The sequence below is a fragment of the Saccopteryx leptura genome, chromosome 6, assembly GCF_036850995.1.
Source record: "Saccopteryx leptura isolate mSacLep1 chromosome 6, mSacLep1_pri_phased_curated, whole genome shotgun sequence".
Classification (NCBI taxonomy): Eukaryota; Metazoa; Chordata; class Mammalia; order Chiroptera; family Emballonuridae; genus Saccopteryx; species Saccopteryx leptura.
In genome coordinates, this window is record NC_089508.1 from 127,607,531 (window position 1) to 127,710,742 (window position 103,212).

At 49.1% G+C, this 103,212-nt stretch overlaps 3 protein-coding genes across 12 annotated transcripts; 2 read left to right on the forward strand and 1 right to left on the reverse strand.

The window, feature by feature from the left end:
- Window positions 1-22,981: 22,981 nt before the first annotated feature.
- On the reverse strand, window positions 22,982-34,231 carry STOML1 (stomatin like 1; the record flags this gene model as incomplete). Its single annotated transcript, XM_066343672.1, is given in 9 exon segments — window positions 22,982-23,105; window positions 23,108-23,197; window positions 24,137-24,160; window positions 24,163-24,334; window positions 30,621-30,631; window positions 30,934-31,156; window positions 31,471-31,620; window positions 32,673-32,782; window positions 34,099-34,231. Coding segments are annotated over 9 exon segments (996 nt in total), but the record flags the coding sequence as incomplete, so codon positions are not given.
- Window positions 34,232-36,387: 2,156 nt separating this feature from the next.
- PML (PML nuclear body scaffold) lies at window positions 36,388-86,096 on the forward strand. 4 transcript variants are annotated; one of them, XM_066342614.1, is made up of 9 exons: window positions 36,388-36,624; window positions 38,449-38,912; window positions 61,325-61,905; window positions 63,381-63,451; window positions 69,459-69,596; window positions 69,980-70,238; window positions 71,527-71,579; window positions 79,432-79,582; window positions 80,626-80,765. In XM_066342614.1, the coding sequence occupies exons 1-9, from the start codon at window positions 36,490-36,492 to the stop codon at window positions 80,631-80,633; spliced, it is 1,860 nt and encodes a 619-aa protein (XP_066198711.1). In that variant the 5' UTR covers window positions 36,388-36,489; the 3' UTR covers window positions 80,634-80,765. The 4 variants fall into 4 exon arrangements, with proteins under 4 accessions (XP_066198711.1, XP_066198708.1, XP_066198712.1 ...); XM_066342612.1 differs by having other exon boundaries at window positions 36,466-36,624; window positions 80,621-86,096; XM_066342611.1 differs by lacking the exons at window positions 79,432-79,582; window positions 80,626-80,765 and adding an exon at window positions 72,181-73,620.
- Window positions 86,097-95,061: 8,965 nt separating this feature from the next.
- Window positions 95,062-102,971, forward strand: ISLR2 (immunoglobulin superfamily containing leucine rich repeat 2). Of its 7 annotated transcripts, none has more exons than XM_066342787.1 (5): window positions 95,062-95,140; window positions 95,368-95,537; window positions 95,952-96,241; window positions 98,468-98,604; window positions 99,980-102,971. In XM_066342787.1, exon 5 carries the CDS (start codon window positions 99,988-99,990, stop codon window positions 102,214-102,216), a length of 2,229 nt encoding a protein of 742 aa, XP_066198884.1. In that variant the 5' UTR covers window positions 95,062-95,140; window positions 95,368-95,537; window positions 95,952-96,241; window positions 98,468-98,604; window positions 99,980-99,987; the 3' UTR covers window positions 102,217-102,971. The 7 variants fall into 7 exon arrangements, with proteins under 7 accessions (XP_066198884.1, XP_066198888.1, XP_066198886.1 ...); XM_066342791.1 differs by having other exon boundaries at window positions 96,059-96,241; XM_066342789.1 differs by lacking the exon at window positions 95,952-96,241 and adding an exon at window positions 97,838-97,929.
- The last annotated feature ends 241 nt before the right edge of the window (window positions 102,972-103,212 follow it).

Sequence of the window (103,212 nt, forward strand, 5' to 3'; positions counted from 1 at the left end):
CCAGAATGGCAGCCTGTGTGAGGCCACAAGCTCAGCAGATGCCTGAGGGGTGGCCTGCCTGGCGTTGGACAGCCTGGAGGGCCGGGAGGGAGATGAGGAGGGGGAGGAGCAACACCACCTTCTCCAGTTACATGGAGAAGGGCTATTTCTTGAAAGTGGACTTCTAAGAGACTTGGCTGGTTGGCGAGGGCCTTGGCACCAACCAGGGTCTCTCTTGGTCCCTGGCCATGCCCAGGCATCCACCTGAGCTTGGCACTCAGCACCTCACAGGGCTTCCCAGGAAAAGGAGGGAGGCATGGCAGGCAAGTCCTCTCTACTCCTGGCCCAGCACCTCCACCTGGGGCTCACAAACCCCCAGCCCCTCTGCATGCTGATGTGCTGGAACCGCCTGAGCTGCACAGGGCCTCACTGTCACCTGCTCAGAGCCCCTCATCCTTACCACCTCCCAGACACTGCTGTTAGAGGGGAGACAGCCTCCCTCTCTGTTAAGTACTAACAGTTGCAGTGGGTGTAGCCGTAAAGCAGTAGGGACAAAGAGAGGCTGTAGGAGAGGCTGGGGGCCTGGCTGGGGTCCTAACTCTGTCCTCCATGGGCCACGTTGTGCCTTGAGGGGCGAGGCTCCTTGAGCTCCTGTGCTGCTCAGGCAGAGAAGATGGGGAGGCGGTGGGGAGGTGGCAGATGGGGGACTAGCCTGCTGGATGCAGAATCGGGCAGCCAGTGGAGAGACTACAGCCTGGAATGGGCTGGGCACTACTGCCGACCAAGGCAGAAGTGGGGGGCATTAGACACCAGCCAGAATAGACCTTCAGAAAGGCTTCCCAGTAGAAGGAGGGTGCTGGGAGGTGTGTGTGGCTGGGCGGGTGGAGTCTCGAGTGAAAACCAGTTTTAGGGGCAGCTGGGACCCAGACCCCACTGCTGTCCCATCCACAGACGGCCTTCTCCCCGCCACCCGCCACCACCACCCCCGCCGCCACCTCAGCCTCTGACGCTCATAGCTGCCAGCAACCCAGAGCAGCAGGCCCTCAATGTAGGGCCCAGGCTGAAATATTTCTCCTTCCCTCATTGCCTGCTTGTTTTGTGAAGCCACTCAGGCCTGTGTCATGGTATTACAGGAATCAAAGGAGGACAAAAATGCCCAGACATCTTGCTGAAGGAAGTAGGATTTATTACAGCCGGTGGAGCACGTGAGATTTATAACTCCAAAACACGGGCCCCCCGAAGTTGACTTTCTTACAGGTTATATACCTTTACAGTATCTAAGCAATGGGCGAGTGATTTCTTTGTTTAAGGTTTCCCAGGACTCAAAGAGAGGGGAGGGGGAGTTTCAGTGGAGTAAACAGGGGGAGGGGTTTCCAGATCACTGGCTATAATTACATACAGATCCTGCTGTTCTTGTTTTGCAACTATGGGATATAGATAATTTATCACTGGCTGACTCGGTTACCCCAGCTGGCTCCTTTCCCTTGTATTCTTTTCGTTTTTTCCTTCTCAGGGAAGAGGGGGCCTACCCATCCTTCCTCATTCCCCACTTTGAGACTTCAGAATTTCTTTTATACTGGAGTCTCACATTCTTCATCTGATCCCAAGGGGAAGGCCTGCTAGTGGTGGGTAAAGTATACATGGGCGTTGGTTCATTGCTGTACTGTGGCCTCTATCATGTTCCTTATGCTGTTCATCAATAGTGGCAACAAACATGGACCATGGACCTATTAAGCAAATCCTTATGAGTAGTAAGACTGCTCCTATTAGGGTTTTAAACCTACTAAAGGCTGAGAACTATCCCCTAAAAAGGCTACTGGGGTTTCCTTTAACTTTGCTCTGGGCTATTGTTGGTCCTTCTACCCATTTCCCCCATCCTCCTGCTGCTATTTTTATTTCAAGTAGGAGGATCTGTAGGATCATAACAGACATAGGGCTGGTTATCCTCTGGGTCACACACTGAATATTGAGTCTGATTATAGGTGCAGTTCCCTCACACTCATAGAAGCTATAGAAAAACAATGTGGTCAAGACCTTTTGGCCTTCCTTGATGACATGGATACATAGTTCACAGTCCTCTGCCCTAGTTCCCCTCCCCCCAGAGTCCAATTATAATGAGCTCCATGGCGAGGTTCCTTAGGCTTCTGACGTACATGGACCAGCTAGCTCCCAGTTTGTGGCTGGAGCAGGGCATGTTGTCCTTCTCAGGGTCAACTTACAAGGTCAGTCTCTGCTGTCCACAAAGGTGTCTCTGCTGGGGCCGCAGGCGTCAGCCGGCTGTGGTGAATCTGGGTGGATATGCCTTCTATCTTGGCAGCAGTGGGAGTGATCAGGATCTTGGTGTAGAGTCCCTTCCACATGGGCAGGAGGGGAGCTGGATTCTAATCCTCAACCCACACCTGGTTTTCCAGGGAAAAAGAATGGGCAGGGGCTAACAAACTGATCAGAGCCCTATCGAGCACCCACTTGGATAGGATACTGGCCACCTTGCCAGAAGCTTTTAATTGCCTATGTAGTTGTTTCTCCTAATTCTTGGGAAGTCCCTGGAAAGCTATGTAATATTGGGGGAGGTCTATTGTATAATACCTCATAAGGTGAATACCGGTGTTCTTGGAGGGGGTGCACCAAACCTTAAGCAATATTAGAGGCAAAGCTTGTACCTGTTTAAGACCTGTTTCCTGACATAATTTGCTAAGCCCTAATTTCAGAGTCCTATTCATGTGTTCCACCTTCCCCCAGACCCTCTGAGGTCTGTATGCTGCGTGAAGCTTCCAGGTGGTGTCTGATGCTTGAGCTGTTTCTTGTACTACCTTAGCCACAAAGGCCGGGCCATGGTCAGAGCCTATCCAAAGTGGAAGTCCAAACCTTGGAATTACTTCTCTGAGCAATGCCCTTAGTACTTCTCTGGCCTTTCCAGTATGGATGGGATAGGCTTCTACCTATCCTGCCTTCTGGTGTCCTTGGCAGTGGATTATTGCTATCTGTTTTGGCTTCTAGGCTGCTTCCAGCAGCTGAAGAATTTCTCCTGGATATCTAAGTTCTTTGCCACCAGCAGTTAAGAGGCCTCTCTCTTTGTAAATTGCCTCATATACTTGGGGAATGTGAAAGGCAAAACAGAATCTGTATAGATATTCACTCTTCCTTTCACTGAGCTCTAGGGCTCAAGTCAGGACAATCAGTTCTGTGTGCTGAGCAGAAGAACCTTGGGGTAGAGATTGCATCTCTATAGTATCTGTTAGAGTCACTACTGCACACACCCCACCCCCTGCCTTTCTCCCTTTGAGTTGATGGAGCTGCTTTCATTTACATACAGCTCCCATTCAGGCTCCCTTAGGGGCTGATCCAGTAAGTCCTGCCGGCTGGAGTACACTGAGTCAAGGTCTTCCAAGCAACTGTGCTGCGGCTTTCCCTCATTCACTGAGAGCAGCGTTGCTGGATTTAAAGTGGTAAATACCTCTATTACTAGTCTTGGGTTTTTATATAATAAGCTCTGGTACTTAGTGAGGCAAGCTTTAGTGAGCCAGTGATGCCCTTTGGCATTCATCAGTCACTACTGTATGTGGCACCCACACTTTCAGGTCTTGTCCTAAAGTTAGTTTGTCTGCCTCTTGCACCAGCATGGCAGTGGCTGCTAGGGCTCTTAAGCATAGTGGTCAGCCCTTTGCAACTTTGTCTAGTTGCTTGGAGAGGTAGGCTACCAGACTAGGCCATGACCCAAAATCCTGGGTTAATATACCTACTGCTGTCTTGCTCCTCTCTGAGAGGTACAGCACAAAAGATTTTGCTAGGTTAGAAAGACCTAGCGCTGGGGCAACTTGTAACTCCTTTTTATGAGTCTGAAAGATAGTCCTGTCTGGCCCCCAATCCATGGACTCTTTTTCTCTCCACTTTGTGACTTTATAGAGGGGTTTGGCCAGTATTGCAAAGCTGAGGATCCACAAATGGCAGAATCTACTGCACCCAGGAACTCTCTAACTTGTCTCCTCGTGGTGGGGTTGGGATGTTCTGAATGACCTGTTTCCGTTCTACCCCTAGCCTCCTCTCCCCCTGCTGGAGAATGAACCCCTAGTACTTTACTTGCCTTTGGAAGATCTGGGTCCTCTTCTTCTCTAAATGACGTAGAAGCTCTTCTATTCCTCGAGCACATCCTTGGAGCATCTCATGACCTAACAAAAGGTCATCCACATACTGAAGGAGGACACACCCGATGTCCTGTGCAGGAAACCTCTGGAGGTCCCAAGCGAGGGCCTACACAAAGATGGTAGGGAGTTCTTGAAGCCTTATGGGAGCCTAGTCCAGGTGTACTGCACCTTAGCCCCTGTAGCCGGGTCCTCCCACTGAAAGGCAAACAGGTCCCGGCTTTCAGGAGCCAGTCTTATACTAAAGAAGGCATCTTTTAAGTCCAAGCAAGTGAACCAGGAGACTTGAGCAGGGAGGAGGCTTAGGAGTGTGTACGGGTTTGGTACTGTTGGGTTCAGAGTAACTTCTGCCTCCTTTACGACCCTCAAATCCTGTACTGGCTGATAATCATTGGTCCCCAGTTTTCTGACAGAGGGCAAGGGAATATTCTAGGGTGACTGGCACGGCTCCTTGAGCCTTTGTAAATGCACCTGGATTCCTTCCCAGGCCTCCTTAGGAATCGGGTATTATTTCTGGCTTACAGGCAGTGTCCTAGGCTTTAACTCTATCCACACTGTCACTTGGTTTATTGCCAGCCAAGGGGGGTTTTCTTCAGCCCAGACTCCAGGGTATTTTTTACTTAGTTTTTGGCTTGGAGGCTTCCCAGGAGGCAGCAAAAATCCTCCAATCCTCCTCTCTGGGAATGATTAGAGTTAGAACAAGCCTAGGCTTAGGCACTGTTGTAACCTCCCAGCCAGGGGAAGAGAGCCTGGGCCTGATTCTGGCGATGCAGTGGGAGTCACCTCAGGTTCGGGCTCGGGTGAGCTTATGCTGGGACCTGATAAATCTGACGATGACAGGCCTGAGTCAGTGGCAGTCTCTGGAGTGGACAGAGAATCAGGTATGGATGGGTACAGCCTCACTGGCACGAAAGGTGGAGGAGCCAAAATTTCTGCTTCTTCTGGTTCAGTAGGGGTTAAAATTTCTGGTTTTGGCTGCTGCAGTGGCTTGCTGGGTCTGCTGGAAGGCTTCTCTGCCTTAGCTACCAACACTGTAGAAGTCTGACCTCTAAGCTAAGTGTTTATGTAGGGAAACTGGTCGGGGTGGCCTGGATCTCTTGTGGCTACCTGCTACACCATCTGTACAACAGACTTATCTAAGCTTCCTTCTGACGGCCACCCTGCCCCAGAAGTGGGCTATTCTAATCTATACAAGGTCCTCAATTTCCCTGGGGACATAGTAACCATGTAATCCCCTGAGAACCCTTTCTTAAAATTCTTGACCATCATGGCTAAAGGAGTGGGTTTTTCCTGTGAACCTTCCATACCCCCCATGACAGACAACAGTCACCCCACAAGAAGAAATGGGGGAAGGGAGGGGAAACTTGGAGGGGAACCCACTCGCTTCAGACTGTCACCGGCCGCTCCCCTCACGGGAATGGCAGGCCCTCTTGGCTTATGACAGGCTGCTATAAACTGTCAGCACGCTATTCTGCCTCTTAGCCCTATGAGGCACCCTGCAGGACCGCAGTTCGGGACCCAACACACACTTCGGCCCTGTGGGAGTGAGTCGGAATTCCTCCCCGGTGTCCATCTCATTCACGCCACACTCACTCTTTCACACAGTCTCCCACACCTGTGGAGGGTGACGAGTCACCACTCCTGTGGGGACCACTCCCCACACCTGTGAAGAGTGCATAGTCACCTCTTCTAACCTATGGAGGGCAATTAGTGACTCTCCGGAGGGTGGTCAGGCCTCCCTTCTGCCCAGTAGGGCAGGACCTCAGCCAGCTTCCCTTGCCCGGTTTTCCTGACCGTGGCTCTGATGCACCCTCGTTTTCCTGTTCCTCTGTGTCTGATCATTGCTGGGACCAATGAATGGGGTCCCCCCCCTCCATCCTACAGAGGCGTCCACACAGGAAAATCCCTGGCATATGCTCATGAGGTGCGTCTGCAGGGTGGCTCGGGGGCTCCCCAACAGGTGCCTGAAGTTTGTCAGTTGTGGGCATCCTTCCTCTTTGGGTCCTGGCCAATGCACCATATATTGCATGAATCAAAGGAGGACAAAAACGCCCAGACAACTTGCTGAAGGAAGTAGGATTTATTACAGCCGGCGGAGCATGTGGGATTTGTAACTCCAAAACATGGGGCCCCCGAAGTTGACTTTCTTACAGGATATATACCTGTACAGTATCTAAGCAATGGGCATGTGATTCCTTTGTTTAAGGTTTCCCAGGACTCAAGGAGAGGGGAGGGGGAGTTTCAGTGGGGTAAACAGGGGGAGGGGTTTCCAGATCACTGGCCATAGTTACATACAGATTCTGCTGTTCTTGCTTTGTATTGTAACTATGGAATATAGATAATTTATCACTGGCTGACTCGGTTACTCCAGCTGGCTCCTTTCCCTTGTATTTTCATTTCTTTCTTTTCAGGGAAGAGGAGGCCTGCCCCTCATACTTCAGTGGAAGATCTGAGATCTGGCCCAATGTCCTTCCTGACTTTTATTTTATTTTTTTGTGACAGAGACAGAGAGAGAGAGTCAGAGAGAGGGACAGATAGGGACAGACAGGAACTGAGAAAGATGAGAAGCATCAATTCTTCATTGTGACACCTTCGGGGTTTCGAAGGAAAAGGTCTTCAGCCTCAGTCCTCTGCATCCCAGTCGGACGCTCTATCCACTGTGCCACTGCCTGGTCAGGCCTTCCTGACTTTTAGGCAAGGAGCTTCTTAATCTATTGGAATGACTTCTACCAAGGGTGGTGGGGTGGTTTGTGAGGATGTTTACAGAGTTCATGAAAACAAAGCCTCTGACCTCTGACCCTAAGAGGGGGCCAAGGGCCCAGCACCCACCCCGCTGCATCAGAGGTCTCCTGCCCAGTCCTGTGGCACCCACATTGGCCCTGCTGATTCTAGATGGACCAGACCAACATGACAACACTCGCCCCTCTAGCTGGGGTGGGGGACTACTTCTCAGCTCCCACCAGGCATCTCCTCCCCTTTGTGGGCAAGACAAGAGGCCTCTGAGGCAGCTGATCATGCATGGAACCTGCCCCTCGCCCTAGCTGCATCCACGCACATGCCGCAGGCATGGCGTCCTCTGGAAATAGCCACACAGCTCTCCAGAGCCCCCCTAGCACACCCAGAGTGAGTCATGCAGGAGGTGCCCATGGGCAGGCCTGGCTGGGAGGAATGAGAGGCACTGCCCATACCCCAGGAGCCTCAGAGAAGGAGCCTGTGGATACGGCTGTGGAGAGCAGCCAGAACCTGGGACCTGAGGGTGCACATGACCCACGTCACCCTGGAAAGGTCAGAACTCTCTGAGAATGAGAAGGGCTTGAATGAGCTATAAAGCTAAAACTGAAAACATGGAAGTCAGGGAAAGCAGGTGTGCCTCTAGGTTCCCATGTGTCCTGACTATATGAAATCATTTGTTCTTATTTTTTTCCTTTTATTTTTCAAAATCAAATGTAATCTACTTTGAGTCCCTGGCTACCAAGTGGAAAAGTCAATGTCCTGAGTCATCTTACTCTTACCCTAGAACATCAGAGAGGAGCCTGTGGTCTTCAGTCCCCTCTCGTGAGCTAACATAGGCTCTCTGACTGAACCTCCAAGGGTGGGCATCTCCAACTCCTGCGTAGCTTGGCCACAAGACACCACTCAGCTGTGTGCCTCAAAGTTCCTCGAGGACACTGTCCCTGCTACTAGCAAAGCCTCAGCCCCCTCACCCAGCTTTCCATCCTCTTCCCTCTGCCAGCTTCCACCTCATCCTACTTAACTCCTTTCTCTGTCCTTTTCTCCCTGGGGCAGACTTCCATCACTCCTGGTGTGCGTCATTCACAGACACTTTAGACCTAAGCCTTGGGGGGGGGGGGGACTCCCAGCAGGAGGCTACTGGTAATGAGGATGATGGCAGCTCACTTGTTCACACTTAGCCATGTGCCAGGCTCTGCCCCTAAACACTCTCCCGAGTTTAGTCCATGTAATCCTCGTAAAGACCTGCGAGGCAGACATTGTTGTTACCATTTTCCAGATGAGGGGGTAGCAGAAGAGAGAGGTCATGTGATTTGCTGTGGTTCCCTCAGCTAAGAAGTAGGAGAGCCTGGATTCTAACAAGGGCACATTCTGGGAACAAAGGGCGTGGCTTTCAGCAGGTCCTCAGAGGAAGTCTGGGACCAGAAAAAAGCCGAATGTCTATGCTTTGAAGTGTGGCCAGAGTGCTGTTCAAATCTTCACCTCCTTCCTCCACAGTCCTCTGGAATCTCAACTCCTGCAAACAGCCACTCAAACACAGACTGGGGAAGGAGAGACAGCATTCCTCCCTGAAGGAGTGTGACTCATACTCAGATTGTTCTTTATGGGCAGAGGACAGAAGGAGCAAATAAAACACACCAACCATCAACGAGTCTAGCCGACACAAATAAAAATTAAAAATTGATGAGACAAGAAAGAGGATATTAACACAGCCATGGAGATGGCTTTTGAAATGTAAGAGAACTGTATACACAAACTCCATGCTTATGAATTAGAGTGCACATTCAATAATAATATTGAGTGTATATATTTGTAAATTGCCCAAACTCATGCAATGCATGAAAGAGCAATAGCTACAGAAGAAAGCTTAGAAGTTGTCATTTCTGAAAATGATACCTGGTGTATAGCGTTTGAGTGTGAGTTTCCTCAAACTGGAGGAACGGGTTGTGTATACATTATTTAAATTCTTCCAGGGCATCTGGGGGAAATGATGGTTGATTTCATGATCCTGAATGGATCTGATAAAGCCAAGATCACCCTGATGTCCAAATCTGACAAAGATAGCCATCCTATCCCTCCCACCTTCCTGATGGTAACAACAGACCAATGCAGTCTTAGCAATGGAGACAAAAGCTCCAGATAAGAAGCCCCCAAAAGGAATCTGTTATCACATCTAATGCCGTCAGCATTGCTCATGACTGTCCGACCTCGGTGCTTGGCGCTCTTTCCTGTACCCCACCCAGATCATGCTAAGACAGAAATGGAACCCGATATCTGGCCCAGGCAATTTGGACACCACATTCACTCTGCAGCATCCCAAGTGCCCCCTCCAGGAAACAGAAACAGTACATTGGAGAGGGGGAAGGGGTGCAACTCTTGCAAAAACACTGAAAGCAACAGCTCAGACTTCTGCTGGAAATTTGTGGTCAGCTGGAATACCCTGTGGGGTTGATAATTTGTCATTTCTGTTCCTTTTTTGAGAAATTCTTACATGTTTGTTTCTTTGTTTTTAAATCAATGTCATTCTCTGCTTCTCCTTGCTGGGCTTGGTACATCTGACTACACACTCAAGTCCTGACAGAATTCTCTCTTTTGCTGTATCAATGTGCACACCCCCAAAACTTTGGAACAGTGCCTGCCTGTGGCCACCTGGGGAATCAGATCCTGGGCCTAAGGGACTTGATCCAACTAGCAGAACATCTATGTCAGACAAGAGAAGGGCTTTGGCCTCTGTTTGGAGTCCCAGCAGCCTTGGGAGCTTCCTGGCTAAAAACAGACTGTCACTGTATGTGGCGGCCACTAGAGAGTGTAGGACTCAATATCCAAAATATGTGACATCAAAGGCCATCTCATTTCTTACAGATGTTTTCATTTTTTAAAAAAATATAATTCCTATATATATATATATATATATATATATATATATATATATATATATTGAACTCAAGTTTTATTCATCATAAAATTCATACAACTCCTCATCACTGTCAAAACTCCCATTCATTAGCTTGTCAAATCACAGTCTTTATTATATTGCCTCGTCCTCAGTCCCATCTATGGCATTTGAAATGCCACACTTCTTAAATGACTTGACAATGATCTCAATCTTGATATTATCCTGGGATCTTTTCACTCAGGTACAAACTTCTGCTATAGTTGGTTTCTTCATTCTTCCTGCTGGTGTCAAATTGTCCCCAGAAGACTTCATCCATTGATTCCAATCATCTCTCATGGCAGCTTTGAAGGGTTTGTTAACACTGACATCAAGTGGTTGAAGCTGGGATGTCAAGCCTTCAGGTATGATGGCAAGTTTTGTTTTTTGCTCTGCAGCAATCTTCTTTGTGTTTTTTGTTATGTGTGCCCTGAACTGATCAAACACAAATAGGGCAGGTTTGCATAAAAGCCCACCTGGTCTCCTCCAAACTTTCTCAAACCAGATCTTCATCTCATCCTGATCCATCCAACCCTGTCATGAATGTGGACAATCACTCCTTGAGGAATGCCTTCTTTTGGCATTGTTTTGCGTTTGAAAATCAGCATAAGAGGCAGCTTGGTCCCATCAGCACTAGCTAGAACAACTGTATAATGGCTCTTTTTATGTCCACTTGTCTTCACATTTATAGTTTTCACCCCATTCTTATCAACAGTTCTGTTATGTGGGACATCAGATTGAAGGGGGACTTTGTCTATATTTTCAATCTGTCCCAACTCAAACTGGTGTGTCTTCCAACACTGAATGACAAAACAATGAAATTCAAGGACCTTTTGCTCATAGTTTACGGGCATTTGGGGGCAAGTCTAGTGTGTGTACGCATGCTTAGTCCATTCTGTTTCATGAACCTGAAGCACCAATTGTGTCCTCCTTTGAAATCAGTAACTTCTTTTGAAATCAGTAACTTCTTTTGAATCAGTAACTTCTTTTTTATCAGCAATTCTTCTTGCCTCGTGCTGAACCACCTTTGTGGACACAGGAATTCCAATTGCCCTTAGCTCTTCAATTCATATCTTCAGTTCCCTCTCTAAATCAGGCCATTTTGCTGACTTGCCTCTCATGGCCTTCTTCTGCAGTGGTGTTTTCAGTAGGGTTTCTTCTTCCCGTAGCCAGTCTCAGATTGATCTCTCAGTTGGAGGAGGACCAAACTTACATTCAGCAGCATGATTTCCATTTATGTTTGCAAACTGGGTCACTTTTAACTTGAATTCAGCACTGTACGAAAATCTTTTCTGAGCCATTTCTGGGGAGAACGTGGCACAATGTAACTTACCGTAATATACCAATAACAACTGCAAAAACAATGAGCACAAAGACAACAAGCACGAAAAAGCAGGAAATGCAAGTAAAAAATCTACAACCACTGTATAAGACAGACCCAAGTTTTTGACCCCGATTTTTTTCTATAAAGGGTGCATCTTATACATGGGGAAATATGGTAGTTTCTCTTTTTATTTTCTTTTTTTAAATGAGAGAGAGACAGAGACAGGCAGTAAAGGAGAGAGATGAGAAATATCAATTTGTAGTTAGTTGCAGTACCTTAGTTGTTCATTGATTGCTTCTCATACATGCCTTGACCTGGAGGGTTCCAGCAGAAGCCAGTGACCCCTTGTTCAAACCAGCGACCTTGGGTTCAAGCCAGTGATGTAGGGCTTCAAGCCAGTGACCTTTGGGCTCAAGCCAATGACCAAGGGTCCTGTCTATGATCTCATGCTCAAGCCAGTGACCCCACACTCAAACTGGATGAGCACCACACACAAACCAGTGACCTTGGGGTTTCAAATCTGGGACCTCAGCATCCCAAGTGGACACTCTACCCACTGCGCCACCACCTGGTCAGGCTGGCTTGTTCTTTTTTATTGCTGAGTAGTATTCTATTGTGTGACCCACAATTTCTTTTTCCAAATACCAGAGAATAAACATTTGGGGCGTTTCCAGTTTGGGGGCATTATGACAAAACTACTGCAAATATCCACCTACAGGTCTTTGAATGGACATAGTTTTCCTTTTTTCCTGGTGATATACCTAGAGATCAGGTTAGTGAGCCACATGAGGGTATCTTTAACTGTACAAAAACTGCCAAACTGTTTCCCAAAGTGACTCGTGTTCTACAAAGTGGCTGTTGTCACTTTATATTGTCTTTTTTTAAGCCAATCTAGTAGGTATGTAGTGGTGTTTCATTGTGATTTTAATTTTCATTTCTTTGGTGACCAATAATGTTAAGGCTCTGTTCATGTATATATTTCCTATCATATCTCACCTTTGATGATGTTTCTGTTTAAATCCTTTGCCCATTTTAAATTGGCCTGTCTTATTATTAACTTGGAAGTGTTCCTTATTGTTCTAGATTGAAGTCCTTTGTCAGTTAGGTGTTTTGCAAATATTTTCTCCCAATCTGTGGTTTGTATTTGTATTTTCTTTTTAATTTTGGCAAAAGCCGACACAATCATGTTTCTTCTTGTAGGGTTGTACTGTCGGTCTTATCTAAGAAACCTCTACCTAAACTAGGTCACAAAGATCTTCTCCTATTTCTTTAAGTGAGAGGAGGGGAGATAGAAAACTCCTGCATGTGCCCCGACCAAGATCCACCTGGCAACCCCCATCTGGAGCCAATGCTCAAATTAACCGAGCTTTCCTCAGTGCCCAGGGCCAACACTTGAACCAATTGAGCCACTGGCTGTAGGAGGTGAAGTGAGAGAGAGGGGGAAGAGGGAAATGGAAGGGGAGAAAAGCAGATGGTTGCTTCTCATGTGTGCCCTGATCGGGGATTAAACCCAGGACATCCTCACTCCAGGCCAACGCCCTATCCACTGAACCAACTGGCCAGAAATTTCTCCCGTATTTTCTAATATAAACATATAATACTGTAATTTCCCCTCCACATTTTGATGTGTTGTTTTTATTTAATTAAAAATATTCCTAATCTCATAGTTTCTTCTGTCAATCATGAGTTATTTGAAAGTGTTTTGTTTAATTTTCAGATATTGGGGGGGTTCCAGATACCTTTCAGTTACTGATTTACAGTTTAATTTCATTATTATGAGAGAACATATTTATATGAGTTTAATTATTTTGAATTGTTTTAGGTTGACGGCTCAGAATACGGTGCTTTTCATATGCCTTGAAAAGAATGCATGCATTACTTTTGTTTGGGTGGGGTGCCCTACCAATGTCAGTCAGGTTAGGCTGATTGACGCTGTTACTGTCGCCACCCACACCCACATTGATTTTCTGTCCAAGCTCTCATTCTATCCAGTATTGAGAGATGGATTTGTCTATTTCTCCTTTCCATATGCATCCTGAGGGTCTGTTCCTTTTGCAAGTATCTTGGGGCTATTTCTCTTCTTGATGAACTTGACCTCTGTGCCATTATGTACTGTCCCTCTTTATTCCTGGACATAGTCTCTGTTCCAAAGTTCATCTTTTTTTTTGTTTTGTTTTTTTGCTTCTTGTTAATATAGACGTTTCCGGGTTTTTTGGATTGGTGTCAACATGGCATGTCTTTTTGTCATTCTGTGACTTTTAACCTACCTAGGTCATTAGGTTGCGATCTGTCTGTCCTCCACAGCCAAGTGGGGTTCCACAGAGGGGCTGTGCGTGTGCTCTTGTTCTCCCCCTAGTGGTCGATTGCTGTTACTGTTCCTCTGTTCGGGCTGGCTCAGCCTCCTTGAGCCTGTGCACCTGGGATGGGAAGAAAGGGCCTTGGCAGTGCTCCTGACTCTGGCTTTGCATCTCTGGTGGGACTGGGACAGGGCAGCGTTTCCTACCTCTCCAACAGAGTCTTAACTTCTGCCTCTAAGCGCACATGGCTTCGTTTAAAACACACACACCCAGAAGCAGATGAGGTTGTGTACCTCTTGTGTGTCTATGCCAAGTGTGTGAGGTCTCTTCCCTCTCTTGTCCCCCTGCTCTCCCCCCAATCTCCCTCTTGGGACATGGTGGGGGAGGGACACCCCACCTCCACCCCACCCTTGAATGCTGTTTCACACAAAACTGTTTGTCCCATCTTTCCTCGGAGGAGCCTGTCACTCTCTGAGGCCAGTTCTCTTGGTTACCTACAACAACTTTAGCTCTCTAGTGGGTTTAAAAACTATAGTTTGTGCAGATGGTTAGGCTGGGACTTGTCGGCAGATAGTGAGTGGCATTCTCTCGTGTCCTCTACATCTCGAGAGGGTGCAGAACCCAGAGGGCTTTCTGTGCACGAAGTGCCCTCTGAGTGACCCCTACTGCCTTCTGAGGTGATGTCCATGGTTTTCTGGGCCTTGTGGGTGTTTGGATTGCCCCATTTTTGGGGCCATGTCTGCTGTCTCTTGTGCAACTGACATTCAGGGAACTCTGACTCCATTCCAGCACTGTTCTGAGTATATTTGTTCATTTCCAGCCATCCCTGACTCCTCTTTTTCCTCCCATCCCCACCTCCAGCCTATCAGACGATCCTTGGCTCTGTCTTCAAGATAGAACCCGTTCCTTTCAAATCCAACAAACAAACAAAAGGATGGCCTCCCCAAGGGCCCCATAATTGCGTTTATCCCAGAGAAACGCAGGCTTATCTTCATGGAGGAACTTGCACACAAACGTCCATACCAGCTCTATTGATAATAGCCCAAACCTGGAACCTGGCCAAATGTCCTTCTGAGGGTGAACGGCACATCCATACCATAGAGATGAGATGCCAGCAATGAGAAGGATTGAATAGTTAATACAAGCAACAGCACAGGTGAATCTGCAGGAAAGTACACTGAAGGGAAAGCCTGACTCCCGTACAATTCCATTTGTGGAAGAAAAGTACAGACCAGTGGTTGTCAGGGGGTTAGGAATGGGGGAGGGCTGTGGCTAAAAAAAGGTTGACAAGAGGAACCTCATGATGCTGGTGCACAACATCTTGATTGTTGTGGTGGTTACTTCAGGCTACATGTGACAGAATTGCACAGAGCTACACACATGAGTGCACAATAACTGGGGAAATCTGAATAAACTCTGTGGGGGCTCCAACATCAGCATCTTGGTTTGGATACTGTGTTTTGGTTATATGAGATGTTGAAGAAGCATGGTGGGGGGTGTATGGGACTTCTCTGCACGTGTCTTTGCCTGTAAATCTATAAGGGAAACAGAAAGTTAAAATACATAAAACTAGAATCCAACCTCTTCTAGTCATCTGCCCTGATATCTCCCTGGTCTAAGCCATTCTTGTCTCTTACCTGAATTATCCCAACAACCTCTTAATATGTCTCTGTGAGTTCACCTACCATCTCTCCTCAACAGAGCAGCTCTCTGGCAGTTCCTGTCATTTGGGGAAATAAAGACCAGCCAGATAGAAAAGCAAAGGCTATTTATTCAGAGCAAGGAGGGCAGCCTTGTCACTTTGTATTGGCAGAAAGTCAGAGGAGGTCGAGATGTGGGACAGCTCTACAGCAGAAGAAGGAAGGCTGGCGGCCTGGGGATGCCATTGGGGACCCACGAGACATGGACCATCCTCTGGGGTTTGTCAGGGGGCACATAGGCTTTCTCTGGCTGCTCCCAGGTTGGAAATAGCAACAAAAATTAGGGAAGCTGTCAGTTATGGATCGAGTCCTGAGTACTTGCGGCCAATTGTTACAGAAGCCATTGCTTAGCTTTGTGGATTGTCACGGAGATAGAGCTCTGGCTTCCCACAGGCGGCTTCCTGGGCTGATATGGGAGGCTGGTTTTCTGGGCAGGCTGCTGCCACTTCAGGCCAGAGTTCTTTTGTTGTACATGGTCTGGCCACTGCCCATCTGTATACTCGGACTTTCATATTCCTCCGCTAGGACTCTCCAACAGCACCCCAAGCACAGAGCCCCTACAATGGCCTACGAGGCCTGACATGGACTGGCTCATCTTCACACCTGGCCTCCTCTCCCCTGCTCTCCATTTCAGCCACCTTGGCCTCCTTGCTGTTCTAGAACATGCCAGGCCCTCTCCCAACGAGCTAATGGCCTTCTAACACACTGAACGACTTTCTTAATTTTAATGCTGAGTGTTTCAGTCTAACTCTCCCAACTAGAATGTGAGTTCCACAAGGAACCAGGTCTTGGTTGATTTGTTCACCACTGCCCCAGTCTTGTCTGGCCCAGGACAATTTTTTGAGTGGATAAGTGAATGAATATGTGAGTATATGTGTGTGCAGATATAACATCAACTCCTCTTTATTGAATGCTTGGAGTTTACTGGCCATTGTGCCAAGTGCTTTCATATAGTGTCCCGTTTCCACTCTCTATAGCTCTCCTACAGAGGAGGCATTAGCAGAACCACTTATTCTTCAGGTAAGATGGTCCCAAGGGACATAGCGTCCAGAGTCCTGGAGTTTCTCAGGGACCTACATAAATGTTTAAAAATGAAGGAACTCTGGGATCCAAATCCAAAAACTTCAAAATGATGCAAATTAATTATTATTTAATCAAATATCTATAAAACATCACGAGTTGTTAATTTATGTCATTAATTTTGTGTTAGCTTGGATCATGAAATATAGTGTTCACAATAATTTCATTACTTTTGGAAATAATTTTTAAATTGAATTAAAAAAAATCTGCGAGTACTTCAAATAGAAACCAATGCCAGAGCGTGAGAATTTGCAGACATCACAGTGTGAATGAATGACTCATAGTTAGATAACTTCCAAGGCACAATCACAAAAATCACTTCATATCATTTACAGTAATATGTTATGTTTAAGTAGCAATTCTGTGCGTTTTAATAATTGATTTGGGGAGGAAACCTCCAAAATTAACAGCACCTCATGTTAGGGAAGTCTTAAATGACCTTTGACATAATTAGCTCCATTTTACAGATTAACTCCTTGAGCTGCAGTTCCTGGGTCACGCTAGTCAAACTTCCCTGCCCAGCTAAGTAAGCAGGGAGGTCTGTGTGAGTGACCCTATGACTTAAGATTTTATCAACAGCACTTCTTTCCCATGACTTTGTCAAAGTTCAAAAACACCCAGAGCCACACCCCTCTCCACCCCATCCCATGTGATAGGCTTTGTGTGGGTGAGTGCATATCATCCCACTTCCTTCGCGCCCTTCTTTCTCGTCTCTCTCCCTCTCTCTCTAATTTAAATTCCAAATGGGTCAAAAATTTATATGTAAAAAATGAAATTACAACAGTACATGAAATTTCTTTGTGATCTCAGAATGAAGGTTTTTTTATTTAATTAAAAAATCTAAGTGCCATAACCCTGGCCAGGTATCTCAGTTGGTGAAAGCACTGTCCCAATATGCAACTGTTACGGATTAGATCCCCAGTCAGGGCACACACAAGAATCAACCAATAAATGCATCAATAAGTGGAAAACTAATTGATGTTTATCACTCTAAAATCAATAAATAAAACTTTTTAAAAAGTCTAAGAACCATAAAATAAAATATTTATAAATTCAGATACATTTTTCAAATTTCATGGGGAAATAGCATAAGCAAAATTGAAATGCAAACAACAAATTGGGTTTCAAGAAAGAATTTTCTGCCTTAGCTAGTAAGCTTAGTTGGCTAAGAGCTTCATCCCGAAACCACAAGGTTGTGGGTTTGATCCCCAGTCAGGACACACACAGAAAGCAACCAATGAGTGCACAACTGAGTGGAACAACAAATGAATGCTTCCCTCCCCTCTCCCCTCTTTCTCCCTTCCTCTCTCTGTCTCTAAAAGTCAATCAATCAGTAAAAAAAAAAAAAAAGCCCTGGCCGGATAGCTTGGGTGGTTAGAGCATCGTCCCAAAATGCAGAGGTTGCTAGTTCAATCCCTGGTCAGGGAAACATACCCTGGACGCAATGTTCCTGTCTCTCTGTTTCTTTCTCCCTGCTCCTCTCCAAAAATGAATAATTAAATTAATTAATTAATTAAATTAAAAAGAACTTTACAACTCATACTAGAAACAGCTTATCTTTCGTGTATTTAAAGAGCTCCTAGATGTCAAAAACAAAAATAGAAACAACCACTGCTAGCATCGGACTGGGATGCGGAGGACCCAGGTTCGAGACCTTGAGGTCACCAGCTTGAGCGCAGGCTCATCTGCTTTGAGCAAAAGCTCACCAGCTTGGACCCAGGGTCACTGGCTCGAGCAAGGGGTTGCTTGGTCTGCTGAAGGCCCATGGTCGAGGCACATGTGGGAGAGTAGTCGATGAGCAACTAAGGTGTCGCAACGAAAAACTAATGATTGATGCTTCTCATCTCTCTCCATTCCTGTCTGTCCGTCCCTCTCTCTGACTCTCTCTCTGTCTCTGAAAAGAAAAGAAAAAGATATTATAGACTGAATGTCATTGAAATTAAAAACTGTTCCTTGTCAAGAAGTTTGAAAGGCAAGCTGGGAGGAAGTATCCCCAATACACATGTCTGCTAAAAGGCTTGTAGCTGGAGTTTACTAAGAACTCTAAAATCTAGTGCAGTGGTAGGCAGTTACATAGGCGTGGGCAGAGCAAGGACGGTGGGCCGGGCACCAGTTGTGTTTCAGCTCTAGGCTCAAAGGGCAGTAAAACCAGACAAGTCTACCTGGCTGACCTCAGGACCAGCTGCTGCATTGAATAATGACCCTGCCCTGGTGTCGACTAATCCTTAGAGCCCATGACCCTGAAAGGCTGTATCTGTAGAGCTAATAAATATTCTATTTTTTTAAATTTAGAAATTAAATTTAATGGGGTGACATTGATCAATAAGAGTACATAGGTTTCAGGTAAACATCTCTAGTATTTAAGCTGTTGATTGTGCTGTGTGCCCATCGTCCAAAGTCAGATCATTTTCCATCACCGTATATTTGTCCCTCATTACTCCCCTCCTCACCCCCTCCTCCACAACCCCCTCTCCCTGGTAACCACTTCATTTTTATCTATGTCCACGAATCTCATTTTTATATCCCACCTATATGTGAAATCACATAGTTCTTAGCTTTTTCTGATTTACTTATTTCACTTAGTATAATGTTCTCAAGGTCCATCCATGTTGTCATGAATGGCAATATGTCATCATTTCTTATGGCTGAGTAGAATTCTATTGTATATATGCACCACATCTTCTTTATCCAGTCCTCTACCGAGGGACACTTTGGTTGTTTCCATGTCTTGGCCACTGTGAATACTGCAATGAACATGGGGGTGCATGTGTCTACATACCAGTGTTTTTGAGTTTTGGGGGTATATGCCCAGTAGAGGGATTGCTGGATCACATGGTAGATCTATTTTTAATCTTTTGAGGAACCAACATACTGTCTTTCATAGTGGTTGTACATTCCCACCAGCAGTGAATGAGGGTTCCTTTTTCTTCACAGCCTCTCCAACACTTGCTATTACCTGTCTTGTTGATAATAGCTAATCTAACAGGTGTGAGGTGGTATCTCATTGTAGTTTTGATTTGCATTTCTCTAATAGCTAGCAAAGATGAGCATCTTTTCATGTATCTATTTGTTGTTGTATGTCTTCATGGGAGAAGTGCCTGTTCAGGTCCTTTCCCCATTTTTAATTGGATTATTTGCTTGTTTGTTGCTGAGCTTTGTGAGTTCTTTATATATTTTGGATATTAACCCCTTATCAGAACTGTTGTTTGTGAATATCAGCTCCCATTTTGTTGGCTGCCTGTTTGTTTTGTTGTTGGTTTCTTTTGCTGCACAGAAGCTTTTTAGTCTGATGTAGTCCCATTCATTTATTGTCGCCTTTACTTCCCTTGCTTTTGGAGTCAAATTCGTAAAATGTTCTGTACAACCAAGGTTCATAAGTTTAGTACCTATGATTTTGAATATTCTATTGAGATCCTGCTCTGGGACTTCCCCTAAAGTCTCTAGCCTTGAAAGCCCTTAGGACAGATGACCCAGCTGCTCCACTGTCAGGGAGACACATGGGTCTCTCTTTTTCCTAATTTCTCCTTTGGCCTCTGTAACTTGTCTCCTAAAGCCCATTTCTCCTATTTCTGTGACTTTCTAAATAAATTCCCCCTCATATTTTGAGCCTTGACTCTGAATTCTTTCCTAGCCATAACTCAAGAGCCGAGGCTGCTGAACGGAGGTCCGGTCTGACTCACTGGTCAGGCATCAGGAGCTGGTTTTCATTTCCACCACCATCAGTGTGTGAATACTATACCAGTAAAATAACCCAGTTCTTCAATGGAAAAAATATCTGAACAGACACTTCATAGAAGACCTGTGCCCGATACGCACATAGAAAGAGACTCAAGTGTTGGCACCATTGCTGTGGAATTGGTTTGGCAGTTTCTTGACCCAGAAATTCTCCTCCCAAGTATTGACCCAATTGAAACCATATGCCCATCAAATAACACACTATGTTGGCATGGGTGTGAGGGAAAAAATACTCTCGATCACTGATGACGAGAGTGTAAAGTGCGGTAACTTCCAAACACAGTGTTTGGGCAGCATTTATTAAATTACAAATGCTTTGACTTAGCAATTTTCCTTCTAGGATTATACCTTACAGATAAACTCAACCACAGTTTAAATGGCATATTTAAAGGTTATTACTGCAATATTGTTTGGAATAATGAAACTCAAACACAATCTAAATGTAAGGCGGGTTAAATAAATTGTCATACAGCCATATAGTGGAACCATATGTGACTACAAAACTGAATGGGGAAAGTCTATGTGTGCCAATACTAAAAAACCCCAGAGGGTACATATTTGGATTTTCTCCTATATATGTTAAAAACCAACAACAAACTTCTGGAAGAAAAACCAAGAAGCTAATACCAGGCAACACCTGTTTGAAGGAAGATATGGGAAACATGTGGATGGAGACACTATATAATCCTTTAAAATTTTTGAACCATGTGACTGTACTAGCTATTCAAAATGTAAGTATTTAAAAAGTAACATCAAAATCACACATTATATATTAATATACTGCTCACAAAAATTAGGAAATATTTCAAAATGAATATGAGTGATAAAATATTCCCTAATTTTTGTGAGCAGAATTAGGGGGTATTTCAAAATGAATATAAAGTATCCCCTAATTTTTGTGAGCAGTATACAAGAAAGTGTTGTAATATATAGGCAGTGTCTCATCCACCACAGGGACATTGCCACCACATAGCAAGTTACTATTTTTATCCCCCTTCATACTTTAGGGTCTAGTTCCTCAAATCCGACGTGCCTGTCTGCTTCTTCCGGCTGTGTCCTCGCAGGGGCTTTCCCTTCTGCCCAGCGTGTTTCCCCATTTCTTTTCTTCTCTCCTCACCCACCTGGCTGCAAGCCTCAGATACACCTCCTCATGAAGCCTTCCCTGATTGACACCCTTCCCGCCCCTTCCCCTCACTAACCTTGTTAGTGCCCTTTTCCCGTGGGGGCTGACAGGTTTGCTCAGTGCCCCGAAGCCCAGGGGCCCTTGGCCTGTGGGCCCACTTCCCCAGAGCACTGGCCTCGCCAGTGGCCGTAGTTTCAAGACATGGTGTTCAGCGGGCCTTGCTCTTCACCAAGGACATCACACTTTCGATTCCCCTAAACATCCCATTGAAACTCCCCTGCCCACTGGGGAGTTTTGGTTCCCTTGAAGCTTTCACCAGAAGGTGCCAGGGCTGCCCTGTTTGACATGTGGGATTCCCGGGCTGTAGCAACAGAGGGCACAGAGGTGAACTGCTCAGATGGGAAGCCCATGGCTCTACCCGGAGCCCAGGCACCTGTGCAAGGCGCAGTGACCCAGACGGTGGACAGTGGGTGCAATGATCACTCTAAGTGGAAGGAAGCCCAAGAGCGACCAGGGAGGACAATGACCCAGTAGGCCTCAGGGTGGCGGGAGTGGGGCATGGGGACAACACAGGAAGCTTGAGTAGAAGTCTGGCAGGTAGACCCCATGTAAGCGGGGTGGGTCCAGCAAGGGCCACTGCAGCTGAGCCCAGGGTATGCTTGTGCCTCTGCACTGGGACCAGGTGCAGGAGGAAGGACAGAGCACTGGCAGGACAAAAGGACACAGCCAGAGGCCCAGGGAGCAGAGAGGGCCCTGTGGGAGGCCTGTACCAGAGGCTGCTCCACAAAGGGAGGGATTTCTGTGGGGGGTTTTCACAGCCTCTTGGGAAAGTAAAACTCATTTCCCAGTACTGAAGAAGTCAAAGGCCCCTCCTCTGGGGCCCCTGGGGTTTGATCTGGTCAAAGAAGCAGAAAGCCAAAAGGCTCCTGGAGCTGAGCCCAGGCCACACTTCCATGCTGGTTTCCTCCCCTATAGCAGTGGAGAAAGTGACCCCAAGTGTGACCAGAGGGGAAGCTGAGGGCAGCCCAGGCTCCTCTCCTGAGAGTGACCACCTGCTTCACACCAGGTTAATGTTTTGGAGACCCTCTGACACACCCACACCTACCCCTGGCATACCTCCTCTCTGACTCCTGTCCCGGGGGCTTTGAGACCCCCTCAGGAGGGGATCTGTGGGAGGGTGATTGAAGAGCACCAGGAGGGCTGATGTCAACCTCCCTCACCCTGGTCCCTAGCCAGGGACACTGTCCCCTGTGTCCCTGACACTAGGGACACAGCCAGGCACATCCACCTTCATACCACACTGCTCTCTACTATGTTGTAAACACATTTATTTGAGTTTTCAAAAGTCTGGTAAGAAGCAAGGGAAGGACAGGGCTCTCCTTAGCTCTTCCTTAGGCCTGGGCCAGCCATCAAGTATGCAAGACAGTCAGATAAGTAAGCAGGTCTTCAGGGTGGGGGGAGTGGGCCCTGTTGCGTCCCACCTCACCCCCACTGGCCAATGCCTGGACTGCAATCTGAAAGGTAGGCCCTGCCTGGTCCCCAGATCCCTTTGGTTGCAGTGACCACTTCTTGGTGGCCATATCCATCCCTCCCCATCCTCTACCCTCTCTGACTGCCCCCCCCACACACACACACACTCTGGAGCTGGGAGCTGAGCCATGTGCTTTGCTCCCTCTCACTGGGACCACACCAGCTGCTGTCAGACTGCTTCCTGGGCCCTGGTGCCCTGCCCCCCTCATCCCCAGTGCTGGGTACCCAGCTCAGGGTCGGTCACCTGGCAGGGGACTGGGTTGGACAAAGGCTTGTCCAGAGAACTGCTGTAGGTCAGAAGGGCAGGCCTCACCCTGCCTCCATTCCCTGGCTCCTGGCTGGGCCTGAACTCCTCGGGGCTTAGTAATCTGCGGTGTGGGCCAGTGCCTCTTCCTCCAAGATGGACCTCCAGCTTGCTGCCTGGGGTGGGCGGTGGATGGTCAGCCAAGGCTGCTACTTCATGGCCATGAAGATAGCCTCCAGCATCATGGCTTCTGCTAGGTCAACCTTCAACTTCAGCTGCCAGCTCATGTAGGCCCTAGGGGCAGCAGCTCCCTGCACAACAGGGCCCATAGGACCACTATGGCAGGGATGCTCTCAGGCACCCCACGCCCCACCCCCCTTTGCCCTGTGGAAAGAAAGAAAACCAAACATGAGTAGGGGACAGCTCTGCAGTGGGGGAGGAGTTAGCATGTCCCACTGGGAGGAGCAGGGAGCAGTGGTTAAGCACTCAGATTCTGATACCCTGGGTTCAAGTCCTGTGGGCTATGTAACTGCTCAGAGCTTGTCTCCACTCTGGTGAAATGGGGATGTGATGTTATAAAGTACTGTACTTTAATCTGCGGGTTACATAGAGACACCAAGGCAGGATACAGAAGAAATTTTAGGAGGAGATTTATTAATAAGCTGGCTACATATGACTACACGGGGTATAGCTAACCCAAATTGTGCAGCCTAGATCATAGTCCTGGTTATATATAGACATGATCACATACTGGTTGGGGGAAAAGAAGGGAGAACATGATACCAAAATCATTTACTGATAAGCTTACAACATTTATCTATAGGATCTATTAAAAGGAAAAACATCCCTACATATCAAGACCACAAGATAACACAGTAGCAATAAATGTCGTTTTATATATTAAAGACATTCCTAAATCTTTTAGGTTTTTTTCTCCTCAGAAGAGAGGGGTAAGGGGGGCCTGGCTCTCCTTTTTGAAATACCAGTATCAATAGTTTTGCAGTTCCTTGACACCTTATCACAGTGACAGCTCCTAAATCACAGGCTTGTGGCGAGAACTAGGTGAGACAACGCATGGCAGTGCTCAGCACAGAGCCTGGCACACAGTAGGCCTGCAACATGTGCAGGCTTGTGGCTCAGGAAACTGACAGGATGGTGGGGAGACAAAGGCCTGGATGATCCTGGTCTGAAGATAGCGTGTGAGCCCCTGACTGCTGTGGGTTCACTCTAAGCTGTTGGCAGGACCAGGGAGTCCGAGAAAGGACCGGGAGAGGGGCAACAAGCAAGCTAGGTGGGAAGGAGAGGGCAGGGAGGGGGCCACACCTGCCGTGAGGTCCAGGAAGTAATGCTCTGTGTGCCACAGGGCAGGATGACATTGAACCGGTAGCAGGCCCCGATGTGGCTGACTAGGGTCTCAGACAAATAGGGCTCCAGAGCCACCAGCAGCCCCCGGGCCACAGGCTGCTTCAAGTCGGGCCCAGCACCAATGTGAGGGACAGATAGCTCAATTACATTCACCATCTGCTATATTATTACTTCTTAATGATTTTTCTTGCCCTATTAACAGTTACTGATTCACAATATGTAAAACATACAGTCAAACTTATAGAAACTGTTTACATTTCAAATGATGGTTCTGAATTACACAAATTGTTTCAAGAGTTACAACTTTTATTGTGGGAATGAAATTCGCTCATCTATATCACTCACATTCATTCTCATACAGCTTTACCAGAACTATATCTACTGAAAATAAAAAAATTAATCAATTACTCATTGGATCAATGGAGATAGCTGCTAAATTTCATGTAGAGACTCATACAAATAAAAAAGGTTTAATGCAAAAATTTAAAATAACCAGGCAAGAAGCTCAAAATATTGTTAGAAAATGTTCTCAGGGCAGTATTATAAATGCTCCTCCATTACCAGAAGGAATGAATCCTAGAGGACAACACAGTAATGACCTGTGGCAAATGGATGTTACTCATATTTCTTCTTTTGGAAAACTATCCTATGTACATTGTTCTATTGATACTTATTCTTCCTTTCGATGGGTCACACCTTTGCCTGGAGAAAAGGCTGATTGTGTCATTCAATATCTTATTAAAGCTTTTAATGTTATGGGCATTCCAAAAGCAATTAAAACTGACAATGGTCTGGCCTATACATCTGCTAAGTTTCAAAAACTCTTAGCATTTTGGAATATTAAACATACTACTAGAATTCCATATAATCCACAAGGACAAGTGGTTATTGAGCACAGTAATCGCACCTTAAAAAATGTTACTTGGCCCTGGCCGGTTGGCTCAGTGGTAGAGCGTTGGCCTGGCGTGTAGAAGTTCCGGGTTCGATTCCTGGCCAGGGCACACAGGAGAAGCGCCCATCTGCTTCTCCACCCCTCCCCCTCTCCTTCCTCTCTGTCTCTCTCTTCCCCTCCCACAGCCGAGGCTCCACTGGAGCAAAGATGGTCCCGGCGCTGGGGATGGCTCCTCGGCCTTTGCCCCAGGCGCTAGAGTGGCTCTGGTTGCAACAGAGCGACGCCCTGGAGGGGCAGAGCGTCGCCCCCTGGTGGGCGTGCCAGGTGGATCCCGGTCGGGCGCATGCGGGAGTCTGTCTGACTGTCTCTCCCTGTTTCCGGCTTCAGAAAAATACAGGAAAAAAAAAAAAAGAAAAAAAATATGTTACTTAAACAAAAGGGGGCAGAAGGAAGGAGATAATCCCCTAGAATTATGTTACATAAAGCTTTATTTACTTTAAATTTCTTAAATACAGGAGAAGATAATTTGCTGCAGATAGACATTGGACAAAAAATAATAGTTCTAAGATTAATCAACCTGTGCATTATAAAGATGAATTGGATCAATGGGTACCTGGTGTAGTGCAACATTGGGGAAGAGGGCTTATTGTGTCATTGCAGAATCCGGTGAAGTTCTTTGGATCCCTGCTCGCAGAATTAAACTATATGAGTAAGAAAAGTAGATTCTTTCCATATCCACCCATTGCCGAGATGAAAGAAATGAATTTTGGAAGAACCTTAAAGTGCCGCTGCTTGGTATTGAGAAGGTTAAAATACCAAGTTGGGGTCAACTTAAAAAGCTGACCCTTGAGGGTAAAAAAAATGCTACGAGCTACTAGAAAAAAACAAAATGCTACTAATCTGTTCTTAGCAGTGATTGCCTTGGTAACAATTCTGGTAAGTATGGTTGAAATTTTTAGTTACTGGGAATACATCCCTAATCCTCCATTAAGTAGAGCTATTCATTAAGAAGATAGTGCCATTCCTATTTTTATTAATGATTCTAATTGGCTTAAGGACCTTTTGATGATAGAGGCCCCTTAGTACCTTCAGAAGAAGGCATGAAATTAGAAAATTATACAACAGGAGTTGAGGGATTACCTATATGTATAGGATATGAACCACATTGTTTAAAAATAGAAGCTCAAGCTTGGCTCTCTATTGTAAAAAAATAATAGTAAAGGAGAAGGAAAGAAACATGTTTTTGTTACAAGGATACGGATTTAAAGGTAATACATCTGTACGTGATCCTGAACCTTCACCTGATTTACCGCCCTGTCAAACTTCAACTATTAATCAGCTAACTGAATGGGTACATTGGGAAAATTACAGAGGTGAAACTGCTCGGGTTTTACTTAATATTTCCTATGGAAACGTCATACATTGGAGCCCTTGTGGTTCCGCCCAGTGAAAGGGCAGGGTGTTGATCTAAGGTGGCATAAGAACAATGGTTCAATTACAGCTGATGGTAGAGGTAATTAACTATCATATGGCATGGAGGAGGGATGTCACCTCAAGCTCCACATGTAAAATTTGGCCCTATACAATATCATTTGTGGAAAGTAGCCATGGCACTTAAACATATGTCAGTGTGGAAAGGAGAAATCTGGAGAGATTATTCTTCTAATCATACTATTTAACCTTTAAGAAGAATGAGTCACATTTCATATCTGCTTGTGTTAGCTTGCCTTATATGTTTATTACAGGTGAAACCAAATGGACAGCTGAAAATTATTCAATAACTTGCAATAAGTGTGCTTTTCATACATGTATTAACTCTTCTATTCTTTTTAATAAAAATAGTCAAAGTCTATACATTTTAAGAGCCCAAACAGGAGTCTGGATTCCAGTACAGATGCATCGGATGTGGCAAGATTCCCCTTCCATGATGCTGTTACAACATTTCATTAAATCTTTGAAGCAAACCAAGAGACTGGTTGGACTGATCATCACCATCATTATGGGACTAATAGCTGTAACCACCGCGGCTGCTGTATCTGAAATTGTATTACATCAAAGCATACAGACTGTGGACTTTGTGAAAATATGGCATGAAAATTCTGAACAAGTATAGATAGTAACATTAATGCTAAAGTTAATAACTTAGAACAAACTGTGATTATGTTAGGAGATCAAATTATTAGTCTGCAAAGACAAATTAAGCTAAAATGTGATTAGAATGTAACTACTTTTTGTGTTACCCCTATTCCTTGGAATCATACTTATTTCCCTTAAGAGAATGTTAAAAAGCATTTGTTAAATCATGGAAACTTAACTATGGAAATTTTAGATTTACAAAAGCATACTGATGCTACTTTTAAGGATCAGTTGAAATTGATTGATAGAGAAAATTTACTAACTGCTATTTCTGATGGAATCAGTAATTTGTATCCTTTAAAACAATTTAAGATTTTTGAAGGAACTGTAGGAGGCATTGTACTAATCATTTGTTTTATATTTCTTTTAGTATATATAGTTAGAAGAAGAGACAATTGGTGTCAAAGCAAAATAGAGCAGCAATCTGCCATGTTATCTCTTATGCTACATAAAGGGCAAGCAAAATAGCCTTTACATAGCATTCAGCTCTAGAAATTAGAAAGAAAATGTATTATAAGTTTTTTAATAGGTAGAAACATCACCTGCTAAGACTAAGCATTTTGGAAGGGACGTTGCTCCTCCCTCACTCTCATGGCTATATATAACTGTTTGGCCCCTAAGATGGCTGGTTAGTCAATGATGGGTAAGATTCCTGAAGGCAGGAACAACCTAAGACAGGCACAGTCGAAGAGGGGCCATAAGGAGAAGGCTTAAGAACTAACAAAGGTGAGGCTCAAACCCTCACCCCGGAGAATGCAGGAGACTGCTCTCCTGAAGTAGTGGTCATTATCCACTGTCCAGGCCACCTAGAGAGGAGGACTCCGTGGAAACTCTAGAAAAACTAAGCAGCTGATGATACTATCAATAAGGTAGCCATAAAACCAGTAGGGTTTTTAGGAAATTTTAGTAATTTTACTAGAACCCTTGTTGCCAAAGGTTTTTTTGCAACAAATTAGAAAAAGATTTTGCCAGCTAGAAAGGGACTACTAGGTGTAAGTAGAGGTAGTTAGAAAAGTCAGTGTAGGCTAAGTAAAAAAGAAAAAGGGGGTATGTAGGAGACGACTCTGCACCTATGTAGACGGCAGTTAACTGCAGAGCAAGGGTTAATTGGAGACAAGAGATCTTAGAGTGTGTTGGCCATGGAGAGACACTGGCCTGGGTTACTTAAATACATGTACGCAGAATTCTTGAAGAAATACCTCCAAGTACCAGATGTCCTTTGTGATTGATAAGCTCTGGGACTCTGACTCTTCTTGTGTCCTTGTTCATGAAAAGAAACAGTAGGTGCACAGGGTTTGGGATGAAACAGATGGGAAAAAAGGCTTGTGTAACTCTAGTTTTAACTTCTGAGCTATAGTTCTTGGAACTCAATAAACATGCAGTGGCGCCGTTTCTCGGGGCTGAATCAGCCTAAGAGTTTCAGCCTCTGTCCAGTTAATTTGAATCTGGTGTGTCTTTTGCCTCACAAGCCCAAACTATAAAGAAATTCATAACAAAGGGTAACACACAAGTAACCAGGAAGGAAGAAGGAAAGCCAGGGTGGGGTAATGGAAGCCCAGGGGAGCAGATGCTAGATCTAGAATAAGAGAAAGATGAGTGCTCAGAGTCAATAGCCACCACCAGGGGACTCAGGGGAAGAACAGAAAAGTACCCTCCATGTTAGCAAGGGGGACTTCTCCATGTCTCTTGGGAGACTGGGTGAAGCCTAGACCGAGGACAGGAGGGAAGGAAGGAGAGGGGTGAGAGGCAGAAAGGCAGGAAGAAGGATGAGAGGACAGAGGGAGCAGGGCCTGGGCCCAGAGCACTGCTGGTGAGGGGCTGAGCCTCAGACTGGGAAAGTGGGTGCTTCCAATGAAACAGCACAGATGTTGATGAGTTTGAAGGGGTGATGCTGGAGAAAGCTGAGGCAGTAGGAGGTAAGGCCTGCTACAGAGAGGAGTGTGTGAGGGTGGGGGCGCTAGACCAGGGCAGGGAGGGGGACAGTAGCTGTCCTAGAGCAGCTGAGTAGAATGGCAAAGTAAGAGGTGGGGAGTGTTCAATCCCTCCATATATATTATAAAACACAGGCAAAAAGGGGAGTGAGGATGAAAAATGTGAGAAGAACCAGCGCTTCGGGAGGTGTGCAGGCCTTCTTGAGATTTCACTGTAACCAGAGGCACTGACCCCACGTTGCCTGCAGCCAGCTCAGTCTGGGCAGTGGGACCTCAATGGGCCCTCAATGAACAACTAAAGTGAAGCAACTATGAGTTGATACTTCTCGTTCCTTCCCCTGCTTTCCTCTCTCTGTAAAATCAATAAATACAATGATATGAAACCAGAAATCAATCACGAGAAGAAAACTGAAAGACACACAAATCCATGAAGGCTAAACAACAGGCTACTAAACAATGAAAGGGTTAACAACGAGAGCAAGGAAGAAACCAAAAGATACTGTGAGACAAATGAAAATAAAAATGCAACAACCCCAAATCTATGGGTCACAGTCAACATAGTTCTTCTTTTTTTTCAATTATTATTTATTTTAGAGAGAAAAGAAGGGAGGAAGGAAGGGAGCGAAGGAGAGAGGGAGGGAGGGAGGGAGGGAGCGAAGGAGAGAGGGAGGGAGGGAGGGAGGGAGCGAAGGAGAGAGGGAGGGAGGGAGGGAGGGAGGGAGACAGGAACATAGGCTGCTCCTGTATGTGCCCTGACCAGGGATAGAGCTGGCAACCTCTGTACTTTGTGACAATGCTCTAACCAACCAAGCTATCCGGCCAGGGTAACAGTTAACACAGTTCTAAGAAGAAAAGTCATAACAATACAGGCCTACCTCAAGAAACAAGAAAAATCTCAAATAGACAATCTAAGCTTCCACCTAAAGAAAGTAGAAAGAGTTAAAGTTGATAAACCCTTAAGCAAACTCAGCAAGAAAAAAAGTGAGAGGAAATAATAAATAAAATCAGATATGAAAGCAGTGAAAACTGACATCACAGAAACACAAAGGATGATAAGAAAATCAATCAATCAATTAATCAATCAATAGAAAGCCCTGCCCAGGTAGCTCAGTTGGTTAGGGCCTCATCTGATATGCCAAGGTTGCAGGTTTGATCGCTGGTCAAGACACATACAAGAATCACCAATGAATGTATGGATGGATGGAACAGCAAGTGTTTCTCCCTCTCCCCCTCTCCCTTCCTCTCTCTCTAGAATCAAATAATAAATAAATTTAAATACCAAAATCACCCTGGACAAACAGCTTGGTTGGTTAGAGCATCATCTCAATACACAAAGGGTGTGTTCCAGTCTGTCTCTCTCCCCCCCTTCCTCTCTCTCTAAAATCAATAAAATAACACACACATGCACATGTGCACCATGGAGCACAGAACTCCCCAGGTGACTGGGCCAGGCGGGCCCCCCCTGCTCCTGTCATCCACCTGCCTGTCCCAAGTCTACAGAGGGCCCAAGGCCCGGGGTTGTCATGGCAATGCCAATAGAGCAGTGAAGAGCAAAACTTCAGCAGTGAGAGTTAGCCCCCAGGAACTGCTGCTGAGCCACACCCTGTGAGAGCCCTTTGCTTCTCAGGGCTGGTCTGCCCAGATGGCTATAGCCTGTCCTCACTTCCCTTCCTCTGCTCATCGCCCCACTCACACCACTGGCTCCTCAAAGGCTGTCACACTCTGGACATACAGTAAACTGAGGCCCAGAGTGAATTGCCACTGCTTACTACTGAGGCACTAGCCCTCGCCCCCACCCTGAAAAGCCCCTACCAGGAGGAGCTGGTCATTGATCCTGAGCTTCTCTGTCTGGATCTCCTGCAGACTCCTCCTGAGCAGCGCCTTAGTCATGGCATTCTGGGCTGTCATGCATGTGGCTGTGTTCAGGTCCTTCACCATCATCACTGACAACACCGGGTCCCAGATGCGGAACTGGACATCAGCCCCCACAGACAGCACAGCCCTGTCCTTAGAGGCCAGCTAATGGGGGAGGCCACAAAAGAGGAGAAACTCAAGGGGCTAAGCTGCAGGGAGGTGATGCCACTGAGACCACCCAACTTGACCCACATACCTTGTCACCAGGCCTCATGGACAGAATGGTGAGCCCAAGTACACGGGGCTAGGTATATGGAGCCAGGATGGACTCCCAGACTCCATCCTCCATTGTCTGGTCTACTCCCTACCCACCTCCCCTGGGCCCTGATGGCTATTTACAGGCCAAGGTACTGGTACCCAGAATACATTCTGCACAGGCCCCTACTTGCTCTGTCCAGGAGAGCCGAGAAGCCCCTCACCTTGCAGGGAGGGGCACTGAAGGCTCGCGTCCTCAGATCCACCCTCTGAAAGGAGTCAATGAAGGGCAGGAGCAAAACCATACCAAGCCCTTGAGGGATACAGATCCAGCCCAGTGGAAACACAATCATCCATTCATAGGTGGGCATGATCTGGCCACAATGGCAAAAGAACGGTTGAGAGTGGTGAGCCCAGGCTGGCAATGATGTCTGCCTACGGCCCTCCCTCTCCTCTTTCCCCCTTGCCCTGGGCAGTGTCAGGTATCCTTAAATTCTGTTTTTAGATGAAAACACCAAAGCTCTGAGGGGTTAAGTGACTTGCTCAAAAATCACAAAGTCCCTGTGTGAAATGGGCAAGATCTGAATGCGGTTCTGAATGACTGGGGAGGCCATTCTCTCCCCTGCCACATGGACTGACTTGCTCCTCAGAGCAACTTTTCACCTCTGCAGTCTGAAGCTAGATGTGACTCACACTGGGAAGCTGTCTGCCCTTGAATTAGGGGCAAATTGTGGTCTGGTCTACCAGCATCCCCAAGCAAAGGGCTTTGCCAGCTTTGGGAGTCTGGAGTCCTCAAAGAAGTAAATACATCCACATTAAGAAATGAAGGCCCAGAGAGGCAAGATGACTTGGCCAAGGTCACAGTATTTGTTTCAGGAACAGTATTAAAACTGGATTCAGGACTTTCTAAGGACTTCTTTCCAGACCACATCAAACCTGAAGGCTTTCTAGAAGAGCTGACTATGGCTTAGGACGGCACAAGGTCAAGGCCTGCCTGGGCTTCCACCTCACTGCAGCAGCCTTTGGTGTGATCTTCAACTGTAGCATATACCTTTCCCCTCCATACTACCCTCTGTGGAAACGAGGCCTGGATTCCTTTCACTCATCTGCTGGGCCAACTTGAGTGTTTTTTATTTCTAATGTAGCCTAACCCAAAGGGGGGAAGATTTGGCAAAGCTATCGGTATACACCACTTTAACACCATTATCCAGGGCCCAGGACTTGTGGGAGTTTGGTTCCCATATGACTGGACAAGTCTGAGCCTCAGTTTTCTCATCTGAAAGATGGGAGTGAACAATCCTCACCCAGTCCGTTTCACAGAAGTCTGCTAATAAGGGAGGAAGGTAGAGGATGGAAAAATTCATCCACCAATGCCAAAGTTCTCAGTATGGTCCAACCACCCCGGGGCTGTCCCTGTCAACCTTACCTTTAGGGCAAATCAGCCAGAAATGGGGAAGGTGATTATCAGCAGCAAGAAGCCCAGGAAACTGATGAGGCCATGGCAGAGGCAGGAGGGCCAGGTCTGAGGTGCATCGGGGACAAGAAAACAGAGGCAGTCAAGGGACACCAACCAGACCTGGCAGGACAGCCACAGATAGAGTGAACATGGTCAACTGTACCCTTTGCCCACCTCCCATCCTTCTCAGGGCTCTCTATCTGCCTCCTTGCCTAATACTACCGTATCTTTGGGCAGGTGCTAGTTAACCCTCTGCTGGACAATGGCCACTGGATCTGAGAAAACCATGGGATACCTTCCTTATTGGACTGAGCAGGAGTCAATTTTGTCTGCTTTACATCACCTTCCCAGGCTTGGCATCGAGCCAGGAGCCCCTGGGAATCTATAAACACAGGCTGAATTGAATTGAATGCTGCTGGCATAACTCACTCCTCTACCAGCAGCCCTGTAAGTTCGCCTAAAGGGATAAAGCATTAATGACCCACCGATAGGGGTCATAGGTGAGGACTAAGATGATCTTTCCTACCTCACAATTCTTTCATCCCACTTTAATGCCCTAAGGACAATTAAATGCATGCTTCACTTGAAGAGCTTCAGGCGAGAGGTGGGAGAGAGGGGAATGAGGAAGATGAGGCTCTTCAGAAAACCAGGAGCCCTAAGATTGGAGTGGAGCTGAGAAAGCCTCAGAATCTGGGACAAGGCTATTCTCTGTTCTCCTTCCGTTTCAACCCTAGACAGAAAGTAGACAGGAACCTCTGCTCCGCCTTCCTAGGAACCCGGTACTCTCTGGGCTCTAGGAGCCCCAGGATACCAAGTCTCCTTTCCTGCCTGGCTCTCTGATCCACAGGGCCCCTACAGAAAAGGAACCCTTGGGTGAGGTAGCTGTCATGACAAAGGAGGGTCAGAGAGGGACCAAATCCTCCACGGTCTAGTCGTCAGGCTGAAGGAATGTGGGATCTGGAAGGCGGAGCTCCAGGCTCTGAAGCAAGACAGGGCCAGAGCAGACTCGCAGGGGGCGCATCTCCACCAGGAAACAGGAATGTGCTCAATCAAGCTCAGGGAGTACAGATGTGCGGGTGCGTGTGTGTTAAGACCCTGCCACTTCTCAGCAGCCTAGTGCCCTTGGCGCGCTGATGACCTTCTATGCCCAGACCTTGATTTCTTTCTGGTCAAAATGCCCAGGCCTAAGGGCTGACGGCAGCCAAGGAGGAATGAGGCGGGGCGCGGCTCCCTGGAAGAAGGTGAGGTCCTACAGGCCCCTCTCCACATCGTGTCCCCTCTCGCTCCCTCCTCTTCGGGCGCGACTATGCCAGCCCAGCTGACTCGTGCGAGGCAGAAAGTTCGGGCCGGGGGATGCTGGCCAGCTCCCCGTGGTCCTCTGTGCTGGGCGGCCCTCACCGGCCCCCGGCCCCGCCCCGCTCCAGGAACAAGCATCCTGTCTGCGAGCTCAGGAAGCTGAAGCTCGACTGCTGGAAACGGTCAAAGTCCCCCAAGGTCAGCGGCACCCCCAAGCGCCCGGTACCCGACAGTTAGAGGTCAAAAGACAACACGCCCCGCATCCCGACTTTGCGAGAGCCGATCTTCCGACCTCCCGTTCGCCCCGCCCCCGCGGCCACTTCCGGTTTCCACTGCGCAGCCCCGGCACAGGAGGCGGGGTCAGGTGGGCCCGCCTCCCTCAGTATCACAGCGCCACCTGCACTAGGAGGACCGAACTGCGGCCGCGGAGTTGCGGCGGGGAGCGTGGTCTTGGTTTCCGGGAGTGCGCAGGAGTCCTCGCCTCCATCTGCATGTTTCCTCTTAGCAGTAGAAAAGGATCAGGAGGGAGAAGTTGGCTTTGAAAGGTTTTTTTTTCAGGAGCCAAATCTTATCCAGAATCAAGGAAATGGTTCCATTCCCTCTCCAAACTCAAGTCCTGTGGTAGGAGTGTGTATTGCTGGCAGCCAGATGGAGGCTTATCTAGAATTACAGTTTCTCCACGGGTGTGTTTCACTTTGTGTCCTCACAGTCCAGCAAGCCGGGCCTGGCACAGAGTGGATCTCTGTACTTATTTGTGGACTAGGTCACTGTGGTCTACTTCTGAACTTTGGCGCGCACACACACACACAAAGAAGGGATATTTCATGTGCAGACTTCAGGGAGTAGGCAGGGTACAGAAGGAACGAGGGGTTGGCACAGAGCTCTCACGAGGTAGACTCTCCAGAACATCCAGAGGTAGATCCTCAGTTCCTTATGTCCAGAAACAGTTACCCAGAGGTATCTTTTCTCTTCAGGGCTTAAGAAAACCCAAATGCAAAAGGGAAATTTACTCTGAGAAACATTGACTCCCAACAGGGCACTGAGGCAGGCTGTCTTCTAAAATGAACAGTGATTAATAAAGCTTTCCTTGTCTCAGTCATGTGCCAATCTGTCTCCTCATGCCCCGCAACCCCCCAGCAATAGCGCAGTTCCGGGTCCCTTTTGCAGAATGGCTGCTCACCATCTTTGGCTTTTCCTAGTTTGATGGCCAGGTTCTAAAGCCGTACGGGTACGGATACTGGTCGGCTGTAGTGGAGGACAGGCTCCCGAGGCCTCACACAGTCCCTGGGAACTTGGGTTTCCCCCACTTCTCCTTTATACACACCCTCAGATGATAAGCCTTTACAAGAGCAAAGACCTGTCACCATCCCTTGTAGCCTGTTACAAGCTGGAACTGAGCGCAGAATGGGTACACAGGGGTCAGCATAGTGGTTGGTATGGTTTGAAGTGTGGAGCCAGGGGAACTGGGCCCTGTGAGGCCACCTGGAACTGTACCTTCTCCCCTTATCAATTAGGGGGTCTGATATGCTTCTCTACTGGTCAAGAGCTAGCTTGCTCTCCTCTCACTTTTCATACTCAGTCCCCAACTCTCCCCCTTCCTTATCCATCCTCCATTGCCTAAGATTCACTAGCCTTTCCAACTGTCAGTCAAGGCATCATCCTGTTCCCCTCATCTCCACTCAGTGCCCTCCCAGTGTCTCTGACTCAGGTCCCTCCTTGCATCCCACAGCCACTGTCCTATAGATCAGCCACCTACCTCCAGGTTGTCAGTGACTTTCCTAACATGTACAACATATCACCTTGTTCCCAGGTTCCAAACCAACCCTGTCCTCCACAAAACTGGTCTATCTCCTTAGCTACAGTCTTGCCCCAGTCCACTCCTGGCACGACCTTGCTCATGGATACCCTCTTGAATCAGAAAATAATCAAAACTAGTTTCCAAACAGGCTCTCCTGTTTCCAAGCCCCATGCCTTTACACTACTGTTCTCTCCCCAGTCTCTGAATCCCTGGTGAATTCTCACTGTTCCAAATCCCAATTAAGGGACCTCCTTCCTAGCCAGCCTCAATACTGTGTGGAAATCCCCGTTTGGAGGGCTGCCCTCCCACTAGATCCGGGATTCTTCCAAAGCAAAAGCCATGTGTGCTCATCTGCGAGCTCACTGCGAGCTGATGAATGGTTCAAAGCCCAAGGCGGGGGCCACCTCCCCAACTTCCGCTCTGCGGCTTTCCCATTACCCCGAGTCAGCTGTGCGTCTCCCGTTCTCTCTCTACCTCCTCCACGTCCTGGGCGTGTCTTCGAGTTCCCTAGTCGGCCTCTCTTCCTCTAGAACTGCCCCCAGCTCCCTTCTCACTTCCTTTCTCAAGGCGGGCCCTGAGCCGACACCGCCCCTTTCGTACAGTTCCGGAAACTCTGCCTTCTGGCGGTTGATTCTCGTTCAGCTTCTCCCGCCACCCACGATCAAAACTGAAAATCGAAACTGCGCTGGGTCCATGCAGCGGGAGTCTGTATCCGCCCGTTCTTCTGGGTCCCAGCAGGACCCCGCGCTGCTCCACGCGCCCACCATGCCTCCCCCAGACCCCCTCTCCGAAAGCCGTGAGCCCAGTGCGGACCACAGCCCCACAGAGGTACCTGCTGGGTTTGGGGAGATGGGGTTTTAGGTTTTGTTAACTTGCTAAAGGGAGAGGACTTGGCCAAGTACACAGAGGGACGACCAGACCTTAGGATCCTGACCCTTTTGGCTCAAGCAGGAGTAGGGGAGAGTCGGAAAGGGGACCAGGATGAATTAGGGGAGCCCCGCGCCATTCTCCATTGAGCAGTGGCACCTGGACCGACTCTCCCCACGCGCTGGCGACTTGCCTCTTTGCCCCTTCCTGCTTTGACAAAGCCCCAGGGCAATAGCCTTATCGCCTCCGCCTGGAGCATGGCTCTTGACGGGGGAGGGGGGGGCATGATGGCAAAAACAATACCTAAGTACTAGATCAGAATGGGAAACTGGCCCGGACAAGAGAGGTGAATCAATTAAGGCCTCGCAGTTCTTGTGGGGGGGGTTTTCTTCAGGAAGCCTTCCAGATCCCTCTCCTGGAACATCCTGCCGGCCCAACCCCCATTCCCAAGGAGGTTTAATTAGGTTTTTCTCTTGGAAGATTTACCTTACTTTTCTGAGCAAACTCCCAGCCTCCCATCCCCAAAAGGAACTACTTAGATCACTTGCTCTATGTCCTTCCAGGCCCTTTTGAAAGCACAAATAACACCAATGGCAGTAATTTGTATTATTTGCGTAATTAAAACTGGGAATAATACTGCTTAACATTACTAATTAACACTTATGAAAACTTCTCTTGGGCCAAGTACAGTATTAAGCACTTTTTCTGCATTTTTAAAAATTGTGATAAAATATACGCAACATAAGATTTGCCATTTTAAGCCTGACCTGTGGTGGCGCAGTGGATAAAAGCATCAACTTGAAACACTGAGGTCACCGGTTTGAAACCCTGGGCTTGCCTGGTCAAGGCACATATGGGAGTTGATGCTTCCTGCTCCTCCTCCTCTTTCTCTCTCTCTCTCTCTCCTCTCTAAAATGAATAAATTAAACAAAACAACAAAAAAAAAGATTTGCCATTTTAACCATTTATAATGTACTGTTCAGTTGCACTAGGCACATACACAACGTTCTGTAATGCTCACCACCATCTATTTTTAGTTTTTTCATCACCCCAAGCAGAAACTGTACCCTTTAAGCAATAGCTCCATATTCTCCCTTTCTTCCAGCCCCTTGTAATCTCTAATCTACTTTCTCTCTGTGAATTTGCCTACTTTAGATATTTCGTTTAAGTGGAATCATACATTTGTCCTTTTCTCTCTGGTTTAGTTCATTTAGCATAATGTCCTTCCATTTTAATGCTGAATAATATTTCATTGCGTGTACCACATTTTGTTTCTCCATTAATGGACAGTTAGGTTGTTTCCACCATTGGCTGTTATGAATAGTGTGCTGCTATGAATGTGGGTATATAAGTATCTGTTTGGGTGAGTGTTTTCAGTTCCTTTGGGCACGTATCTAGGAGTGGAATTGTCGGATCCTATGGTAGTTCTATGTTTACTTCATATAAGGTTTATGTGTTTCCTGTCTCCTTTCTAAACTGAATTCCATGATGGTAGGGATGGATGTGTCTTATGTATGTATACATGTATCTCAGCTCCTGGTACTCTGTCTAATGGGGAAGTAGATGCTCAATAAATTGTGGAATTAGAATGGGAAGGCCTAAGTAAATAGGAAATTGGGGGTCTGATAAGCCTGGGTTTTGCCTCATCCAGTGACTTTCTGGAATGGAATATGAAATCCCATTCCGTCCTCCAGCCATTGGGGTGGGTGTCGGGTGGTGGGGATGGGGGTTGAGGGGAGTGACTCTTGGGACTTCAGGCCTCACCCCTCCCCTCTGGTCCCCCAGCAAGCCACGGAGGAGTTTCAGTTCCTGCGCTGCCAAAGCTGCCAGGCAGAAGCCAAGAACCCTAAGCTGCTGCTTTGCCTGCACACGCTGTGCTCAGCATGCCTGGAGGCCACGAGCATGCAGTGCCCTGTCTGCCAGGCGCCCGGGCCCTCGGGTACTGATGCGCCTGTTCTGGATAACATCTTCTTTGAGAGTCTGCAGCGGCGCCTATCGGTGTACCGGCAGATCATGGACGCTCAGGCCGTTTGCACCCGCTGCAAAGAGTTGGCGGACTCCTGGTGCTTCGAATGTGAGCAGCTCCTCTGCACCAAGTGCTTCGAGGCGCACCAGTGGTTCCTGAAGCACGAAGCCCGGCCTCTGGCCGAACTTCGCAGCCAGTCGGTGGGAGAGTTCCTGGAAGGCACGCGCAAATCCAACAACATCTTCTGCTCCAACCCCAACCACCGCAACCCTACACTGACTAGGTGAGCCAGCGGGCTGGGCTGGGTTGAGTGGCGCATCCAAGAGCCAGGTGGAGAGAAGGTGAGTGGGGAGCAGCGATCCAAAGTCCAAAAGCTGAGAAGGTAGGGCAAGGAGCTTCTAGGGTCTTTCTTGGAACTCCAAGCAGCCTCTGTAGCATTGCACCCACAAATTACGCCATGCCACACTTGTGGATCGTAATAGTTTACAGTTTTCCCCTGTACTAAATAATACGGCAGAATTATCTTTGCATCCTAGTCAGTCATTCCTTTAGGATAAATTTTAGAAATGCCATTGCTGGGTTAAAGGGATATAAACATTTGACATTTTGGTACCTATTAGCAAACTGTTCTGAAAGTCTTACCGTGGAATTTTATGTACGTGCTGCCGTGGTATCTCAGTATAGCTGGACCCTAGGATGAGATAGATGGAGGTAGTTTGCATCTGAAAAGTCAAAACCGTAATAACACTGCTGTCTGGAAATGTGTGTATGGGAAAAAAAATCAACTCCAGTTATTATTTTTATTAAACAGCACACTATTTCAATTCCTTTTTTGATATGTGATGTATTTCTATGGTTCAAAAATTAAAAACAAAAGGTACATAGAGGGTAAAGTGTCTATTCCTCTCTCTAATCTTCATAATTCCCCCCACTTCTCCCTCCCCCATCCAGGTATCCATTGCCGCTAGTTTGAATGTTTCTAGAGTTTTCTTTATGAATTTATGCACAGATAGGAATATATAGTTTTTTGAGGTTTTATTTATTACCCTGTTTAGCCTGACCAGGTGGTGGCGCAGTGGATAGAGCGTCGGACTGGGATGCAGAAGACCCAGGTTCGAGACCCCGAGGTCGCCAGCTTGAGCGTTGGTTCATCTGGTTTGAGCAAGAGCCCAACAGCTTGGACCCAATGTCACTGGCTCCAGCAAGGGGTTGCTTGGTCTGCTGGAGGCCCACGGTCAAGGCACATATGAGAGAACAGTCAATGAACAGCTAAGGTGTTGCAATGCGCAATGAAAAACTAATGATTGATGCTTCTCATCTCTCTCCGTTCCTGTCTGTCTGCCCTGTCTATCCCTCTCTCTGACTCACTCTCTGTCTCTGTAAAAAATAAATAAATAAATTTTTTATTACCCTGTTTAGCCAAAAAGATAGCATACATATGTGAAATTTGGGACACCCTCCCCCAGTAGATTGCTTGTGTATTGTGTGCTTGTTCTTGGTGATGGGAAGGTGTTGTATGCCCGTGGGAGACGTGCCAAGAACCATGTACCAGGTGCTTCAGCGGAGTGTGGCTCTCTTCCTGGTAGGAGGTTTACCATGGCCGTAACAACTGCCTTTCCCTGTACCCATTCCTCAACAGTGGATATTATTGTTTGAATTTAGATTTCTTTGTTTATTTATAAGGATGAGGTTCAGCAGCTTTTCATAAGGTTTACTTACCATTGTTTCTTTCTTCATTTGTGAATTGCCTATTTAGGTCCTTTGCATTCCACCCGTCCCCGAGGAATTAATCTTTTTAATTTGTAAGAGCCTGTTACAGTGCAAATACATACCTCCTACAACACAAGGTACCCATGTTTAATTTTAGTTTTATGTACTCCTATCCATCAGGCTCTTTCTATATGGTGTCTGGCTTTGATTATCCTAGGAAAGATTTTTTTCCCCATGCCAATGTTAAAAATATTTTCTTATACTCTATTTTAATGATGTCATAGTTAAATCTTCAATCTGTATAGTGTTTAATTTTGTGTGTGAGTAGGAACCTTCATTTTGCTTTTCTCTCCAAATGGAAAGCCAGATCTCTCAACTTTTCATTGAGAGATTTTAATCGTTTTGTGTACTAAATGCCCACAGAGTCATGAGTATGTTTGTAAATCTCTGTTCTGTGCCAGTTATCTGACTATTCCTATACTAATCCTTACTGCTATACGGATTTCTGTAGCTTTTTTTACTCACTTTTTATTGATTGATTTCAGAGAGACAGACAGAGGAAGGGAGGACAGAAAACTTTCCTTTGTTGTTCTGCTTAAGTTGTGCATTCATTGGTTGCTTCCACAGGCAATCTTGGCATTTTGCGATGATGCTCTTACCAAGGGAGCTAACCCCTCAGGCCTGTAGCTTTATTTTGATAGGGCAAGTTCCCATTTTTGAAAAATAATTTTATTTTCTTTTGCTTTGTTTGTTTGTTTGTTTTTTCTTTTGCTCTTAAGCAGTTTTAGAACTTATATATTTATTGGGATTTTGATGAAAATTTCAGTAAATCAGGAGAATTGGCCTTATCCTTATCTTTCGGGTTTTATAGTTTTAATCACCTATGTCTTGAACTTTTTAAAAAAGAATTTACTGATTGATTTGAGACAGACAGAGAGAGAAACATCGATTTGTTGTTCCACTTATTCATTCAGTGGTTGATTCTTAGATGTACCCTGACTGGGGATCAAACCTTGATATATGGGGAGCATGTTCTAACCCACAGAGATACCTGGCCAGGGCTCAGACTCTTTTATTCTTGTAGGTTTTCCAGTGGATTCTTTTGGACTTTTTATGTAAATATATCATCTACAAATAGTATAAAACCGTCTTTCTTTCCAGTATTTATATACATTACTTTGTGGCTTTTTGTTTCATTGGCCAGAACAGTATTGCGTAATAGTGGTTAGAAAAAGCAATTTTATCTTCTTCCTACAGTTCATGAAAAAATTTCTTATGTTTTCTTGTTCCCTCCTGACCAGGAGGTGGCACAGTGGATAGAGTGTCAGACTGGGATGCAGAGGACCCAGGTTCGAAACCCCAAGATCTCCGGCTTGAGCATGGGCTCCTCTGGTTTGAGCAAAGCTCACCAGCTTGAACCCAACGTCGCTGGCTTGAACTCGGTCTTCTGTAGTTCCCCCCCATACCCCCCGGTCAAGGCACATATGAGAAAGCAATCAGTGAACAACTAAGGTGTCGCAAAGAAGAATTGATGCTTCTCATCTCTCTCCCTTCCTGTCTGTCTGTCCCTATCTGTCTGTCTCTGTCTCAAAAAAAAGAAAAAGAAAGTTGCCTTCCCATTTCTTGTTTACTAAGAATGTTTTTTGTTATTTTGTATTATTTTTAACAAATAGAAATATTTGTTAAACACTCAGGAATGAGTGTTCTTTTCAACTTTGTGAAGGTTTCCTTTCACCTTTTAGTCTGATGAATTATAGCAATAAATTTTTTTGTGTTAAAGTATTTTTTAATTCCCAGGGGGAAATCCCTATTTGGTAGTGATATACTATTATTATTTTAATTCATTGCTAGATTCCATTTATAACATTTTTTGAAAAGATTTTATTTATTCATTTTAGAGAGGGGGGAGAGAGAGAGATGGGAGGAGGAGCAAGAAGCATTAGCTCCCATATGTGCCTTGACCAGCAAGCCCTGGGTTTTGAACCGGCGACATCAGCATTCCAGGTCAATGCTTTATCCACTGCGCCACCACAGGTCAGGCTATAACATTTTATTTAGGTTATTATCCAACCTAATATTTGTAGATGTGATCAAACTATTATTTCTTATTCTTTTTCTGCTCTAAAATCATTTAAAGAACATAAGCGATCAAGGCTTATACAGTATGTCGGTAAAATCATGGTGCACTTTTGACCAGTCACAGGAAAGCAACAAAAGATGATAGAAATGTGAAATTTGCACCAAATAAAAAGAAAACCCTCCCAGTTTCTGTAGGATGATGTGGCAGCATGTGCGCATGCGCAGATGATGGCGTAACACCATGGATACAGTGGAGCAGCCCACGGCTATGCCAGTCGAAATGTGGACAGTACAGAGGAAAGTTCAGTGTGTTCTGTGGCTCGCTAAATTCGAATCCGTGACCAAAATGCAGCATGAACGTGTTTATAACAAAGCACCACTACATAGGAATAACATTAATCGGTGGGACAAGCAGTTGAAGGAAACTGGCAGTTTGGTGGAGAAACCCCGTTCTGGTAGGCCATCAGTCAGAGACAAGTCTGTAGAGTAGGGGTCCCCAAACTTTTTACACAGGGGGCCAGTTTACTGTCCCTCAGACCGTTGGAGGGCCGGACTATAAAAAAAAAACTATGAACAAATCCCCATGCACACTGCACATATCTTATTTTAAAGTAAAAAAACAAAACGGGAACAAATACAATATTTAAAATAAATAACAAGTAAATTTAAATCAACAAACTGACCAGTATTTCAATGGGAACTATGGTCCTGCTTTTGGCTAATGAGATGGTCAATGTCCAGATCCATATTTGTCACTGCTAGCCCTAACAAGTGATAGGACGCGCTTCCGGAGCCGTGACGCATACGTCCCACGTCACCGGAAGTAGTACTGTACGTGAGTGACATCATACTTTACTCCTCTCGCTGACCACCAATGAAAGAGGTGCCCCTTCCGGAAGTGTGGCGGGCCGGATAAATGGTCTCAGTGGGCCGCATGTGGCCCGCGGGCCGTAGTTTGGGGACCCCTGCTGTAGAGGCTATATGGGATAGCTACCTAAGGAGCCCTAAAAAATCTGTGCGTGAGCCCACATCGAACTGCACTGAATAGATATGAAACTGGGAGAGTTTTCCTTTTATTTGGTGCAGATTTTACATTTCTGTTGTCTTTTATTGCTTTCCTGTGACTGGTCAAAAGTGCACCATGACTTTACGGAGACACTGTAGAAGTTGCTTGAAAAACTCTTTGAGACTGGTGCCTTTTTGGAAGAGTAGATTATTTCCCACAGTATTGGTCTGCTTTGGATCTTCACTCAGATTCCCTGTAACATTTTCCAGTTCATTCTGAGTTATCTTTCATAATTTAAAAGTATCTTCTATACCTGTAATCATATCTACTTTCTTATTTCTAGTATATATTTGTGGTTATTTCAGTGATCTTTTCAAAGTACTAGGTACTGGCTTTATATTCCTTATTGATATTGATGTTTTGTTTTAAGAGAGAGACAGACAGGAAAGGAGAGACAATGAGAGGCATCAACTTGCTGTTACAGCACCTTAGTTGTTCATTGATAGATTCTCATATGTGCCTTGACTAGGGGGCTCCAGCTGAGCCAGTGACCCCTTGCTCAAGCCAGTGACCTTGGGCTTCAAGCCAGCAACTTTTGGGCTCAAGCCAGTGACCATGAGGTCATGTCTATGATCCCACACACAAGCCAATGACCCCGCACTCAAAGTGGTGAGCCCATATTGAAGCCAGCAACCTCAAGGCTTTGAACCTGGGTCTTCAGCATGCCAGGTCAATGCTCTATCCACAGGCTTATTGTTTTGTTTCAAGTGGCTTGTAATGTTTGGTTTCTGTATTTGATGTTAATTTCTACAGTCTGTTCACATATTATATGAGTTCTATATCTGAGACTATATTAATGTTTTTATTGGGGCCTAGCATATTCCTTGAGCTAGTATATTCCTAGGACTTAAAAAAAATGTGTATTCTTTATAGGGTACATACACACACCAACATATGTATATGCACATATTATATCACATATATCTGTTTTTACTCTTGTTTAAAATATTTTAAAAGATCTTATTTATTGATTTTAGAGAGGAGAGGGAAGGCAGTGGGAGAGGTCTGGGAAGCATGAACTCGTAGTAGTTGCTTCTCGTATGTGCCTTGACCAGGCAAGCCTGGGTTTTCCAACCAGTGACCTTAGTGTTCCAGGTCAACGCTTTATCCACTGTGCCACCACAGGTCAGGCAATTGTTTAAATTTTTTTAGCAAACATATTGAACAATATTTGTATGAATGTACATTTATTGAGCATAGATTATCACTAGTCTCCCAGATATGATCAAGCCTTTAGCATACTTTTTCTTCTCTCCTCTTTTTCCTCTTCCCAGATTTAGTAGAAGTGACATGAAATTTTAGTTCTAGATTATTACCAAAATTTTATACCTTTTTTCTTCTAAGCACCCCTATTTAACAGTTATTAAGTGTCATGATCACATTATAACTTGCTTATTATTCATCTCTTAGGTTTTAATTGTTTTCATTGCTCACAATAATTATTCCTATAGTATATCTTCCAATTTCTTGAGTTATTTAATGTGATTAATTTCCCATTTTGCTGCATTACTTCAAGTAAGTTTTTGTTTGGAAATATTTATTTTCAGAGGTCTTACGTATCTTATCTTGCATGTCCTTTTGCTGTCCCATCAAGGAAAGTTCAGGTAGTGCACAACTCTGGGGTCACCATCACCATGCCTTCTTCTTGGAATATATAAACATGGCTTCAGAAGTTTCTGGCCCCAAGTGTTGCAGATGAGAAATTCAGGTATTGTCTAATTATTTTTTCCTTTGTGAGTAATCAGTTTTTGTATGCTAAGGATTTCATATATTTTTAATTTTTAAAAAATATTTTATTTATTGGTTTTAGAGAGAGGAGTGAGAAAGAAGGAAGGAAAGGTGAAGGGAAGGAGTGGGAAGCATCAACTCTTAGTTGCTTCTCACATGTGCTTTGACTAGACAAGCCCTGGGTTTCAAACCAGCGACCTCAGGGTTCCAGGTCAGTGCTTTATCCACTGTGCCACCACAAGCCAAGCTAATTATTTTCATTTTGCTTAAAATAATTGATCAGGCTATATCAGATATAGGTCTTTTATTTTTCTTCAGTGCTCCTTTATGACATTGTTGATTTGAAAATTCAAGTCTTCAGCTCAAAGATGTTGTCTTCTGCTTTTTTATATATTGACTCCCCCTCATTTGCTTATTTTTTTCCTTTTTCAAACTACTGTTGTATGGATATTGGAACTCCAAGTGCACCTCTTACATCTTTTATCCTTTCCTTAATTCTGTTATTTTGCTATTTTTTCTTTCAGATTCTCAGAGAGCTCCTTGAATTAATTTTCTAATTTACTCTTTTTTTTAAGTTTATTTTAGAGGGAGAGAGAAAAAAAACATTGATTTGTTGTTCCTCTTATTTATGCATTCATTGTATGTGCCCTGGCAGGGACCAAACCCCCAACCTTTGTGCTTTGGAATGACACTAACCCAGTAGTCCCCAACCCCCCAGCTGTGGACCGGTACTGGTCTGTGGGCCATTTGGTACTGGCCCTCAGAGAAAGAATAAATAACTTGCATTATTTCTGTTTTACTTATATTTAAGTCTGAATGATGTTTTATTTTTAAAAAATGACCAGATTCCCTCTGTTACATCCATCTAAGACTCACTCTTGACACTTGTCTTGGTCACGTGATACATTTATCCGTCCCACCCTAAAGACCCGTCCATGAAAATATTTTCTGACATTAAACTGGTCCGTGGCCCAAAAAAGGTTGGGGACCACTGCTCTAACCAACCAAGCCATCAGGCCAAGGTCAACTCTTTTTGTTTTATGTTTTTAGGAGACTCATTTCTACTATTTACTACTTATGATGAGCTTTGTTTTTTCTAACAGTCATGCTTTTTTTATTGCCAAAAAAGTTTCGTGTTCTCAGTGTTTTCTTGTCACGCTGTTCTTGTTTTCTCTATGTCATGTGTTCCTTAATCTCCCTGGAAAATAAACAAACTTAGAATTCTTAGATGTTTTATGTTTCCTCTATTACCCCCCTTTTTTTAAAAGTAGGCCTAGAATCAGTTTAGGCCCCATTTGGGTTGCTGATTCTCTTTCTAGATCCCATTGGCTCTGTGATGTGTGCACTCGTGTCCACGTTGGCATCTAGATTGTACAGTGTTAGTAGCTGATGTGGGCAGGCAGTGGTTATAAACCACAGTTTCCACTCACACCCCTACAGCAAGGAGGATGGGGCCCCCTTCCCAGATAGTAGTGGCTACCTCTAGTGTGAGGGTCAGGGGTAGATTTCTCTGCAGGTACAATGGGCAAAGCTGGTTTAGCCAGCAAGACCCAGAAGCATGGCAGTTAGGCTTAAAAAATTTGACCCTGTTGCTTAAAAACCAGGCAAACAATTCACCTTGTTTCATGATTTATCAGTGCTTACTGGAAAAACTCATGTTGTTTTTTATTTTTTTGCATAAAACCTTGATACCAGAAATAACCCTCAACACTCTCCAGTAAAAAGTCACTCAATTTTTTGACACTGAGCTGATTAGGACATGTTGAAGAACACCAGAGTTGGTCTTAAACTGGGGTCATTGGCATTTGATCACCCTTTTGGGGGACCCATTCTTTCAGCCCACCTTCCTCCTGGGTGACTGGCCCTCTGTGAGTGAGATCCCAGTGTCTGGTGAAGGAACAAGACCTGTAATTAGCAGTCAAGGCTACAGGGTGTTGTAAGGGAGCTGTTAGTCTCTCTGCTTTAATAGGTTTCTTATCACACTGCCCTGTAGCTCACATACTTCCTTGCCAGGGGTCCCTATCTGATGTGTTTGCTCAAGGAAGAAGGCAGGCATAAAGACAGTTGATCTCAGAAGAGTCAACCTGCCAAGCCTGTTTTCTGGGAAAGGCAGCTTCCAAGTGGATGTCCGCATAGCCTGGCCAGGAAGGAAGGAGAAAGGGCAGGGGCGGGGCAGAGCAGGCAAAAGCCATGTTGCCTCTGCTGCATTTCAGGAACTGTAGGAAAAGGTGGGTCATGAAAGTGGGGGCTGCAGGAGTGGGCTGGGTCAGGCAGACAGGCTTGAAGCAGTTAGGAGATCGGGACTCTGTCTTGCAACTTCTAGGATGGAGAGTGTTCCCAGCTTGCGTCTTTCTCGTGCAATTTACTCTTGATTTACCAGTGGATGTCCTATAGAACACAGTGTGTGTGGCACCCTGTGGGGGCTGTGTTGGAAACCCACTGTTGGGTGTAAAGGCAGAGTGGAAAGATGGGTCCCCTCTGCACTGTCCTGCTGTGATTGAAGTGGGTGAGTTTGGGAATAGGGAGACCTGTATTTGCATCTTTGGCTGCATGCTAATTTGTATTTCACTTCATTCCATAAAGAATTTGAGTAGGCCCTGGCCGGTTGGCTCAGCAGTAGAGCGTCGGCCTGGCATGTGGGGGACCCGGGTTCAATTCCCGGCCAGGGCACACAGGAGAAGCGCCCATTTACTTCTCCACCCCCCCCCCTTCCTCTCTCTCTCTTCCCCTCCCGCAGCCAAGGCTCCATTGGAGCAGAGAGGGCCCGGGCGCTGGGGATGGCTCCTTGGCCTCTGCCCCAGGCGCTAGAGTGACTCTGGTCTCCGCAGAGTGATGCCCTGGAGGGGCAGAGCATCGCCCCCTGGTGGGCAGAGCGTCGCCCCTGGTGGGCATGCCGGGTGGATCCCGGTCGGGCGCATGCGGGAGTCTGTCTGACTGTCTCTCCCTGTTTCCTTCTTAAAAAAGAATAAAAAAAAAAAAAAAAAAAGAATTTGAGTAGACTTACCACCATGCTTTTGGGTATATGTGCCCAAGAGAAACTGAAGCAGAGTCTTGACCAGGGCAAAGGGAGCCCCACTGGGAGACGGAGGCCATGGTATGGGTGGGGCTGAAGCCTTCAAGTGGGTAGAGATGAAAGGGTGGGGAGAAGGCCAGGGCCTGTCTGACCTAGAAGTCAAGGTGACTTCCAGCCTTCTCATCATGTGTGATGAGGACACTGGGGAGTGCCTTCCCAGCCAAAATTAATATGGGTCTAGAATGCAGGATGAGCTGAGACCCATGTCTGGGTATAATATCCTGAAGCTTGACCAGATAGGGTGAGGGAATTAATCCAGGTCTATCAAAGCTTATAGCCAAAAAGAGCCTGAATTATAGTTGAGCAGAGAAAACAAAAGACTTGATTAATAATGTCTAGAGGTGTGATGGGATCATGAACTGATAAAAGAGCTCCCAAGACCAGAAGTTGGAATAATCAGTAGCAGGTTAGGAAGAGGCACACCAGGCAGGCCAAGGGATGGTTCTGGGGCAGAAGTAGATACCATGCAGTGGCAAAGCTCATGGCAAGGAAGGGGAAGGCTGCTGGATGAAGAGGAAATGGAAAATGGTGGCCCCACTTAGGGCCAGGGCTGGGGGAGGAAAGCTTGGTGCCAAGGGAGTAAACTAGAAGGAGCTACCTTGCCCTCTGGAAAGTCTGCACCCTCAGTGTCTGGCTGGCCTCCTCATCTTGGCCCTTCCTGGTGCCCACCTGTGAAGTTAACCGTCTGTGAAGTTATCAGTACATTTTCATTTTATTTGGGAATAAAATTGGTGAGCTCCCTGGGATTGAAGGCTGGCCTGCCAGGAGGTAGGGCACAATCAAATGACCTGTTGTCAAGTTTTTCTGTGATTCACCCAGGGAACTTGGTTTCAGAGCCAGAGGCAACTGCTTTTCCTTCCATGGGGTGAGGTTGGAGAAGCTCAAAGGTAGATTTGGCCGAATCATATGTGGGTGAAAGAAATTTTCCCCCTCCTGGTGCCCTTTTATGTCTTGTAGAGAGAAGCAAGGAATTTGAAGTAACCCAAGCCAAGATCAAGGTTGGAGTTAGATCCCTGTCTCAATTCTCCTGAAGCCTGATCTTTGCTTTCTCTAGCTATAAAGAGTGGGCTTTGCTGCTCAGGGTTGTGGAGGCCTTAGACATTTTAGAAGAATTTTTAACAGTGAGACTGGAAATTAGCAAGCTTTTATTACTGCTTCCTAGATCATAAGATTAAAGTTCCTGGAATCACATCCATCTACCTGTCCATCCAGCCACAGAACAAATCATGTATTGAGCACTTATTTCATGTCCGGCACTATGCTCACTGTTTCTGGGAGAATAGGAATCCCTGCCTCTGACATCTGAGTCTGGAGGGTTTCTGTGGGTGCGCACAGCCCTGTGCTCTGTGTCAGGGACCTGCACGTATCAGAAGACATGGTTGAATAAAGTACTAGGGCAGTTTTAAGGAGGGGAAAATTGTGTTTGGGAGGATCAGGGAAACCCAGAGAAAAGAGTTGACTTTTTCTTTGAGAAGAGGGGAGATTGTGAGACAGACTCCCACATGCATCCCTACCAAGATCCACCCAGCAACCCCAGTCTGGGGCCAGTGCTCAAATCAGCAGAGCTCCAAGGAGCTATCATCAGCACCTGGGGCCAACACTTGAACCAATCAAGCCACTAGTGCAGTGGTTCTCAAACTTTTTGAAGTCGGGGCGCATTTAAAATCCTACAAATAATTGTAGGCGCACTATATACAAATTTCTGAGAAATATGTTATAATAATTAAGTCAGATATTAAAGAAAAAATATAAAGTCCAAGCGTGCTTTTATGGTAAACAAAATAAATACAACAAAATTAAATTTACTCTGACATTTAAAAACATTTATATGTTACATTTTTTGAGTTATGCTTTTTAGAATTCGTAAAAAAGAGGTTAAAAAATAAAAAAACGACAAAAAAGTTATCTTTATATATATATATATAGATACATTCTTATTAGTAAGATTTAGTAAATTCAGCAGGTCCCAGCACGAATGTGTTAAGTTTTTTCATTCTGTGTTTATGAGAAACATGAGCCTGATGTGTCCTAGTGATTTCTTCAATATTTGGGCATATATTTGAAAGGCAAACTCTCATTTCCTTGTCAATACATTGAAGAATTCCTCTCTTTTTACTCTTAATTGTGTTGAGGGTAGAAAATCGTAATTCACATAAAAAGGATGTTGAAAATTGTAGTAAAATGTTCAAAGCTTTTTTAGATATTGCCACACATTCTTCTTTTATAGAAATCCAAAAGGCTTCAAGAGACAATTCCTTATGTTTAATCATCAATCCACGATCAGTGGATATAGCTGCCAGTTCTTCTTCTTCTGTTAATGTTAAACCAAAATCACTTGAAGCTTCCATGAATGGGTTTCTAATCCAATTGTATTGTTCAGTGTTAAGTGATGGAAAATGCTATAAATTAAATTTTGCCCATCAACCTTCAAGTCCTGTTTTATTTACACTTAACTTTTGCTCACTTCCAGAATCGGGTTCTTTAATATCATGCTTCTTTTTGAGAAATCTAATTCATTTTATTTGGGTGTATTTATCTAAAAATAATATAATGATGTGTTAATAAATATATTAATGATATGTTAACAAAAAGAGCAGTATTTTCGTAATGAAATGGTATAATAGAGTAACTATATTTATTTTTATATCTGGGCACATGCTGCAAACCAGTGCAGCTAGTAATTCCAGGTCCCAAGTGGGAATGGTACAGAATTAGGAATATATGCAGAATTAAGAAAATACGGGGTTGGGAGGGCCCTGTAATTGCTGCTGGCAAGAACAAAGCGCACCCCAAAACTGCATCTTGCTTTATTTATAGGGCAAAGTGAGGCCATTAGCAGATCTTAACTTGACACCAAACAAAGGATAGAAGAAACTTGCCTCCAGTCTTTCTGGGGAACATGGGGGGTAGTGTAAACAATCCAGCACCACAGCTTGACAGCCTTTTGCAACCTAATCAGGCAGGTGAGGTGGGGGGTTGGGCAGACTGTCAGCTTACAGCCAATTCCCCACACCTCTGTCCCCCAAAAATCTAAACTCCAAAAACCCTGTTGGTTTTTTGGTTCCTAATAGGCACACATTTCCCTGGAATACCATAGGGTGCACCTGGAAATCTTCTAGGGTGCACCAGTGCGCCCTGGAGCACACTTTGAAAACCACTGCCCTAGTGGCTGAGGGAGGGAAAGGGGGAGAAAAGAGGAAGAGGGTGGGGGGATAAGTAGATGGTCACTTCTGTATGCCCTGACTGGGGATTGAACCTGGAACATCCATATGCCAGGCCTGTGCTCTATCCACTGAGCCAAATAGCCAGGGCAAGAGTTGACATTTGAGCTGTACCTTGACCTTGGAGGTTTGTGTGTTTCACCTAAAAAAAAAGTATAAGTTACAAATTTTTAGTTAGTGGCTTAAGCAAAACATGAAGTGAATGACTTAAGTTAGACCTTGGGCCTCACCTTATTAGATATTGAAATTGTGTTACCAGAACCAATTTTCTTTTGATTTCTTGTGACCTGGCTTCCCTCCAGATCAGCTCCATCTCCCTCTCAGCTGCCAAATGATTGCAGCAGCTCCAACAGTTAGACATCCTGATCCTCAAGTCCAATGTCAGAGAGCCAGAATCGTTTCCCTCATGGGCCAAGAATCGGTTGTGTGGGCTCTCTAAAGGGGAAGTCCAGTTCTGTGCGGTACAAAAAGAGAAAGAAGTGTGTCCTTCATGTGTCTTGGGAAAATGTCTGGCAACCACTGCAAGTGAAAGCCAAGCAGAGAAGTGATTCCAGAAACCGAAGTGCGGGAACCGTCAGCGAACAGCCTTAAGTGAGGTGCCTGCCATTTTGGTGACTGGAAGCTCCCCTTTTCCAGTGTGTTCAGAGAATGGGCTGTCTGGCTGAGGTCTACTTCTCGTTAACACCACAGATCACTTTCCTATCTTTTGAAATGTTTTTCTTGTGCTGTCCACACCCTTCTGTAAAGTTATTGAGGAGGGAGCGGCTCTCCTTGTATAAATGAGGCAAGAGGCCAGAGCATTAGTGAGAGCTAACCCAGACAGGAATGCCCACCCACCTGACTGCAGCTGTGCTCCTCGCCTCCTCTGCTGCTGCTGGCCCCTGCATCCAGGCACTCGACTAACAAATGGGGCTGAGGTTTGCAGAGAAAGAATTCAATAAATCACTTGTCTAGAACTCAAAGTATATTTTCCCTGAGAATTAGATTAAAAGGAAGCATGCTATTTAAGCAGTGTTAAAATTTAATTGTCTTCGACTTGAATGGAAGGAAAAGGAACTGAAGTAAAACTGGATCTGCTAAGCCTCAAAGAAATATTTCTTTATCCTAAAATATTTTCCTAAAGGATCTCTTTTAAGATTATGCAAAACAATTACTAAGACATTAAGGGGTGGCAGTCATTATAGCTTGTTTCTAATGAAAGTCTTCCATTGTAGACAGTAGGGCCTGAGCCCCTGCTGTGAGGTCAGGATGGTCCCCTCCCATGAAGCTAGTCTTGGTTCCATGTCACAGTCACTCCAGTGGCTGAGCCCCTGCTGTGAGGTCAGGATGGTCCCCTCCCATGAAGCTAGTCTTGTTTCTATGTCACAGTCACTCCAGTGGCTGAGCCCCTGCTGTGAGGTCAGGACGGTCCCCTCCCATGAAGCTAGTCTTGTTTCTATGTCACAGTCACTCCAGTGGACCAGCACTGGTCCTTTCACTTTGACATCATTTTTCACGGATTTTTTAAAATTTTGATTCAGCTCTTGGTCAGATGGATGTCCTCAATGAGCAATTTTCTTTCAGAAGGATGTTTGTGTTCTGAATTCCTAGGGTCTCTCAGTGTTGTGAATGTCTGTTGGTTGCTTTTATAGCTGAATGACATCTTGGCTGGGTATAATAATATACCTGGGTCATGCCCTTTCTTTTAGAACTTTGCAGACCAGGCTGCACTGTCTTCCAACATCAAGTGTTCATGCAGAGAGGTCCAAGGTCCAACTTACTTGCTTTTTCCGTCTTGATGCCTAAAGGTTATTTTTTATTCTCAAAGTTTATTAACTTAACCAAGCTATTTTGGTGTTGAATGTTTTGTATCAAATTATTCTGGAACCTGGCCTGCTCTTCCAGTATAAAAATTTTGTTTATTTCAGTGAAATTTTCCTATGTCACTCCTCCTCTCTCTCCTTCTAATTTTCCTTTTCTTGCTCTAATGACCCTTTGTATTTAACAGTTTTTGTTGTTGTTTTTTTTGTATTTTTCTGAAGCTGGAAACGGGGAGAGGCAGTCAGACAGACTTCCGCATGCACCCGACCGGGATCCACCCGGCACGCCCACCAGGGGGCGATGCTCTGCCCCTCCGGGGCGTCGCTCTGCCGCGACCAGAGCCACTCTAGCACCTGGGGCAGAGGCCAAGGAACCATCCTCAGTGCCCGGGCCATCTTTGCTCCAGTGGAGCCTTGGCTGCGGGAGGCGAAGAGAGAGACAGAGAGGAAGGAGGGGGGGGGGGTGGAGAAGCAAATGGGCGCTTCTCCTGTGTGCCCTGGCCGGGAATCGAACCCGGGTCCCCCGCACACCAGGCCGACGCTCTACCGCTGAGCCAACCGGCCAGGGCCTGTATTAACAGTTTTTAATTTATTATTTTAGAGGGGGTTTTTCAGGTTAACTAATCTTAACAGTATTAACTACAATTGGGGAGAAACTTATTTAATGACTATTGAATGAGTAACAAAGATCACAGTATGCGTTCAAAGCTACATAAAATCACTATATACCCATTTTTATAAAAGTACTTGAGAATATCAAAACTGGTTGTGTCACATAGGATTCACTGCCTGTTTCTATCTCACCAGATTCTATTAACATTTAATTTTTAACTCTAGTCACTCTGCCGCAATCGGCCATTCTAGCGCCTGAGGCAGAGGCCACAAAGCCATCCTCAGCGCCTGGGCCAACTTTGCTCCAGTGGAGCCTTGGCTGCGGGAAGGGAAGAGAGAGACAGAGAGGAAGGAGAGGGGGAGGGGTGGAGAAGCAGATGGGCGCTTCTCCTGTGTGCCCTGGCCAGGAATCAAACCCGGGACTCCTGCACGCCAGGCCGACGCTCTACCACTGAGCCAACCGGCCAGGGCCTGCTTTGAGAATCTTGATCATCACTGTACTTGTCTATGTGGTCTTGGCTCTAGTGATCTTTGAATTGTGGATAGTGCCATTCACTGCCATGGGGGGGGCAGGGCACCTGCAATGCAGTGCACCTGCTACCTACTAAATGAGTGATGTGGCCCGATAGAACATTGTATACCGTTCATATGCCAGCCTGTGTCTTGGGAGCAGGGACCCCTGTAAGAGAGTGGGAAAGGAGAAGCACAAACTTGCTTGTCTTCAGTTTTGGGTGTGGGGGTAGCATGAGACAGTAAGAGTGTGAAACAGACAAGGCTTCTGCTCTTCCCTTGCTGCTTCTCTTAACTAGTTTCTTCCTAGTGTCTTTAGTATCTTCCTCTCTAAGCCCTCAGGTTTTTCCTCCATCTCAGCCACCTTCTTCTCAACCAAGGAATGGTTGCCATAGGGCTAATGCTTGTGCTCTCTGGGAGTGTCCCAGGATCTACAATTACCTATCTCTTCTCCTGGTTTCAGAAGTCTTGTTTCCTCCACTGGGTCACCCAGGAGATAGCAGGAAACCAGTCTGATTAAATGCATTTGTACTACTGTGTAAGTGACTGATGGGTCCCTTTAAATGCCCTCTAGCTAATTACTTGAGTTTTCAAAGGAGGCTGCTCCTTTTGCTACTCCACCAAGGTGGAAGATCCCCCTAGTCGGCTCTTGTGGGGGTTGGGTGGGGGGAGGTAGAGTGGAGTGGAGAGCTTTTCAGTTGTGTTCGGGAAGCCAGGCCCTTCCCTGGTGTCCTGCTCGGGGAGTGACTGGCCCTATTTTCATAGGGTTTTTGCTTCCTGCATTTCTGAGGTACCCTATATTCTAGAACAGCAGAATTGGCATGCCGCCCTGGTCCCAGCAGGAGGTATGGCTGGAGTGGGGTGGCTTGACCAGACTGGGAAAGGGGCAGCCCAGAGACCACACTTGGTGCTGACATTTCCTTACTGCCTGAGGTCGAGAGGCTCACCCAATAGTGGGGCTACCCATGTGTATATGTGTAATTAGTGCCCCCTCTTCTTTGATGGTTCTAGAACATCTAGTATATACCTGGCACCATGCTGATCATTTCACATATAACAGCCCAAATTTGTCCTTGCAACAGACTAAGAGAGGCATCCTTATCCCCATTTTATAGAAGGGCAAATGGAAATGCAGAAACAGAAAGTAATTTCCTCAAGGCCTCATGGCCAAAAATCGGAAGAGCTCAGATTCAGGTCCGAGTCTCACACCCTTTCTGCTGTCAGACAGCCTCCGGCATGACAGTTCAGACAGAAGCCGCTTTAGGATGGGAAGATTGAAGGCCCTGGCTGGTTGGATAAGTGGTAGAGCGTCGGCCTGGCATGTGGATATCTGGGTTCAATTCCCGGTCAGAGCATACAGGAGAAGTGCCCATTTGCTTCTCCACCCCTCCATGCCCCTCCCTCTGTCATTGCTCTCTTTCTCTCTTCTCCTCCTGTACCCATTGCTCAATTAGAGTGAGTTGGCTCTGGGCTCTGAGGATAGCTCCAAGGCCTCCCTCCACCTCAGGCGCTAAGAAGAGCTTGGTTGCTAAGCAATGGAGCAATGCCCAAATGGGCAGAGCATCACCCCCTAGTGGGCTTGCCAGGTGGGTCCCCGTTGGGGCACATGTGGGAGTCTGTCTCTATGTCTCCCCTCCTCTCACTGAATAAAAAAAAAAGGATGGGAAGATTGAGAACCTGGGAAACATGGGGCTCCCAGTAAAATATTAACAGCGTAGTCAATTCATTGAATAGGCATAAAGTGATAAGTGAAACAGCCCATCTTGGGGAAAAAGAGGAAGAGCTTTGTGGGTAATTCCTATATGGAATGGTCTTTGAGGGTTCAACATCAACTCCTGTTTGAAATCCAAATTCCTCTGCTTGAAATTGATTAGAAACTTATAGAAAATCTAAACAGGGTGGGAAGAGGCTGGGGAAAAAAGAGAGGTAACTCTCCTATCCATATAGACTTTCCTTTCCTTCAGGCTGTCTCTAATTATCGAAAACAAGTGAACAACACGTATGTCCCATAATCTGCTTTTCTTATAGGAAGTCATGAATATCTTTATGAAAAATAGACATTGTTGAGTTTTTTGGTGGTTTTTGCATCAGATGATTGTGTGATTTCTTCCATTTCTGATGTGGTTATAAAAGTCTTTACTGTTATGAGAATAGTCAACTATGGTATCTCTATGGGATATTTCCGTATTTAACTTGGAGCTGTCAGAAATGTATCTTGGCGTATTTATGGAGCAAAGCTCTAACTTGATTCCCCCCACCCCCACCCCAGCCACTTTTCCCAATTCCAATCGTTGAAAACCCCCTTAATGTCCATTAGATTGGTATGCTTTCTTTATTATATAAAATATACATTCTTATAGATAGATACCAGGGCCCATTTCAGGACTATCTGGTCTGTTCTGCTGACCCTTCTATTGAGTCTTAGGCTAGCACCACACTGTTTTAATAATGGGAATTCTATAACATGTTATCTGGCAAAGAAAACTCCCCTTCCTTACAATGATTTTTTTCAGAGATTTCTTTACCTGTTCGATCTGTTTATTCCATCCTGTGAAATTTAGAATCAGTTGGTTAAGTTTTGAAATCTCCTTTATGTGAACTTGAGGAGAATTAATATTAAAATATTTAGCCTCTCGGCCCTGGCCGGTTGGCTCAGCGGTAGAGCGTCGGCCTGGCGTGCGGGGGACCCGGGTTCGATTCCCGGCCAGGGCACATAGGAGAAGCGCCCATTTGCTTCTCCACCCCCCTCCCCTCCTTCCTCTCTGTCTCTCTCTTCCCCTCCTGCAGCCAAGGCTCCATTGGAGCAAAGATGTCCCGGGTGCTGGGGATGGCTCCTTGGCCTCTGCCCCAGGCGCTAGAGTGGCTCTGGTCGCGGCAGAGCGACGCCCCGGAGAGGCAGAGCATCGCCCCCTGGTGGGCAGAGCGTCGCCCCTGGTGGGCATGCCGGGTGGATCCCGGTCGGGCGCATGCGGGAGTCTGTCTGACTGTCTCTCCCCGTTTCCAGCTTCAGAAAAATACAAAAAAAAAAAAAAAAAAAAAAAAAAAAAAAAAAAAATTTAGCCTCTCTAATCTGGACCATGATACACTTTTCTGTTTTTTTAGATTTTCTCTCTCGGTAGGTGTTTTTGTCCTTTTTCTCCATATTTTAAGTCCTTCTTATTTCCTATTAGGATTATGTCTAGGTTGGTTTTTTTTTAATTTGTTTGTTCTTAGCACTTTAAACATTGCTGTTGTGAATGGGAGCATGGAGATTTTTTTTTTAATTTGCTTTGCTGGGATAGAATTATGCTCTTCTCTTACTTCTAGAATAATCTAGCCACCTTGCTGAGAAGCTCTTTATTAACTCTGTGGTGTTTTAGTTCCTTCCTTTGAGTATTCTAGGAGCAAATGACCATCTTAGCTTTCCAGAACTACTCCTCTCTCCACTGGTTAAGACTGTGGTGTTGGCATAATGCTCCCTGTGAGCTGGTGTATACCTCCCTGCTGGCTCCCCCAAAATGCTGAGAATGCAGTAGGTGAATGAGGGTAAAGGAATCCTAGCCAAGAAGGTCATTGCTAGTCCTAGGACAGCCCCATAATGGTCAGTCCACTGCAGGGTCTACACTTCAGTTTTATCAGAAAGCTGGTGGCTTTTGGACCAAGAGGGTTTGATGGAGGCTAACTAACTTACAAAGGACTGAATGTCAGTTGTCTATCCAGAGGGGAGGCCCTATTCAGGGCTAAAGGGGCCTAGAAATAGAACCCAGCAGAGACTAGAGTCAACCAGGTTTTTGTTTGTTTGTTTGTTTTAATTTTCCATTGATTTGAGAGGGAGAGAGGATGGAAGGGGGAGAGAGGTGAGAGAAAGCATGAACTTGTTATTTCATTTAGTTATGCACTCATTGGTTGCTTCTCATATGTGCTCTGACCCAGGATCAAGCTTGGCACACTGGGCAATGCTCTACCACCTGGCCAGGGCTGACCCAGAAACCCTTGTTCTCCTTCCAGCCAGGCCACCTGAGGTGTGCCCCTTCTTGGCTTGGAACACACTTTCTAAGGAAAGGGAGCTGACTTCAGACTCAGGCCCTTTCCTATAGGTCCAAACAGAAAAATGACAGCTGCTCTAGTTCGTAGTCCTTTATTTCTATATCCTGTAAAGTTGCCCGATTTATTAGTATTCCATTCTTTAATTAATTAATTAATTATTCTTTTAGTGAGCAAGAGAGAGACAGGAAGGGAGAGAGACAAGAAGCATCCACCCACAGTTGCATCACCTTAGTTGTTCATTGATTGCTTTCTCATATGTGCCTTGACTGGGAGGCTCCAGCCAAACCAGTGACCCCTTGCTCAATCCTTTGGGCTTAAGCCAGTGACCATGGGGTCATGTCTCTGATCCCATGCTCAAGCTAGCTACCCCATGCTCAAGTTAGTGACCCTGGGATTTCAAACCTGAGTCCTGCATTCTAGGCCGATGCTCTATCCACTGTGCTCTATTCAGGCTTGTTCTTTAATTTAAAAACAGGTACTGTATTCACAAAGCTCAAACATGAACGCAATCTAAAAGGCAAACAGTGAAGTATCTCCCTCCACATCTACCCAGCCCCCTCCATAACTACTTTTATTATGTATCCTTCAGAGATTTCTTTATCAAATATAATTAAATATGAATATATTCTTCTTTTTCTCCTCACACAAAAGGTAACATCCTGTACATCCAGAATATCCAGAATATTTGGCATATAGCACGTCTGCACCTTGATTTTTTTTTACTTAAAATACACACCATAATACATGTATTGAACACTTATTACCTGCTAGTCACTGTTCTAACCTTTTATATAAATTAACTCATTTAATACTCCTGATCATCCTAATTTTACTTCTTGTTCAGTTTCTGCACCTTTAAAATAGGCATAATAATAGTTCCTACCCCATAGGATTTTAGGAGGATTAAATGAGTTAAAATTTGTTACGTTGATGATTCTGCCTGATACATAGTAAATGCTATGGAATTGTGTGCTAGCTGAAGTCTGTTAAATAAAAATACACACATTCTTTGATCTAGCAATACCTTTTTTGGAATCTATTTCATAGAAGCAAAAGCATCCAGACATTAGGCTACAAAAAGCATTGTCCATATTGGCCAAAAAAGAAAAAGACAAAAAAGAAAGAAAAGGAAAAAAAATACATAAACAGGAAATCGCTGTAATATCAGTTAACAGGACAATGACAGTCAGTTGTGGTCCATCTGGAATGTAATGAACTATGAAAGAAAATACATTAGATCTATACTTAAAAGACCTATATTTCATTCAATGTCCTGAATGAAAATTAAATTAAAGGAGGAAGTTACAAAGTAATGGTATAACATCTCATTTAAAAAAAGTTTTTTTAAATTGATTTTAATGCGAGAAAGAGGAAGGCATCGATTTGTTGTTCCACTTATTTATGCATTCATTCACTGATTCTTGTATGGGCCCTGACCCAGGATGGAACCCGCACCTTTGGCCTATCAGGACGATGCTCTACCAACTGAGTTACCCAGCCAGGGGTCTTTGATCTCATTTTTTTTAATACAGGCATCAACACCCCTCCTCAATTTATCTGAGCCATTATTAGAACCTCTGAATGTCTCTGTTTTTCCACTTGTGTAATGAGGATCACAATCATTCTCCCTTACCTGGCTCTAGGGAGGATGAAGTGGGATGAAATGTATGAAGTCCTTAGACTCCTGCCAGCAGCTGCATAGGCTGGATATCTGTGGTAGGCAGCTTGAGTGGAGAACGGTGTGGAAGGATGTACCCAGTATGCAACCATGGTCACCTGGTTACCTCCGATGGAGGGAAAGGAAATTTAAAAGTGGTGGGAAGAGATAATTGGTTTTAAATATGTGTGTACACACACACACACACACACACACACACACACACACACACACACATCTTTGCATTGTTTTATGGAGGTTAGCCATTGTTACTTTAGTAACTCTTTTATATTCTAATGCTTCACTGGTAGTTTGGATACTATCACCATAACCACAAACACTGAATTGGGGAAAGTACAAACCTGGAAACATACCATGATTCAAAGTTTTGTGATTTAAAAAAAAAATGTTTTCCATTGATTTGAGAGAGAGAGAGAGAGAGAGAAGAAAGGAGGGAGGGAGAAGGGGAGAGAGGGAGAAAGAGAGAGTAGCAACAATTCATTGCTGCACTTAGGTGTGCACTCATGGGCTATGTGCCCTGATCCTGTGACCTCAGTGCACTGGGATCACGCTCTAGCCACCTAACAACCCAGCCAGGGCCAATGTTTTGTCTTTTTTTTTTTTACAGAGACAGAGAGAGAGAGAGAGAGGGATAGACAGGGACAGACAGACAGGAATAGTGAGAGATGAGAAGCATCAATCATTAGTTTTTTGTTGGGACACCTTCAGGGGTCTCCAAACTTTTTACACAGGGGGCCAGTTCACTGTCCCTCAGAACATTGGAGGGCTGCCAAATACAGTGGTCCTCTCACTGACCACCAATGAAAGAGGTGCCCCTTCCAGAAGTGCAGTGGGGGCTGGATAAATGGCCTCAGGGGGCCGCAGTTTGGGGACGCCTGCTAGTTGTTCATTGATTGCTTTCTCATATGTGCCTTGACTGTGGGGCTACAGCAGACTGAGTAACCCCTTGCTCGAGCCAGAGACCTTGGGTCCAAGCTGGTGAGCTTTGCTCAAGCCAGATGAGCCCGCGCTCAAGCTGGCGACCTCGGGGGTCTCGAACCTGGGTCCTCCGCATCCCAGTCTGACTTTCTATCCACTGTGCCACCACCTGGTCAGGCAGTTTTGTCGTTTTTTTAAAAGAGGAATTTAATAAAAACTTAGAGGAGGAAAAAAGCAGGAGAGCCCTCAATCAGTGCTGCCTCGTTCATCCACAGCATCTACTGCCGAGGCTGCTCCAAGCCGCTGTGCTGCTCTTGTGCGCTCCTGGATACCAGCCACACGGACCTCAAGTGCGACATCAGCACAGAGATCCAGCAGCGGCAGGAGGAACTGGACGCCATGACGCAGGCACTACAGGAGCAGGACCACGCCTTCGGTGAGGTGCAGGCGCAGATGCGTTCAGCCAGCTGTCAGCTGGGGCGCATGCGCACCAACATGGAGGAGCTGATCCGCGAGAGCGTGCGCCAGCTAATAACACACGTACAGGCACAAGAGACAGAGCTGCTGGAGGCGGTGAATGCGCAGTACCAGCGCAACTACAGGAAAATCGCTGGCCATTTAAGCCACCTGGACTCGGTGCTGCAGCGCATCCGCCTGGGCAGCACCCTTGTGCAGAGGATGAAACGCTACGCCTCCGACCAGGAGGTGCTGGACTTGCATAGCTTCCTGCGTGAGGCGTTGTGCAGCCTGCGCCAGGAAGAGCCCCAGGGTCTGCAGGCTGCCGTGCGCACTGACAGCTTCGACGAATTTAAGGTGCGCTTGCAGGACCTTGTCTCTTGCATCACCCGTGGGACAGGTAAGCACCCAAGCCACCCTCATGGCTAGCCTGTTTAACATTTAAGAGCTTGTGCCTTGCTGCTCTCTGGGGATGGCGGGGGCGGAAAAGATTATTTCCTTGTGACAGAAAAGGAAACTGGATTTTGTTTTGTTTTGTTTTTTCATTGTCTCTTGGGTTTGATCACATCATAGGTTCCAGGACGCAGGATATAGGGCGAAAAGAGGCTGCACCCACCCAGAGGGGTCATGTTTTACTAATTTACAAGACTGTAGGTTAGCTGTGATCTTGTGGCTGCTGGGGAAGTTAAGAAACTTCAAAGCCAAGAACTAGATCCGATATCATTTTAGCTCCAGAGGGACCAACCATTCATTCCAAGAGGTTCTCTTAGGCCACCTGTGTTCAGCAACAGAGAAGTCAACTGGAATCTGAGGTTGGGGTGGAAGTGGGCTGAGAAAACACCCTGGGGTGGCTGGGTGCTTCCCCAAAGCACACTGTGGCTTAATGGAGAAGATCATTTACCCCCAGAATGGCCTGCCATCTGGACCAACTGCCACGTTGTGGGCCCTGCCGAGTATCGGGCACTTGGGAAGTGGAAAACAGGCCAGTTCTTCAGCTCAAGTTGTCCAGTCCAGCTGGGAGACAAAAATGGGGGCATATCACATAACAGGAGAAAGAGAGAGTACTTGGCTCTGTGGTCCTGATTCAGGAGTTGTAGCAGCTCTGCAGAGCTGAATATTCTTTCAAGAGATTTCAAGGGGTTGGGGTGCGCAAGAGGGCCTCCAGGGTGAGGAGGCTTTAATAGCTTTTTGATGAACTCTCTAGGCTGGAATCTGAACTCTGGACAGCTGGTGTGAAAAAGGGGAGGGAGCCTAAGAATCATAAAGCCCCAGGGCAGGTGCAAGTGATGGAGAGCTCACTCCCTCCTGCCTTTGGGTCTGATGGACATAGGCTCATAAAACTCTAGCCCTAGAGTGGGCGTGGCCTTGTGCCTTCTCCACCTAGGTGGTGAATGCCTCCCCATAAACAGAAAATGACCCCACAGACTTTTAAACAGCTTGCCTTGGGTTTTGTAGTTGGGCAGTGGCCAAGAAAGGAGTTACATATTTTAATCTAAAGCATGAGAGATTTAGATTAAATTTAATAAAAGCCAGGCTGTGGATTGGAAGAATAGCATGGAGCTCTCACTGTAGGCAGAGAAGTCGGTGAGCAGTGACACCTTCAGCATTGTTTACACCTGGCTTCGGTGCTGGCCCACAGATAGAGAGGTGCACTTGTTGTTTGGGGCCAAAGACAAGTGCTTACTGATGGCACCCTTCTCCCTTCTGGCTGGGTTCATGCCCAGTGCAGTCAGGGAACTGTCCTTCCAACTCCTAGCCCCTCTGTGGGGCTCCAGGAAAAACAACAGGGACATTCCCTTTCTCCCTCTGTTACTATTCCAAGCCAGAATACACCAGTGATGTCACTGACCTTCTTATGATCTCTATATTTTCCAGGTGCAGCTTTACCTAGGAGAGCCAGCCTAGAGGCTGCCAGCACTCCCAGGGAGAAAATTGACATTGACCAGGTGAGATGGGTTTGAGGGCTGACAGGGAGGTAGTGCATGCAGTCCAGCCGGTCAGGCAGGTTGGGAGTTCCCCTGTGTCAGAAAGGAATTCGAGTCTTGCTATATCTGTGTCTACAGGCAATAGAGTAGGGAGAGTGAATGAGAAATGGACAGCAAGTGGATGAAAGGAGGGGCTGGCTTGCTCTGGGTTCCTAAATGCCGCAGTAGCTCTTGATAGGACATGACCTCTTGATGGATTCAGGAGCAGTTAGAGCCGGGGGTGGACAGGAGGTGAAGGAGGTGGTCACTGATAGGTACCCCTGATGACCTCTCGCTTCCCTGCATGCCACCTCAGATATATGAGCCTCTTCTTGGGTCCAGCATATGGACCTTTCCTTCCTCTTCCCCCACACATGGTTCTTGGAAAGGAATGGAGAGTGGGACCAGGAGTCAGACCTCCACCAGAAGCCTGGGTTCTATCAGTGTGCTTTTCTGAGCTAGCATATAGCCAAAAACCATAGTTTCTCAAAGTAGGAAGATGCCCGTTCCCCCTCTAATGTTGGCGTTCCCCTGCAGTGCTCCTGACCTGTTTCTGCTCAGCTTTCATACATAGTCCTCTAAGGAGGAATCTCGCTCATTCTTAAAGGTAGTCGCTCTCATCTCTGGACTGTTCTGACTTGAGTGGTTCCCTGGGTAGAAATGCAGTGGCACCCCTTTGACTTGCCCTCTTGGGTTCTACACCAAGGTCAGCTTTCTAGGTTCCTTCCAGGACCAGGCATCTGGTCTCCTCCCCATCTTGCTCATCCAGCTTTGCATATGCCTGTCTGTCCACGATCTAGGCCCAGAACTTATCAACCATCCATGGAAAGCAGGTCTTCTGGTGGGGGTAGTCAGAGTGGCAAGACTTCCTTGCTTTGCTATGGCATGGCCCATAGGAGAAAGAAATTGGTAAAGACTGGGGCAATCAGGAAAGGCTTCCTGGAGGAGGCAGAATTTTGGATCTGAGAGTTTTAGAGCTAGGAGAGAGCATGGCATCTAACCCCCTCTTTTACAGAGGATGAAAGGCCCAGAGAGAAGGTGTGGTTTAACCCAAGGCCACATGGTGAACTAGGGGCCAGACTAGAAGCCAACTCCTGCCTTGGGTATTGCATCCCCATATACACAGCTTGAAAAGTTAAAAAAAAAAATGCCTGACCTGTGGTGGCACAGTGGATAGAGTGTCGACCTGGAACGCTGAGGTTGCCAGTTTGAAACCCTGGGCTTGCCTGGTCATGGCACATACAGCAAGCAACAAGCAATCGATGAACAACTGAAGTGAAACAACTATGAGTTGATACTTTTTGCCCCCCGCCCTATAAAATCAATACATAAAATCTTTTAAAAATTAAAAAAAAGATTGAAATATGACATTTTAATTTTTAGATAGGTAATATAATCGTGGTTAGAAATAAAAACGTAGCAATAAATGTCTCACTCTCACCTTTATCCCCCATCTGTCTGTCAGCTCTTATGCCCACATATCTATCTTTATTAACGTATTATATATCCTTCAAGAATTTCTTTGTGTAATTATAAGTAAATACAATTACAGATACTTGCTTTTTCCACTCTTTCTTTGCATGTGGGTAGCATAGTACTGTGCACCAGGCTTTTCACCTGATGAAGTGTTTCCTCCTGGTGCCTTCTTGCAACACTGTAGTAGTCCATTGAGTGGATGTGGCATACATTAGGCCACTTCTCTGTCGATGCATGTTTAGGCGGTTTTGTGTTACCTGCAGTGCTAGGGTGAAAAGGTCCCCAGAGAGAGCATATGAATAATAGTGGGAAGTCCCTAGGTCCACAGACCTTAGTTGTCTTCCAGGCACCAGCTGCTGGTTGATGCACAGCAAGGGAGCCCCTATTGCCCATGTAAGGTCTAGCATTTTGCTGGGTCTTTATCTTAAGGTGACCTCTCACAACCCACTACTAAGTCATTTGAACTTAGAGCATCAAAAAAAGACTCTTTTTGCAGAGTCTTCAAGTAATAGGCTGGAGGAAGGGGTGGGTAGACCAGTAGAGCTGGGGGAAAGGAAGTAGGTAACACTGTCAGTGCAAAGGACAGGTGTGGCGGCTCCAGTGAGGCAGGCATGGGCCGGCTGTCCCAGGAGTCAGGTCCATCAGCCAGGAGGGAGGCAACCACTGGACCCAGGCCCCTTCCTTAGGAGGTGGGAGCTGGGCTTCTGGTTACAACACTCATCCCTCTGTTAGGACCGTGTGCCTAGGTGGAGCTGACAGAGCATGACCACAGGCCTTAGACTAAGACCATTGGGGGTGCAGAGATGGCTCAAGCATTTCCTCTCCTTGGTTTGTCATAGGCTCTTTCTGTAATGATATTACAATACTCTAATGAAAAAAAAATAAACGTTAAAGCTATAAAATGATTGTAAATCGGGATTTTTTTTTCCTTTACTGAGCCTTCACAAGTGCCTGCTTCATTAATGTTGGGGATGGGTGTCAGGGAGGGCAGGATAGAGGCACAGAGGAGCCTCCCTCTGGGGAGATCATGGCCCATGGGGAGAGGTCTTTGACAAGCCAGCAGCCCATAGAGCCAGACATTGTCACTGTGACAGTGAACCACCCAGAGACCAGCTGAAATGCTCCAAGGGGCCAAGGGGAGGCAACAGTCCTGGTCAGCAGGCCAGAGGACTGAAGCCCCGTCCCCAGCCTTACTCAGATATTTATTAGCCAGTACAAATAAGTTAAGGAAGCAGACAGCGGAAGTTTCCGAGGGGTAAAGGACAAGGAACATGCTGACTCCTAATCTCTGTTCTGACAGCCTAAACATTTTCTGTTGCTGAATCTTATACTGCTGTTTTGCTATTTCCACTACCACTGTCTCCAATATGGGTCAGAGAGACCCTGGACTCGCGTCCATTCAGGGCTTTCAACCTAGGGCGCCTCGCTGTCTCTAATTGTCATTCTAACTCTGCGTGTCTTCATAGCATGTTCCTACAAGACATGAGAGGAGAGAGCAGGATCTTTTCAACTTAAAAAAGAAAACACAGTTTTTTTAATGGTGATAAAATACACAACATCACACAAAATTGACCTATAAGTGGAATTGCTGGATTATATGGTAATTCTATTTTTAATTTATTGAGGCACTGCCCTGCAGTTTCTCTAGTGGCTGCACCATTCTATACTCCCACCAACAGTTCACAGGGCTTCCAGTGTTTCCACATTCTCACTGATACTTTTTATATATTTTAAATCTAGTCAACACTTTGTAGACACACACACATACCTCTAGCTAAAACAGAAGTTTTGAAGGACAAATTATACTTATTGCATGGGATTACTCTAGTATCATATTTTCTGTTTTTATGAAATAAGAAGTGCAGGTCATGACTCACTCAATGGCTTTCATGATCCACTAATGGGTCACAGTGTATACAGTAGGTTTACAATTGTGAGTATACAAAACACAGTTTATACTTGTGTTTATTAACGTGTTGTTTTCTGTACAAACCACTGTAAACCTACGTTTGCCCAACCCTGTGTAGTTTGAGACACACTGGCGATCAATGGAGACTGTGCCCCTCCCTAGAGTCCGAGATTGTCCATTCTCTCTCCTTCCTCCACACAGCCCTCATTCTCTGACCCCAAGACGACTCTCCTCCCTTTTTGTAAAGATGCTGAGCAAAAGACACCCAGGATGGTGGGAGGAAAGAAGAAAGTCAGACTGTGACAGCAGACTGTGGCGCCCATGTTGGAGTGCAGATACCAGGAAGAGCCGTTCCTGGCTTAGGTCCCATACCTGTCACGTAGTCCCGTTGTACTGGGCCTTTTCCCTGCCTACCCCAGCTCAGGCTTGACCAGGTCATATCTGGTGTCCCCCTGGCCATGTCCTTCCCCCACAGGAGGGGCAGAGCTTGTCCCAATAAGGAAAGCATAACCCTAGCCTTGTAATCTCAGAGTCAGCCGCCTGCCTTTTCCAGGGCAGGTGTGCCGATGGCGGGGGGGGGGGGGGGGGGGGGGGGGGGGGGGGAGGTGGGGGGAGGGGAGGTGGGGTGGGGGGGCTCGCTGTGCCAGAATCCTTTTCTGTGTGCACAGGCTGCAGGTTCCTGAGTGGTGGCCATCCACTGAGCTCACATAGAGTTTGGGGCACCGAGGGGTCCGATTAGGGACAAGAGTCTGGCCTCCCCTGTTATAGGCTGCACTTCCCCTGTTATTCATGTGCAGCAGGTGGTCCAGCAGGCCAGAGTCACACAGCAGGGAAGGATGGTGGGGACTGATGAGTGTCAAGGAGACAGGGTAGAGGGAAAGCCAGCTGTTCAGGCATGGGAGGGAGCTGCCCTTTCAGAACACGGGGCTCAAACCCTAGTCTGGGCCCTTCCTTGGTTTGTGACATGGGAGTTCCCTCCCCTCTCCTATGCTCCAGTGCCCATCTCTGTGGATTAGGGATCATCACAGGACGGTACCTACCTCTTTTTTTTCTTCTTAAGCCATGATTTCTTTTTTTTTGTTTTTGTTTTTTGGTTTTTGTATTTTTCCGAAGCTGGAAACGAGGAGAGACAGTCAGACAGACTCCCGCATGCGCCCGACCAGGATCCACCTGGCACGCCCACCAGGGGCGACGCTCTGCCCACCAGGGGGCGATGCTCTGCCCCTCCGGGGGGGGGGGGGGTCGCTCTGTCGTGACCAGAGCCACTCTAGCTCCTGGGGCAGAGGCCAAGGAGCCATCCCCAGTGCCCGGGCCATCTTTCCTCCAATGGAGCCTCGCTGCAGGAGGGGAAGAGAGAGACAGAGAGGAAGGAGAGGGGGAGGGGTGGAGAAGCAGATGGGCGCTTCTCCTGTGTGCCCTGGCCGGGAATTGAACCCGGGACCCCTGCATGCCAGGCCGACGCTCTACCACTGAGCCAACCAGCCAGGGTTTTTCTTTTCATTGGGGTTAAAATTCACATAAAGAAAGCTCACTGTTTTAACCATTTTAAAGTGTACAATTTAGTGACACTTGGGATACTCACAAGCTTGTACAACCACCCCACCTATCTAATTCCAAGGTATTTCCATTACCCCAAAAGGAAACCTGAAGCTATGAAGTGGCCACTCCCTAGTTGTGCCTGCCCCTACCTCCTGGCAACCAGCAAGCTGCTTTCTGTCTCTGTGTAGTTAGGGATTCAGGATATTTCACAGAGATGGAAATAGACAATGTATATCCTTTTGTGGCTGGCTTTTCACTCAGCACAATGTGTTCAAGGTTCATTCCCATATGTGTATCAGGATGTCATCCCTGTTTATGGCCAAATAATATTCCAGTGTATGGGAGACCACCTTGTGTTGACAGTTTTTGGCTATTGTGAATAGGACTGCTGTGGGCATTCACGTGCAGGTTTTTGTTTGAATGTCTGCTTTCTGCTTCTTTGGGTAGAATTGTACTTAGGAGTAGAATTGTTGAATCACACAAGAATTCTGTGTCTGACTTTTGGAAGATCAACCTTTGCTTCATTTTGGGATGGGTATGGGAAGCACTCAGACCTGTGCTGGGAGCAGAGTAGTAACAAAAACTCTGCCGTCATCATCGGGGCTGAGTTCCAGGTGCTCTTGCCGGTGTCTTACTTAGCAATGTACTTCTTCCAACTACCCCATGCAGTAGACAGCATGGCTCTTCCCATGTATGGAGGGGGACTGAGACCTCTCATGAGTTTCAGGTGATCTGTCCAAGGTGCGTAATGGCCATGTTTATCTAGGCAGAGGGAGACCAGTTTCAGCTCAGTGGAAGGGTGTCCTTCCTGTGACAGCTGTGCGGCAGGGAGCTCTGTGGGCTAGATGTTGAGCAAACTGTGAGGTGTTGCTGGGCAATTAATCTGGTTGCCAGCACCGCAGGGTCATGAGGGGAAGCCATGGAGGCTGTGGGGAAGGCTCCTAGTCCCTATGGGCTCTGGGCTTCAGACCCGGCAGCCTGGGGGTTGGGTTGACCCCAGGCCTGGGTTTTCAGCCCTTGTCCTGCTGCCCAGTCATTTCTGATTCTCCTTTCCTGATTTTGCAGCCAGAGGGGGCACAGATGGCTCAAGCACAGACCCTGGGCCTGGCTGAGGCTCAGTCTGTAGCCATGGTACAGTCAGTGCCCGGCACACACCCTGTGCCCATGTATGCCTACTCCATCAAAGACCCCTCCTACAGGGAGGTAAGTTCTCCCCCGTGCCCACCTCCCCTTCTGAGAGCCCGGATTCCACCAGGCAATAAGAGGTAGAGCTGGATGAGAATCCAGACCTTAGTCAGCACCTCCTCTCTATGCCCTTCCTTGCCCTTGGCCACCCTGTCAGGCAGTTAGTTGCCTTCTACTCTAAGCATATGAGCCACTCCCAGGACAGGCAAAGGCCAGTGGTTAGCGGGCTGGGCCAGTGTGCATGGTACCCTGGGAGGGCTTCCTGTGTGGAGAGTGGCAGGCTCTGCATGGGGAAGAGCGGAGTGGCCGGCCACAGGCCCCTGCCGCCTGGGTCTTGGTCTCTGCCCACCCTAGGGCCCCTGGAAGCTTCTTACCCATCACTGTGACTCCACACTGTACAGGTCTCCAACATAGCCACACCACAGAAGAGGAAGTCCTGCCAGACCGAGTGCCCCAGGAAGGTCATCAAGATGGAAGCCGAGGAAGAGAAGGAGGCCAGGGCGGCTGGCAGCTCCCCTGAGCAGCCCAGGCCTAGCACCTCCACAGCAATCTCACCACCCCTGTTGGAGAGGCCCCCCAGCCTTGACCACCACACCAAAGAGACTGAGGAGATACTACTACTCAACAGCAACCACGAGACTGGCAACTTAGGAGAGGCAGGTAGGGAGGTCAGGACATCAGAGGCTGAGGCCTGCATGCTTCCCCCCAGGGGCTAGGTGGGGTCCCTCTTCTGCGTGCTGACCCCAGCCAGGGAGCCCAGAGCCAACAGCATTCCCTGTGTTCTACCCTCCAGATGGGGTGAAGAGAACCCACTGTTTGCTGGGGGTGAGAGTGTGTGGAGTTTATTTCACCAAGTGTGGGTCCCATGGGGGACGTTCCTTACTTAACTCCTTCCTCCAGCACCCTCTTACAGAATGCAGTACTGGGCCCCTGCAAAGCGTGGCTCTCCCCAAGAAGCGTTTGTTTGATGGGTACCTGGCACGTTTTGGAGAGGGCTATACCCATCAGTTCCCAAGTTTTTCTGCAGAGGCCACCGCCTAAGTTCCCTTTTTTGTCCTAGATATCTCTTATGGACACTGTCAGATCGGGAGTCCTTGGACATGACCTAAGGTCAGCCCATGGAATCCTGGAATGTTCAGAACAATCCAGCTTTGTTCTCCTTCTAGGTTCTAGCCTGAGCCCGGACCCTGCTCACACACCAAGCCCTAACTCAGTGGTCCCCAACCCCTGGGCCGCGGACCGGTACCGGTCCGTGGGCTATTTGGTACCGATCCGCGGAGAAAGAATAAATAACTTACATTATTTCTGTTTTATTTATATTTAAGTCTGAATGATGTTTTATTTTTAAAAAATGACCAGATTCCCTCTGTTACATTCATCTAAGACTCACTCTTGACACTTGTCTCGGTCACGTGATACATTTATCCGTCCCACCCTAAAGGCAGGTCTTTGAAAATATTTTCTGACATTAAACCGGTCCGTGCCCAAAAAAGGTTGGGGACCACTGCCCTAAATGATAATCCTTGCTTACATACACTGTTAGTAAACCAAAAGGTTTTGACTAGATAGAGGGTATCTTTTTAACCTGAACATCTCAGCTCCTGGTTCTGAGAATTGGAATATACCATTGTGCTTCTTGAGTACAGAAGGTTCCAGACCAGGTGGTGCTGGTCAGACCTCTGCAAGGGGCAAATTGTGCACTCAGGGCCTGCAGCCAAATTTAGTGTACACAGACCAGACACAGCAGGCAGTCACGGAAAGCCACGTTGAATAAACAGGTCCACATAGGTGCACATGGTGAATGGTGATGTCTCCTCTTATAGGCCACAGGTCACCCACCCAGTCTACTGGCCCGCACAGGTTCCCCTGGGGAAAATAGGGTACGGCGGGGGGGAGTGGGCATTCCCAGCAGGGCCTGATGCTGCCCCCCCCACCCCACTTGTTTCAGAGGAGCGCGTTGTGGTGATCAGCAGCTCAGAAGACTCGGATGCTGAAAACTCGGTGAGTGGCCCAGAAGTTTAGCTTGGAACTCCTGCCTCCCCCCATTCCGGGTTCCAGGGACACAGCCCCAATGGGTGACTCTCAGACTTGCCTTGCATCTGGGACATTATCCAGCAAGGCAGTAAGTCCTGAAAACAGTCTCCAAGTGCCAGCTGGGGGCCTGGACCACCCCAGCACTCTCTCCAGATGCGGGGCCTTGCAGTCATGGTAGATTCTCCTTGGAATTGTTGGTAGAATGCTTCCTTCCTGAGCTGCTTGTTTTCTGGACTACCATTGCCTTTGTTGGAAGCTTCCTTATGCATTTCTGTCCTCTGAGTCCTCAACAAGGGTGGTGGGCATCAATGAGGGCCAGTGCAGGGGTGTGAGGGCACAGGGCAGCACCGCCCAGGGCCCACACAAGCAGGATTCACTCACTCCAGGTGAAAAAGAACTTCTTTAAAGCCATCCTGTAATGGCATAGTGTCTTGTGGGTCATGACCCCTCTGTCCCTGAGGTTTGTTCATGGAGGCTGGGGAAAAGGGGATCCAAGCAGAGTGAAAGGCTGGACTGGGTGTCCTCTGAGACCCTTCCAGCTCTCAGTCTGAGGTTCTGTATTGGAAAGTGCATGGAGCCCAGGGAGACCACGACGACAGACTCTCGGCCAGCCCACTCTCTGCTGAGAACACGAGGAGCATCCCGTGCCTGCCAGGCCTCCCATCTATCCCGAAGTACCCTGGCTCAGCCTCCCCACAGTTCCACCAACCAAGCTTTCATCCCTGATGCCAAGTCTTTCAGCAAGCCTGCCGGGCACCACGAGCATGCCACCCTCTACCGTGGGATCAGCTGCTTCTCTCGCAGAACGCAAAGAGTCACCCGCCTTCGCCACATCTTCCGTGTCCCACTCAAAGCGTATGGTGTCCCCATGTGGACTTGTCCTTCCCCTATGGCCCATGCCACCACCTGTGCCGTCACGGAGCCTCCTACCCATCCCACCAACCCCGAGGAGTGTCTCACTTGCCTCCAGAGGGCCATCGGCCAACGCCGGCTGGTGCGAAGGGCGAGGCAGGCTCTTGGCCACCATCTCCGAGGGTCCCCCCATGTAGCTCAGTGGCTGAACAGCTTGTTTGCTTTTCCTCCCACCTCTTTGGTTTCCCAGCTTGATGCCTCTCCCAGGGGGCGTAGGGCAGGAATCCAATTGTCCCAGACTTTGGGGGCAGAAATCTGCCCCCAGGATTCTGATGGGACCCCTGTGGAGAATTCCGAAGTCCAGGCCACACTGGAAGTCCCTCCAAATGCACCTCCACCACTCCCCTCCCCAGAGAGGGCTCCTACCAGCCCGGATCCCTCTCAGACAAGTCTCTGAGGGCCCTGTGTCCTACCTCCACAGCTGCTGGCCACCGTCCTTGTGCATCCTGTGGCCAGCACCCACACCTTGCTTCTGCCACCTCTGTATCCCTCCCTGCCCTGCCCCACCCAGCCCACTCTCCTGAAGGCCCTACGCACACCTTGGTCAAGGCGTGAACCAAGGACGGAACGGCTCCATGGACGCTGGGCAGTGAGATTCCAGTCCTCTTTAGCCAAGAGGGCATAACAGATTCAGGCCAGCACTCCACACATGCCTGGGCCTCTGCTCAAAACAAGGACGCTCCTCTCAGCCTGTGTACCTGCCCCTGTCCCCTACCCCACACCTTACCCCTGGGCTTCTGCCAGGGTCAAAGCTCATGAAGACAGGGACAGTGTCCACCCCAGGACCTAGCTGGTGTGGCTGCTCAATAAACGTCTGTTGAAAGATCGCCCTTGCAAACCCTTCCTCCTTGACCAGCAGGTTCCCTGTGCGGCCTAGCTCTTCCCTGTCGGTGGCTTTTGTCACCTCCCTGCACTAAATTTGGTTTTCCCATGGGGTTACGAGGTCCCTTTTTCTGCCACACTGAGTGTCAGGTTGGAGGCGGGGTCAAGGCCCTCTGTCCCTCCTGGGCTATTTCAGTCCTACCATCTGGTAAGATACCTGTGTTGTCAGGGTTCTGGGTCTCGAGGTGAACCCCACTTTCTCCAGCTTGTCTCAGACATCCCCCCACTTGGCCTACATAAGGAAGACTGTGGCACCTACCTCCTGAGTTTCCCTTCTTCCTGGGGGACCACAGCACCCCCCACCCTGGCCTGTCTACTCCTTGACTTCCCAGGGGCCTTTGCTACAAGGCTCCTCCTGGAACCTCACCATCACTGAGCTGTCTTTCTCTGAAGTAGTTCACTCAAGGCTGACCACGGCCCTCTAAAAGCAACCTTGGAGGGACTCGTGGTTTGCGCTGCACTGCCCCTGAAGTTGAATCCTGTTGGAGAAAATGGACAAGAGCAAGGCCACTAGGGACAGTCAGTCTAAGGCGCTCTCCCACTTCCAACCCAGCCCACCACCCCTCCACAGCCAGAGCTCTGGGCCCTCTTCCCCACACACTGGGCAGGTGGCCGCACCCTCTGCCCTGGAAGGACAGTGGGAACCTTCCAGTGGCAAGGTGGTCATCGACATCCCGCTGTCCAGCATCCACTCAGACTGACGTGACCCTGTCACATTCTTCTGCCCTGTCGGGTGGAGGGAGGGACTCTTCAGTTCTGGCCCCAACACCACTGTCTTCTTGGAAGCCTACCCCGTCTCCCGACCTCATCGGCATCTTTAAATACGCCCACCCCCTTAGGAGCCACATCTAAACATGCTGAAGGAAGTCTTCCCTATCTCAGAATCTCCTTTCCTCTTCTCCCCGTGTCTCCAGCTCCTGGTGCTCCTTGCTCACCCTACTTCCCTGCTTTCCCTCATTGTGCAGTGGACCCTGCCTGCCAGCACAGGGTGACTTCCCTGCCTCCAAGTCCGATGGTCACCTTCAGTCACTCGTGGCCAGCACTGGGCCCTCCTGAGAGACCGCTTCTCAGGGTAGGAGGGCTCCCTCCTGCAGCCTGGTTGCCGCTCCTTTCCTCTATTCCAGGGGTCCCCAAACTTTTTACACAGGGGGCCAGTTCACTGTCCCTCAGACCGTTGGAGGGCCAGACTATAAAAAAAACTATGAACAAATCCCTATGCACACTGCACGTATCTTATTTTAAAGTAAAAAAACAAAATGGGAACAAATACAGTATTGAAAATAAAGAATGAGTAAATTTAAATCAACAAACTGACCAGTATTTCAATGGGAACTATGCTCCTCTCACTGACCACCAATGAAAGAGTGCCCCTTCTGGAAGTGCAGCAGGGGCCAGATAAATGGTCTCAGGGGGCCGCATGCGGCCCGCGGGCCATAGTTTGGGGACCCCTGCTCTAGGGCTTCTGTTCCGTGAAGTGTTCAATCTCCGGTTCTGGGCCCTCTTCCAGTGTGATCTGTGTGTTCTCCCGTGAGCTCAGCCAGGCCTGTGTCTTCACTTAACAGCCCGGGAGGCTGCTGACACCTGTCTAGTACCATCAGCGGCCCTCCTGCTGCTCTCGGGTGCCCCAGGGGGACCTCTGGCCCATCTTTTGCTCTGCTTGGGGAATTGTGCCACCTGCCCAGTCCCACGAGCTGAGACCTCAGAGCTGCCCAGGTCACCCCCTTTCTACTCAGCCAAACGCCTGGTCTTTCCACGTTCCAAATTTCTCTGGATTCTGGGCACTTCTTGCCATCCCGTAACCTTGATAAAATGAAAACACAATTGAGCCTGGAGGGAGATGGAAGCCTGCAAAGGAAAGAGAGAGAAGGACTGGATGCTACTGGTCTCGCCAGACTTCCCAAGAGTTGGGCGGAGGGAGTGACGCCACCTGTTTTGGGCGGGGGCTCAGCCTAACCACTGGCTGTCAGGAGCTAGGTGGTGCCCGAGGTTGATCAAGGAAGGAAGGAGAAGCGTGTTGCAGGTGATGAGCTAAGCATGTAGAAACAGGTGCTCAGCTGTGAGACTAGGCCCAGAGGTGTGAGGAGAGTGAGGACCACCATTTTTGTGTAGATGTTCTTCAGACAGTTTTTAAATGAACCATTGCAGGAGTTCCAATCTTGTTGGAAAAAAAATGTAAAAGAAAAATTAGTCCCTTTCCCCCCAGTGCATTTCTTACCCCCTTCCATACCCTTCCAGACTCCTGGTGCTCCTAGGGCATTCAAAGCAGCTTGGAGGGAGTGGCAGGGTTTCATTCCCTGGGTACTCCAGGCTCCTTCGTTTCCATGACCTCCCTCTCCGTGGCCTTTCTCCCACCTTCCAAAGACAGTTGCAGAACACTGGCCCACTGCCCTGCCATGTTTTCCAAGCATGCCAGGGCATGCAGGTGCCCTGCCCCCGCTCAGGCTGCAGGAGTCAGTTACTAGTCTAGAGGCTCTGGTGCAGACCTGCTGATCTGGGGGAGACCTCACCCCTCAACCTGATGAGGCATTGGGGTTGTAGTTGTTGGGTGAGGGGTGAGCCCCAGGCATGGCTTTGTATGCCTGGAGTCAGCTCTGCCTCTGCCTTGGGCCCTTAAAAGAAAATAGGTGTTCTCACTACTTCTGTGACAGATGGTTGGCCCCAGGGCCTGGCAGCAGGAAGAACAAGTGGAGGCAGGAGTGGGCCTTGCTGAGGAGTGTGTCAGAAAAAAGGTGCTCGGCTGGGAAGCTGGGAACCATGTCCCCCGAGGGCAGCAGCAGCCTGCAGAGGGGCTGGGCAGAGGGGCCACAGGCAAGCTAACTAGGCAGTCCATTCACAGAGTCAGAGGAGGTGTCTCCGAGCCTTCTGGTCTTTGCGATAGCTGGGGTCTTGCATCTGTGGACATTAGCAATGCACGTGTCTTGCCAAAGCGACCCCAGCTGCTGCTTAAGCTCAGATGCCAAGAAAGTCCCCCAGGAGCTGGGGACTCTTGGAAAACAATGTCAGAGCCTAGGTAGAGATCTTCTGGTGACTAGATGCTGAACATCAAAGGGTCTGGCTCGCCCTGGCCGGATAGCTCAGTTGGTTAGAGCTTCTTCCCCAAGCAAAGGGTCTGGCTCCTACCTGGCCTATTGATGACTACACATGGACTCAAGCAGTTAGGACATTCCTCAACCCTTCCTGACATGGGTCACTGGGGGTTTTATCAGGGACGGAATTCTAGATCCCATCCATAGAGGCCCTAACTGAATCAGTTCAGGGTGGAGGCTGGGTATCGAGTTTTCCATCCGCTAATGCAGACCCAAACAAGAGAACCTTGAAAGAGTCGGGGGGGGGGGGGGTTCAGAGACATGCTGCCCAGACACGGGTGTATCAGCCTTGCATGGAGATGACCTGGACCTCCTGGAGTGTTGACCGAAGTGTCAGCCTGGCTGCTCCCTCTTAGCACCCTTTTGTGTAACCGGTAGACCTGTGGGGTCGAGTTGGAAAGTGGTTGAACTGGAAAGTTAACCTGAGATGAGAATAAGTGAAATACAGCTTGTTGAGCCAGACTATGTGTGTCCCAAAAGAAAAAGCACCCAGCTCCCTCATGGCTCAGTCTGAGAAACACTGTCCCTTCAGTGAGTGTAACAGAAAATAAATCCCCAGATGCATGTGTATCCTTCAAAGGATCCTATTTAGAACTTTTAGTGGCACTTCAGAGCATCCCATTCACTTCCAGCTGTCATCATCTCTCAGGCCCTAGGTCCTCAGAGCACTTCCCCACAGCTCACTGTCTGGTCCTCTCACCAGGACACTCGTCTGTCCCCACATTGTTGCTGCCCCCGTCCTTTTCCTAGCTGAGCAGACCTCTGCTTTTTCCAAGGCAAGGCCCTTTCTTGGTTTCTTGGGTTCTGGTTTCTGACACCATCCCTCCCTGTGCACCCCCACCCACTCAGTCACCCTGACTGTGGAATAGCTGAGGGGACCGGAGTGGGGGGTGGTACACGAGGGTTTTCCTTAGTGAGCAGGGGCCTCTATGTGCTGACTGCCCTTTTGTTAAAGTGGGTCTAAAACCAGGTGGTGGCACAGTGGATAGAGCATCAACCTCAGACATTGAGGTCCCAGGTTCAATGAGGTCGCTAGCTCAAGCATGGGCTCACCAGCTTAAGTGTGGAATTGCGGGCTTGAGTATGGGATCATAGACATGACCCCAAGGTAGCTGGCTTGAGCCCAAGGTCACTGGCTTGAGCAAAGGGTCAGTGGCTTGGTCCTCCTGTCAAGGCACATACGAGAAGCAATCAATGAATAACTAAAGTGCAGCAACTACGAGTTGATGCTTTTCCTCTCTCTCCTTTCCTGTCTTTCTGTTTCTTTCTTTCTCTTGAACATGTGCACATGCTAAAAAACAAAAATAAAAAACCTGGGTCTTTAGAAAAGCCTTTTTAAAATGTGCAGGTACTTCCCAGGGTCGGGTAATGGAGTTTACAGGTGGCTGGGGTTCAGTGGAAGGTGTTTCTATGAGACCAGCCCCCGAGGGAAGTCATGTGTGATGATAGTGTGATGATATGCAAAGTTCACCTTGGACACATGGCCCATTCAAGGGAACTGATATGCAAAGACATTGACAGAGTCTCCTATTGGCCTTCGATCTGCCCGGAATGCCCAGGTTTCTCTGAGTGAAGCCCACTCTGGGTGGATTTGCAGTGAATGTGTCCATCAATGCTGGGAGGCAGTGGGTGAGCCTGGGGGAGGGCTGTGAAAGGCAAAGGAAGCGGGAAATCCTAGGAATATCCATCACGGTTTACCTGTGGTTAGCGATGACTTAGCTTGTGGCTGAAGTTTTTTTCATTAAATGTCTCGCCTGGAGAACAGAAGGGCCTAGGAGAATATGCTAATTATCTCTCAGGCCAGGGACATTAGTCAGAGGACAGGGTTTATGGAGGCCTCAGATGGCCCCAAGTGAGGCTGCCTCCATCTGTGACTCTCAATGCCAGGGTCTGTGTGCCCACCTAGGTGTGGCATCCAGAGGAGGAAAGGCTGAGGCCTGCTCTGGAGTGTGTCCTGGCCATGCCCCTCAGCCAGCCCTGGGACGCTGGCCATGCCCCTCAGCCAGCCCTGGGACGCTGGCCATGTCCCTCCCTCATGGTCTCTGGCGAATATGCACAGGTGGCATTCACAGGAGGCTCTGATCAGGCCACCAAAGGCAACATCTGGGTTTGGCAGCTCTGCAGGTAACAAGCAATTAACTTCAGGGGAGCCTGCACCCCCCTTTATAGTCCCAGCCCCTTGGGAGCTGGAGCCCTTCGCCTACACCAGAGGCCTTTCAAACTGTTCTTGTCTGGTGCTCAGATTGGAGGATCCCTAAGCATCTGGGTTCCTGATTGCTGCCCCATGGCCTCCAGGCACCACTTTCCTCCAAATTTCTCAGTGTGTCCACCTAGGTGTGATGTCCAAGGGCCAGCAGCCCTCCTCTTTCTATAGGACATTGTGACCTTGGCTGGCTTTGGGGACAAGAAAAGCCAGGTTCTTGGCCTCTTCCAGAGAAACATCTGGGGTTTGAGATGAGGCCTTTTCCTCCTGTTCCCAGTTCGTGTTTCTTCTGAATCTGCCCAGAGAGGCAGTCAGGAGCAGGCGCCCTCAGCCCTACCCACCCAGCACTCCTCGCCCTGTGCACACTTGCTCCGATGTCCCCACTTTCACACACACACTGTGTCAGCGCAGGCTCACAGATTCACACATACTCGCCCACATGACCCCATCCTCTCCCTCTTCACTGACGCCTGTGCACCGGCTGAAACGCGGCCCGCACACGTGCACACATACATCCATGCCCTACCACGCACACACGTGCCCATGCACATGCCCCCACCTAGGCACACACTTGCCCTTCCCCACCAACTGCCCTTGGTCGTGTGCACGCAGATGCCCAGACCGTACCAACTTGCTCATCTGACTACACATTCCTGCTTGCCAGCACCTGTCTGCATGACCAAGTGCTCCCTCTCGCCCTCCAGACCCCTGACCTCTTGGTTTTTCTGTGTTGCAGTCCTTCCAAGAGCTGGGTGACAGCAGCAGCGAGTCCAGTGACCTTCAGCTGGAAGGACCCAGCTCCCTCAGGGTCCTGGAGGACAGCCTCACAGACCTCCAATCAGAAGACAGGCCCCTGGTTTTCTTTGACCTCAAGATTGACAGTGAAAGTGGGTTCTCTGTTGACCATCCCCACCCCTTTCTGGCTTAGTCTCTAAGTCCCCAAAACAAGTGCAGGCAGAGCCATCTGCAAGGCCCAGGAGAGCCCTGAGCTTGGGCCAGTGACTGCAGCCAGGTGGTGGGACTCCCAGGTGTACCAGTGGTTGTGTGAGTAAAGACGGCTGCCTTGACCAGTGCCTCAAAGGACAAGGCAAGTGCTTCCACAAGTGCCCCTCTGATGTGCACATCTCTTGGGGAGATGGAGTGCCTTGGGGAGACACCTCTAAAAAGAGACCCAGGGCTGCAGAAGTCACTGCTCTGAGATCGGGGTCTCAAGCCAGGCATTGGCTGAGACTGCATTTCTGAGTACATGGCCCATTCTACAGGCCAACAGGGCTGAGGTCACAGGGAGATATGACCCCTTCTTCCGGAAGCCTCTCACCTCCCATAAGTTTGTCCAGGCCCTGCCTCGGGGCACAGGCTCAGCTTGGGGCTAGCCCAGCTAGCCAGAAGCAACCAGGTGTCTCCGCAAGACAGGGGGTCCCTGGCAGGCCTCACAGGAAGCTCTGGGCCACACTCTGAGTGCAGTGGACTGGGCAGGTGTGCTGCCTGTACTCGGGCTCCAGCAGGCGGAGAGCCTTAGCTAAGTGATTAATGGGACTGGAGACCAAGGGCAGGAAATGAAGGGCTCTGTAGAAACTGTGGGTTTTGAGGGTAGGTGGGTAAGCTGACAGAAGAGACCGGGAACCTGGATCTAAACTCAGGGGCAGGTGGCAGGGGAGGCGGTAGCTGGATTCCCTGAGGGTGACCAAGGGAAGTCTGGGGGCAGCAGATGTCCCCTTGACCTTGGCCCTAACAGAGCCCCCCCCCCCCCCCCAATCCTAGCAGAGCCAGGGGCACAGTTGCAAATGTTTGGAGTTGATATTTGGTTCTTGACAGCTGGCCCAAGGCGGGGTCTCTGGTAGTGGGTCAGCACCACTGGAGGCCCCCCAGCCCTGTCCAGTGCCTCCATGTCCCAGGACCTCACCCAGCTCTTCTCTCCCGCCCAGCCCAGGAGATTAGGCAGCTGGCAGCCGTGAGCCAGGACAGCAAATTCCGCGTGTTCATCCAGCCCGAGGCCTTCAGGATGTACTCGAAGGCAGTCTCCCTGGAGGTGGGGCTGAAGCACTTCCTCCGCTTCCTGAGGTCCTTGCACCGCCCGACCCTGGCCTGCTACAAGCTGTGGGGCCCCAGCCTGCCCAACTTCTTCCGGGCCCTGGAGGGCATGAACAAGCTGTGGGAGTTTCAGGAGGCCATCTCTGGCTTCCTGGCCATCCTGGCCCTCATCCAGGAGCGTGTGCCCCAGGCCAGCAGCTTCAAGCTCAAGAGTCTGGCCAAGACCTACCTGGCGAGAAACATGAGCGAACACAGCGCCCTGGCTGCCGTGATGACCATGCGGGACCTGTGCCGCCTCCTTGAAATCTCCCCGGGCCCCCAGCTGGCCCGGCTCACATGCTCCTTCAGCAACCTGCAGTGCTTCGGGTCCCTGCAGCCCCTGGTGCAGGCGGCCGTCCTGTCCCGGGCCGAGGCCCACCTCCTGGCCCTCCACAACGTGAGCTTCGTGGAGCTGCTGAGTGCACACCGCCGAGACCCTCAGGGGGGCTTGAAGAAGTACAGCCGGTACCTGCAAACCCCCTCCCTGCCCCCCACCCAGTCTGCTCTCAACCTGCCGGCTTTGAGCACCTACTTCAAAGACTGGTTGAAGGGGCCAGAAGACCCCTCTTCCCCTCTTGCTGCCCATAGCTTAGCCAAAAGGGCCTGCCAGCAGAGCTGAGGGGTAGGGATGATGGCTTGGAATGTGTGGGTACGAAGAGGGTAGGTTCCCCTCAGCCAGGCCCTGCTGCCCATCACAGCATTCCCAGGTCCTGGTCCCTAATACTCAGCGGGTGTTTGATCCAGAATTAGTTCTTCTCTGGGACCAAATTCCCTTTCTCTAAAAATCCCACAGAGAAATTCCCAAGGCCAAGCAGCACCCTCCTAGAGCCACCAGGTCCCCAGTGCACCAGTGGGTTAACTCACCAGGCTCCTGGCCCTCCCTTACGGGAGCCAGAACCAGGGAAATCCTGGTTGAAGAAGGCATGGCCTCTGGGGTCTCTAAGTGCCCCCTGCTGTCTTGCCCCAGCCACCTGGCTTGCCACTTCCATGGGTGTCCTTGAAGCTCCCCCTGGCCCCCAGCCACTGCCCAGGGCACCTGCTGACAGCTCCCATGGACGCTGCCTGCAACACCAGTGGCCCCACAGGTGCCCAAGTGCCTTTAACCAAACTGCCCCTCGTGAGCTTGGGCTCTCTCAGCCCCTGCCTGCCTGGAGGCGGCTCTCCGTCCCCACCTCCTAGAGCACGGTCATCCCCAAAGGGCTTCATGTGTGCAGAGATAGGAGCTGCTATGCCCTGCTTGTCCCCTCTCCCCTCCACACTTGCTACCTTTCTCCTGGCCATGCAAACAACTCCCTTGAGTCAAGGCTTTGCTCTTTGGTCCTCAGGCCACTGACCCTGCCCAGCATGGCCCTTTGCTGTGTCTGCACAGCCCGCCTCAGCCCGGCCAAGGGACATCCTCCCACCCAGTGCTGCTCTGTGTGTGTCCAGGGACCCTCATCTTGGCTTCCCCAACAGCCTCCACCCCAGACTTCTGCAACTGGACTCTAGGGTGGGACCCAGCACACTGCTTAGTTTAGCAGGGTGTCCAGTTGATGCTGATGCTTGCTGAGTCCCAGAACCACAGCTGGGTAGACTGCTTTTTGAAGGAGAAGGAGTGTGGGGCAGCAGGGAAAGTCCTGGCCAGACCCCGGCCATGCATCAGATGCGACCTAGGAAAAGAAAGGCCCCTTCCTGAGTCCCATCTCCACCTATACCATGGCTGGCTGGCCAGAATGGTCTGAGTACCACCCAACTCTGTCATTCTGGGCTTTTAAGAATGGACCACAGGCCACTGAAGCAGTGGACAAGATGGTTTCATGTTTGAACCCTAGCCCTAAGCTAAGGCCTCAGCCTGTGGTCACACCAGAGCACTGTTGGATCAGCAGCAGAACTCTAGCAGGTCAGGGCTGTCCCTTCTGACTGGCAGAACTACTGTCCCCTCCCTCTCCCATCCCTGTTCCTAGGTTGTTGCTACTAGAATGCAGCCCAGACCCCTAGACTATGGACTTGGGCTTTCACAGGGGTAAAGTCTGTGCACCCGCACTTCATCCCCCTCCCAATGGGTGCCCCCCAAACCCACTAATGAGTTACATCACACCTTGCTACCACAGCGGGAGTGCTGGCTCCAACAGTGAACTCTGATGCACTTAAAATAAAATTCCAGTTTAAAGCAGGTGCTGCCTCTAAAGCCTAGTGGGAACAGGCTAATGGGGAAGGAGGAGGAGAGGATGAGGCCCCAGCCTGGCTGTTGTGGCCACCATCTTGGCAGCTGCAAGGCAGCCTGGCGCTGGACTGAGCAGTGCCCTATGATCCCAGCTCAAGCCCCCCAGCTCAAGCCCAGCCCTCAAGGCCTGTGACCTTCAGATGTAGCTCCTGTAACAATGGCTGTTCTGCTGTCTCCACTTTCACAGCTTTCAATAAAGACGGGCATCTTCAGAGCCTGATGCCACCCACCCGGGAGCGACTGAGCAGCCCCCCACCTAGTAAAGGGGCGCATCCAGGCCTTGGGGAGCTGTTCTTGGTGGGGACGTTTCAGGACTTAGCAGAGCAGAAAGTCCCTCATTGCTTACTGCGGAGGACCTCATGGATGTGAATTCCCCCATTCCAAGCAGAGAAACGAGGGTGGGCCAGGAACCAAGCTCCAGCTCCCAGGGTCACCCCTAGAGGGAGTCAGGAACCAGACAACTTCACCTCTGCCCCCTGCTGTGTCCCCAAAGCCACAGGTGGTTAAACCCTTAACTAGGAAGGTAGGAGATAGCCGGAATATCAGCAACATGGGACTAAATGTGTTGCTGTCTTGGGTGTTGCAGGCGGAATCTGTATTAGCTCCCGCGGGATCCTTGTGGCATAGGCCGTGTGGGTAGCAGCCCTCCCCTAGTCTGGGTGAGCAGCCAGGTAATGTGGTTTGGTCGCTGCCACCACTCTTAACCCCAACTGCCTCTCCCAGGTGCCTAAAGTCCGAGTCTGGAGTATTTAATCTCTCAGAGCAAGTCCAAATATGTCACCTGTGCTTCATCTTTGAATTCTCCGTCAGGTTTATCCATGTCAGCTGCCCACAAGTCTGCTGGGCCAGCAGTCAGGACACCGAGTTTCAATCAGGGGCCTGTGACTGGTCTGGTGCGTCAGGCTCGGGCTCTGACTCTGTCCAACGGATGAGGCTCATTTTTATCTCAGGAGGTTGTGTGAACCAGTAAGATAATGCTTGTGAAAAATAGCTGTTTATTATGTGAATAATCGTACAAATTAACGTAAGATCATATTTTATAGACCACCAAAGTGACAGAGCTATTTCTAGAGAAAATAAACAGATATTCAGTCTTAGCCAAAAAGAAAAGTGCATGGATTTGTCTTCAAGGGAACGAAAGACAAGAGCTGGGGCAGAACAGGTAAGGGTGGGAGTCTTGGGTCTGAGGGACAGCAGGGGAGTCTGCCTTGGAGTGGTTCCACAGTCCCTGGCTCTGTGTTCCCAGTATGTCCGGATGGGAGGCTGCAGCCACACGGACCTGAAGTGGAGAGCCGCCTTGCTATGACACCTCAGCCCAGCCTTGTTCCGGGGCCTCCTCCTCAAGCCCAGGGGCTCCTCACCTCAGGGAGATCATTTAAAATTTTGCTTTGACCCACAACCTTGCTGCATAACTCCTAGCTGCATAATACCTAGGGCGTGTCCCCACTGTGCCCCTGCCCTCCTCCAGCCCTGGCCTGCCTTACTCCCACTCTTCTTCCTGCCCTAGATTCACTCTGACCCACAGTCCCAACTGAGACAGTACTCCATATTCCATATCGGAGTTGATCCTGCACCCTCAGTTTGCTAGAGGGCACCTCAATGCACCAAGGTTGTGGGTCTTTAAGGGACACAAAGTCAGTCTCCTCCTCTGACTTGTTTCTACACCAGCCCTGGTGCCCTGCTATGCATAGAGCACCTTTCTTTACTTACAGTTAAGGGAACCCCAGAGCTAGTGACACCAAATGTCAAGTCAGAGATCATCAAGGACATTGGAAGCAGAACTGAGCTAGAGTTGTTCCAAGGATTGGCCAGCAGAGGGCGCAGCAGCCCCACCGAGCCTGGCGTGGAGGCACTGCTCCACGTGGGCGGGAACTAGTGGGTAGGAAAGCGTCACGCATACTTCCGGTGGACATTTTTAAAACGTTAATCGTTTCTGTGATATACTTGCTCAGAATGACTACAGTGAGATTCTTTAAAGGTCTAGTTTAAGGGAAATTTTTAAAAATTGATTTTTAAAGAAAGAGAGGGAGGAAGAGAAACATTGATCTGTCATTCCATTTATTTATGTATCCATTGGTTGCTTCTGGTATGTGCCCTGACCCTGGATCAAACCCGCAACCTTGGCATACCTGGATGATGATCTAACCAACTGAGCCACCTGGCGAGGATTTGGGAAAATAAAAGTCTTAACTGATGTTTTGAAACTGGCTATAAGAAAGGTTTGGAGAATGATTCTCTAGCATGAGGTCTAGGAGCTCTGGACAGGATGGGAGCTTCAGCTGGTTTAGTCTGGGCCTTCTGAGCCACGTACATGACTTGAGGGACGCCTGGCAGGGGCAATGCAGTCTGCCTGGCTCCACCAGCAGCCAGAATCCTTCCACATTCATGGAGGACTCTCCCGTTTGTGGTATTGTTGTCCTTAAAGCCCTTCAGTTCAAGGAAGTGCTTGGCACATTTCCTCTTCTGACTGATGAGGACGTGTGTCACCCGGATGGTTGTTGGGGAGATGTCAGAGGCTGGGTTTGGGTCTCTGGCTGCTGACTTGTGTTGTTGCTGAGAGCTCCCACTTTGTGCTTTGACCACTGTGACCCACTCACTTGGGCCTCCAGATGGTGCATGTCCTCTCTCTGGCCGGACCAGAGGCACAGAGGGCATCCAGAGCGTTCATGCTGTATAAACAGCTGTAGCCAGTTGTGACTCCCCTTGGCTTCCAGCTGTAGCTGTCTTCATCATCATCTGCAAGGAGCTTAATTCCTGAACCCTGGATACTGGAATATCGATGTTCTCTTTTAAGTCCTTGGGGACACTGTGTCCCACGGTAGAATTTCATTACAAAGGGTGTGATTTGCCTCTTCACAAAAATAAATAGCAGTACAGCCTGACCAGGTGGTGGTGCAGTGTATAGAGCATCAGCTTAGGATGCTGAAGACCCAGGTTCAAAACCAGCACAGGCTCACCAGTTTGAGTGTGGGGTCACCAGCTTGAGCATGGGATCATAGACATGACCCCATGGTTGCTGGCTTGAACCCAAAGGTCACTGGCTTGAGCAAGGGATCACTGGCTCAACTGGAGCCCCCCGGTCAACATATGAGAAAGCAATCAATGAATAAGGTGCCACAACTATTGAGTTGATGCTTCTCATCTCTCTCCCTGTCTTTCTCTACATAATTAAATAAACAGGAGTACAAATGCCATGCTCCCGTAGGCCATCACTGACTGACAAGACATTCATGCCATGGCCCTCCACCCCACGCAGAACTGCTCAGGTCTACCCTGCTGCCCTGCCTCGCCTGCCTGGACTCCTCCGAGGCAATGGCACCTGGGTTTCCTGAAGGTCCTAGCCATTTTCTTACGGGGAAAGGCCAAGACTGACTCGGTGACTCAGCCAGAGAACACAAGGGACTGGTGGTGGGTTGAGGGAAGAAGCAAAGATGGATATTAAGTAGCTACACACAGAAAGGACACAGGTGCAGCAAAACTCATAACTGTGAGAGTTGGGGACATAACTGTGGGAAGCCCTGGGTTACCGCTGGAATTAGAACAAGGATTACAGATGAGGGTCAGAGCAAAGGTGAGGGCCCAAATTAGAACTGGGGTAGAGATGGGGAGTAGGGTTAGGAGTTGGGGTAAGGCCTAAAGTTAGGGTTTGGGGTTATATCAAATTTAGAGCCATATTTGGTAATTAAGGTTAGAATTGGAGTTAGGAATGTGATTAGGAGTGGAGTTGAGTCGCTTTGAGGGCCACATGCATTTGACACTTTAGCAGCAATTAAAAAGTCCATGAAACTCTAGACAGATGGGCAGGAGCTTCTGAGGAAGACCCCTAATGTGGCACCCCAAGCACAGTGCCCCTCCTCCACCCCAGCACCCTCTTTTAGAAGCACCCAGCAGGGGTTCTGCCTGAGCTCACTGAAGGGGGAGGGGCCAAATCCAGGAGTGAGAACCTTCAGCACAACCTGGTTACCAACGCTCAGCTAATACAACACTAGACACTCAATATCTTCTCACTAAACACAGGTCCCTCATTTAGCCGGCCCAGGAGCCCAGTGTAGTGACATCCTCACCCTCATGTTACACATGAACATAGGATAGTGTTTGAGTGCCTTGCTCAAGGTCATTAAGCTTGTTGTATGTGGCAGAGTTAGGACTTGCCCCCAGGGTGCCACTTGGGGCCCACACTGCTGGCTGCACCACTGGGTGTTGGGGGAGCCAGTTTCCAGCTCTCTCCTTCCTGTGCCCTCATGGGCTGCCAGTCATAAGATGCAAAATTCCGGCACCTGAACGCTCACGCCCCATCCTTCTGGTCTCCGCACTTAAACTTACCTTAATTCTATTTTTTTTCTTTTAGACTATTGCTTCTCAAACCTCCCCCCCCCCCATTCTTACCCTATAAGTATCCTTTTTAGACATTTTTTCCCCCTAATCATGACTCCTTGCAATGAAATTTTGATACATCCATGTAAGGTTTTCTACATACAAGATCATGACGCCTGCAAGTAGAGAACATGTGACATCTTCCTTACAAAGACATACTGCTTATTCGTTCATGTCCTCCGGTCCTTTGGAGGGTCAGAAACCACTGGAATACCTAAGATTGTTTATGATTCCCCTCCTTCCTTCCCCTTGAACCAGTTTTTACTCTCTGGTGTAATACTGCCTCTTTTGAGGATGCATGATTTCAGGGGAGTTATCTGCATCCCCAGTCACAACGCAAGTCAGAAGTGTCGGGGTAGTAACCCCTCTACTTGGTTCTGCTCACAGTAAGGGAGGAGGTGGGGCCAGGCTGGGAGGAGGTGGAAGGGATCATGGGCAGAGGTCTCTAAGGACATGCTTCCCTGGAGTGGCCTGGGTCCTCAACTCAGCCTGGTGGCAGGGCCTGGCACTGGGGGCTGGAAGAAGGCAGCACCTTCATTTATTTGTGTCCCTACCAAGGTGCCAGCTCCAGACCCTTGAATAAAGGAGATGCCTGCCTGACCTGTGGTGGCACAGTTGATAAAGCATCTACCAGGAATGCTGAGGTCGCTGGTTCAAAACCCTGGGTTTGCCTAGTCAAGGCACATATGGGAGTTGATGCTTCCTGCTCTTCCCTCTCCTCCCTCCCTCTCTCTCTCTCTCTCTCTCTCTCTCTCTCTCTCCTCCCCCTCTCTAAAATGAATAAGTAAAAGTTTAAATAAATAAAGGAGATGCCTGTGGGTAGGGACTCTACTGAAAGAAGGGTCTAGAATTTTAACTGACTCTCTACCAAAAACAAAACAAAAAACCAGGAAGTTTGGACACCTCCACCCACCCTTACAAAATGCATTTGCTGACAAGTGAGGGGATAATTCCTTCATTCTTGGCTCAAGGAACTTCATTCAACTTAGCCCAGAGGAATCCTTTAAAGACCAGCTGCCTGAACTATGCTAAAGTCAGTTTATATATACAAACATCCCAAACTTGATAGCCAAGCAGATTGCAAAAAGCTAACTACAGATATTTTCCACAAAGCTAGCCAGCCACACAGGGTGATAGGACATGCTATGGAATCCAGTGTCACTTTGTCTGAGTGTCTAAAATGGTTTGTTGTCAGGCTGCGTGCAGAAGGCCTGGGGGCAGACTTGACTCAAACGCTTAGGCTCTTCTGGAGTTCCATAGCCTCAGAGTTCCCCAGCTGACACCAGGGTGGATTGATCTTACATTAACCCGGCCAACCAAGGAGGAAGTGCCTGCCCATGGTGGTGCCCTTGTCCTGTCTGCTTAGGAGCAGGGAAGTTAGAACATGGGTGTTGCACGGGACTTAGTTCGAATGCCAGCTCTGCTTTGTGACCTAAACAAACTGCTTAGCCTCTGTGGTCTCATATGTAAACTGGGGGTGATCATACATGCTTCAAAAACTGAGGATTTAATGAGAAAACACACATAAAACACTAAACTTTGTGAATTGACCATGCTCAATTAAAAAAAGATAACTATGCCTGACCTGTGGTGGCACAGGGAATAGAGCATCGACCTGGAATGTTGAGGTCACTGGTTCAAAACCCAGGGCTTGTCTGACCAAGGCATATACGAGAAGCAGCTACTAGGAGTTGATGCTTCCTGCTACCCCACTTCTCTCTGTCTCTCTCTAAAATCAATAAATAAAAAATATTTTTTTTAAAAACTATACTTCTCCTAGAGGAGAAGGCATTGTGCTGACCTCCCCTTTTCTCTCCTCTCACCCCTCCTTTTCCCCTTCCTTCCCCTCCCTATTCCTTCTTCCCTTCTCTCCCTCTCTTCTGGTTCTAGTCCATTTAGGATCTGGGTGAGTCTGTCCCCAACTACTTCTCCTGGTACATCTGTTCCCATCTCTCCAAGCCTCCTGGATTGTGTCCTCTACCCTGATGGGGTCACCCTGCACGCTGGAAAGATTTGCAGCACAGTTCGCTTCAGCCCCCACCTAGCTAATAGATAAAGCCATCTGCAGGCAGATGGCAGAAGGTTAGGGTTGGACAGAGGAGGTCCAGGGAGAAACAAATAAATACATCAAGTTTCCAGCTGTGTCTAGAGATAAGGCCCAAAAGAGGAGGTGGAGGCACTCACAGCACACATGTGGGTGCCCCCCCCACCACCACCACCATACCCGGCTAGTCCACACAGGCTTCGCCAGGAAAACCTATTTGAGACACTTTAAATGTTGGAGAGAGCTGTGTCTGGGGGGTTGTCCTTCCTGAGAGGTTGCTGCATAGAAGGACCCCTCCTCATTTTGGGTATGGTAGGGACAGGCCCGAGCTGTGAAAATACCGCAGACCCAAGCTACTGTCCCAGCTAAGGCAGATAGGTGGGGAGGAATGGTTAGCCCCAGGGCACGAGAGGAGAGACTGAAGCCAAGAAAGGAGACTTTTCCAAAGTCTTACAGGAAGTCAGTAGAAAAGCAGGCACAACACACTGACCTCTGATCTCCTCCTGCTCCAGGCCCTTCACACCGAATTGCACCTGGCTGTCCCCAAGACAAAGCCATTAGAACCAGCCTGGCCTGGGTGCCTACTTAAGGGCAACTCTGCAACATACCATTTCAGGAAGGGTCCTCCTTCTTCCAGATCTCTGCCCAACCAGCTGCCTGGATGGAAGTACTCTTTCTGTGGGACCCCAATTGGGGAGAGTGGGGGAGGCAGCATGCTATTACTAGAGCTGCTCTAATTGAGCACAACCTCAGTCTCTTGGGGTGGAGGGGTGTGTGGGGCTTTTACAGACCTGAAGTGGACCACCTGTCCCATCCAGAAACCACCCTTAGAGAGGCCTCATTGGAGAGTCTCAAGGGCCTTCTAACCAGCAAGTGCAGGGATGGTCACCAAAATGGGCCTGTCTTAGACCACAGAAGCTGCACACTGGGGGCATTGCACAGTCTCATCTGCTCTGTGACCTCCCTCTTAGACTCAGTCTTCCCACTTATAATGTGAAAGCACAGGGATGGAAGACCTCCAGGCTTCGAGCTCTGAGGCTCTGGGACTCTGGACAGCTTCCTGTCCACTAGGTGGGTGTGGGCTGTTTTCCAGCTGTGACCCCAGGTGACCTGTTAGAGCAGATGGAGCATGTACAGGGGATGCTAGCCTTCCAGAAGCCCCAAAGTTCACACCCAGGAGACCAGAACATGCTGAGACATGTAGGAGCCTATAAGCTCTCTCATAGGGCTGAGATGCCATCTGCCTGGTTCACAGCTGTGCCCATGCCAAGTACAGCCCTGGCAACATGGGGAGCCTCAATGACTATTTGTGGAGTGGATGACGTAAGACCCCCATTCCTGCACGTCTATCCCTTGGCTTCTGACAACTCAACACCTGCAGCTTTCTCCCAAGGCCCACCCTTGGGCTGCTGGAGCCGATTGCCTTTGGACACAGAGAGGGATGTGTCCAGAAGTTTATATCCCCAAGGCAGCCTCTGGCCAATGTCTGACTGCTGTGCAATCACTGAAGCAACTTCCCTGCCTAAATCAGGACAAACTCTGTACAGAGCTTCCTGAGTCAAGCCAGGCAGGGACTTCCTGAACCCATACCCTGCCTTGGGTGGAGCCTCAGAATACGTGTTTATTATTGTGGCCCCTCTCAATGTCCCCTGATGGCACCAGGCAGCAATGAACTGAGGGTTGCAGAGCAGAAAGTTGCCAGACTGCAAGAAAAGTCGTGTCTCCCTTCTGCATGCCCCACCGGCCAGGCAGCTCCTGGCAGACTTGACCTTTCTTCTTGGGCCCACGTACCTACTCAGTGACCAGGTTTTGTCGCTAGTGACATCACTTCTTCCAGCCCCTGAATCCTCCTACATGAAGGGCCTTTGGAAGCAGGACTCCCTTTCCCACAGAGCAGTAAGCAGCATGTTTAGGGGGAGGGTGAGCTCCTGGACCCAGGTGTGCTGACGACCTCAGGAGATGAGGCAAGCTCAGTGTGATGGGATGGCACACAGGGAAACCGCCCAGGGTGTTAGGAGGGCCAGCCACAGTCCTCAGGCTTTCTGAAGATATTCTGCTGCAGGAAGCCTGAGTAGAGGCGCCCTAGAAGCCGGCTCATCCTCAAACGGGCTTCTCCTAAAGCCACAGCTCCCCAGGACAGGGAAGAGCAGCACTGGAAGGGCCACAGAGCCCACTCAATCTGTCCTTCTGCCTCTGTGATGGTGGAAACTCAGCAGGAGGAGCTGAAGATCATCCCAGAGTCTGGGAAGCTGGCAGCCTTGTGCTGCCTCCCCACTTGGCATAAAACCAGGGTGAAGTCTTCCTTCTGTGTTCTACCTCGACAGGAAAGAGCTTCTTCTCTTCTCGGCCATGGGGCTGGGTGACACGTTCAGGATGTGAAGTCATGCAGGAACATTCTTCAGTTCATAAACATCTCCTGTTCATCAGTCCTCAACTAAAGACTGAAGCTTTCACTGCCCTGAAAATCGCTTTGGACCCAGCACAGGAATTTCTGAGAATACATTTTTATCCTTTTAGGAATTCTTTGAAAGTGGAGAATTGTCTAGTCGGTATGTATGGCTTTCTAAGACAGCTTTTTGACCCTGTTCCTACACAGGGTCCTGACCTTGCTCACACACTATGCAAATAGACTGGTCCAATCTCCAGATAAGGGGTTAGATCTAATACGGTTTGTTATCATTATGGTCAGCTTCATTTCAGTTCATTTTGACAAATTATTAGATGACTCTGATCATGCAGTTTCCTCACATTTTATTTAAGGGGGTTTCTTGGCCCTGGCCGGTTGGCTCAGCGGTAGAGCGTCGGCCTGGCATGCAGGAGTCCCGGGTTCGATTCCTGGCCAGGGCACACAGGAGAAGCGCCCATCTGCTTCTCCACCCCTCCCCCTCTCCTTCCTCTCTGTCTCTCTCTTCCCCTCCCACAGCCAAAGCTTCATTGGAGCAAAGATGGCCCGGGCGCTGGGGATGGCTCTGTGGCCTCTGCCTCAGGTGCTAGAATGGCTCTGGATGCAACAGAGTGATGCCCCAGAGGGGCAGAGCATCGCCCCCTGGTGGGTGTGCCGGGTGGATCCCGGTCCGGCGCATGCGGGAGTCTGTCTGACTGCCTCCCCGTTTCCAGCTTCGGAAAAATGAAAAAAAAAAGGGGGGGGGGGTTCTTGTGTGTAGTGAATCTTGAAATGGACTCCTCAACCTTGGTTTCAAGGCTAGAGGATTATTGTTTTAAGTCAATCAATTCTATCCCCTGTGCCAGCAATCGGCTCAGAGACAGGGAGTCCTAAGCCAATGTGTGTTGACAAGGCCTGCAGGGAAGCTGTGGTGTCTGGAAAGAATCCAGCCTCTCTATTCACCAGTCTGTTACCAATAAGCATGTAAGCCCAGCTGCTGCCAAGCCCTGCAGGGGCACCAAGGAACACAAGTCTTAGGCTGCAACCCTGTCAAGGATGATGGCAGGGGAGAGAGACAGAGAGCATTTAGGCCCACTGAAGTCATTCTTCAGTCAACCAGCTCAAAGCCAGCCATGTTTCCTGCTTGTGAGATGCTACCCTTAATCTACTTTGAGACAGAAGTTTGGTTATCTGCCAATGAAGTGGCTGAAGCGATTCCAAGCTCTCCCTTCGCCCTGCTGGGCAGGGGCTGGCTGCCCTGGACTCCCCTCTTTGGAGAACCAGTCTTGCCCACACTCGGCAGAACAGCTAAGCATGTTCCCCTCATGGGCCGGAGGGCTGCCTTCTCCAGGCAGGGGTTCCCACCTCTATCAAGACAAGTACAGACCCAGATAATTACATGAGATGCCACTGGAGGCGCCATTGTAAATTGAGATGGCAATAAAGGGCTTCGCCTTCATGCTAAGCTAATTTCACGAAAGCACCGGGAGGAAGGTTGCGGATGGGGTCCCAGATATTAATAATGTCAAGCTTCATCTGTACCATTCAGGAAAATTCCTCCCAGTCACCTCCAGGAAACTGCCACAGGTTGTTACTTTCCTCCATATCAGCAGTCTTCCCATATGCAAATGTGTGTGTGTGTGTGTGTGTGTGTGTGTGTGTGTGTGTTTTCCCTAGAAAATGATTAAAACCACAGAGCCCAATAAATACTTAAACGGATGGTGGGTTTAATTAAAAACCTTCTACTACAGCTGCAGCTGCAAGCCCTTCTTCCTGTACAGGTGCACCTGGTTCAACCTCAAGAATGCAGGTTGAAGTATCTTAGAAGTCTGTACAAATACTAATGGTGATTCTGATTGCTACCTATGCCAAGGTGAGTGTGTATGGAGGGGGGGTGAAGAGAAGCAGTTGAGGGTAGGGCCAAGGTCCTTCCCTCTGTGGGGGAGGAAGGGCAGAAGCATGCAGGGGCATATGCAAACAGAACATCACTTCCCACCTGGACTCAACTCTGCAAGGCAATAATGGTGGCTAATTCTAGCTATTGGAAAAAAAAAAAAAGCTCATTTCTGAGCACTAAATGCTAGGTACTGGGAGCTTTGCATGCATTGACTCATTTACTCCTCACAACAACCCAATAAAATAATCATTTTATGTACAACCCTTTCTTCTATGGCACAGAGAGGTTAAGTAGCTTGGTCCAGGTCACACGGGTAGTACATGGTAGACTCTGATGTTAGAACTTTTCCTCCTAACCACAATGAAGAGTGTGTTGAAGGGGAAGGAAAGACAAAAGGTGGGAGGAGGTTATAAACAGAGGAATGGACTTTCTGCTGGAAGTTAGAAAAGGAAAGCAGGTTTTGAAAATGATGGGAACACTGTGTGAATGTGTATGCATGGGGGGGGGGATTTGGGTGAGGCTGGGACAGGACCACCAGAAGCTGAAAGATGGGAAGCACTGAGTAATTTAGGAGATTCTGGTTGTAGGGCAGCTGTGGGGAGGATCTCCTGAGCAGGCTGCCATGCTGGGAACATTTGATGCCCTCCTGGGCCCTGGCTCTCCAACTTTCAGAGGTCCCCCCACACCCATGAATTTACCCATGTGCTATGCTAGATGCAAGGTTTGTACATTGCAATGATTGCAACTGAACCTTGATAAAACATCTATTTTTTCCAGTTACAGTTTTCTTCTCCCGTCTTAGAGCCAAAAGACCTTTTTCAGATCTCAGACATCTTATAGGTTCCTGACAAAGTCATGGACTTAAGGACTGACTTCTAAGGCTCCAAACAAGGCTGAAAGAGAAAGGGCTCCCACCAGGATGAGAAAGGTGTACTGGAAGGTTCTGTCCCACAAGGCCTAAATTCGTTGGTATGTGCCAGGGATTATTCCTTCATCGAGTATCCAGAGGGTGCCTACATTGTGCTCTGGTCGCTGGAAATAGTAGGGTGCACAGCGAGGTCTGTACCTGCATTAGGCAAGTAAGAAAGTTGGAGATTCTTGGTATATGTAGGCTGGGTGGACATGGGAAGGAAGGCTTTGGTGCCTCGATTAAGAATTCTGCACTTTGGAACATTGCCTCTGGGGTCTGCAGAGAGAGGACAGCTATAGCTCTCTGGGGTTCCAGCCTCAGCCCTCCTAATCCAGTGCCCCCAAACATTTCCCCGGCCTCGGCGTCCTGCAAGCAGTGTCCAGCAGGGGGCGAGCGCGAAACAGGACTGGGCCGGACACCTTGAATGGACAGAGCCAGGGAAGCCAGTGCCAGAATCCACTGGGTTTCGACCCATCCCACTCCCGGGACCAGCGGAGATCCCAACTTCGAAGTTAGAAGTTGTTTCTCAAAAAGCCGCCCGGAGCTCCAGCTATCGGCCTTTGGGTATGTCTAGGGTCCAAACCCCATCCTGTCCAAAAGCCTACTTAGCCTGGATTCTACAGATTCCGCATTTGGGAGCCTTATCCCCTTCCTCTCCCCACACCTACCTCTACCCATCCGATTAGGGGCCTGTTTCTTTAACGATCAAAGACGTGGGCGGCGGTGGGGGTGGTATCTTAAGCTCCCGTTTCCCCAGCCCCTCAGTTACTGTGCCATTATTAACATTATAGTCATTTAGACTGCTCCGGCGCGCCTGGCGGCGCAAGACAAGGATCACTCCATCTTCCGGCTGAGCCCGGAGTCGTGGCCCTTACCCGAGTTCTCCGCGGACCTTGCCAGGGGCAACTCGGGCTTCAGGCTGCCGAGGCAGGCACTGGGTTCTCCAGGGTCGAAGGCAAGGGTAAGGGCTGTTTACCCCGAGGGCACGCTCGCTCGGGGAACAAAAGCACTCGTTGGAGAGTGGGCGGGAACCACAGGGGCCGGCGGGAGCCCGCGCCCTCTCTGGGTGGCCATCGCGCCCTTGGTGGCGGCCCTGTCACCTGGAGCCCTAGCTCCCTGCTGAATTGTCTCCACTCCCTCCCCCGGCTCCTGCAACCCCGGCGAGAACGCAAGGGGAAGGGTTCTTTCTTGGCCCGCGGGCCCCGGAGGTTCCCGGGATGCTGGCTGGAGAGGTCCCTACGGTCCAGGGAAACACTCCGAGGAGAGTGAGAGAAACCATTCTCACTTTCACTCCTCGGCCTCTGTCTTACTGTCCCCCAACCCTTCCAAACTGTCCCCTGCCTGCCCACTTCTCCGTCCGCCTCCTCGCAAAAAGAACCAGAAGAGAGGTAGAAACTGGGTGGAGGGCCCACTAGCCGCGCGCCTACGCACAGGAGCCTGGATCCCATCCTCTGAGCCAGCCGCCCCACCCTGCCCTACCAGGGAAGGGCTCCAACGTCTGCCATCTGGATCCGACTCCCCATCTTTGATGCTGGGCCTCCGACGCCCCCAGACTCCTCTTCTCCGGCCAAGGCTTCCTGAATCACCTCCTCAGGTTTTCCAAGACGGGGACAGCACTCCCAGGGAGACCCCTTTGCTCCGCCGCAGACAAAGAGGCTTTGCCAGGTGCGCCGGCTAAGCCGCTTCCCGACCCAGCCAGGCCCAAACCCCTGAGACTCACTTCTGAACTAAGGACGCGTTTCCTAGTCCAACCATAAGGACAAAGTGCTCTCACCCCTCCTGCTCCCTCCCCCTGGGTTGGCTGCGGGGACTACAGTCGTAGGTGGAATGAAGTTTCGGGTTCTGAATTCTGAGCTGAGCAAGAGGCTCTGGTCCCAGCCGGCTTGGCCTCCTGTAGCGACAGCAGGAGGTGGAGAGGGAAGGAGGGACGTAAAGCCTGCTTTTGCCGGTCTGTTCATATTTAATTTACAAAGGATCCTCAGAACCTGGGTGGAGTGATTCTTTAGATACATTACTCCTCGCTGGGTCTCTCCCGGTCTCTCTCCCCTACCACCCTAGCTCATTAAAATGCTCCACATTTAAATCTGGAGACTAAGCCTCTCAGAGGGCCTTCACCTGCGCCTCCATCCACTCACGCAGCACGGGGTGAGGGCTGGTGCTGGGGGAGTCTAGGGTGGCCTGAAAGCTCCGTGTCTATGGAAGGGCCGGGACCGCGAGGGCTTTGCATATGTCCGAGAGCCTGTCACCCATTTCTCGATTCTGGCCAGCAACTCTGTCTCCAGGGCTGCAGTGGACAGTCCGGGGGGAGAGGAATCGAGTTTTAGCCAAATGCCTGATATCCCCGCGCTTCTGCCCCCTGGTCGCTAAAAGAAATGTCGAGGTTTCACCAGAGAGAGGGAGTGAGTGCCGGGAAGAACAAGTATTGGAGTGTGTGTGGAGACTGGCTGTTGTGTGCACGTGTGAGACACTAGGAGGGTGGTGAGCAGCCCAGACTCTGGGAACCGCGTGTGAGGTTGGCAGTGTGTTCGCTGGAGAGGCTAAGATACCGGCAGGGGAACGGAAGGGAGAGAGGTGTTGGAACCTTAAGTTCCCAGTCCACAGTGCTCAAGAAGAGCTGATGTTGTGTAATCCCTTTCGGTGCAGTTGTCTGCTGCAGCCCCGACGCCCCGTTTGCCTCTGTCAAGACCTGAGGGTGAGGCGTTGGGTGCATTCATCCAGGCTGGAAGCGGAGTCTGAACCCACGTGCCACACCCGGCCCCTCCCGGCGGTGCGCAGAGGCAGGCGAGTTGGACCGTGGGCTTCAGCGCTAGTTTAGCCACAAAAGGCCAGAAGTAAAGAGTCGGGCTTAAAAGGCTGGGCAGCGGCGGTGGCGGGCTGGAGAGGGGGCGTCGCTTCCCGTTTGCCTTGCAAGGCCATGCATTCCGGTGTTCGGGTTGGACAGGCGCGGGCGAGGCGTGGGGGGGGGGGCGGAGGAGGGGGGAGAAGCAAGGGCTTGTATCTGCCCAGATCGAGGCAAAAATGATAGGGAGGGTGAGGTGCTCTGCTAACACTATCAATTATGCATTGTGTTGAACGTGGCTTGGGGAGGAGGCAGCTAATGGGAGAGGGGGGACTACGGGCCGGAAGGGTCCGCGCGAGCTCCGCTGCGGGCAGCTCAGCCGGCCCCATCGAGACTCGAGGTCTGTATGCTGCACTACCTTCCTCTGCAAAAAAGATTTTAAAGGCAAAACACGACCCCTTGCCTTCCCCCAATTCCTCCAGGATGGTTTGTCTCACATGTTGCGGGGCGTAACAGCAGCTCCCGTTCAATTAGCGGCGAAGCTCAGGGGCCCTGGCGGGACCTGCTCGTGAGGGTACGAGTGAATGCGTGTGCGTTCGGGCAGGGAGCATGAGGGTGACCTGGAGAAAGGCGTGCCTATGAGAATGTGCATGACTGTGGGGAGAGTTCAAAGCATCCCCGCGATGATTGCATGACGACGGATAATTCTAACATGTGAAGGTCGACTGCGTGGAGGGGGTGAGAGTCTATGTTAATGTGGTTGAACGTGTGTGTGGGTTGGGGCGATGAGATAAGGAACAGCAGCAATGTCTGCAGATGTGTAAATAGAGGGGGACATGGGCTATGGAGGTGCGGGGAACTGGGAAGAGCCCAGCCGAGGGCGGTAGGCGCGGGGGTGGGGGCCCCAAACGCGCCCTGACCAAGGGTAGAGCCTCTGTCGCGTTAACAAATGTTAAAGATGCAGGAGGTGGGAGAGGCTGTGCGCGTCCCTGCCCAACCGGGAGCGCGCCAGTACACCCTTCAATCTGCAGATAGCGAGAAGTGGGAGGAACAGACACGAAAGGAAAAACTGAAGTGGGTCCTCAGGACCCTTTCCCCTGTCCTCCCCACAGTCGCAGCAACAGATGTGGGAAGCGCCCTGGGGCTGTCGTCCTGGCTCAGAGAAACCAAGCCTGGAGAAGAGGTTGAAGCCACAGGCAGCGTTCAAGGAGTCAACTAGCAGCAGGATCGCCTCACAACCTCGATCCAGGTGAGGGTAAACCCGGCTTGGGGTGCTGGACCCTTTGAGATGGGGGAGGGATGAGGAGGAGCCCTCCTCGGGAGCAAAAGTGGAGTGGGGGGATCAAGGGTTCCCAAAGACGAATGTGGGAGGGGCTCTGCCGATCCTGCCTGGAGCCCCAGGTGGGAATGGGCTGTGCAAGTGCATTTGTGTGGCTGGGGATAAGAAGGTTTTTATTGGAGAGGGGTCCCTGGAGCATCGTAGAACTGCAGAAAAGAAGCAGAATCTTGAAACTTCCCTTACTTCCTTAGCTAGTGGCAGCCCCCATGACCCCTGGGCTAGGGACCCCTCGGCTCCCTTGGGAGCCCGGTGGGCTCCGCGGATCAGGGAGAGACCTTTAGTGACTTCCTTCAATGCTCCTGGTCCATGCATGGGGGGAAGACCTCCTTCCTTAGATGGAAGCCTGACTGAGTAGCCCTGGTTCCTCCCTCGAGGGAGCTGCAACCCAAAGCAGGTAGCTTAGGTCGCGGGCTGAGGGGCCTGCTAGTCGGCTTCCGCGGGTTCCTCGGCTCTTGCCTCCCGCCACAGGTTCTCCGCATTGCTGATCCGCTGGGATTTCAGTCTTAGTGGAGGGCTGTGTACACACGCCAGTGTGCGCTTGTGTCCTTGTGTGTGTGTGCGGGAGGGAGGCGGTTCCCGTGAGGACTTGTGTCTTTGTGTCTCTCAATTCCCACAGTGAACAGGAAAGCGCTTTGCACCGTTGTTCGAGAACCCTGTACAAATGGTGGTTTCGGCTGAGAGAACAATGAGGTCTCCAGGGTATACTGTGTCTGTGTCTGGGTGCCTTTGTATTTGCGTGCCTACAAAATGTGCTGTGAACCTCTTGCAGAACTTGGCGGTTTGATGGCGGTGGCCCGAGCGTGCGTTTGTATTGTTCTTCTGTATGGGCGTGTGTGCGAGTGTTGTACAGGGGACAAAGAGTTGGAGGGAGGACACCAGACACAGACAAAAATACCCTCTCTGTGTATTCCTTTCACGCGATTAAACAATGGCTTAGAAGTACAGACTGGGGTCAGTGCCGAGTCCAAGGCAGACCAGCGATCGGCAGAGCTTGTACACAGGGCCAGCGTCAGGGTGAGGATGTAGGTAGAGAGAGAGAGAGAAAGAGCAAGGTAGGCCACTGGAAAAGGAAGTTTAGGGCTCGGAGAGGGAGCATGCATGGAATCTTGAGACTCTTACTGAGCCCCACCCATGCCGAAGAGAGGCACCTGGGCATAGAGTAGGTTACCGGAGTCCTGGAGCCTCCTTGAGACTGGTTTGCAGAGGCAGAGCTCGATGGGGGAAGGAAGCTGAGGCTCGCCGCCAAGTCACCTTCCCCCACCTCTTCCCCCGGTTCCACCCGCAGGATCCGCAATGGTGCCCTTGTGGGCAGTGTGGCTGGCCTGGGCGCTGACAGAAGTGGCGGGAGCGTGCCCAGAGCCGTGTGCGTGCGTGGACAAGTACGCGCACCAGTTCGCCGACTGCGCCTACAAGGAGCTTCGGGAAGTGCCAGAAGGACTACCGGCCAACGTGACCACGCTTAGTCTGTCGGCCAACAAGATCAGCGTGCTGCGGCACGGAGCCTTTGCCGATGTCACGCAGGTCACCTCGCTGTGGCTGGCTCACAATGAGGTGCGCACCGTGGAGCCAGGCGCGCTGGCCGTGTTGAGTCAGCTCAAGAACCTCGACTTGAGCCACAACCTCATATCCAGCTTCCCTTGGAGCGACCTGCGTAACCTGAGCGCGCTACAGCTGCTCAAAATGAACCATAACCGCCTGGGCTCGCTTCCCCCGGATGCACTCGGTGCGCTGCCGGACTTGCGCTCCCTCCGCATCAACAACAACCAACTGCGTACCCTGGATCCCGGCACCTTCGACGGGCTAAGTGCACTGTCACACCTGCAACTCTATCATAACCCCTTCCATTGCGGTTGCAGACTTGTGTGGCTGCAGGCCTGGGCCACGAACACCAGAGTCTCGTTACCCGAGATCGACTCCATTGCGTGCGCAACGCCAACCGCGCTACAAGGCGTTCCGGTGCACCGCTTGCCGGCTCTATCTTGTGCACCACCCAGTGTGCGTCTGAGTACCAACCCGCCCATCGAGGAGTCGAGCAGCACCCTGCGCGCCGGCATGGCATTCATGTTACAGTGCGTCGCGGAAGGACACCCTACGCCCCGCCTGCAGTGGCAACTTCAGATCCCGGGTGGCACCGTAGTCTTAGAGTCGCCGGTCCCCAGCGGGGAGGACTACGGGGACAGGATGGAAGACGGAGAGGAAGAAGGAGATGGGAACAGGCCGACCCAGGCAGAGGCCCCAACCCGGTCTCCGGCACCCACTTGGCCCTCGCCCCCAGCTACCCCACGCTTTCTGGCACTCACGAACGGCTCCCTTTTGGTGCCCCTCCTGACTGCCAAGGAAGCAGGCGTCTACACGTGCCGTGCTCACAACGAGTTGGGCGCCAACTCCACCTCAGTACGTGTGGTAGTAGCGGCTGCCGGGCCTCCAAAGCACGCTCCCAGCGCCGGGGAAGGCGCGGATGTGCAGGCCCCGACCTCTGAGCGCAAGTCCACAGCCAAAGGCCGGGGTAACAGCGTCCTACCCTCTAAGCCGGAGGGCAAAATCAAAGGCCAAGGCCCAGCCCGGGGTAACATCCTTGGGGAGACAGAGGCGGGGCCGGAGGAGGAGGCAGGCGAGGGAGAGGAGGCGGAAGACCAGGTCTCCTCGGACCCGGTGGGGGAGCAGCGATGTGGCCACAGGGACCCCTCGCGGTACGTGTCCAATCACGCGTTCAATCAGAGCGCCAACCTCAAACCGCACGTCTTTGAGCTGGGTGTCATTGCGCTGGACGTGGCGGAGCGCGAGGCGCGGGTGCAACTGACGCCGCTGCCGGCGCGCTGGGGCCCTATGCCTGGCGGGGCTGGGGGAGTTGGGCAGCGGCCCCTGCGCCGACTCTATCTGTGCCCGGCTGGGGGTGGTGCAGTAGTTCAGTGGTCGCGTGTGGAGGAGGGTGTCAACGCCTACTGGTTCCGTGGCCTTCGTCCTGGCACCAACTACTCCGTGTGCCTGGCGCAGGCAGGCGAGGCGTGCCACGTGCAGGTGGTTTTCACCACTAAGAAGGAGTTGCCCTCCCTGCTGGTTATCGTAGCGGTGAGCGTGTTCCTCCTGGTACTAGCCACAGTGCCCCTGCTGGGCGCCGCCTGCTGCCATCTGCTGGCCAAACACCCCGGGAAGCCCTACCGTCTGATCCTGCGGCCACAAGTCCCTGACCCCATGGAGAAGTGCATCGCCGGGGACTTCGACCCACGTGCCTCCTACCTCGAGTCCGAGAAAAGCTACCCAGCAGGTGGCGAAGCGGGTGGCGAGGAGCCAGAGGAGGCCCCCGAGGCGGGCCTTGACGAAAATGTAGAGCAGGGGGACCCAGGTGGAGATTTGAAGAGGGAGGAGAGCCTGGCAGCCTGCTCGCTGGTGGAGTCCCAGTCCAAGGCCAACCAAGAGGAGTTCGAGGCGAGCTCCGAGTACAGTGACCGGCTGCCCCTAGGTGCTGAAGCGGTCAACATTGCCCAGGAGATTAACGGCAACTACAGGCAGACAGTGGGCTGAACCTTCAGCTTGCCCAGCTGCCCAGTCTCATCCCCTGCCTTGGGTGCTTGGGAGCAGAAACCCAGGGCTGTCAGAATTTATGCCCTCCCCCACTTACCCCACCCTCTTACCCACCCCCTGACTTTGACTCCAGGGGACTACTAGTAGGGAGTAAAACGATTTCACCAGTCCCTTGCCACACCCACGGCCGACATTGTCCTTGTGGGCTGGATCCCTGGCAAGCACAGTTCCCTGCTCCTTTCTCCCCATTAAGACACCACCGCTGACCTTGAGGCGACACCCTTGCCTCTCCATTCCCACGCAATTGTTATCTTCGAAATCTGCCCCCCAGCCCACCCACCGAGAGCCCTGGAGCAAGAGGAAATGAGAGAAGACATTGGAAGCATCTGGTGGTAACACTGTGGCTAGGGGGTTGGCCCGGGACCCTTAATAGACAGACGTCCCTAGCGCAGAGCGCTGTGAGGTCCTGCCTCAACCCCTATTCTAACCCTTTCCAGGGTGCATGTCCTGGAAGCCAGGGTTCAGGGACAACAACTCCCTAGTATTTGGTTTCAAAGCTCCCTTGAGACTAGGAACCAAACCCCACCCCCACCCCACTCTGCTTCTGACCAGCTGGAGCTGAGCTGGTGCCAGAGCCGCCTTTGAGCTCCGAGCTCAGATTTTCATATTCACGTTATATTAAAAAAAACACAGTGACACTCCGGGTCCAGTGCTAAGACTTTTCCCAGCCTTTGGGGAAATTGGGAGCGGGGGTGGGGGGGTGGGGGGGAAGGGGGCGAGCGTGTTGGGAGGCAGGGAACCGTTTTCTCCCGCCCTCTCACCTAACTTAAAGCGCTCAGACCCTGCCCCCCCCCCCCCCCCCCCCCCGGGTGCGTGTTTGGTCCAGGGCCAGTTTCGTTGTGGAAGACTTGGGTTTCAGGAGATCGGTGCACTTGACAGCTCAGCTTCCGCTGCTGCATGGGGCCCAGACCTTGGCTCAACTGTGGCGTCCCGGGT

Bases quoted from the DNA above. Each gene is read 5' to 3' on its own strand.
- PML (XM_066342612.1), top strand. From the start codon at position 36,490: ATGCAGCGGGAGTCTGTATCCGCCCGTTCTTCTGGGTCCCAGCAGGAC. The intron at 70,239-71,526 runs GTAGGGAGGTCA...CACTTGTTTCAG, and splicing joins TGGCAACTTAGGAGAGGCAG to AGGAGCGCGTTGTGGTGATC. The intron at 79,583-80,620 runs GTGGGTTCTCTG...TCTCCCGCCCAG, and splicing joins CCTCAAGATTGACAGTGAAA to CCCAGGAGATTAGGCAGCTG.
- ISLR2 (XM_066342787.1), top strand. From the start codon at position 99,988: ATGGTGCCCTTGTGGGCAGTGTGGCTGGCCTGGGCGCTGACAGAAGTG.